Source organism: Oncorhynchus gorbuscha, linkage group LG17 (genome assembly GCF_021184085.1).
Source record: "Oncorhynchus gorbuscha isolate QuinsamMale2020 ecotype Even-year linkage group LG17, OgorEven_v1.0, whole genome shotgun sequence".
NCBI lineage: Eukaryota > Metazoa > Chordata > Actinopteri > Salmoniformes > Salmonidae > Oncorhynchus > Oncorhynchus gorbuscha.
In genome coordinates, this window is record NC_060189.1 from 21,850,750 (window position 1) to 21,991,340 (window position 140,591).

The 140,591-nt window shown below is 41.9% G+C and overlaps 6 protein-coding genes across 15 annotated transcripts; 3 read left to right on the forward strand and 3 right to left on the reverse strand.

Moving 5' to 3' along the window:
- The first annotated feature begins 6,041 nt into the window (after positions 1-6,041).
- On the forward strand, positions 6,042-17,786 carry spint1a (serine peptidase inhibitor, Kunitz type 1 a). Its single transcript, XM_046309616.1, has 11 exons — positions 6,042-6,179; positions 6,496-6,963; positions 9,308-9,465; positions 9,699-9,840; positions 12,633-12,803; positions 12,885-12,926; positions 13,545-13,673; positions 14,103-14,153; positions 14,299-14,469; positions 16,549-16,608; positions 16,933-17,786. Exons 2-11 carry the CDS (start codon positions 6,555-6,557, stop codon positions 17,118-17,120), a joined length of 1,521 nt encoding a protein of 506 aa, XP_046165572.1. The 5' UTR covers positions 6,042-6,179; positions 6,496-6,554; the 3' UTR covers positions 17,121-17,786.
- A 3,945-nt stretch (positions 17,787-21,731) lies between these two features.
- LOC124002251 (pleckstrin homology domain-containing family G member 3-like) lies at positions 21,732-85,025 on the forward strand. 5 transcript variants are annotated; one of them, XM_046309622.1, is made up of 20 exons: positions 21,732-22,001; positions 31,794-31,861; positions 41,504-41,604; positions 56,383-56,891; positions 59,355-59,455; positions 63,229-63,298; positions 63,411-63,457; positions 63,575-63,725; positions 64,145-64,276; positions 65,036-65,218; positions 65,306-65,398; positions 65,484-65,570; positions 75,180-75,213; positions 75,469-75,576; positions 76,545-76,555; positions 76,978-77,355; positions 79,120-79,215; positions 80,657-80,767; positions 81,722-83,216; positions 83,386-83,541. In XM_046309622.1, the coding sequence occupies exons 3-20, from the start codon at positions 41,547-41,549 to the stop codon at positions 83,397-83,399; spliced, it is 3,678 nt and encodes a 1,225-aa protein (XP_046165578.1). In that variant the 5' UTR covers positions 21,732-22,001; positions 31,794-31,861; positions 41,504-41,546; the 3' UTR covers positions 83,400-83,541. The 5 variants fall into 5 exon arrangements, with proteins under 5 accessions (XP_046165578.1, XP_046165574.1, XP_046165576.1 ...); XM_046309618.1 differs by having other exon boundaries at positions 21,734-22,001; positions 83,345-85,025; XM_046309620.1 differs by having other exon boundaries at positions 21,735-22,001; positions 76,978-77,268; positions 83,345-85,025.
- Positions 85,026-85,952: 927 nt separating this feature from the next.
- xgb (x globin) lies at positions 85,953-97,539 on the forward strand. 2 transcript variants are annotated; one of them, XM_046309585.1, is made up of 5 exons: positions 85,953-86,179; positions 92,186-92,293; positions 94,487-94,607; positions 94,713-94,793; positions 97,309-97,539. In XM_046309585.1, the coding sequence occupies exons 1-5, from the start codon at positions 86,019-86,021 to the stop codon at positions 97,414-97,416; spliced, it is 579 nt and encodes a 192-aa protein (XP_046165541.1). In that variant the 5' UTR covers positions 85,953-86,018; the 3' UTR covers positions 97,417-97,539. The 2 variants fall into 2 exon arrangements, with proteins under 2 accessions (XP_046165541.1, XP_046165542.1); XM_046309586.1 differs by having other exon boundaries at positions 97,332-97,539.
- Positions 97,540-97,607: 68 nt separating this feature from the next.
- LOC124002226 (signal recognition particle 14 kDa protein-like) lies at positions 97,608-100,780 on the reverse strand. The gene is made up of 5 exons (XM_046309587.1): positions 100,626-100,780; positions 100,132-100,204; positions 99,679-99,791; positions 99,058-99,090; positions 97,608-98,875 (listed from the first exon to the last, which is right to left on the reverse strand). Exons 1-5 carry the CDS (start codon positions 100,647-100,649, stop codon positions 98,786-98,788), a joined length of 333 nt encoding a protein of 110 aa, XP_046165543.1. The 5' UTR covers positions 100,650-100,780; the 3' UTR covers positions 97,608-98,785.
- Positions 100,781-103,032: 2,252 nt separating this feature from the next.
- Positions 103,033-107,481, reverse strand: LOC124001823 (5'-3' exonuclease PLD4-like). Its single transcript, XM_046308918.1, has 11 exons — positions 107,436-107,481; positions 107,287-107,359; positions 107,008-107,177; positions 106,654-106,837; positions 106,436-106,556; positions 106,205-106,332; positions 105,912-106,112; positions 105,550-105,689; positions 103,888-104,053; positions 103,697-103,793; positions 103,033-103,563 (listed from the first exon to the last, which is right to left on the reverse strand). Exons 2-11 carry the CDS (start codon positions 107,338-107,340, stop codon positions 103,358-103,360), a joined length of 1,467 nt encoding a protein of 488 aa, XP_046164874.1. The 5' UTR covers positions 107,341-107,359; positions 107,436-107,481; the 3' UTR covers positions 103,033-103,357.
- A 3,439-nt stretch (positions 107,482-110,920) lies between these two features.
- LOC124001542 (centrosomal protein of 170 kDa protein B-like) lies at positions 110,921-132,076 on the reverse strand. 5 transcript variants are annotated; one of them, XM_046308397.1, is made up of 20 exons: positions 131,845-132,076; positions 130,596-130,733; positions 129,376-129,465; positions 128,019-128,097; positions 127,531-127,589; positions 127,295-127,445; positions 121,466-121,579; positions 120,188-120,682; positions 119,783-120,101; positions 118,942-119,635; positions 118,456-118,605; positions 117,836-117,953; positions 116,026-117,744; positions 114,883-115,108; positions 114,554-114,689; positions 112,605-112,745; positions 112,362-112,450; positions 111,962-112,055; positions 111,802-111,853; positions 110,921-111,651 (listed from the first exon to the last, which is right to left on the reverse strand). In XM_046308397.1, the coding sequence occupies exons 2-20, from the start codon at positions 130,698-130,700 to the stop codon at positions 111,413-111,415; spliced, it is 5,070 nt and encodes a 1,689-aa protein (XP_046164353.1). In that variant the 5' UTR covers positions 130,701-130,733; positions 131,845-132,076; the 3' UTR covers positions 110,921-111,412. The 5 variants fall into 5 exon arrangements, with proteins under 5 accessions (XP_046164353.1, XP_046164355.1, XP_046164352.1 ...); XM_046308399.1 differs by having other exon boundaries at positions 118,942-120,101; positions 120,188-120,487; XM_046308396.1 differs by having other exon boundaries at positions 114,883-115,003; positions 118,942-120,101.
- Positions 132,077-140,591: the final 8,515 nt, after the last annotated feature.

A 140,591-nucleotide genomic window follows, 5' to 3' on the forward strand; every position in this document is an offset into this window, starting at 1 on the left:
GACAAGGTCAAATATCACCAGCAACTAAATGAGTCAAGATCAAAACTACGTAGTTGTCCTTTCTGTGCCAAACTAGTACAGTTGAGACTAGAGGGCTAACAAGGGTACACCGTAGAGTTTCCACAGATCCTATTACAGTATTAACAATGAGACGCTGCTTTTATTTTTGGCAGTGTATCAATCAGCCGTAGCGTTATGTGTTCGCTTGCTGATGCACAGTCTGTTACAAACACTGAATTATTGAGCTCCTCTGGCAGCTCACCTATCCAGGCAAACATATTCATTCATCACATCTGAAAGGGGACTGGGGCTAGGGACCAATGGATCAGAGGACCAAGGCTGGCCATCTCTTCATTTTAGACACACCTCAAATATGTGCTGAATCTCACATGAACTTGGCTGTTGATTGGTTATCTTTACACTGCAACTAGTGTGTAAGCCAGTATGAGCTAGTAAAGGAGTTTTTAAGTCAAATAAAATCTTGTTAGTCACATGCGCCGAATACAACAGTGAAATGCTTACTTACGAGCCCCTAACCAACAATGCAGTTTTAAAAAATACAGATAAGAATATGAGATAAAAGTAACAATGAATTAAAGAGCAGTATAAAAAAGAACAATATATACAGGAGGGTACCGGTACAGAGTCAATGTGTGGGGGCACCGGTTAGTTGAGGTAGTATGTACACCAGCTGCTCTTGTGTTTTTACTGGTTTACTAGACGTGTGGATATAACGGTGAGTCACTCATAACACTTTGCCAATAACAAACCTAATGTGTGCGCGTGTTCGTTTGTCTTAAAAGGTTATTGACTTTCACATTACTTGTACAGGAGTCACTATGCAGCATCAGCTTCATGTAAAGAGGAATAAGACAGTAGGGGCCCTTTAGTAATTGACATTCTGACAACAATATTTCAGAACACACAAGAAACTGATCATTTAGATGATCTGGATAATCTTCTGTCTGACACTGCCATCTTGTGGATATAAACAGGTAGCATTTGGTAAAAGTGAGAACATTTTGACTGAGATATAATGTTATCATAGTAGTATACTTCCGTTCACATCTTGGGTTTTACATTTTATTTTGTTAGTTAAGAAAAAAAACGTTTTTTAATTGTTTGTAAATTTACATTTGTGAATACAAAATTTGGCCAAAAGAATAATGAAATTAATGACGTGAATTTCTTTCCAATTATTTATATTGTAGGTAAAGAATCCAACCAGGGTCAGAACCAGGGTCAGCACACTCTCAAATGTTGTTTTTTGCTATCATTGTAAGTCTGCCACACACACACTACATTTATTAAACATAAGAATGAGTTTTGTCACAACCCGGCTTGTGGGAAGTGACAAAGAGCTCTTATTACACCAGGGCACAATTATTAATATAATAATAATCAATCATTTTGCTCTTTATTGAGCCATCTTATATATAAAACCTTACTTGCTCATCAAAAAATAATACAATGATGGAAAGACCTGTGTAACGATATTCGTCTTTCTCTGACGAGCAGTAGTCAAGATCGGACCAATGCGCAGCGTGGTATGTGTCCATGTTAATATTTAATAAATAAACTGAACACTGAAAATACAAAATAACAAAGTGAAAGACAGAAACAAAAACTAAACAGTTCTGTATGGTGCAGACACACAACAGAAAATAATCACCCACAAAACACAGGTGGGAAAAGGCTACCTAAGTATGATTCTCAATCAGAGACAAAAATCGACAACTGCCTCTGATTGAGAACCATACCAGGCCGAACACAGAAATACAACAAAGAAAAAAGAACATAGACTACCCACCCCAACTCACGCCATGACCAAACTAACACAAAGACAAAATAAATGAACTAAGGTCAGAACGTGACAACCTGTGTGTTGTCCTTGTTAATGCAGACAGAGAAGAGCTCCAACTTCTTAATTATAGCCTCAATTTTGTTCCGCACATAGAATATAGTTGTGGAGAATCCCTGTAATCCTAGATTCAAATCATTCAGGCAAGGAAAAACATCACCCAGATTGTCCAGTCGTTTGAGAAACTTGTCATCATGCAAGCGGTCAGACAAGTGAAAATTATGGTCAGTAAAGAAAATTTAAGCTTGTCTCTCAATTAAAAAAAAAATGTGTCAATACTTTGCCCCTTGATAACCAGCGCACTTCTTCTGTATGTTGTAAAAGCGTTACATGGTCGCTGCCCATATCATTGCGTAATGCAGAAAATACACGAGAGTTAAGGGGCCTTACTTGAACAAAGATAACAATTTTCACTGTGTCCAAAACTTTTTTCAAGCTGTCAGGTATTCCCTTGGCAGCAAGAGCCTCTGGGTGGATGCTGCAGTGTACCCAAGTGGCGTCGGGAGTAACTGCTTGCACGCGTGTTACCACTCCACTATGTGTTGGTATCTGTGCCATCAGTACAGATACCAACACACCTGTATAGTTTTTTTGTGTGTCTTTTCCCACAGCATTGTCCCAGCCATATCTGCGGTAGCAGGAAAAATGAAGTCCTCCACGATAGTATGGGGCTTGCATGTCCTAGTCACTCGGTAGCTCACCATATAAGATGCTTTTAGCCTCTTCTTAATAATGGTATATGTTGCTTTTATACATGTCTTACTACTCAAAAGCCGTCTTGATTCTCGATTAAAAAACTCCCATGGCTTATTTTTCAAATGGTCATGTTTCATTTCTAAATGTGTGCGCAAGAGTGAAGGTTTCCTGCAAGAGAGTAACGGTTAATTTGATTGGATGTTAATTATTTGACGAGGCTACCTGTATTTGACATTGTGTTGTTATTTTGCTGAACACTAGATGGTTTAATTTTATTTTGGGTAGTGAAACGAGGCTACTCAGGCGAGAAAAAAAACATCACCCAAACATATAGCCCCGTTGAAAAATCTAAATGGACTGTTTGAAAATGTGAATCACATTTTTATTTGGAGTACTACCGACAGCATTGCGCATACCCCTTGGGAATAGCCTCTTTACATGAACACAATGCCAAAGATATAATAACACTGTTTCTGGGTGGTCCTTACAGAAGGTACTATTTGAGTTTAGCTTTTTAAACTTCTTAATGTAGTGGTTGGCAGGATAATATTTATGAATAATTTTGTTAATAAGTAGGTACAGTGGGGCAAAAAAGTATTTAGTCAGCCACCAATTGTGCAAGTTCTCCCACTTAAAAAGATGATAGAGGCCTGTAAATCTCATCATAGGTACACTTCAACTATGACAAACAAAATGAGAGAAAAAAATCCAGAAAATCACATTGTAGGATTTTTTATGAATTTATTTGCAAATTATGGTGGAAAATAAGTATTTGGTCACCTACAAACAAGCAAGATTTCTGGCTCTCATAGACCTGTGAGATATCAAAATGTGTCCAGGCTGTGTAAGGGCTATATGAACAAGGAGAGTGATTTCATGACCAATTTATGCAGAAATCCAGATGAGGGTTCACATAATTTTTCTTGCCACTGTATATACAGTACCAGCTAAAAGTTTGGACATACCTACTCATTCAAGGGGTTTTCTTTATTTTTACTATTTTTCTACATTGTAGAATAATAGTGAAGACATCAAAACTATGAAATAACACACATGGAATCATGTAGTAACCAAAAAAGTGTTAAACAAATCAAAATCACAAATAAAATTTAAAAAATATTTTATATTTTAGTTTCTTCAAAGTAGCCACCCTTTAACTTGATGACAGCTTTGCACAATCTTGGCATTCTCTCAACCAGCTTCACGAGGAATGCTTTTCCAACAGTCTCAAAGGAGTTACCACATATGCTGAGCACTTGTTGGCTGCTTTTCCTTGACTCTGCGGTCCAACTCATCCCAAACCATCTAAACAGGTTCCAGACAGTCCCGAATAGATTTAGGGTTGAATCTGTAGGAGTGCTGCATCAGATGGCCTGGCCTCCACAATCACCAAACCTCAAGCCAATTTAGATGGTTTGAGATGACCTCAACTGGACTGAGATGCTGTGGCATGACCTCAAGAGAGCAGTTCACACCAGACCTCCCAAGAATATTGCTGAACTGAAACAGTTTTGAAAAGAGGATCGGTTCAAAATTCCTCCTGACCGTTGTGCAGGTCTGATCCGCAACTACAGAAAACATTTGGTTGAGGTTATTGCTGCCAAAGCAGGGTCAACCAGTTATTAAAACCAAGGGTTGACATACTTTTCCCATCCTGCACTGTGAATGTTTACACAGTGTGTTAAATAAAGACATGAACACTTATAATTGTTTGTGTGTTATTAGTTTAAGCAGACTGTGTTTGTCTATTGTTGTGACTTAGATGAAGATAAGATCAAATGCTATGACCAATTTATGCAGAAGTCCAGGTAATTCCAAAGGGTTCACATACTTTTTTTGCCGCTGTATACATACAGTTTTAATCATATTATCATATTTGCATATGTTTTATCATACTTTTATTGTGTAATAGATCATAATGGGTTGAACAGTTTTTTTTCTCTCAGACATAAATAAACAATTCCAGGTTAAAGCCAAAGGTCATAGCTTTCTAGGGGGGGGGGGGGAGACACTACTACATCAATAAAATATTGCCTTTTTGTTAGATTGATGACTTAAGCCATAGTGAAATAGTGAGAAACAGCTTTCATCTCAAATCTGTCGTTCTGACCCTGAACAAGGCAGTTAACCCACTGTTCCCCGGTAGGCCGTCATTGTAAATAAGAATTTCTTCTTAAATGACTTGCCTAGTTAATTAAAGGTTAAATAAAAAATAAAAAAAGAAGTCCTGGATGCAATCAATGATGACACACAGTCTGGCTTCATAAGAAACAAACATATCTCTAACGATATCTCTAAACTAACATACACTGCTCTATCTTTTTAATCTTGACAGTAAAATAAGCAAAGAGATAGACCAGATGCTTTTCAACTTTCTGTTGAGAAACAGTACCCATTACGTTAGGGAAACTGTTGTAATGGACAATAATAATACTTATGAGTATGGTGGGCTGAATTTTCTGGGACTTTTCTACTTTTAATAATACTATTGAGATCAATTGGATAACACAATTCCTAACACCCACTTCTATGTGGAAATGTTTTCTTCATCATGTACTCTCTAATTTTGGTGGCCTTAGCTTCATGTTGGTTTGCAATTATAATATTGACAGTTCCAGTGAAACTCTGCTTTTCATTGGCAGGTTTTCTTGTCATGGTCCTTAATTTATAAGCATCATTTCTCTACACACAGATATTAGCCTATATCTGGAATAATCAGGAGATATTGTATAAAAAATCAAAAATAAATTGTAGAATATTGGTTCCAAAACAATATCCTATTGGTGAGCCAACTCGTAAATGCAGAGGGTCTTTTACTTATCTATGAGGAATTCTTATCACTTTACAAGATCCCTGTAACACCTAAAGATTTTGCAGTCATTTTAGATACCATTCCCTCAGGTGTTGCTTTATTATTCAGGAACATGTCGAGACCTGACCCTCAGAATTTATCTTTGATTACCCCTGTTTACTCATCAGTAGGAACGATATGTAATTTCTTTTGGTCCATACAGCAACAATAGAACTACACGTGACCTGTTTCAACATGATGTTGTGTCTTATGTCATACCTTATTGGAATCATTTTTTGATCATATCTGTTGGAAAAAATATTGGATGTTGCCTCCCACATACAGTGGGGCAAAAAAGTCTCAGACACAGTCTGGAACCTGTCTTATTACTCCAAGTGAATGATCTGTCAGATGGAAACCTCTCTCTACATATGTCAGTAAGATCACATTTATCCATAAAAATATATATATTTAACCCAAATTCTGATTCGTTGGCCTACCTGGGGGCCATCTATCAGTTGAATTATCTATAGTAATGTTAAAGTCCTCTCGTATAAATAATAACGAATTGGGAAATTTAGATAACCAATTAAATATACATTACTCTACAGATTCAAGCAACTCATTAATCCTATGTTTGGTGAAGTCTTCTTCTACTCCGACACATCTCGAAATGGGAGTGCCAATGTGCTTTGCGCCTCCGGTCACCTCTTTGGGTAGATTTCACTTCCTGTATGTAACAGGTACCCGAAGAGAGAGAGTGACACACCTGTGAATTGTAAAGATATTCGGTTGTTTCTTTATAATCGACGACAGATACAGAATTTACAGGTGACACGTTAATTTATAGTGCTGTTTTGAACAAATATGAATCTATAAAGTTACAGAAGAGTTGGATCTTGATTATTTATTTGTATGTTTGACGTAATTCTTACCTTTGAAATCAGAGGAACAGAGATATACAAAAGTCCTGAACGTTTCTATACAATTGATTGGTGTGTGTGTGTATAGTATAAAGATAGACTGCATGGTTTTTGTATGTTATTTAGATCATGTTACGACTATTTATTTGAATGATAATGTATATTTAGTTAATGCATTCCATGATATGTTATTTGAAGTTGACTATATATCGCTCTGTTTTCAGGTCATCTGTTGGATTATCCTATATTTGTGGGAAATAGTTTTCCTGGACTGTTTTGTAGAATGACTACTCTCCCAATTGGATTGTTATTGGGCGCTTTGGTGTGCTTTATCGTTTTCCTGGTACGCGCTGAGGCCCAGCCATTCGGGGAACAGTGCTTGGACAGTTTCGAAAAGGGCAGAGAAGATTTCGTTCTCGACACGGATGACTCGGTGAAATACGGTGCGACTTTCATCATTAAACCGAAGGTTGAGAGCACCAATGACTGTATACGCTCGTGCTGCAAAGATCCCAAGTGTAATGTCGCTTTCATGGAGAATGGCTCCGGTGAGGGCATGATCAAGTCATGCTTTCTCTTTGACTGTCTATACAAGCAGCAGTACGTCTGCCGATTTGTCAGGAAGAAGGGATTCCTGAACTACATCAGAGACGTGGTGTATGAAAGTGATCTGGCCACAAAAAACCTCCCAGGTAAAACAGGCAGACTGGTCTCAGACTGCCCACTATGTACCCTTAAAGGGCTTACCATTACATTTAGGTCCAATGACCTTACATGCTCTTTTCAGATGTAGACTGGCTCTGGCAACCAAAACAGCCAAATACTCCATATAAACGTGAATCTATTCTCAAATGCATAATATGGTTCAAGGAACCTAAAGCTTTACTTCATATCACATCATCATTTCACAAATGCTACATATACATTTACTGCACTGTTTAAACTGTCTTTATCCCAGTTGCAGCCTGTGACAACACGTTTCTGCCTGCTTTCAGGTACACACACAGGTGTTCACGTGCTAAATTAGCACAGGTGGTCCCTCTGTCTTCTGTTAATATACAAAGTAACATGGGAACATGGTGGTGTGGGTACACTAACCCTAAAAAGGTGTTTAGGAATTTAACCTTTTAGTTCTTTGAAAAGTATTTCTTGCTGGTATGAAAGACACTTTCCTTATGCTTCCAAAAGCGTCAGGGCTCTCAAGAAAACTCCCCCTGGTCAGAAGATGCACTACATGGCCAAAAGTATGTGGATTCTGCTATTTAAGCCACACCCTTTGCTGACCGGTGTATAAAATCGATCACACAGCCATTAAATCTCCGTAGACAAACATTTGAACATTGGCAGTAGAATGGCCCGTACTGAAGAGCTCAGTGACTTTCAACGTGGCACCGTCATAGGATGCCACCTTTCCAACAAGTCAGTTCTTCATTTTTTTGCCCTGCTAGAGCTGCCCCGGTCATCTGTAAGTGTTGTTATTGTGAAGTGGAAACATCTAGGAGCAACAACGGCTTAGCCGCAAAGTGTTAGGCCACACAAGCTCACAGAACAGGACTGCCGAGTGCTGTAGTGTGTAAAAATCGTCTTTCCTCGGTTGCAACACTCACTACTGAGTTCCAAACTGCCTCTTTAAGCAACATCAGCACAATAACTGTTTGTCAAGGAGCTTAATGAAATGGGTTTCCATGGCCGAACAGCCGCACACAAGCCTAAGATCACAATGCCAAGCATCGGCTAGAGTTTTGTAAAGCTCTCCGCCATTGGACTCTGGAGCAGTGGAAACACGTTCTCTGGAGTGATGAATCACGCTTCACGCGATGGGTTTGGCGGATGCCAGGAGAACGCTACCTGCCCGACTGCATAGTGCCAACTGTACATTTTGGAGGAGGAAGAATAATGGTCTGGGGCTGTTTTTCATGGTTCGGACTAGGCCCCTTACTTTCAGTGAAGGGAAATCTTAATGCTATAGCATTCAAGGACATTCTAGACGATTCTGTGCTTCTGACTTTGTGGCAACAGTTTCCTTTTTCAGCATGACAATGCTCCCGTGCACAAAGTGAAGTCAAAACAGAAATAGTTTTTTGGGATTGATGTGGAAGAATTTGACTGACCTGCACATAGCCCTGACCTCAACCCTATCGAACACCTTTGGGATGAATTGGAACTGGGATACTCAAATTAGTATATGTTATATTTGGTATTGTCTTTGCAATTTGTAACATGTACAAATTTCAATTCGTAACATGTCATACAAATTGTAATTCCTAAAACAAACGAAATAGATAATGGACATCCACAAATGAATACATACCATACGGAGTGTCCCGGATTTACATTTACTATGTTATGTCTACCCCAGAGTCCAGGTTGAAACGGGAGACCCAGGTATCACTCTCACACATCACAACATAGACACTCATCAAATTAACTAATTAAGTCTCCAATGAACTTCATGTCTCCATTGAACTGCTTACTAAAGGAACATGAACACACATACCATTTAGCTATATTATTATGAGCAGAGAAAGCAACGCACTACACTTGGACTGTCTGTGGTTTGAATCACAACAGACAGGTCCTTTATCTCCAGAGGAGGTGAAACCACCTGCTTAGAGAAGAGCATTACCCACACACGCCATGGCTCAATATAGGGCTTATTCTATGGCTCATTATAAGGTCCCTTGTCACAGTCTGAGGTTTCAGTTTTCACCTCATTGCTGCTGAGAAAGCTGCTTACAGGGGAGATTGGTATTGTGCTGTGAGTCAAGTAATGGATTGCAGACTTGAGTGAATAATGTATATCAACAGGATGTAGTTAGCAACTGGGCATGAGCACCACCAAACAAATTGATTTCCTGAACCTTATGTTGTTAATGTGTTGACACTCAAAACCCTTCAAGAAAATGAAACCTATTCAAATTTCAACCAGCCAAATGATCTTTGTATCTTTAACCTAACGGTATATCTTAAAGCTGCATGTATGTTCAGTATGAATATGTTGTATTGAACGTGATGAAGGTTGTATTCAACTTCCAGGTGAAGTGGACAATCCTCCAGAGGCCAATGGAGGTCCGGACAGAGTGGTGCAGCCCCAGGAAAGTTTAACTCTGAATGGCAACGAGAGCAAGGACGACCACGATATTGTCACGTACCAGTGGCACCTAGTGTCAGGGAACACCTCCGCTGTCATTGAGGTGGGCGATGATGACTGGGCCATCAGGGAGCACTGGTCAGGCTTTATTGGGATGTTTGGGGCATTTACCTGATCAGAGTTAATGGTGATTGCTCTTTCACTGTGTAAAAATACATGAGAAGAACAGGTCACCCTGGGAACACCAGAGGATGAGGATCACAATTAAAGCTTCTCTATTTTCAATGTTCTGCCACACAAGAAAACATTGATACATTTTCTTTCCTTGTCTCCTAGAAAACTACATTTAAAGACCAGGTGATCGTGTCCAACCTGGCGTCTGGAGTGTACAAGTTCCAACTGACCGTCACAGACTCCAGTGGGCAGTCCGACCAAACCCAGATCACTGTCCTTGTGCTCACCCCTGAGCAGTCTGAGAGTGAGTATACGAAAGTATATGTGAAACACCTGCAAAGCTACACAGTTTAACACAGTTGTTTTGAGGGTGAAGGGACATGCTGTATTTATTGAATTTCAATGCATTTATATACAGTTCGTTGCCTGTGTATGAAATCAATCTAAAGTGACAATGATCTTTGAAGTGGTCTACATCCGAGTGATCTGTCATGTTTGGAGTAGGGACAATGTGGAAATACTATGAGAAACTTTGACATTGAGGTGAGAAGGACTGATGCCCTTCTGACCATATTGGTCACTGAACGCATAATGCAAGTGAATGCGATGCCACTTAAATGTTTTCCTTCTAAACTGAGGGAACTGACTCTGCAGTTGGAATTTTTATGTGAAAAAGAAATACCCGATTACAAGTATACACTGAGTGTGCAAAACATCAGGAACTCTTTCAATGACATAGACTGACCAGGTGAATCCAGGTGAACGCTTGATCCCTTATTGATATCACTTGTTAAATCCACTTCAATCAGTGTACTGTAGATGAAGGGGAGGAGACAGGTTAAAGAAGGAGTTTTAAGCCTTGAGTCAATTGAGACGTGGATTGTGTATGTGTGCCATTGAGTGTGAATGGGCAAGACAAAATATTTAAGTGCATTTGAACAGGGTATGGTAGTAGGTGCCAGGCGCACCAGTTTGAGTGTGTCAATAATTGCAACGCTACTGCGTTTTTCACTCCTGGGTTGTTCACTCACAACAGTTTCCTGTGTATATCAAGAATGGTCCAACACCCAAAAGACATCCAGCCAACTTTACACAACTGTGGGATGCATTGGAGTCAACGACCTTGTGGAATACTTTCGACACCTTGTAGAGTCCATGCACCAATGAATTGAGGCTGCTCTGGGGGCAATAGGGGGTGCAACTCAATATTAGGAAGGTGTTCCTAATGTTTTCTGCACTCAGTGTATGTGGTATGTTAAGTTCATTACTCATTTTTATGACTTTCAAATGCTTGCTGATGACTCTTATCGGTTGTACTGGTTTAAGTTGATTATGATATCAAGTCTTGTTGTAATCAACTCATCTACTTTTCATGCCACGTGACATGGCATGAGAATACTGTCAAAAAGACCTGTCCAGGCAAGCTCCTTTGATTCCCGTAGAATGAAATCAACATTTCCAGATTTCAGAAAGCACATTCATAAGTAGATTTGTCTCAGCTTGTACATCTATATGTGGGCTCAATCGCCAGATACAACAGCTTAGTATTCTTCTTTTCCTAGTAGCTGTTTACTCCATGGCTGTGAGTGACTGAAAAGCCCATATGTCCTCCAAGAATGACCGTTTTGGCTCATAACAGGATGACAACTCATTATCACACTTGGTAGATACTTGGTTGATCAACAGTGCTGCCTGGCTGTTCATGATAGGGTAACAGGGAATACTTAGGAATCAGACAATTGGAAGGGTTTTCTCTGCCATGCCCAGTTACATGAATGTGTATGGAATGGATAGACACTTTTCCTGGGCTATCAGCAGACACAGGAAGTCAGGAAAGCTGTGGGGATTTCCCTCCCTCACACTCTGCTCCCTCTTTCCTTCCTACCCTGCCCTCCCCCTTAACCAGTCTGTCTGGTTTCAGCTTGGGTTTCACAAACTCACGCAAACTCCTTTAATGTCATGGCACTCTAAATACAGACTCTTGTTACTCAAACACTTTGAAGTTATTTCTGAGTCAGTTATACAATTTGGAGCATGTTGGTCCAGTCTTAACAGACTGAGCAGAGACTATTAACCATTCATTGATCCAGTTACCCATTAACTAGTCTCTACTGAATGGTGTTAGGAATGTTCCTCTGTGGAAAGGCCAATGCATAGTGACCCCTGATCCGAGTCACACAACACGTACAGCTAAATGGCTGCATGCGTTAATGCTGTATGAATTACAATGAACATGCTAGTAGAATCACAATTAAAGATACCCTGACAACATGAAACCCCTCTCAGCAAAATATATGTACTGTGAATGGCTATTAGTGTTTTACATTGACTGTGGTACACACATGGTTCTGTACCTAATGTTATTTTTAATGTCTCAATTAACCCAGTCATGTTGTAATGACGGAATGGCTGGGTAATGTAATGCAGGGTAGTCCCGATGCATCCACTAGCTTGTCGTGAGGCACACAGCTTTGCGTTGCACAAGTGAAACCACTTCCTCTGACAGTTATGTCTGCTTTCTTTGGGTTTACCACATGTCTGTTCACAAGCCAGTCCATCCACATGTATTTTCAGTGGATGAAGTAGGCCTGGTTTTAGGGAAAGTTACTTAGCTTTTTTATATTTGACACATCAGGTCCAATCAAAAATACCATTTTATTTGTGACATGCTTTGTAAACAACAGGTGTAGAGTCACGGTGAAATGCTTACTTACGGGTCCTTTTCCAACAATGCAGAATTAAAGATAAAATAAATAAAATATTGACTGGCTCTCTAATATTTTACACAATTTTGTAATTTTTTATTCGAAGGTATGTTTAACTTCTATGTTATGAGTTATGTTTATAAGAAAATGTAAAAATAATTAAGTGTTGCACATGAGGTAATGAGCTGTTTGACTAAATGATTGATTATGTAAGCAGTTTATGAGCAATGTTTTTCCCCAAAAAGTGTTACACATGATTCTGTCTGGGCTTCCACCACTGAACCACAACATAAAATTACATTCACGTGACGTGTGTATTGTTTTATTACATAATGTTATATCTAATCGCCAGTTATATCTAATAGCCACTCTCTGATGCTTCAACCTTCAGATCACTGCATGGTCCCCAAGAAGGTGGGTCCCTGTCGCGGATCCTTCCCCCGCTGGCACTACAATGCTGCCTCAGAGAGGTGTGAGGAGTTCCTGTTTGGGGGCTGCAGAGAGAACCTTAACAACTACCTCTCCCTCCAGGAGTGTGCCAACGCCTGTGATGGTGTGTCAGGTACTATACAGATCCCTCTTGTTTTTCTGAGAACAGTCTTTGAGAAGATTGGTTGGTTGATTGGTGTTTCCTTTCTTGTAGTTATTCACAGAGGTCGAACTGGACCACTTCCAGCCCCTAGAGGTAAGACTGACTTACATTTATCGTCCTCAGGTGTATGACTATAGAAAGTAGCTGTACTTGTAAGCTCCAGCGTTTTGGCTATGCCTCCCCAGTCATTGACATACGGCAAATATATGTATATTTGAACTATCTGTTGACTGATGCATATCTATTGAGACGTATCAGTTACCTGTATTACTTCTGTATCCTATAAGGTGAATCTAAAAGTCACTTTTACCTCACCTCTTCTGCTCACCTCTGTGTTGTTGTGTTAGGTCTCCTGTTCACCTGTGTATTATGTTTAGAGGTGTGATAGGTCCCCAGTTTACCTGAGTATTATGTTTAGAGGTGTGATAGGTCTCCTGTTCACCTGTGTATTATGTTTAGAGGTGTGATAGGTCTCCTGTTCACCTGTGTATTATGTTTAGAGGTGTGATAGGTCCCCTGTTCACCTGTGTATTATGTTTAGAGGTGTGATAGGTCCCCAGTTTACCTGTGTATTATGTTTAGAGGTGTGATAGGTCCCCAGTTCACCTGTGTATTATGTTTAGAGGTGTGATAGGTCCCCTGTTCACCTGCGTATTATGTTTAGAGGTGTGTGAGGTCCCCAGTTCACCTGTGTGTGTTGTTGTGTTTTAGAGGTGTGTGGAGTACCCTGTGGGTCAGGCCAGTTCTCCTGCACCAACGGCTGCTGCCTTGACCGAGGCCTGGAGTGTGACAAGGAGCAGCAGTGCAGCGACGGCTCAGATGAGGAGAACTGTGAGGACTGTAAGTACCGGCTATGCAAACCAACCCTAATTTACATACAACACTGCATTGGCCTTACCTTACCACTGACCTTACATTACAAGTGCAGTCATGAAGTGAAACTATTGGGGTGCTCAGTTGTTGTCATGTGATGTTGCTTTAGGGATACTTCGGTATTTTGGCAATGAAGCCCTTGATCTACTTCCCCAGAGTCCGATGAACTTGTGGATACCATTCTCTGCGAACAGTTTGACGGAAGTTGCTAACTAGCGTTAACGCTAATGTTAGTTAGAATTGGCTTGCAAAACTACCTCTAACATCCTTCAAACTGGATGCAGAGATATAAAAATGGTATCAATGAATTAATCTGACGCTGTGGAAGTAGATAAATGTCTTTATTGCCAAAAACCAGAAGTAACCCTTTAACTCTTGTTTTCTTCCTTTCATCAGTGAATAATAACTTCCAGATTCTACTGCAAATTCCTGTGGATGAACAGAAAGGTTGAGTTTTACTGTTTTGAGACATGTTCATAACAGGAATAATCTCGGATTTTGTTGTTGAGTTAACTGATCACATATGGTGCCTACCCCTACTCTGGCTCTCCTTACGAACGCTGATCTCTCACACACGTTCTTTCAACCACAGTTCGCTGCACGGAGCACCCCAAAACAGGAAACTGTCGGGAGAGTTTTACCAAGTGGTACTACAACCCTGTCTACCAGAAGTGCTTCCGTTTCAACTATGGCGGCTGCTACGGGAATGAGAACAGATTTGACACTGAGGATGCTTGTATGAGTACCTGTAAACTGGTAACAGGTAGGTTTTAAACTGATTCTACACTTTCAACTGATTTTCAAAATTGTTGCACTGTTATTAGGGATAAACCGATATGGAATTTTGAGCCGATACCGATATCCAATATTTTACTTGCCAAAAAAAACGATACCGATATTTAAAAAAATGTGGCCTTTTAGGCATTCTAGTACAGTTAAATAGTTGAAACACACACACACACACACACACACACACACACACACACACACACACACACACACACACACACACACACACACACACACACACACACACACACACACACACACACACACACACACACACACACACACACACACACACACTGACCACGTACAGTATGTCCCCATTACCAGTAAAACATCATCAAAGCCAATTTCTTTCACTTACTTGCTGTGCTGTTTCGTTGATCATTTGTTCAGTCGTTTCATTCTCAACCCGGATTTCATTATACATGTCAAGCAATGAAGTTTCAGCTCTGTCTGTCCGTGGCCTCTCTTCCTCAGTGCGCACTGTCCCTGTGTCCATGTTCATCTTGTCCAGCTGTCTAGCATTTCACGGAAACCCTGTTTCTTGTCTGCTTGTACCTAGCATGGTGGTGACACAGTAAAGAGGCTCAGAGTGAATGCCACCGAATCACTTGTTCACAGCCTCTAGTAGAGTACTTTTGTAAGTTTTAACCCAACGGTCTGTGTGGGCAGTTTTGTTGAGCAGGCGTTTCAATGCCATGACAGAGGGTATCACGTCTGCTGCAGACACAGTTTTTGATCTTATTTCTCAAGTCGGTTGTTCCAATGGAGCTAACAGCACCTGTTTTTGTTCCAGCAGGCTCTCCATGTAAAAAGTGCTGTTCCATCTGGTGGAAACGTTTTGCTTACGCCTTTTCGTTTTCACTCCAAGCTGCCTCTGTATTGCTTGCTGGCGGCTGTATGCGAGCTGTGAGTGTTTAAAATGACCCACTATCTTCCTACCTGTTGCCACTGTTTCAGATAGGCTGCGTTGGGCCAAAACACCTTCGTTCACAGCCAGTTGCAGCGTGTGTGCCATGCATGGTCAAACTGGCGACTCCGCATTCTTCCAAAGCCTTTGTCATGTTACGTGCATTATCGCGTAGCACAGCGTGTACTTTGTTCTTGGGTATTTCAAACATGTTCTCAAATGCCATTGAAATAGCAGCAGCAGTATGAGAACCAGCACCTTCTTGAGCATGCAATACGGCTTTTCTCAGTACAAAATCCTCGTCGACCCACTGTGCTGTCAGACTCAGCATGCTGATGGGGCTGACGTCGCTGGTCCAAATGTCAATCGTGAAGCTAATAGCAGCCTATTAGCAAGTAGCTCATGGATGTGCGTTTCAACAATACTGTGTAACACCGGTAGGGCAACATCTGTAGAATGGCGCCTACTTGCTAGTGTGTACCGGAGCTCGAGGTGCTCGACCAGTCGGCGAAAGCCAACATCCACCACAGAGATCGATTTATTGTCATGGGCAATGAATGCCATTATCTTGGCGTTAATGGATTTCGCCTTTGAGTTGTCTCGCGGAAATTTTTCTTACTCATTCAAATGAGTGACCGACTTGAACTTGTTTCGTAGTTGGAAAAGTGCGCTTAGTTTTTTTCTGCTTTTGTCCTAAATAGTCGCTGAATGTCTGGGGGTGATGCACTTTCTCCCCTCAGAAAATAATAGCAGCACAAATGTTGCATTTGGCCTTTTTTGTCATCTTCCTTTGAAACTTTAAAATACATCCACACAGCAGACATTGTGGGCTAGGTTAGGAATGCGTCATTACGTCATCTACCTACGTTATACAGGTATGCATGTGAGCTTTGACATCGGTTTTGCATATCGGCAAACTATACATAGAGCCGATGTTGCCATTTTTAGCTAATATTGTCTGATTCCAATATGCTTACTGATATATTGTGCATCCCTAACTGTTATATTACCCTTTGAGATCATAATAATGAAATGTTTCAGAGATAGGAACATACTCTATGTCAGCACCACTACATTGTGTGTATCAACAATACTGTAGCTGTGTAACAACTGACTTGTCTCTTTTCCCTACCATGTGTTCAGAAAAGGACATCTTTGAAATAACGAACCGATATGAATACCAGGACACTGACGGCCATGTAGGTAATTAGCTCTTCTTTATTCTGCAAGATGGAGCCTTTGGCCCGTCAGGACTCCATGGAAAAGACACCCTGACAATAATCCTTTTTAAAACCAATTATTGCACCCCGTCAAGTTTAAGGGCCTTGGGGGTCAAAGCTGGTCACAAAGATCTTGTGATGTGTTTTTCCCTGCACATTTTCCTCACTTTACTCAAACACTGTGATTGTTGCACATGATTGATTGTCGGTCTGTCCAGTTTTTGCTTCCCCACACATGCAGGATCCTTTCATATAGTTATTGACTTACTGGTGTGTGTGTGTCTCTCTCATGCCCATCCTCTCTCAGGAATCATAGTGATAGCTGCACTGCTTGGCCTGGCCATCATAATACTGCTGGTAGTTCTGTGTTACTGCTTCATGAAGGGCAAGAAGGAGCAGACTCGGCGCCAGCGGGTACCCGTCAATGGCTCCCAGGTCTACACCAGGGAGGACACAGAGCGCCTGGTCTACAACACCACCACCAAGCCCATCTGACCCCTAACCTCTGCCCCCGGAAGCTGCCTAGATGCAAGCTATCATCATTGCATGAATTCAGATCAATATTTGATTTTATGTGAACCTTTTTGTGTACCAGTATGTTTTATTTTCCCCAAATATAGTCCTGTTTGTTTGATAAGACCTTTACCTTATTGTTGTAATATAGGCCTAAGAATGTTTATTAGAGTTTGACTTCACTCAGGAAAACAAGTGGCAGAAATTATTCAAAACTACACTTGCCTTTTTGTCTTCCTTGCAGTAACCTGTCAGAATTTAGATTGTTGGTCAGCAATCCTGCACTCCGGGTATAACGGTCCTACAATTAAATCCACAAATCTGACTTCATGTAAACTGTTGGAATAGTGTGGGAGATGAAAACATTCCAATATTGCTAACTAACTATTGATTTGTTATTCATCTTATTGTGTTTTATCATATTTCAGGCATTTAAAAAAGATATGTGTTGCTGGAAATATATTGTACATTATTGACACCCTTTGTCTTAACTGGTAGAAGTTAGAGCAAGTTATTGTACTTTTATAGTTTATTTTGTGATTATTAAAACTGATATTTCAGAAGGAAACGGAAGAGGGGAAAACAGTGAGTTTGTGCCTCATCATGGTGGTCACATGTTATGGGAAAATATACTCTTTATATATTCAACTTGTATCATTAACACTTTTGTATGTAGTTCTCTTTTACCATTAGTGCTCAAATCCTAAATAAAATGCTGTTCCCAGAATCAAATCATGAATACAACAGGTGTAGACCTTACAGTGAAATGCTTACTTACAAGCCCTTAACCAACAATGCAGTTTTAAGAAAATACCAGTAATAACAAATCATTAAAGAGCAGCAGTAAATAACAATAGCGGGGCTATATACAGAGGTACTGGTACAGAGTCTATGTTAATGTGCAGGGGCACTGGTGTCAAGGTAATTGAGGTAATGATGTACATGTAGGTAGAGTTATTAAAGTGGCTATGTATAGATGACAGAGAGTAGCAGCAGTGCAAATAGTCTGGGTAGCCATTTGATTAGCTGTTCAGGAGTCTTATGGCTTGGGGGTAGAACTGTTTAGACATGCCTCTTGGACCTAGACTTGGTGCTCTGGTACCGCTTGCCATGCGGTAGCAGAGAGAAAAGTCTGACTATGGTGGCTGGAGTCCTTGACAATTTTTAGGGCCTTCCTCTGACACCGCCTGGTATAGAGGTCCTGGATGGCAGGAAGGTTGGCCCCGGTGATGTACTGGGCCGTACGCACTACCCTCTGTCGGTCAGGGGCTCATAAGTAAGCATTTCACTGTAAGGTCTACACCAGTTGTATTCGGCGCATGTGACTAATACAGTTTGATTTGCCTTGCAGTCGGAGGCCAAGCAGTTGCCATACAGGCAGTGATGCAACCCAAATCAAAGTTTATTTGTCATGTGCGCCTAATACAACAGGTCAGAGGAAGGCCCTAAAAATTGTCAAGGACTCTAGCCACCATAGTCAGACTTTTCTCTCTGCTACCGCATGGCAAGCGGTAGCAGCGGTAGGCTTATGTCACTGGGCAGCTCTCAGCTGTACTTCACTTTTGTAGTCTGTAATAGTTTGCAAACCCTGCCACAACCGACAAGCATTGGAGCCGGTGTAGTACGATTCGATCTTGGTCCTGTATTAACGCTTTTCCTGTTTGACGGTTCGTCGGAGGGCATAGCAGGATTTCTTATCGTCCGGGTTTGAGTCACGCTTTTTGAACATGGCTGCTCTACCCTTTAGCTCAGTGCGAATGTTTTCTGTAATCCATGGCTTCTGGTTGGGGAATGTACGTACAGTCACTGTAGGGACGATGTCCTCGATTTACTTATTGATAAAGCCAGTGACTGATGTGGTGTGCTCCTCAATGTCATCGGATGAATTCCTGTGCTAGCAAAAAAGTCCTGTGGTTCAGCATCTGCTTCATCTGACCACTTTTTTTATAGACCGAGTCACTGGTGCTTTTTGCTTTAATTTTAGCTTGTAAGCAGGAATCAGGAGGATAGAATTATGGTCAGATTTGCCAAATGGAGAGCGAGGGAGAGCTGTGTGTGGAGTAAAGTTGGTCTAGAGTTTTTTTCCCCTGGTTGCACATTTAACATGCTGATAGAAATGAGGTAAAACTGATTTAAGTTTCCCTGCATTAAAGTCCCCGGCCACAAGGAGCGCTGCCTCTGGATGAGCGTTTTCCTGTTTGCTTATGGCAGAATACAGCTCATTGAGTGCGGTTTTAGTGCAAGCCTCGGTCTGTGGTGCTATGTAGACAGCTATGAAAAATACAGATGAAAACTAGTGTGGTATATAGTGTGGTCACCAGCTTATCATGAGATGCTCTACCTCAGGTGAGCAAAACCTTGAAACTTCCTTCGATATCGTGCACCAGCTATTGTTTACAACTATGAATCGCCCCCCCCCCCCACCCGTGTCTTACCAGAGGCTGCTGTTCTGTCCTGCTGATATAGTGTATAACCCGACATCTGTATGTTCTTAATGTCGTCGTTCAGCCACAACTCGGTGAAACATAAGATATTACAGTTTTTAATGTAAGATAAAAATAAACAGGATGGAGTTAAGCACAAGCAAAAACCTAGAGGAAAACCTGCTTCAGTCTGCTTTACACCAGACACTGGGAAAGGAATTCACCTTTCAGCAGAACAATAACCTACAACACAAGGCTATTACAAAGATATTACAGTTTTTTTTCAAGATAAAAATAAACAGGATGGAGCTAAGCACAAGCAAAAACCTAGAGGAAAACCTGCTTCAGTCTGCTTTACACCAGACACTGGGAAAGGAATTCACCTTTCAGCAGAACAATAACCTACAACACAAGGCCAAATCTACACTGAAGTTGCTCACCAAGAAGACAGTGAATGTTCCAGAGTTCAGAATTACAGTTAGATTGTTTTTATGTCAAGACATGAAATTTGCTATCTAGCTAGGACACCCAACACCTTGACAGAGCTTGAAGAAATATTGCACAATCCAGGTGTACAAAGCTCTTATAGACTAATCCAGGAAGCCTCACAGCTGTAATTTCTTCCAAAGGTATTTCTAACATGTTTTGACTCAGGGGGACAAATACTTTTAAAATCTAGGTATTAATGTTTCATTTTTGATTATTTTGTAAGAAATGTTCCTCAAAAAATTCCACTTTGACGGAGTATTTTGTGTAGATTAAAAAATGGGAAATCCATTTTAATCCCACTTTGTAACAATAAAATGTGAAGGAACCCAAGGGGGTGGGGGGGGGTAAATATATATGATGCCCACTGTATACCCTCCTTTGCAACCCTGCTCGCAGTGCTCTCCAACCCTGTTCCTGGAGAGCTATCGTCCTGTAGATTTTCATTTCAACTCTAATCTAGCACACTATTAATTAGCTGGTTGATAAGCTAAATTGGGTAAATTACAACTGGGTTTGGACCAAAAGCCTACAGGAGGGTAGCTCTCCAAGTACAGGGTTGGAGAGCCCTGCATTACAGCATATTGTTATTCCCATGCATTACCCAACCATTACCAGCAGATGGAAATATTGACTTTACATTGACTACTGCTCAGTCACAATGGAATAAAATTACTCTTTGACACTTCACTGCAAAACATAGACTTCTGATATTGCCTCATGCAGCACGACGCATCTCTTTCGGATAGAGTTGATCAGGCTGTTGATTGTGGCCTGTGGAATGTTGTCCTACTCCTATTCAATGGCTGTGCGAAGTTTCCGTCATACATGTCAATCCAGAGCATCCCAAACCATTTCCCCCATAATTATCCATGTAATACAGTCCCTGCTGGCAAGATGTCCATTTTAGGACCGGCCATCCTCAGTCAACATCATGAAGGTTAGCTCAGCAGCAGCCTCTGTGATGTTTATCAATAGAAGAAAGTCTTACACGTGAGGTGATTGACATTGATAGTAAAATGGGACTTGTGAGGGGAATACAGAGTTTAGTAGTCTACCTTTATTACTTGCCACAAGTGAACAGTTTCTTCAATTAATTCACTCCAGTTATCTGTCTGCCATTCTTTGTAGGGACCTTTGACAGTGTAGTGGCCGGAGACCCTCATCAATAGATTGTACGACTGTGATGGTGTGTGATAGCGGTTTATAAGCTTGTCATGTTGGCTGACTAGGCCCTCGGGAGGAATCCACACAATTGAGAGGAAGAAAGATTTTGAATTTGCTCTAAAGTTTGTCATTTTACAATGGGCTGATAAGAGCTGAGTTTAAATATTTGATAAGAGCTGAGTTTAAATATTTGCTCGTGTTTATTTGAATAAAGGGGGTTGGCAGAAACTTGAATTTGGGACATTTTTCCAGATGCCCAGTGATGACCTGAAAAATGACTAATTTATTTCAATAAAGAAAAAATTCAGAGATATTATTCACTCACCCTTTGAGGCAAATAATGACAGTATTTGAGGCAGTATAAACCAGACAAACAGCACATTCTGATCCCCCCACACACACACTTATTGGTCTTTTGACCAATCAGATCTTTGTTTTAGAGCTAATCTGATTGGTCAAAATACTGATTAGTGAACTAAAAATCAGAATTGGCCTGCTGTTTTATAGCCAACTTTAATTAGACAGTTTGAGCTAGCAAATTCTACCTCTCGATTAGATTGCGTGCTTTGGAAGTAGGCGGTCTTTGACCCATTGCTCGCTGTACTTTGATATGTGTTCGGCTCAGTTGTAGAGTCAGTAGAGGACAACTGGGCTTGTGCGGAGGATTTATGTGTTTGACAATGTGAGTTAATCTATGGAAAACTAAAACCGAAATTATAGTCTACAGAAAAACTAGACCTACACTTTCAGAGGTTCACAGACAGACGACTACATACTCAAACATTTGGTAAGTGTTTGTAATGAACTTTAATAACCGGGGAAACATTCGTGAATCCGACTGTTCGACTCGAATTTCCTTATGAAAAGCCTACACAACATGAAGTACATGCATGGTCGATACAACACTGCTTTTCTTCAAGAGTTCATGCCGCGTTGTGGTGTAGCGCCTATCAATTTATTCAGTCAAAGCCGTAATTGATTTGGTAAATCTGCGTCTCGAGACGTTCCTCACTGCTCTGAAACTATTTTCACCCAGAATCTACCACAACACGTGAAATATTTCAACCTGTTTTGACAGGATGAGGTAAAATAGCTATGTTGTATTATCTAGGCTATAAAAAACACACCGCTCCTTTACTATTGAAATGACAAAAGTCGCCTATAGGTATATTAGGATTTGTATTTCTTTAACATGTTCGAGTTAGGGCTCCTGTCCATGATATGGCAGTGTCAAATATCCATTAAACTCCCCTACTTCAACAGGGTAGCCTACTGTATTGCTAGGCAGGTGGACCTGCTGTTGCATGTGGATATTTAGTCAAATTCCATGTGGATTAAATAACTGTGCTATCTGAGATCCTTGGAACTTCCCTACCCTTTTTGAAGTTGAAATGTGTAACACGGAACCCAAACCGGCTGCGCGCGTGCGCTATCGTGCATACGTTTATTCTGTCCCCCTATACCAACGCGATCACGACAAGCACGTTAAAATGTCAAAAGAAACTGAACCACCAATGACAATAATTTGGGGACAGGTCGAAAAGCATTAAAACATGTATGACAAGATATGATCTGTGTCAAATAGAAAGGAGTTATATTTTAGCCCTTGGCATCGCAGATGTTCGTTAGCAGTGTGGGTGCAATATTCGATTAACATCGATTTCTAAATTTATTTTGCGACGCTCGCGCCTACGACGTGTCTGGTCTGGTCAGCATGTAAGGGTTGGGGTTTAGGGTAGGGATGTCCTAAGGATTCTGGATTGCACTGACCATTAAATGACTTATAATATAAAACCGTCATAATTCTTTAAATCTACTGAGTCAGGCTAAAAGCATAGATCCCTGCTAAGAGTACATTTTGGTACTGATAATTTATGTATGTTCTAAAAAAAGAACATTCTATGACTGAACTTTGAACAGCTGCAGAGATCACCTTTCCTGGATAGTTTCCTGGGAGACTAAATGTCAACAAAAAAAATAGATTGCTATTTTGAGACTTAGTGGCAGTATGCAACCTGACCAAATTTACGCAGATATAATAATAATAATAATAATAATACAGTATAACTCACATTCCTATCATTCTACTTGAAAGCAAGTCTAAGAAGCTGTAGATAAGTTCTATGTGCCCTATTTCTATGTTTCCCGTTCAGGTTTTTGCTTTTGTCTTACTTTTGGGTTTGTAGACCAGCATCAAACATTTGAAACAACAATATTTTAGGTTATGGAAAATATACACTGAACAAAAATAAACACCACATGTAAAGTATTGGTCCCATGTTTCATGAGCTGAAATAAATGATCCCACTATTTCCATACGCACATAAAGCTTACATCCCTGTTAGTGAACATTTCTCCTTTGCCAAGATAATCCATCCACCTGACAGGTGTGGCATATCAAGAAGATGATTAAACAGCATGATCATTACACAAGTTCACCTTGTGCTGGGGACAAAAGGCCAATCTATAATGTATAGTTTTGTCACACAACATAATGTCACACTGTACACTTCCTGGAAGATGAAAATGTCCCAGTTCATACATGAATTGCACTCACCATACATGTCACCCGTTGAGCATGTTTGGAATGCTCTGGATTGACAAGTGACGGCAACTTCGCACAGCCATTGAAGAGTGCGACAACATTCCACAGGCCACAAACAATAGCCTGATGAACTCTAGCTGAAGGAGATGTGTCGCACTGCATGAGGCAAATGGTCATCATTTTTCTGGTATTTTTTTGTTTTGTATCTGTGATGCATATCTGTATTCCCAGTCATGTGAAGTCTGTAGATTAGGGCCTAATGTATTTCAGTTGACTGATTTTCCTTATGAACTGTAACTAAAAAAAAAAACTATTTTATTTTAAATATTTGTGTTCAGTGTATTTCACAGCAGTTTAGATGGTACAATGATTCTCTACACTATACTAGCTTATCTAGTCACAAACTGAAATTAGGCTAACCTATTTGTTTTAGCAACCAGGAAATGGCGGTGTTATTTCTGCGTAGTGCAACTTTGAGATGAGTCTGAAATATTCCTACTATTTCTGGGTTGGTTGGTTGTGTAACTATGGGGCCAAACAAAATGGATTGGCTTAAATTGACATCTAAACTATATTGAGTACTTTCGGGAAGTATTTAGACCCGATTCCATTTTTCCCACATTTTGTTACGTTACAGCCTTATTCTAAAATTGAAGATTTAAAAAAATAATTTAATCAATCTACACACAATACACCAAAATGATCAAGCAAAAACCTTTTTTTTGTAAATTGTTTTGGTGTGTGCAATATGTATAAAAATAAATAAACCTGAAACACCTTATGTAAGTATTCAGACCCTTTGCTATGAGACTCAATTGAGGTCTGGTGCATCCTGTGTCCATTGATCATCCTTGAGATGTTTCTACAACTTGATTGGAGTACACCAGTGGTTAATTCAATTAATTGGACTTGATTTGAGAAGGCACACCAGTCTATATAGAAGGTCCCACAATTGACAGTGCATGTCGGCACAAAAACCAAGCCATGAGGTCGATGGATTTCTCCGTAGAGCTCTGAGACAACAGGATTGTGTCGAGGCACATATCTGGGGAAGTGTACCACAACATTTCTGCAGCATTGAAGGTCTCCAAAAATACAGTGGCCTCCAACATTCTCAAATGGAGAAGTTTGGACTATACCTAGAGCTGGCTGTCTGGCCAAACTTAGCAATCGGGGGGAGAAGGGCCAACCAAGAACCCCATGGTCACTCTGACAGGGCTCTGGATTTCCTCTGGAGATTGAATAACCTTCCAGAAGGGCAACCATCTCTGCAGCACTCCACCAAATAGGCCTTTATGGTAGAGTGGCCAGATGGAATCCACACCTCAGTAAAAAGCACATGACAGCCCACTTTGAGTTTGCCAATAAGCACCTAAAGGATTCTGACCATGGAAAAACAAGATTCTCTGGTCTGATGAAACCAAGGTTGAACTCTGGCCTGAATGCCAAGTGTCATGTCTGGAGGAAACCTGGAACCATCCCTACGGTAAGAATGGGAGTGGCAGCATCATGCTGTAGGGATGTTTTTCAGTGGCAAGGACTGGGAGACTAGTCGGGATTGAGGGAAGGGTGAACAGAGCAAAGTACAGAGATCCTTGATGAAGACCCAGTCTGAGGTCCTGAGCAGGTTAACAGTTCACCTTCCAACATGACAATGACCCTAAGCACACAGCCCAGACAATGCAGGAGTGACTTCGGGACAAGTCTCTGAATGTCCTTGAATGGCCCAGCGAGAGCCCGGACTTGAACCCCATCAAACATCTCTGGAGAGACCTACATTTATATTTTTTTATTTAAATCGGCAAGTCAGTTAAGAACAAATTCTTATTTACAAAGACTGCAAAACCCGGACAACACTGGGCCACTTGTGCGCCGCACTATGGGACTCCCAATCATGGCCGGATATGATACAGCCTGCATTTGAACCAGAGACTGTAGTGATGCCTCTTGCAATGAGATGCAGTGCCGTAGACCGCTGCGACACTCGGGAACCCACTGTGCAGTGATGCTCCTCATCCACCCTGCCAGAGCTCGAGTTGATCCGCTGAGAAGGATGGGAGAAACTCCTCAAATACAGGTATGCCAAGCTTGTAGCGTCATACCCAAGACTCGAGGCTGTAATTCCTACTAAAGGTGCTTCAACAGAGTACCGAGTAAAGGGTTTGAGTACTTATGTAAATGAGATTTTATTTTTTGTGTTATTAGCAAACATTTCTTTTGCTTTGTCATTATTGAGGGGGGAAAAACTAATGCATTTTAGAATAAGGCTATAACGTAACAATGTGGGAAAAGTCTAGGTCTGAATACTTTCCGAATGCACTGGAAGTAAGGTTATAACTTGTCAATAGCCAATGAAGGAGATGCCACTTTTCACCTATGTATTTTAATTGACCATTCTAAATCACCTTTTATAACTGTGGGAAAATGTGCTTGCTTCTAGGGGGTGTAAACATTTGTTAGGTGGAATTGAGGTACAGTAAGGGTGCAATGCTTAAGCATCTGAAAAATACACACTGAGACCCAAACCCTTTTTTCTTATAGTTTTATCTGAATTTTTCCATTTGTCACGTCACTACTTTCTACGATTGTGATATGTTTCACCTAGCTAACTTAACATGAATGCACTAATGTAAGTCGCTCTGGATCAGAGCATCTGCTAAAGGACTCAAATGTGTAAGTTCTGTGCCCACACATTGCACGATCTTCACGGGCGTTGAGGGACAGATCTTTTATCGGCCCATTTCGGCAGCATGCTCTGAATTTTAATTACAAAGCTGCCAAAAGTGAAGAATTCATATGTTAAATGTCTTGTGAGTCAGAGGTTGCGGAGATGCTATTCTAGAATGAGCTGGTTTAATTGAAGTGGAGTGTCTGGTTAATTGTGTTCTCCAATGAATGAAAGGCTGTTTGTTTCTTGTGGGCTATGTCAGGGTCATAGTGCAGGAGTAATGTGGGGAAAGGGGACACTTGATCCTAAGTGTTTTATGGTGCCATTCTACAATTATAGCACGCTTCAAATGGAAATATTTCAGACTTTATGCACCATTGGGATTTTTCCATAGGGCTGACATCCTCCACATATTCCTATCACTATTTACTGGTTTAATGTCTATGGCTAAGAGGGGTCGACAAGATGGACAGTGCTACCACTGGAAAATATTTAGACCTGGACGTCAGTCAGCTCAATTAGATTTCTATTATTCACTTTCTGAATATAAACACCTGACAGTGTCCTGTCTGAATGAGGACATCCCGGAGCCTTGTTTAGTATTCCCAGAATCCCTTGAGTTTTGTTGGGTAGACTGTCTGGGGACAGAGAATGTTATGTGGTCTCTCGCTCACTGTGGGGTGGAGCAGCTTACATTCTACGACACTATTCCTAGCCTGCTCGCTATCTTAATGCTTCTTTGATTCATGTCGCACCCAGAAGCAGTTCATTTGCCAAGTTAGCTGTTGCATGTAATGGGGAGCAGGCTTCTCTGCATGATTGGGCAGCTGAGTCTAGACAGGAATGACAAGGCACACTCATCTTATACATATGCAGCATGGAAATTGTTCTTGATGCGGAGGTAGCAAAAAGTACAATCATTTCACCATCCGATTTAGCCGTTATTCACATTTTCGTTATCTCTGATGGAAACCTCCCCCAGGCACTACTGAGTCGGCAGCGTAGCCTAGTGGTTAGAGCATTGGACTAGTAACCGGAAGGTTGCGAGTTCAAACCCCCTGAGCTGACAAGGTACAAATCTGTCGTTCTGCCCCTGAACAGGCAGTTAACCCACTGTTCCCAGGCCGTCATTGAAAATAAGAATATGTTCTTAACTGACTTGCCTGGCTAAATAAAGGTTAAAAAAAGAAAAAAGGGGAAAAAAAGTCAGTAAGACATACCAAATGATTCCTTAGGGTTCAAATGCAATATAATTGTTATCTGTGGCACTCTAGGAAATTCACTGGTTGGTTAAATGTCACTTCCTTTCTGTACCCTCTGTGTAACCCTCTCCAGAGAGGGAAGATCTCAATTGCTTACTCCTCGCGTCCTCTCTCTCTGAGTCTCTTTCTCAAAACCCTTTGGCGGAGAAGGTCAGAGGGGAGGTACCTCTGGCTTTCTCATCCAATGGGTTTTGATAAGACTGTGAGGGGACGTGAAGAATATGCAATTGAGATCTTCCCAGAGTGTGGCTTGTCTCCCCAGAGGAGAGGTCTGGGCTTCTCTTACTACCCTCCATAGTCTGCCCTCTGTTAGTTCAAAGTTTCACTTCCCTAGTAACACTGGGAGCTGTCAGTGGTGAATTATATTCCCCAGATAGTAATCAAATCTCTCCCCAAGGAGCCGTTCAGTCAAGAATTCCAGGCTTTGGGTCTGAAGTACAGGGAGGATGGGGTCAGTCTTTTGTTATGGTTTGTGTACGTTTAGGGTGGGGCATTGGACACAATGACCCAACTTGAATTCCCCTTCTCTCTTCAACTGAGCACAGTCTATAATCTCATGGCAACATCTGCCTATAACAACTTTGTCATTTGTTAGAAAAAGGTTCCTGTTGGAATTTAAACTCTGGCAGTCTGGATCAGGAAAAACCTATAAGATCACAGGAACAAGGGGTATCATCTGCTTCGATGAAAGGGGTATTACAGACCAAGTGATCTATTGCAGCTTTAATTTAAGCACCATCAGATTATCCATGGTGGCATCTGTGTCCACTTAGAGAACAAGCTCCAGATCTCCAGAAGGGAGGTTCAGGTTGCGGCTAACACACTTATCAGCTGTGGGAACAAATGCTCTCCATTTGTGTGTAAAGAAGGCTGGCTTCAGCACAAATGGCCAACACCACATAACTGTCAGCCTGGCTAGTGGTTACCTAAGGATTTCAAGGAAGTTTTGATTCTGACTTTACAGTTTTCATAACTCAGCAAATGTGATGATGGATAATGAGGTATATAAGTTTAAAATGCAGTAAATCTGTATTACTGTGTTGACCTTGTTCGTGCCAGAATATCCTTTTATAAACGTTATTTTTCCATTCAAGTGTTTTCTCTGATTTTGTGTTTTATTTAAAATATTTTGTGGATCTGGCGTTTTAATGGACTACCTTTTGAGCCCTTATTTCTTGTCTAGTCACTCATTGACCAGTAAGGGTTCTGAGAGATTAGCAGTGGTGTAAATTACTACTTAAGTAGTTTTTTGTGGTATCTGTACTTTACTACATTCCTGAAGAAAATGTTGTACTTTTTTCCCATATTTTCCATGACAACCAAAAGTACTCTACATTTTGAATGCTTAGCAGGACAGGAAAATTGTAAAATTCACACACTTATCAAGAGAACACGTGGCCATCCCTACTGCATCTGACCTGGTTGACTCACTAAACACATGCATCTTTGGGAAATTATCTTTAAGTGTTGGAGTGTGAACCTGGCTATCTGTAAATTTTAAAAACAAGAAAATGGTGCCATCTGCTTTGCTTAATATAAGGAATTAAGTGATTTAAACATTTTACTTTTGATACTTAAGTATACTTAAAGCCACACTTTTACTCAAGTAGTATTTTACTGGCTGACTTTTACTTGAGTAAATATCTATTAAGGTATCTATACTTTAACTCAAGTATGACAATTTTGGGTACTTTTTCCACCACTGGAGATTTAGTGTGCTCTTTCAGCTGGTATAGCTCTGAGGTCATGGTTCCAGATCTGTCTGAAGTGGACTTGCTCAGTGCACTGGGGGAGGAGTTCAAAGTCTTGCCTTAGACATGAACAATCTTGGTGAAGTCCTCCACTTCAAAATCAATTGGCTGTACTTGGTCAAAGGGTATTTTTTTGAAGAGGCTTGAAGCTTTAGGAACCTTAAAAAAAATAATTACAGCCTTTCATTCACTGAAATTATTTCTAGATGTAGCACCTGTTACCTAATTTGATAGCTGGCTGTAACACAGAATGTAAATTGATTTATATTTCTTAGACTCATGTTTTTATAGTTCAGACACCCCAGTAGGATTGACATGTTTGCCTGTCGATAGTACTTAGCACCTCTGAATGTTGTTGGCAATCACACTTTTCTGTTCACACAGCAAAGAACGTAATCTCGTCAGCCTTGTTAAAATATTCCAAACCATAAGGTGGCAGTAGTGTTGTTTGGCAATGCTGTGTGTTGCTTAATTTATGGTCTCGATTCAAATGTTAGCTAGCTGTGCCAATGTTGCTATTTTGTAGAAAGTCCTTGTTGATACAAGCCAGATGGCTATGCCTAGATAACTACCTAGTAAGATGAAAAAGAAACCATTTAATTCACTCTCTATAATCCCCCACTACCAGTGCCAGTTTATAACCAATTGTTTAGCTTGCTAACATTAGCATATTCGCTAGCTAGCACAACAGCCTAGCGTCCTTAACTAGTTAATTCCAGAGCTAACGTAGGCAGCTGTTTCATGGAAACTAATCTATTGTGATCTAATTATGACTGTCAATACTGACTACAGTGGTTAGCTAACTTGAAGTATTTCGTTTTGTGCACATTGTCAGTGCACATAGCTAGCTACCATCTCAAAGTCTTCATTGCGTATAAAATGTAACTGGCTCATGACATTTAACCGTGGATATAGAAAATGGCAGAATATATTAAAATTCAGTCACTCCTGATGGCTCCCCTACGTGGGGGTTTGTTCTCTGATTGGCTCAAAGTTGAGTTATTGGCCAATGAGTATTTCGATTCTACAAGTAGAAATGTCAGGTTCGTTGGTACCTGGTCGACACTCAGCAGGTACCGCTTTTTTTGTTCTAGCCAGAGAAGGAACAGCCTCCCACTGTGATGAGTATCTATCATCAGTGAGATTCTGTGTTTCATGCTTTAGAACCAATAAAATGCCTCTGCATGGTTCCCAGGCGGCATGGTGTTAATACACAACCAACTCCACAGCTGCAGGAGCGATGCTCGCTGTTAAACCAATGATCATAATGTGTTGAGCAGGGCTCTTGTTTTCACCCAGCGTTCCTGTGCAACTTAATTGACAAACCTCGTGTGACAGTGGGCTTGGCTTGGCCTCAGCAAGCCAGCCTGTCAGCTCGTAGCAATGGCCAAAGATTGCACTTGGGAACAATGCCCGACACTAATCCCTGAAGAATTCCTTCCTCTCTGATCTAGCTGTGTGAAGAATGCAACTGAAATATGGAGGCTCGCTAAGAATCACAGGAGATGAGTTCTCAGGCCCAGTCATCACTGTTCATTTAATTTTGAGGGAGAGAAGCAGTGATGTGGGGAAACTGGCAGGGAGGCTGGGCCTGGAGGTGACACACATCATTAAGACCAAAGTACTCTGGCATGATGAGGGCCAACCTAACTGCAGGCCACTGTTTGAACTCCCCGACCTGTCAACATGTGAAGCCTATGAAAAATTATGCCTCCGCTTTTTATTCAATTAAGCCCTTGTAGATTTGAGTTGGAAACTATTATTGAAGAGGGTAGCTAGCTATGGAATTTTTGTGGATTGTGGTAGTTTGGTTACTGTAAGGCCTGTTTGACAGGATTTCACCATTACCTTCACACACTCTTTCAGGTGGCAGCAGAATTCGGATGTCTCATCCCAGCTAGGACCCTGTAGCTCTGTCATGTCACTGGTCTGATATAAGTCCTCTGATTAAAACATGAGCTATGTACACAGGCCTATGGAGCCCCATATGTCGGCGAGTGGCTGGCGCGAGCTATCGCAGACTAACCATGCAGTCATCAGTGGAATGGGAGGAATTTATCAAATGCTGATAAGAATCCAGCTAGTTTCCCTCACTCATGCATAAGCTTAGAGGAGTGAGGAATGTATGAGTTCCTTTAGCATGGTCTAGAATGTAGGCACAGAAGATGGTGTAACATGCACATTTTAATAATACAAGGTACATGTGTTCACCGGGGAAGCTGAGCAATGGGAGAAGGAGAGGTTTAAAGCTGTGATGAAAGAGTTTCATTATAATTTGAAAGCTTATGTATTGTTGATCGTACTGCAATGAGTTGACTTGAGACTGAACCTACTTTATATGTTGTCTTGGCAGGTCCTGAGGCCTGAGTGCCATGCCAGAGGAGTCCCACAGTGCTCTCCATAAGGGCCCAATGGGGGAAGGTAAGACCAGCCCTTTTAACATCTTATTGACTTTATGTAGTCGTACAGTAGGCTATATGCTGTGTGGTCTGAATGCTCAGATGCACTGGTAAACAATGATCACTTGGTAGTCTACAGCTGAGAGTCCATTACTAACCTCTGACTTGATTTTTGCAGTAATGTTTGTTTGGCATCCTACAGTCACATCAGCAAACTAATGTGACAGTGATGGGTTATTCTAATCCAAATGTACAGGTTATTTGCCTTCAGCCAGAGTCCTGCATTGGTGAGTGGAAAAGGGCTGGCAACTGCAGAATAAAGAACATCTGGAAAAGCAGAGCTCAGAAACTCATGAATTCCCTGCCCAGAGTCGGTCAGAGCTGGCCTGGCAGAAAAGCGTTGCTTCTGGAGCTAGACTGCCCCTTCTGCATTGCTCAGACCCTTTAATGTGCAAACAACAAACAAGGATCAGGATGTGTCAATCTAATACCGTTCCTATGCTTTACCTGGCCAGTGTAACTGACCTGCATGGTGGGGTGGGGGGGTGCTTCCTTAAATTATACTGAACAAAATAGAAAATAAAAAACTAAAGTGTTGGTTTCATGAGCTGAAATAAAAGATCCCAGAAATGTTCTATATGCACAAAAAGCTTGTTTCTCTCAAATTTTGTGCACAAATTTGTTTATATCCCTGGTAGGGAGCATTTATCCTTTGCCCAAGGTAATCTATCCACCTGACAGGTGTGGCATATCAAAAAGTTGATTAAACAGCACTATCGTTACACAGGTGCACCTTGTGCTGGGGGCAATTAAAAGGCCACTAAAATGTGCAGTTTTGTCACACAGCACTGCCACAGATGTCTGAGGTTTTGAGGGAGTGTGTAATTGGCATGCTGACTGCAGGAATGTTCAACAGAACTGTTGCCAGAGAATTATGTTAATTTCTCTACCATAAGCTGCTTCCAACATCGTTTCAGAGAATTTAGCAGCATGTCCAACCGGCCTCACAACCTCAGACCACATGTAACCACGCCAGCCCAGGACCTTGACATCTGGCCTTTCCACCTGCGGGATCATCTGAAGAGGGGAGTGGGTTTGCTGAGTTTTTCTGTTAGTAATAAAGTGCTTTTGTAGGGAGGAACTCTCTGATTGGTTGGACATGGCTCCCCAGTGGGTGGGCCTATGCCCACCCATGGCTGCGCCCCTGCCCAGTCATGTAAAATCTATAGATTTGAAGCCTAATGAATTTAGTTCAATTTACTAACTTCCTGTAACTCGGTAAAATCTTTGAACATGTTGCATTTTATGTTTTTGTTAAGTATGCATTTCTTTGCAAATAATATTTAATAAGAACTCTACACAGTGCTCCTTTGTGCCTGTGTCCACATTGTCCCGCCCCCCCCCAAACCGCTCTTCTCCACTGAACACATTTGGCGCTGAGCTTCCACTCTGGCTGAAGAATGCCAATGTGTCAATGGCTCCACTTTTCCTCTCCATCCGTCCTTTAGCCACCACCACGGCCAAAAGAGGCCAGTGGCTTGGAGGGGGGACGTGTGCCGCCCTCATGAGTTGTCTTGTTTTCTCAGACTGTATAGTTCGTTCTGTATTCAGGTGCCTTTAGCAATTGAAGCCTCAAACAAATCTCCCAACTGTTTTCACCCTCAAATTGTAGTTAAACAATTTTTTTTGTGGCTTATTTGAACTAACGCGTGAACCCAGAGGAGTTAAAGAAGCACGTTGTCAATTTGTCACCTGTGGCTGGATGAATGTTAACGGGCAGCTGGGAATGTTGTCTTTTTGAGGTAATGATTGGTTAAAGTGAAGAACTAAGAGGAATGTGTGAAAGGAAGACCCCGCTCTGTGTGAAAGTAAACAAAACTATGACGTTGTCGTGACTTTCCAGCTCCAATGCATATCTGGGGTTAAAAGACCCAAAAGTTTATGAAGTGACCACTCAGTTGAAAGAAAAGCCAGGGGATTTGTTTTACTGCCAACAGCGTTACAATAACATCAGACACGGCTAACATGGGACAAGTCTTGTCTACCTATGGCTGTCATGAAGTCATAGTCTGGCACTGCTCCAAGATGGCTTTATTTCATTTGATATATCAGTTGAAATTCTTTTTTTTTATAAAGACATGTACAAAAATTATTCTAAAATAAACAGGCTGTGATGGCTTAGTACCCCCCCCCCCCCAGAGTAATTTAATCAAATTGACTGTTGGCTGACTATTGGAGGAAGTAAATCCTTTCTTGGGTTTCATACGTTTATCTGCTTTTTTAAATAAATGTTGCATTATCCCATTTTAGTAGACCATTCATGCAAACTCTTCTAAAAAAAATATATATATATATATATATATATATATTTATTTTAAACTTAGTCAATGTTCATGCTGTAGGAAAGCTAATGTACAGCTGCGTGAAGCTGTTGATGAAACGTGGCTGAACCCAGTACCAACAAACCTCAGGACCAGGGTGCCAAAGATCAGAGCTACCCCTGACCTACTTAGTAGAGTGTGCTGAAATTGGAAAGTCGCTGTGCTTGCGGAATGTATGGCTCTGTAAAGGGGTTGTACTAATTTGAGGGATCCACCCAGTCCCAGCAGCAGCTGTTCCAGCCAAGTATTGGCATGGGGCTCCAGACTATGGTGACCTAGCCAGGCAGTAGGGGCGATCTGGCATTTCTGGGTTAAATGTGATGGTGTGTTTAGAAATGCCAGGGGTGATTTTTGGTCTGAGTTTGCCCCTGCCAAGTAGGAATGACTGGTCCTCTAAGTGCTGCTTGTTTAACTGAACCTCCAGACCTTTACTTTCGCCCCTCATACTGCTTCTCTATCAGTCATAGGCTGGTTGGCTGCACCAGCTCCAGTCACACTCTAGGTGCATGTGGAGACTGCTTAGTAAGGGGTTTAATGCTCTTGTCATTTAGATCCATTGACTGCAACGCTGATCAGTATGTACCATAAAACTTTAATAGCCCGGGCATTTCTTTGCTTATCACAGAACACAACAGGCACTTTTTATAGACTGCCTTCTATTTGCGCCAGGTGTCTTTCTTAATGCACACAGCTTTTGCTCATTTGCATAGTTAATTGTTTAATTCAAGCATTCACTTCTAGCATTTTAATACTTTTAATTTCCTGCACTGTCACATTTATTTTGTCTTTAGTATGCCTCCTATTTAAACAAACTTTTTTATCCTTGACAGAATTATTTTCCTTACTCATTTTTGGCAGTTCCTATTTTCACGACTAAAGGTCTGTACTCCTGAAGTTGTTGCCTGTTTATGTTTGCCAGTTAGCTAGCAGTTCTCAGGTGTTGGCAGCCAATCACTAGCAGTTTCTTACTACCAATTAAAACATTAAAAAAATATATGATAATTTTTTTCCAGGTCTATACTGGATTATTATTTCATGTAACACATTAAACCTCAAACAATTTTGAAACAATGTTTATTTGAAACGGGTGTTTTATTTGCTAAAATGTAATTGCCTGGCTATTAAAAGGGAACAGCTGCTATTTGAGCCTCTGCATTTAGGCATTATAATTGAAGTTTTTTGGTATGTGTTAATGTCTATCGTTGGCTGAAGAACTTAGTGTTTTGGGACAGGGTAGAGAGCAAAATGTAGGATAGTCATTTGACTTGTCTTCAACATTTTCAGAGAACCTACTATTCTCATGTTTTTTCAACTGGTGAAAGGGATTAGCTCTTTTGTTGCCAATACCTTTATACATTCAGCCTTATACTGCATTGCTCAGTACCCTGCCTCCCACTCCCCACAGTCACATGGAAATGTATCAATAGCTAGGTTAAAAAATCAGCATAAAACAATATTCTCATTTTCCCACCAGAGATGTTTCCGTCAAACTGACTTATTGCGGATAAAAGTTGGTGCGTGATGACGTAGTGCACATAAAAATAACTTTGACATTTTATTTCCATTTGCCAAATAAGTTAAGAGTTGAAAATGTGATTGAGACCCAAACGCATCAGTTTGTGACAACTGTTGCATCTATATGGCAAATGTGCCTAGTCTTGGCATGTGCGCTCTAGCCAACAGCTCGCAGATAGTGTGGGTAGGCTAATGATGATGTGATTATTATGGATAAGTGCGAGAATTTTTCTTTTGTCAAACGGCAGCCAAGCATCAATCATGTCACTAGAATAAACCCTCAATATTTTTTGGGAAAGAATGACCCTCTGCACCCTGTCAAGTTCACATTAAATGAATGAATCTGTAGCTTAATAAACTGCATGCGTTTACCAGTCGTAATGAGAGGACCAGACAACATATCGTTGCGTGACTCACCCTTCGATATGATTTATATATACTATGCATTTCCACTGCCATTTCTCGCATAATTAATTTTACCAACCCACAGATCCCACCATGGCGAACTAACAAATTGTGTCAACATTTTAATAAATTGTACTGGAATTTCCTGTTTCCATCAGTCTGGTTGCCAATTTTTTTCTTTCGTCATTTTATCAGCATGAAATGGTTGAATGGAAACCTGGTTAGTGTGAATGATTTTACTGTCTCTTACAATGACATTCCTCCCAGAACTCTTCCAGTGGATTACACACATTAGTCAGACTTTCTGCTGAGTCTGATTCCCAGATCTGGGGAGGATCCACTTATTGTGCTACCTGTCTAAAAGTAGCTCATGATAATCTCCTTCCATTTAGAAACCCCCACATTAGTTTCCTCGGAAACAATGCTGCTTGTTTAAAAAAAAATGTTTCCTGTGTCTGACCCTCAGTTAAGATACTCCATCCTGGATGGACTCTGGATGTCCCCAGACTCACCACCACCTCACTACCCAGCTGTCCCCAGTTTTGCCCTCCCTCCTCAGTGGGACTCACTCTGCAGGGAAGTGCTAACGGGGCCCTTGGCCTATCTGTGGACACACAGCCTGGTGGTAAAGTTTACAATGTGCTTGGACCGCTGTCAGATGGCGTGTTGTCCAGAGGAAATGGACCTTTTGAAGAGGCTCTTTGGGCGGTGTGTTGCATGGAGACTTAAGTGGATCATCACATGCCTGTGCACTGAGGTCAATTGGCACTGCTGGATCCTTCAGCACTCAAACGTTGCTTTGTAGAAACTTACAGGATTAAATCAGGGTCTTTTGAAAAGATAAGCATCTTAAAGACTAACTCTTTTCTCTCTTGTTCAACCACTTTCTTCCTCTCATTAGTATTGGAATGCTGGTACAATAGGTTGTATGTGCAGATAAATGTTTCCCTTGCTGCCAATTTTAGTTTTTAATCACAAAGTTTTTTTCACTTATTAAACAATTGTTGATCAGGTCTCTTATAAAACAATTGTTGATCAGGTCTCTAAAACTAAATGGGGGGAATTAGGAATTCTTTTTCAGAAACAAGGTAACGGAAATGGCAGAATGCACATTAAGCAAGTGCACAGCTGAACTTACATATGATTAAGAACACGTCTATACAGTATATTCAACAATCACATTGTCATTATGGCAACTAAGCTGTGTCTGTTTAGAAAAAAGTCAACCACAAACAGTTTCCCCTGTAAGCACAGGATACCTAGCTAGATCTTGATGTATCTTGTGGAATGCAGGTTGTGTGCTCAGCCTCATTCACTGCTGTCATTCAGGTTTATTTACTGGCCTCTAAGCTAATCATTAACATTTCTTTGACAGTTTTGAACATTGAAGGCAAAGTGTAAATAAAACAAACGGGCTAGAAGGGAGATTCTTGTAATACCATCAGTGTTTAGTCGCTAGTGACGATTCATGGCTGTGAAGCTGGTTTTCCTGACTTTGTGACTAGGGGCAATGGTTGGTTGTAAGGTGCATGATAATGTAGTCTCTGACTAATTGTTAGCGTCAGCCTCTGCCTCCTGAGGAGCAGTCTTTCCCAAGGGAATAAACTCCAGACTACACCCTCTGTCCCTTTTATATTTTTTCTTAAGGGGAAAGAATGGAGGGGATGTTGGGAAGAGGAAGCTCTCATTTGAGATGTAGAGCAAAGTGCAAGTCCTGGCTTTCCCCAACGGCATGACGCCAAGCCTTTGGCTCAAAGCATAAGTTAACTTATTAAGGGACGCCTTCGCATCCACAGAAGTTTGATGCAAGTTAAGGATATATCCAAAAAGTACTAATCATCCAATTAGAGCGGCGTATTTTCCAGCTTGTGTGCCTTTAAAAAAAAATATATATATTTAATTTTTTTATTTGAAGTCTGCTTTATGGCTGGAAGGAATATTTCGGTTTGCGGATGCACACTCGAGACATACAGATACCAGGAATGCCCTGGTAGCAGTTAATCAGGAAAGTTAATAGCGTGCTCAAAAAGGTGATGAAATTTCTCAAGTATTCCTACGGGTTGCTTTCAAAATGATCTTTTGATTATACCTATTCTTATGAATCAAGACAAAGGGAATACAATTGTCTAATTCTTGTGATTTTTATTTTTATTTTTTTTACGATAAAAGGCTAAATTCCTTTTTTTGTTTGACACAACAGTGTGAATGAGATCCAAGATTCATACAGTGTCCAGCAGAGTGCTCTGTAGTTGATCATATGTCTGAGAATCATTTATATTTTATGTCTTAAGTAATCACTCAGCTTCATTTGTTGCATGAGTCTGTGTGAATAGAACAGCTATGTCCAGCAGTACTAACAGAATGGGGGGGGGGCTATACTATGCTGGTGCCTGCTTAGGAGGAAAAACACTGCTCACACAGTGAAGGACTTGATACATGTTTCATTTTCATCCTGGTGAACACATGCCACTTGAATGCCAATATCAGACCTGCAACAGGAAACAAGTCCAGGGTTCAGGAGAACTGTGTGGTCTTCTTTCATTGGCTTTCAGCCTCTAAAAGAGGATGTATTCATGATCCTTTTGTTTTCATAAGTGTCCATGCAACTATAGGAGGGAGAGGAATTTGCATGCTGGATGTTAGACAGGTAGTCTTGTTTCTCTGTGCTAGTTCCTGATTTGGTTAGAAACATTCAAGGATCATTTACAGGATGAAGACTGGTCACTTTTGAATGGAGAGGGTTTCATATCAAACAGATGAGGATTATGATGAGACTACCAAGTACCCTTGATACAGTCCACCTTTTGTTCATAAGGAAATGTCTGAGGGTATAAGCTGCAGCAGGAGGAGTCACAGGTGCCTATTTTGCATGTTATTTTGGCATTTTAATGTGTCCTATCAAACAATAAAACAAATAAAGGGAACACTTAAACAACACAATGTAACTCCAAGTCAATCACACTTCTGTGAAATCAAACTGTCCACTTAGGAAGCAACACTGATTGACAATACATTTGTTGTGCAAATGGTAAAGACAACAGGTGAAAATTATAGGCAATGAGCAAGACACCCCCAATAAAGGAGTGGTTCTGCAGGTGGTGACCACAGACCACTTCTCAGTTCCTATGCTTCCTAGCTGATGTTTTGGTCACTTTTGAATGCTGGCGGTGCTTTCACTCTAGTGGTAGCATGAGACGGAGTCTACAACCCACACAAGTGGCTCAGATAGTGCAGCTCATCCAGGATGGAACATCAAAGCGAGCTGTGGCAAGAAGGTTTGCTGTGTCTGTCAGCGTAGTGTCCAGAGCATGGAGGCGCTACCAGGTGACAGGCCAGTACATCAGGAGATGTGGAGGAGGCCGTAGAAGGCAAAAACCCAGCAGCAGGACCGCTACCTCCGCCTTTGTGCAAGGAGGAGCACTGCCAGAGCCCTGCAAAATGACCTCCAGCAGGCCACAAATGTGCGTGTGTCTGCGCAAACTGTCAGAAACAGACTCCATGAGGGTGGTATGAGGGCCGACGTCCACAGGTGGGGGTTGTGCTTACAGCCGTGCAGGACGTTTGGCATTTGCCAGAGAACACCAAGATTGGCAAATTCACCACTGGCGCCCTGTGCTCTTCACAGATGAAATCAGGTTTACACTGAGCAAATGTGACAGACGTGACAGTCTGGAGACGCCGTGGAGAATGTTCTGCTGCCTGCAACATCCTCCAGCATGACCTGTTTGGCGGTGGGTCAGTCATGGTGTGGGGTGGCATTTCTTTGGGGGGCCGCACACCTCCATGTGCTCGCCAGAGGTAGCCTGACTGCCATTAGGTACCGAGACGAGATCCTCAGACCCCTTGTGAGACCATATGCTGGTGCGGTTGGCCCTGGGTTCCTCCTAATGCAAGACAGTGCTAGTACTCATGTGGCTGGAGTGTGTCAGCAGTTCCTGCAAGAGGAAGGCATTGATGTTATGGACTGGCCCGCCTGTTCCCCAGACCTGAATCCAATTGAGCACATCTGGGACATCATGTCTCGCTCCATTCACCAAAGCCACGTTGCACCACAGACTGTCCAGAAGTTGGCGGATGCTTTAGTCCAGGTCTGGGAGGAGATCCCTCAGGAGACCATCCACCACCTCTTCAGGAGCATGCCCAGGCATTGTAGGGAGGTCATACAGGCACGTGGAGGCCACACACACTACTGAGCCTCATTTTGACTTGTTTTAAGGACATTACATCAAAGTTGGATCAGCCTGTAGTGTGGTTTTCCACTTTAATTTTGAGTGTGACTCCAAATCCAGACCTCCATGGGTTGATAAATTTGATTTCCATTGATAATTTTTGTGTGATTTTGTTGTCAGTACATTCAACTATGTAAAGAAAAAAGTATTTAATGATAATATTCCATTCATTCAGATCTAGGATGTTATTTTAGTGTTCCCTTTATTTTTTGAGCAGTGTATATCATGGAGTTAATAAAGCCGCATACAAACATGGTATTGTCTCTTTGTTTTTTGTTGTTGTTTTTTTGCCTTGCATTTTGGATCCACCTTACTCATGTGTTTCATCCTAGCTCAGTGCTTTCTATGGTGGGGCAAGCCAGCAGAAAATACGGAGTTTTGTGCCGTGATTGGCTCAGTGTTCTGTCACCCATGGGGACACTACGTCACCGTCAAGTCTAAGGGTAGAGCTCAAAATCTAGCGTCTTGGGTGCTGCATAGAGCTACATTAAAAGTGCCCATCCAAGAAGGCTAAAGGTCATTGGCAACAGATAAAATTACTCCAAATCATGTTATATACAGTAGCTTTGATTGGACTGATCATGCCAATATCATACTTTCAATATTAGCTAGCAAGCTATTCAAGCAATCATCACAAATGACATTGACAATCTACTGGCAAATCCTTTTCCAATCCTTGTCCTATGAAGAGAAATTATAGATAAAACGTAGCGGTGCTCATCGGCCATTGGACATAAACATTACATAAGTCTGAAATCAAGTTGAACAATTAGTGGTTTTAAGGAATCTGTCGCGCACTGCAAAGCAATCACATGCCTGCTATTTAGTGGAGTGGGTGTGTCCTCTGGGTTTAAGTGTCTCTTTTCCAAGCTTAAAAGGATAACCATTCACATGCAACACCATGGGCCAAAAAAGGTTGAATACACTGGCCATGCTCTCAATCCAGCATGACTTCTGCTGTGTTCAAGACTACTGGAAACTCTCGAGGGGAGGGGGGGACTAGCTCCGACTGGGAAAATATGTTTTGAACGGTTATCCGACTCTGAATTCTAAGTCTGGAACACTTGCCTCTTTGTTTTAGAGTTCTGACCTGAAAATCACTGACATCATGATTCAACCTTGTTTTTTCCATAGTTCCCAGTTGTGAGTTCCCATAAATCCAGAGAATGCCAGACTGATGACACAGTTTGACAATTTTCCCACAAGAAGGACTGCTGCGCCACCTTCCTATTCAAGTGAGCACAGCACATAAGTGAATCAAAAAATGTATTGTATGCTACTGCATAAATGTAATATGCCAGGGAGATATTGTTTACTGTAGTTAAGAAAGTAATAGTAAGTGTATGTTGTGTAGTAAGCTGTTCGTAGCCCATGTGCCTCATCCTAATAATTTGGTCCCGTTCCCCCGCCTACTGTTCTGACTTGGTAGGGCACAGCCTAGCCTGTTTAAGGGAAATGTAATGATTGACTATTGTAAGAGCTTTCATTGTCTGCTTATATGCCCACTTTATTTATCCTACGGTTCTGACTTGGTGTACAAAGAGAACACTGTAAGAACGCCCCATGTTCTGAATTCTGTTGTGGTACATTTCAAAAGTGCTTAACATAGACAATATAACTATGTTCATCCTAGGTCGTTCTTAATTTGAAATTACGGATATTTTATCCACTCGTCGTCCCCTTATGCCATAGTTTGTACCTCTCAATTATCAGTAGAATCCACATTTTATTTAAGCAAGTCAGTCATATCAGCAATGTATATTTTATTTTTTAAGCCAGTAAATGAGGTTGAATGAACTGTTTTGCTGCCAGCAAGCCTCTGCTGATAGTCAAGCCTAGCAGTAGTAAGCACTCATTCAATGGTGCTGGAAAGGAAGCTCTGCTGCTGGGACAGCTTTATTTAGGCCCTAACAGTTTGTGGGCACCATTTGTCACTGTTATAGTGCAATTCATGTGTTGTGTAGTGACTTTGCTGGCATGCATCTAAAAAAATCGGAGTTTCTTAAACTCTACTGTGGATTCGTAGATTGTAGTTGAGAAGGTTTATACGTACAGTACATCCCAAGGGAAGGATTTCTCAGACCCAAGAGAATTTCTGGAATTTCTCACCTTCGTCCTAGTGAGCACCTAGGTGGCGAATACCATGTTCATCACTGCACTCTTGTTAAAGGTATGGGTGAGATTTAAGAAAATATGTTTTCTTATTGGAGTATTTATTCCAATGTGTAGTTTTCATGTGTGGTAGTATTTACCAACCTTTCAACACATTTGATTTGTTGCTGGATTTTCATGTTTCCACATCTCTATGGATGGATTTAGATCCTTTGCTGTTATGTATTACTATTATTTTCAACTTTGTTTGGATTCCTTAGCTCATGTAGTCAGTTCCTCCTATTGAAATCAGGATGTGTTGCGTTTGACAGAACCTGTTAAGCACTGAGTCTCTCCATAGCAACTGCTTTGACTGGGCCATAAATATTTCCTAGGACAAAAACAACAACCCTTTATCCAGTGTCAAATTTACATATGAACATGGAAGCCAGGGCAGGTTGGTTTGCATACCCCCCACCTGAACATGTCAATCTCGCAACATCTCTCAATGCTTTGCAACTGACAAGTTACACAATTCTGTGGCTTGCTTGTCATATTCTGTCTTATGAAGGAAAGTTGATGTTGGAAAAAGGATATAGCTTCCTGATGAAGAGATGTATCAGAGAACACGAGACAATGTTGGGGGATGGTGGGGAAATGCGAAAGATTATTTGTCTTTGATTTGCCACTCATTGACCACACAAATGTCATGTTGTCAGGAAAAGGTCCAGTTGGGGATGTCTTCACAATATTGTTTTGATCACATGGACTGGAAAATGTTCCAGGTCGCCTGAGAATAGTATTGACGTATACACTGACTTGGTGACTGGGTTCATCAGGATGTTCCCACTGTTAAGATTTTAGAACGTATCCAAACCAAAAATGGTCGTTAGATGGGAGCTTTTGTGCAAAACAAAGTGGGAACCACCTCATTTAACCATGGCAAGGTGACTGGAAACATGGATGTGTACAAATAGACCAGCTATGACCTCTAAGGCAATGGTGGAAAAATGACAGTACAGGGACAAGGATTTGAGAGGTATGTGTCAAGGACTCCCAGACAATCACTGATTACTAAGGGAAAGCCAGTCATGCCGTGAACACCGACTCCTCGCTCCTGGACGAGCTAAACACCTTCGACCACTTAGAGGAAAATTACATTGAGCTGCTAACGCAGGCCCCCGCCACTCACGAGGACTGTGTGCTCCCTGGTTCTCCGTGGCCAACATGAGTAAGTCATTTAAGCGAGTTAACCCTCGCAAGGCTGCCGGCCCGGACGGCATACCAAGCCGCGTCCTAGGAGCATGTGCAGACCAGCGGGGTGGAGTGTTTTATGTGTCTGGCCTCACTTCAAGATGTCCACCATTGTTCCTGTACCCAAGAAAGTAATTTAGTTCAGTTATCTTGGCTATTTCCCCATAGCACTCACTTCTGTCATCATGATGTGCTTTGAGAAGATAGTTAAGAACCATATCACCTTCACCTTACCTGACACCATAGACTACTACAATTCACATACTGCCTCAACAGATTCACAGATGACTCAATCGCCATTGCACTGCACACCGCTCTATCCCACCTGGACAAGAGAAATACCTATGTAAGAATGCTGTTCATTGATTACAACTTAGCCTTCAACACCATAGTGCCCTCTGAGCTCACCATTTACATTTACATTTACATTTAAGTCATTTAGCAGACGCTCTTATCCAGAGCGACTTACAAATTGGTGCATTCACCTTATGACATCCAGTGGGACAGTCACTTAACAATAGTGCATCTAAAACTTAGGGGGGGTGGGGTGAGAGGGATTACTTAACCTATCCTAGGTATTCCTTAAAGAGGTGGGGTTTCAGGTGTCTCCGGAAGGTGGTGATTGACACCGCTGTCCTGGCGTCGTGAGGGAGTTTGTTCCTCCATTGGGGGGCCAGGGCAGCGAACAGTTTTGACTGGGCTGAGCGGGAGCTGTACTTCCTCAGTGGTAGGGAGGCGAGCAGGCCAGAGGTGGATGAACGCAGTGCCCTTGTTTGGGTGTAGGGCCTGATCAGAGCCTGGAGGTACTGAGGTGCCGTTCCCCTCACAGCTCCGTAGGCAAGCACCATGGTCTTGTAGCGGATGCGAGCTTCAACTGGAAGCCAGTGGAGAGAACGGAGGAGCGGGGTGACGTGAGAGAACTTGGGAAGGTTGAACACCAGACGGGCTGCGGCGTTCTGGATGAGTTGAAGGGGTTTAATGGCACAGGCAGGGAGCCCAGCCAACAGCGAGTTGCAGTAATCCAGACGGGAGATGACAAGTGCCTGGATTAGGACCTGCGCCGCTTCCTGTGTGAGGCAGGGTCGTACTCTGCGGATGTTGTAGAGCATGAACCTACAGGAACGGGCCACCGTCTTGATGTTAGTTGAGAATGACAGGGTGTTGTCCAGGATCACGCCAAGGTTCTTGGCGCTCTGGGAGGAGGACACAATGGAGTTGTCGACCGTGATGGCGAGATCATGGAACGGGCAGTCCTTCCCCGGGAGGAAGAGCAGCTCCGTCTTGCCGAGGTTCAGCTTGAGGTGGTGATCCGTCATCCACACTGATATGTCTGCCAGACATGCAGAGATGCGATTCGCCACCTGGTCATCAGAAGGGGGAAAGGAGAAGATTAATTGTGTGTCGTCTGCATAGCAATGATAAGAGAGACCATGTGAGGTTATGACAGAGCCAAGTGACTTGGTGTATAGCGAGAATAGGAGAGGGCCAAGAACAGAGCCCTGGGGGACACCAGTGGTGAGAGCGCGTGGTGAGGAGACAGATTCTCGCCACGCCACCTGGTAGGAGCGACCTGTCAGGTAGGACGCAATCCAAGCGTGGGCCGCGCCGGAGATGCCCAACTCGGAGAGGGTGGAGAGGAGGATCTGATGGTTCACAGTATCGAAGGCAGCCGATAGATCTAGAAGGATGAGAGCAGAGGAGAGAGAGTTAGCTTTAGCAGTGCGGAGCGCCTCCGTGATACAGAGGAGAGCAGTCTCAGTTGAATGACTAGTCTTAACCTGACTGATTTGGATCAAGAAGGTCATTCAGAGAGAGATAGCGGGAGAGCTGGCCAAGGACGGCACGTTCAAGAGTTTTGGAGAGAAAAGAAAGAAGGGATACTGGTCTGTAATTGTTGACATCGGAGGGATCGAGTGTAGGTTTTTCAGAAGGGGTGCAACTCTCGCTCTCTTGAAGACGGAAGGGACGTAGCCAACGGTCAGGGATGAGTTGATGAGCGAGGTGAGGTAAGGGAGAAGGTCTCCGGAAATGGTCTGGAGAAGAGAGGAGGGGATAGGGTCAAGCGGGCAGGTTGTTGGGCGGCCGGCCGTCACAAGACGCGTGATTTCATCTGGAGAGAGAGGGGAGAAAGAGGTCAGAGCACAGGGTAGGGCAGTGTGAGCAGAACCAGCGGTGTCGTTTGACTTAGCAAACGAGGATCGGATGTCGTCGACCTTCTTTTCAAAATGGTTGACGAAGTCATCTGCAGAGAGGGAGGAGGGGGGAGGGGGCGGAGGATTCAGGAGGGAGGAGAAGGTGGCAAAGAGCTTCCTAGAGTTAGAGGCAGATGCTTGGAATTTAGCGTGGTAGAAAGTGGCTTTAGCAGCAGAGACAGAGGAGGAAAATGTAGAGAGGAGGGAGTGAAAGGATGCCAGGTCCGCAGGGAGGCGAGTTTTCCTCCATTTCCGCTCGGCTGCCCGGAGCCCTGTTCTGTGAGCTCGCAATGAGTCATCGAGCCACGGAGCGGGAGGGGAGGACCGAGCCGGCCTGGAGGATAGGGGACATAGAGAGTCAAGGGATGCAGAGAGGGAGGAGAGGAGGGTTGAGGAGGCAGAATCAGGAGATAGGTGGGAGAAGGTTTGAGCAGAGGGAAGAGATGATAGGATGGAAGAGGAGAGAGTAGCGGGGGAGAGAGAGCGAAGGTTGGGACGGCGCGATACCATCCGAGTAGGGGCAGTGTGGGAGGTGTTGGATGAGAGCGAGAGGGAAAAGGATACAAGGCAGTGGTCGGAGACTTGGAGGGGAGTTGCAGTGAGGTTAGTGGAGGAACAGCATCTAGTAAAGATGAGGTCGAGCGTATTGCCTGCCTTGTGAGTAGGGGGGGAAGGTGAGAGGGTGAGGTCAAAAGAGGAGAGGAGTGGAAAGAAGGAGGCAGAGAGGAAAGAGTCAGAGGTAGACGTGGGGAGGTTAAAGTCGCCCAGAACTGTGAGAGGTGAGCCGTCCTCAGGAAAGGAGCTTATCAAGGCATCAAGCTCATTGATGAACTCTCCGAGGGAACCTGGAGGGCGATAAATGATAAGGATGTTAAGCTTGAAAGGGCTAGTAACTGTGACAGCATGGAATTCAAAGGAGGCGATAGACAGATGGGTAAGGGGAGAAAGAGAGAATGACCACTTGGGAGAGATGAGGATCCCGGTGCCACCACCCCGCTGACCAGACGCTCTCGGGGTGTGCGAGAACACGTGGGCGGACGAAGAGAGAGCAGTAGGAGTAGCAGTGTTGTCTGTGGTGATCCATGTTTCCGTCAGTGCCAAGAAGTCGAGGGACTGGAGGGAGGCATAGGCTGAGATGAACTCTGCCTTGTTGACCGCAGATTGGCAGTTCCAGAGGCTAAGCTCAGGGACCTGGGTCTGAACCCCTCCCTGTGCAACTGGGTCCTGGACTTCCTGACGGGCCTACCCGAAGTGGTGAATGTAGGCAGCAATTCCTCCACCATGCTGATCCCCAACATGGTGGCTCCACAGATGAATGCTCAGCCCCCTCCTGTACTCCCTGTTCACCCATGAATGTGTGGCCACGCACGTCTCCAACTCAATCATCTAGTTGCTGAATATACAAGGGGTAGGCCTGATTACCAACAATGACAAGCTGGCCTACAGGGAGGAGGTGAGAGCCCTGGTGGAGTGGTGCCAGAAAAACCTCTCCCTCAACGTCAACAAAACACAGGAGCTGATCGTAGACTACAGCAGAGTGCACACGTCCACATCGTCGGGGTTGCAGTAGGTGTGTCCAAAAGCTTCAAGTTCCTCTGCATGCAAATCACTGACTACCTGAAATGGTCTCGTCACACACATTGTGGTGAAGGCTCAAGAGCACCACCTCTTCAACCTCAGGAGGCTGAAAAGGTTTGGCTTGGCCCCTAAGACCCTCGCAAACTTCTACAGATGCGTCTACTGAGAGCTTCCTGTTTGGGCTGTATTACTGCCTGGTACGTCATTTGCGATGTCTGCAACCACAGGGCTCTTGATGGTGGTGCAGTCAGTCTAACACATCACCGGGGGCACACTGCCTGCCTTCTAAGGACATCTACGGCACCCAGTGTTACAGGAAGGCCAAGATGATCAAGGACCTCAGCCACCCGAGCCATGACCTGTTCATCAAAGCTGGGACCGAGAGTCTAAGAGTCTGATGGCCTGGAGATGGAAGCTATTTAACAGTCACGACTAGCTGGCCTCTGCCCAGTACCCTGCCTGAACTTTAATCACTGTTACTAGCCGGTTGCCACCCGGTACTCTACTCTACACCTTAGACTGCTGCCCCATGTACAGAGCCATTGAATACTGGTAATTGTAATGTGTACATACTGTTTTATCCCGTGTGTGTGTGTGTGTGTGTGTGTGTGTGTGTGTGTGTGTGTGTGTGTGTGTGTGTGTGTGTGTGTGTGTGTGTGTGTGTGTGTGTGTGTGTGTGTGTGTGTGTGTGTGTGTGTGTGTGTGTGTGTGTGTGTGTGTGTGTGTGTGTGTGTGTGTGTGTGTGTGTGTACTGTTTTCTAGTCATGGCTCATCCTATATAACTACTGATGTACATGCCTTTCTAGTCATCTACTGTCTATACACATTGTGTGTGTGGGTGGTACCAATCAATATAGACACCTACTAATTCAAGGGTTTTTCTTTATTTGTACTATTTTATACATTGTAGAATAATACTAAAAACATCAACTATGAAATGGAACATATGGAATCATGTAGTAACAAAGAGTTAAACCAATCAAAAATACATGTTATATTTGAGATTCTTTAAAGTAGCCACCCTTAGCCTTGATGACAGCTTTGCACACTCTTGGCATTCTCTCAACCAGCTTCATGAGGTAGTCACCTGGAAAGTGTTTCAGTTTACAGGTGTGTGGAATTTCGATCAGGAATTCCGCACACACTATGCGTTTTGAGCCAATCAGTTGTGTTGTGACAAGGTATGATTGGTATACAGAAGATGTCCCTATTTGGTAAAAGACAAAATCCATATTATGTTGAGAACAACTCAAATAAGCAAAGAGAAACGACTTTCCTTTACTTTAAGACATGAATGTCAGTAAATCTGGAACATTTCAAGACTTTAAGTTTTCTTGAAGTGCACTTGCAAAAACCATCAAACGCTATGATGAAACTGGCTCTCATGAGGACTGCCACAGGAAAGGAAGACCCAGAGTTACCTCTGCTGCGGAGTATAAGTTCCAGCCTCAGAAATTGCAGCCCAAATAAATGCTTTTGAGTTCTAGTAACAGACACATCTCAACATCAACTGTTCAGAGTAGACCTCATGAATCGGGCCTTCATGGTCGAATTGCTGCAAAGAAACCACAACTAAAGTCCACCAATAATAAGAGACTTGCTTGGGCCAAGAAACACTAACAATGGACATTAGACTGGTGGAAATCTGTCCTTTTGGTCTGAGGAGTCCAAATTTGTCTTTGTGACGCAGAGTCGGTGAAGCATTCCAGGTGACGCTGGTTGAGAGAATGCCAACGGTGTGCAAAGCTTTCATCAAGACAAAAGGTGGCTACTTTGAATTGTCTTAAAGACAAAAATATATTTTAAGACTTGTTTTTTGGTTACTACATGACTCCATATTGGTTATTTCATAGTTTTTTTTCACAATTGTGTATATTTTTGGGAGGGTGGGGCTTTCCTGTTTTTGCATGTTATTTTTGCATTAATACGTGTCGCATCAGTTTGCAAACAATGTTTAATAAAATATATATCATTGAGTTAAAGCCGCATACAAACCACAGTGTATTTTTGTTTTCTTAAGGCAGGTCCAAAATGCAGGTGTTTCAGCCTAGCTCAGCGCTTTCTATGGTGGTGGGGCAATCCAGCAGAAAATACAGAGCGTTGCGCTGTGATTGGCTCAGTGTTCTCATTCATGGGGACACTACTTCACCGCCAAGTCTAAGGGTAGAGCTCAAATTCTAGCCTCTTGGGTGCTCCATATTACATTTAGAAGTGCCCATCCAAGAAGGCTCAAGGTCATTGGCTACAGATAAAATTACGCTAAATCACATTTGTAAAGTAGCTTTTATGGAACTGATCATGTCAACATCATACTTTGAAAATCTTAGCTAGCAATCATCATGAATCACGTCGACAATCTACTGGCAAATAATTTTTAATCCTTGTCATATGAAGATAAATCGGTCATTGGACAGAAATCGTAAATTTAAATCGCAAATTTAAATCGCAAATTCAACAATAAGTGGTTATTGCGAACAATCATTAGCCTGCTATTCAGTAGAGTGGCTGTGTGGTCCCAAGTCTAAGATTAAGGCTCATTCGCCATGCTGTCAATGAAGCATGATTTGTGCTGCACTCAAAACAACTGGTAACGCGGAACTGCAAAATCTGACTTTAGTGAGTTCAAGACAACCGGGAACTCAAAAAAAAAAAAAAAACTACAACTGGGGAAAATACGTTTTGAACTTTCTTCCAACTCGGAATTGTACATTCGGAACTCGGCCTCTTTCTAGAGCCCCGACCTGAAGATCACTGGCATGATTCAACCTGTTTTTTTCCCATAATTCCCAGTTGTCTTGAAAGCACCATAAATCCAGAGAATGCCAGACTGAGAACCCCCCCTGGCCCACCTTCCTATTCAAGTGAGCACTGCACAAGGCGAGTCCAAAAATCTTTTGTATGCTGCTGCATAAATGATTTTTTCACCTCTTAATTTCACCTAATGTTCAGACTTGGTGGTTCACATGTAGCCAATAACCTGATTATGGGAAATGTAATCATCAAATATTGTACGATCTTTCATTGTCTGCTTATATGCCCCCTTTTATTTGGTCAATAACAAAAGTTTATTTTCCACCATAATTTGCAAATAAATTCATTAAAAATCCTGCAATGTGATTTCTGGATTTTTTTTTCTTCTCATTTTGTCTGTCATAGTTGATGTGTACCTATGATGAAAATTACAGGCCTCATCTTTTTAAGTGGGATATCTTGCACAATTAGTGGCTGACTAAATACTTTTTTGCACCACTGTAGAATTGTCAAGTCGGTTAGGACATCTACTTTGTGATTGACATGTAATTTTTCCAACCATTATTTACAGACAGATTATTTAACTTTTTATTCATTGTATCACAATTCCAGTGGGTTGGAAGTTTACATTCACAAAGATTGTACTTTTTTGGAGAAATGTCCTCGGGTCTGATGACACAAAAATAGAACCATAATGACCAACATGATGTCTGGAGGGAAAAGGGTGAGGCTTGCAAGCCAAAGAACGCCATCCCAACCATGAAGCATATATATACATACAGGAAGTTGAAGCTTGGTCGCAAATGGGTCTTCCAAATGGACATTGACCCCAAGCATACTTCCAAAGTTGTGGAAAAATGGCTTAAGGACTACAAAATCAAGGTATTAGAGTGGCCATCACAAAGCCCTGACCTCAATCCTATAGACAATGTGTGGGCAGAACAGAAGAAGTGCGTGTGAGCAAGGAGGCCTACAAACCTGACTCGGTTACATGGGCCAAAATTCATCAAACTCATTGTGGGAAGTTTGTGGAAAGCTTCCCAAAATGTTTGACCCAAGTTAAACAATTTAAAAGCAATGCTACCAAATACTAATTGAGAGTATGTTAACTTCTGACCCACTGGGAATGTGATGGCTGAATTAAATCATTCTCTCTACTCTTATTCTGACATTTCACATTCTTAAAATAAAGTGGTGATCCTAACTGACCGAAGACGGGGCATTTTTACTGAGATTAAATGTCAGGAATTGTGAAACTGAGTTTAAATATATTTGGCTACGGTGTATGTAAACTTCTGACTTCAACTGTATGTTCAATTGTATTCTTCATACTATAAAATATTGCCATGGAATTTTAAGCAAATGAATTAGTGTAGGACAGATCAGGGCCTAACATAAGGACAAAGAGTATGCTATTCTGTTCTTCTGAAATGGACTACATTTTCTAATGGTAAATTTCTGTGAGACTGGCAGTTATTTGCTTGACAATCACTGGCTGACACAATTTTGACTGTCACAGTTCATATCTACTGCCATGTCCCGTTCAAAGAAGCTTAAATCTTTTGTCTTGCCCATTCACCTTCTGAATGGCACGCATACACAATCCATGTCTCCAAGGCTTAAAAATCATTTTTAACCGGTCTCCATCTACACTGATTTTAAGTGGATTTAACAAGTGACCTCAATAAGGGATCATAGCTTTCACGTGGTCCCTTGTCACTCAGTTGGTAGAGCATGTCACTTGCAATGCCAGGGTTGTGGGTTCAATTCCCATGGGGGACCAGTACAAAAACTCACTAATGTGAGTCGCTCTGGATAAGTGTGTGCTAAATTAGAAAGTGTGTATGTGTGTGCTGGACTCTGACATTGCTCGTTCTTATAGTTTGGGATTTTGTGTATTGCTAGGTATTACTGCTCTGTTGCAGCTAGAAACGAGCATTTTGCTGCACTTGCGATAACATCTGTGTACGCGACCAATAAACTTTGATTTGACATGTCACTTATTCCAGTAGGCTGTCTGAGATGGACATTGTGGTCGTTGTGGAGAAGACAAGGTGTTTTCTGATCATGAGACATCCTTAACATCAACAGTACCTTATTTGGTTCTGTACCGTATGTAGTTCACATCAATCATGTCATCATCGGCAGACAGCGTAATATCAGTTTTATGTTGTCAACTTCAAAAGAATTATGGCTGAATTGTAAACGTCTGTAGATTACATCTGTTCTAAACTGTCTGATTACTCAGCGACCCTTTAGAATGTCTTGGCTTCCTTTATCTCAGGCTGTGGAAATACTATACTATTGCTCAAAGCCAGGGGATGATGTACTCTCTGTTAATTACCTGAGCTGTTCTTCCAACAAGACCTGGCTTGGCTCAAGGGAAGTCCCATGGACCTGGAGTTCTCATTTGTTTAATTTTCTTACACTGTCTGTTCAAAGTGGCCCAAAACATGCAGGTCCCATTCACATTGAAGAACATTGTTCAACAGTATAATCTAAGGTGATCTATACCTACCCAGGGGGCCGGAGGGCTGTGAACTAACAGAAGTAGTCATGCTTGTGGAATTTACATTGTCTGTGAAGTTTAACAGGCAGCAGCGACCAGGAATTCAAAGAATTACAATTAAGGGGTCAGAATGAATACAGCAGGAATCCCAGCTATTCTTCCTAAACAACGTGATTAATGAAACAGCCCATAGTACTGTGTTCAGACATTAGCAGTTGATCTGATGTAATCCCTGAGCATGTACCTTACTTTACAATGTGACTTATTTTTAACCTATTCTATTGTCATACTGTAACTATTTGGAACAAGAAAACACCATTTGTAAAACAAAGTTATTGAAGTTGCAGTGTAGGCTCAAATGTACTCCAAATACTATGGTCTTTGTAACCTTGACTTGGATACTACTTCTGTTTGGCTGGGTTAATGATTGTATTGACATGGCAGCTGCAAAAAGAGCTTGACATAGGACTAAAACAATTTTACCAAACCTTTTAGTATGTGACTGAGCTAAAACTGGAGGGTTTGTGTTTTGGTTGTGTTGCTGTCACTCGGATTGAGTAATATTGTGGATATAAAGTAGGTCTAGATCTTTTCTGTTTTGCTATTTTGTCCGTCATGGTAAATGACTGACGTACCAGAGATGTGTACTTTCCTCTCTGCTTATCCTGCGTCTGACTTCCTTGTCCACAGAGGCCCAATGGAAACTCTGCCCTGCATCACAGTAGGCTAGCTAACTTAGTGCTAACCTTCTTGCCAGTGCCACATGTTTACCTAGGCCTACACTAGTTTCCCGATAGTGATTGAATTTAGGCTTACCGGTGTTTTAACGATGCAGCTTTCCTGCAACGGCGAAGATGTAACATGCATTTCCCAAAACACCACGAAAAGCGAATTGTCGCTAAGTGCCTTGTTGGAGGATGTTGATACTAAAAGGATCAAAAACGGGAGCGCTGCTCTCAGATCAGCTTTCTCCATTCAAATCTTTCCTTAACAGTTAATTATTTCACAATACTGACAACAGATCAGCTCCTATAGAGATATTACCACCTACGGCTGCTTAAACCAATAAAAATTCACAAAAACACCAATTTGGAACGTTAGGCTACACACATGTTGAGACAAATTAGACAATAGCCTACAAATAGCCAAATAGAACTCAATTGATTGAACAGGAAATAGATTTTACAGCTTGAAATAGGCCTATAGCGTACTGTTTATTTTAATGGAATCATCTCAGTTTTCATTTTAAGCATATTTTTTACATGTTGCTTGTTTTGTTTCAATTGCTAAGATATTGACGACTTTGTAGTCCGCTTTGTTCTGACGTTATCGGTGGTCGCAGAGACAGAATTACATGGTTTATCAATGTTTAGCTGAACGCTTCTGTGTATAAAGTGACACGGGAGGGCAGAAAAGCATCTAACGATGCACTTGGTCTGAGGCAGGTGTTAGATTATGACCATTTTCAAGTGCAACGTTAATAAGGATGGTTTTCCCCAAAGAAACACTCCCACGAAGGTTCTAACAATGAATTTAGCCTTAAGAAGCTTTCGGGAAACCTGGCCCAGGGCATTTAATTTGCATTCCTTAGCATTGCCTGCTACATCAAATCAAATTTTACAGGTCACATACACGTGGTTAGCAGTTGTTAATGCGAGTGTAGCAAAATGCTTGTGCTTCTAGTTCCGACCATGCAGTAATATCTAACAAGTAACCTAACAATGTGCTAGTAATCTAGCAAAGCCACTCCATGTGTGTGGACAAAATCGTACAGAGGATCTCAAACCAATGGAGTGTGGTATCAGGCAAAGAGTACTTTCTCTTCAGTGGGTAATCGGAGTAAGGAAAGGGGGTGGGGAAGTTGCAGTAGAGTTGGTTTACGATTGCTGTTTTCTCATATCATGTCTGGTCTGGGTGCTAGTGCCTTAGGCCTTCATGAGTTCTGTTTCCTGCCTTACCCGTCCAGTACAGCATTTGGATTGGGACCAATCTCACTGCCATGACTTGTCCTGATGGTGGTGATCCTAATGGTGAGTGAGTCACACCATTTATTTCAGAATTCTGTAAAAACCATATTACAATTTTATTAGCCTAGATCAGGTTATATCATTTGCTCTGCACTTGTAGAACTGAGCGCCTTTGAGACTTCATTAGGGTTTGTTAGGAGACCGGAAGATTAGGGTGTATGTTTGGACTGTCCTTACTCCCCCAGTATCACCTCCCAATGGCTGGGCATTGACGTCAGCACAGCGGTTCTAGGAAGGGAGGGGGAGGCCTTGGCGGTTGGCGCTCAGAACAGGCGAGGTAGTAATTTTCACAGCCAAAAGTAAATGGGGAAAGGAGGAGCTTCTGTCTAAGCAGATACTACAGCAGAGACCAACGGCCTACTGTGCTATTACTCCCTGTAAGTAGTACTATTACATGGTTTTGGAACTACTTTAAACAGCTTTCAAGAAGTGGTCAAGGTCAACCTTTGCTTGCAGACTCATCCCTTGCTTCCTCTGACTTGACATGCGTGAGTCTGGTGTTGTTGCAGACGAGCTCTACAGTGGATTGTAGAGGCTGGATTGTAGCCCAGACTGAGATCACTGACATCATCCTGTCTATAAGTCTGTAGAGGGAGAGACACTTGTTTTGTTTCCTGTATCTGTTGACTCTACAAATTACTGACCAGTGACCTCAGATCTTTCATCTACAAGTTCTAATCATTTTTGTTTTACATTCATTATACCTAATCACTATTGTGATTCTTTGCTATATAGAAAGGGCCTCAGTTCTTCTGAAGTAATTGCTGACAGATCATATTTCTGTACCGCTTTCCAAGTCCAGTCAAATGGCCTAGTGACAGGTCCATGTTATTAGTTGTGGGATGTCTGCTAACGACGCACATTTTATGACTGCGTTATTGATTTCATTAAGAATGTGTCAACACTGCTGTCGTTGGAAACAATTTCAAAGAGTGCTCCATGAAATGTCTACCACCGCCATCTCTCAAACTCTCTGTTCTCACTTGGCAATATCCCTGACCTGGCTTAGGGACTGCTGTGGCCAATTAAGGGATTTGTTCTCGAAGGTGCAGTTTATTGGCAAGAATATGTATTTTTTAATAATGCAAAATGGGTTTGACCTTTGACCTTCAGAATATTTTCTGTGACTTCTTATATTTGGAACATTCCCCGTCTGGGCAGGAAGGATGTGAAACTGAATATGGAATCAATTTCTCTTGATTTGAAAAGTAGCTCAATAAATTAGATATATATGTATATGTATAAACAGGACTCTGGTTCCGACTCCCCTCTCTTCTCCCAACCTGTCTCCCCCTCAGTTTTCCTTCTGTTTTTCCAAGACTTCGCCAGTACCAGTAAGGGAGGTTGGAGGAAATGGCTGGGTTTTCCAGAGAATGTGGAACGCTGTAATTGGGGCATGTCCGTAGGATTTGAGAAAGCCCCTTTTGCAGTAGAGCACTCTTCTTCAGGCTGGGACGCTGAACACTGAGTTCATACTGTCATATCATCTGACTACAGTATTTGATTAAGATGGATCTAAAATGTCGTGGAATGTGCCAATTTTAACAATCTGTTTCTGCCCATGTGCCCTGAGACTCTATTCTCATTCTCACTCTCTCCTCTCTCTATCAGAATCTCCTCGGTTGTACTCTGCCCTCTCCATCAGTGGTGGCCATGAGCGACAAGACGGCTACAGCCGGCTCTGTGCTGACCCCTCAGCGGGAGAGGCTGAGCGTCCAGTGAGCCTGGTGTCCACTCTGTCCTCAGTCTCCTCCCAGGACAGCCACTGCCTCTACGGCAGTACCTCAGCCCTCCCCTCCACACCACCTCCCCCCAGTGGAGCGGACATTGACCTGGAGCTCAGCCCTGCAGAGGGAGCCAGGGAGCAGCCACAGATCAAGACGCAGGGCCTCAGCCAGGGGGGGACCAGAGACCAGTGGCTGAACCACAGTCAGACCAGGTCCCAGTGCAACAACAACGCCACCACCAACAGGAGGACTAATGCACCTCAGACCCATAACTCACCCTTTGCCACTGAAGCCATGGCGCCCAACCCTAAGCTCAGCTACGTGGACCATGTAGTCATGGAGATAATTGAGACGGAGCGCATGTATGTCAGGGACCTTCGCAGCATCGTGGAGGTGAGTCGCCTTGAGGGTTACATCCAATCAGTTCTGGTTATTAGGACGTGATCTTAATCAATGCAATCTTTTCACTATAGGCCATATGATTAGTGTAATTTAATAGGTAATTTCAGTGTTTCTTTTGGAATGGTATGTAGTTATTACTTAATATCTGTACCTCCTTTTATATAGAGGTGATTTATTGGAGTTGGCCGGTAATGAGACAAAGGAATGGGCTTCATGGGTTTAGGTTCTCAATTTTCCAAGTGACTGCTGGCCTTTGAAGCCACGTGTCTCTGTTACCAATAAAATATTCTAGGGTTGATTGTTTTACCAGGATCTAGTTTGATTTCCTGTTTTTTTAAAGATGTGGTTCAGACAAATGTTCCCTGTGTATTTCGTAACTCACAATAGCAGTTGCATTTCTTTTCCAAATGGCATTCTTATATCAGATGGAAAATTCCATAGTATGTAACCATTATAGCCTGTAAGACCAGCAGATTAGAATTATAGAGTAGCTGTTGTGTGGTTAAGCTTCTGTATGTAGGTTAATGCTTTCTATATGTTTATATTACTGTGAAAGCATACAGAGCTGAGACTGGGATCTTTTCACGTATTTAGTTCTAAAGCAGAATCAGGGCCAGGACACAGCAGCATCTCAAGGCAGAAACTTCTCCCCTGATGATCTTGGTCAGAGATTTGAACAGCTGCTACTGATTTCATCTTCTAGTTGTGGCAAATGGGACAGAGTTGATTCATCCGCTCTGCAATCAAGTCAACTGGTCTCTTATGGCTGCTGCCTTTGTAGTCAAACAACTACCAACTGTGCAGATTGATCAGCCTCCCCTATTGCACCCTTCAGGTTGGAATAATGATCCTCTTTGGATGAGTACTGACAGGAGTATGGTGGCGTAAGTCCTGTTAAGTGCAGGTTATAATGTCTTTAACACATGATGCAGACAGGTCAGAGGTAGTGTGTTACGGGCACTCCTCACTGAGTCTCTGTTTCTGACTGGGCTGCTGGCGCCTTCCCTAGGTGTTGAAGGGAGATCTGCCCTTACCGAGCCCTCGCTACAGCATCCGCCAGAGTAATGACACAGTCCTGCTCCCCAGACACTCTCACACTTCCACTGGACTTCCCACTTTTCCGTGAGCACTGCCTAGCTGCCTGCTGCACTGCGACCCAAACTAGGATACGGAGCCCTCCGGGCCCTAGCATTCAATGGCCAACAAAAACACAGCCATCACAATGCCAACTGAAGAAACATAGGAGAGTAGCAACTGTGTTTTTCCCACATGCTGTTGAGGTGGGAAAAAGCTGGCCCATTTTTCAATAACAAAATCTACAATTCTCTCAACCCCCAAAAAGTTCAACCTCTCCAATCTAAATGCAGCATTTCAATGACTTGCTCTGCAGTAGCATCTTATTGTGCAAAGTTACAGTAGCAGGGATGTTAAACTTGTCACTTCAGTGATGTATTTGATGATTCATCTGTTTGGTTTTGTCCTGCTACTGTTAGTGTCTGCTCTACACAAACTATCCAGGAACATGCTCCTCCACACCATATCATAAAGCAGAAGCCTCTTAATCTCAGCTCTAAGACAGCTGTGTGACAGGTGGACTCACACCTCCAATTCCGCCTCGACAGATGTCCTGAAATTCTGTGGGTCAATATCTGTTTACTGGGTTCCATAGCCTTACCCCTCCCATCCCCTAGAGGGCATTACCCTTTATGGGTTACCCATCCATAACCGCAAGCCTAGACCTAACCTTGAGCTGACAGTCTAATAGTAGGCTGTACATACAGCTAACTGCCAAAATAAAGGAAATGCCAACATAGTGTCTTAATAGGGCGGTGTGCCACCAGAATAGCCTCAATGCACATTGGCATAGATTCTACAAGTCTCTGGAACTCTATAGAGGAATGCAAAACGTTCTCGTGTGTGAGGACTCTACTTTACTCTGCACTGACTGGATGTGTGCATGTGTTTGTGTACAAACATGCGTGTAATTAGGTGAGAGGAGCAACTGTGCCTATGTTTTTAGTTGATATTGTCTACCCCAGAGTAGTCCTGCAGCCTGATGAGAGAGGGGTCATGGGAGGAGAACACTGTGTTGGTCTGAGACTGTTTTTTTACAGAACTACTGACCTCACAGTAACAAGTAATAAATCCTTAAAATAACAATTTGAACAGCTTAGATTTGAACACATAAATCATGAGTCTTGCAGTTTTGTTGTAATCGACAGCAGATAGACTTAATCCTATGTGGTCTTTTTAGCCTGTGAACAGGATGTGTAATAACTTGAAGCGGAATCCACCAAGGAGGCAACCGCTTGAGCATGTTCAACTTTATCTATACACAAGCTCCCTCTACTGCAAATAATCAGAAATTGTATTTTAGACAGAGCACTCACTCCAGGATGGTTCTTCATTAGGCAGATTGTCGGGCCAGTATAACCAGTGTTATTGTTTCTCTAGGATTACCTGGCTCACATCATAGACATGGACAACCTTCCCATTCGTCCAGACCAGGTTTCTTCCCTGTTTGGGAATATAGAGGACATATATGAGTTCAACAGGTAAGCTTGCAAATATAATTGTTTTATTTTTACAGACAGTCTTCACAAAAACAACTCAACCTAACACTCAAACCTTTGAGCAGACGTTGAGAAGATATATTGACCTTTTTAGTGGAATGTTCTTTTGACAAAGATTCAAAGGCTTCCCGGCAGGACATCTGTTGTATGGCTGTGTTGGAGAGTTTATCCATCTAAATCTGTTTTCGGGACAAAGACAAAATGACTGACTAACCAACACCAAATGCAGATTGGCCTAGAACAACACAGCAGATTGGGATGAGTAAAGAATGAGACAAATCACACTATGGCTGTATATGTCAACTCTGCTCCAGACGTTATCAGGACGATCACCTGCTCTGTGCACCCATTTGGATGGGATATGAAGCTGTTGTGCAGCATATGCTCACCAAGCCTCATGCCAAAAGAGAAAAAATAAAACATCCTTATCCTCTCAGAGTAAGGCTCCTCCCACATGATTCCCATTCATGGTGTAGTGCCATAAAAACCCAATGGTTGAAAATAATGTTTCCGGTGCATTTACAGTTGATGTCGGAAGTTTACATACGCTTAGGTTGAAGTCATTAAAACTTGTTTTTCAACCACTCCACAAATGTCTTGTTTACCCAACTATAGTTTTGGCAAGTCGGTTAGGACATCTACTTTGCATGACACAACTCATTTTCCCAACAATTGTTTACAGACAGATAATTTCACTTATAATTAATTGTATCTCAATTCCAGTGGGTCAGAAGTTTACATACACTAAGTTGACTGTGCCTTTAAACAGCTTGGAAAATTCCAGAAAATTATGTCTTGGCTTTAGAAGCTTCTGATAGGCTAATTGACATCATTTGAGTCAATTGGAGGTGTACCTCTGGATGTATTTCAAGGCCTACCTTCAAACTTAGTGCCTCTTTGCTTAACATCATGCGAGAATCAAAAGAAATCAGCCAAGACCTCAGAAAAAATTGTAGAACTCCAAGTCTGGTTCATCCTTGGGAGCAAATTCCAAATGCCTGAATGTACCACGATCATCTGTACAAACAATCGTACGCAAGTATAAACACCACGGGACCACGCAGCCGTCATACCGCTCAGGAAGGAGACACGTTCTGTCTCCTAGAGATGAACATACTTTGGTGCGAAAAGTGCAAATCAATCCCAGAACAACAGCAAAGGACCTTGTGAAGATGTTGGAGGAAACGGATACAAAGGTATCTATATCCACAGTAAAACGAGTCCTGCATCGACATAACCTGAAAGGCCGCTCAGCAAGGAAGAAGCCACTGCTCCAAAACTCCATAAAAAATCCAGACTACGGTTTGCAACTGCACATGGGGACAAAGATCATACTTTTTGGAGAAATGTCCTCTGGTCTGATGAAACAATAATATAACTGTTTGGCCATAATGGCCATTGTTATGTTTGGAGGGAAAAGGGGGATGCTTGCTAGCTGAAGAACACCATCCCAACTGTGATGCACGGGGGTGGCAGCATCAGGTTGTGCGGGTGCTTTGCTGCAGGAGGGACTGGTGCACTTCACAAAATAGATGGCATCATGAGGTAGGAATATTCTGTGGATATATTGAAGCAACATCTCAAGACCTCAGTCAGGAAGTTAAAGCTTGGTCGCAAATGGGTCTTCCAAATGGACATTGACCCCAAGCATACTTCCAAAGTTGTGGCAAAATGGCTTAAGGACAACAAAGTCAAGGTATTGAAGTGGCCATCACAAAGCCCTGACCTCAATCCTAAAGACAATTTGTGGGCAGAATTGAAAAGGCGTGTGCGAGCAAGGAGGCCTACAAATCTGACTCGGTTACACTAGCTGTCAGGAGGAATGGGCCAAAATTCACAACTCATTGTGGGAAGTTTGTGGAAGGCTACCCGAAACGGTTGACCCAAGTTAAACCATTTGAAGGCAATGCTACCAAATACTAATTGAGTGTATGTAAACTTCTGACCCACTGGGAATGTGATGGCTGAAATAAATAATTCTCTCTAATCTTATTCTGACATTTCACATTCTTAAAATAAAGTGGTGATCCTAACTGACCGAAGACGGGGAATTTTTACTGAGATTAAATGTCAGGAATTGTGAAAAACTGAGTTTAAATGTATTTGGTTAAGGTGTATGTAAACTTCTGACTTCACCTGTATGAGATTTCCACCAGTGTAAAATAGAGCTTTTGATTAGTGATTGTTACATCTTAAGCAGGGCGAGTTTTCATGTGCATCCCTCTGCCTCAACTACAGCATCAATATACAATGTGTTACACTGGAGTGGGGAGTTTGCTGTTGTTTTATAAAGTAAATGAAGTTAGACTGGATTACTAAGATGTAGTCTGACCCAGACATGGCTGTTATCTGACCCAGACATGGTTGTTACAGCCTGGGGATGCGTGCCATTGCCCGCGTTACACTTTCCATAATCTTGGCTAAACCCTGCTAATTGGCACGACTCAGTCGCAGCAAGGGCCCAGGGTGAGCTGATCCGAGCCAAGCGTACTTTTAAAGCACTGGTTTGCAAACATGTGCAACTCATGCACATTTCCCAGGTGATGGAGGACATTAATTCAAGCAGAAACTGTATGAACCTCTGAGGAGATGTGAAATGGCATTCTCATTTGTCATTGTATTGGAGAATGAATGTCTCACGCAGCAGACTGTAGTACAGTTCATTTTCATACACAGGGTTTTCAGATGGTCCTAGACTTGTCATTCAGTTTATAGATGTGCATGACTGACCAGTGACTGCATCTGAGTCATGCTATTATTAAAGCTACAGTACTGCTCCCGTTTCAGGGTCAGGTCACTGTTAAGGTCACCACACTGAAATCTTCTTGTACCCCTGAAACAGAAACAATGTTTCCCTGCCACTATAGGCCACATATTGGCTTGATGAAAGAATGTCTTGGAACATGTTCATGATTTGTCAAGAAAATATTTGTCTTCAGGCAAAACAAAAATATATAAAGACATACCATTGTACTCAGCATATTGACATATATATATATATTTTTTTTTTCACCTTTATTTAACCAGGTAGGCTAGTTGAGAACAAGTTCTCATTTGCAACTGCGACCTGGCCAAGATAAAGCATAGCAGTGTGAACAGACAACACAGAGTTACACATGGAGTAAACCATTAACAAGTCAATAACACAGTAGAAAAGAAAATGGTAGTCTATATACATTGTGTGCAAAAGGCATGAGGAGGTAGGTGAATAATTACAATTTTGCAGATTAACACTGGAGTGATAAATGATCAGATGGTCATGTACAGGTAGAGATATTGGTGTGCAAAAGAGCATAAAAGTAAATAAATAAAAACAGTATGGGGATGAGGTAGGTGAAAATGGGTGGGCTATTTACCAATAGACTATGTACAGCTGCAGCGATCAGTTAGCTGCTCATATTGCTATGTTGATCCTTTATTTCGTCAGCCCATGCAGCTGAAGGGTGTTGTAAGTTATGAAAGTGTTTGATTTTGTGTGTGACCATGTAAAAACAACTTTTGTTGGTTTTGTACTCCTTTTATGTTTTTGCATGGTGACCCCTCTCTCCTTGTGTCCACTCTGCTGTGGGAAACCTGACCCTGTTGAGTCTTTGGGCAGAACGAGGTTAACCAGAACAAATGCTTTCAGCCATGCAAAACATAAACCATGTTTTCATACTTAACATAGTACCTGGATGTAGTTTACACTGAATTTATTTTGTGGTCTCCGACCTAAACCTTATTCTAGTCTTGCGTCGGTCTGTCTTCCTCCACAGTGAGCTGCTGCAGTCTCTGGACATGTGTGAGAATGACCCGGTTGCTGTGGCCAGTTGCTTCGTAGACAAAGTGAGAGGAGGCCACTCACACAGACTGAATTGATACCTATCATCGGGAAGCTGGACAGGCTGGAGTGTTATTGATCTGGTTTTGTGTTTTTCCTCCCTTTGCTATTTTATAGAGTGACGCTTTTGAAATCTATACACAGTACTGCACAAACTACCCCAAGTAAGTAGAAGAATGTAAAGGTTTTTCTGGAACCTTTGGGGGACATGTTAAGAATCTGTAACCTTAAATTACAATGGAAGTCATATAATACGATGCATTGACTTGTGTTCCCTCTAGCTCTGTGGGTACACTGACCGACTGCATGAGGAGTACGACTCTGGCCAAGTTCTTCAGGGATCGCCAGGCCTTCCTCAAGCGTTCTCTCCCCCTGGGGTCCTACCTGCTCAAACCTGTCCAGAGGATCCTCAAATACCACCTACTTCTGCAGGTACACTGGTCCTCACTGCATACTACCTTTTCTATGGGTACTGCATACTACCTTTTCTATGGGTACTGCATACTACCTTTTCTATGGGTACTGCATACTACCTTTTCTATGGGTACTGCATACTACCTTTTCTATGGGTACTGCATACTACCTTTTCTATGGGTACTGCATACTACCTTTTCTATGGGTACTGCATACTACCTTTTCTATGGGTACTGCATACTACCTTTTCCAAGTAAGCTGTGTAGAATTGTACTTCTGCAATTGCATGTTGATTGTGGGGTCCCTTGACAGGAGGCCAATACATTTTTAACCTGATAAGATGGAAATGGTAGAGCATTGTATAGCATACAACAACACATTCAACTTCATTCCAGAGGTCTTGATTCCTCATGTTCTGGCTGTTTTCCCTCTAACAGGAGATCGCCAAGCACTTTGACCCTGAGAAGGAGGGCTATGAGGTGGTGCAGGAGGCCATTGACACCATGACCGGGGTGGCCTGGTACATCAATGACATGAAGAGGAAACACGAGCACGCTGTCAGGCTGCAGGTCAGTATGGCTACTCAGGGAGAGGTGAATGGAATTTGACTCGCCCCTTTCCACCTACCACTATTGTGTTACACACCTACCACTATTGTGTTATATAATGATGCAGGTGTATCTAATTGGGCTAATTTTGTATGTGATTGTTTCTCAATAGGTTTTATATCAGTTAATGAAGTGTAGCTACTCTTGCTCTGCTCATAGTTTATCCTGTCTGTCATGGCCATAGCTTTAGTATACTGTTTCACTGTCTTGCTGGAGGTTGTGTTGATGGGGGATCCTTTTAGTCACCCAGCAACTATTCCAGGTTGCTCTCCTGCTGCTCCCACAGTAACTCGCTGACTGAGTTTACTGTACTGTGTGGGGGCAGGCTATTCCATTTTTTTTTGTTTAGTTGCAGTCTTTGTTGTTCCAATAAAGCAGCCCGTTAACTTCCATAATCAACCTTAAGACGTTTGCTGAAGCCTAAATCTTTAGAAACAAAATGGCCAAAGCAATAAACTCAATAAATCTACCACAGGGCCACAGTGTCTGCTGGGTTTTCTATTTGTTTCAATTTATGCCTTTGATTAGATGGTGAGTTCACTGCCCATGGGTTCCTGGCCTACCTGTTGTTGTTTTCTGTTGTCGCATTAAACAAATACTGTTCTCTTCAGACTTTTCACCCCTTGTGTATGCTTTTATGTACAGTTTTGTCAGTGTTGTGTACACAGACTAGGTTTAGGAGACCTAGATGTTATCAGGTGTGTGTGTGTGTGTGTGCAGGAGATCCAGTCTCTCCTGATCAACTGGAAGGGTCCTGACCTCACTACGTATGGAGAGCTGGTGCTGGAGGGAACCTTCCAGGTCCAACGTGCCAAGAACACCAGGATGCTGTTCCTCTTTGACAAGATGCTCCTCATCACCAAAAAGAGAGGAGAGCACTATGTCTACAAGACACACATATTGGTAATGAACAAAAAGTAGAGGAGCCTAACCCAAATGCCATGAGCTAGCTCTGTTGGGCTGGCGTAACGTTGCTCCCTGTGGTTTCAGTGCTCAACCCTGATGCTGCTTGACAGCGCCAAGGACCCCCTGCACTTCAGTGTGATACACTTCAAGCATCCCAAGCAGCCTCACACTGTGCAGGTGAGTGTGGACCATAAGCCCGTCCTCTCTTGTAATAAGAGTAGTTCTGTATGAGCTCAGTATAATTGACAAGTGTCTTTTTCAGGCCAAGACTGTAGAGGAGAAGCGCCTCTGGGCTCATCATATCAAGAAACTGATTCTAGAGAACCACCACACCATCGTCCCACAGAAGGTAAATCTATAGTGACAAGGGTTTCCTCTCCACTCCTGTCAAGTAGCCCACAGTCTTGCACCAGCCAACTCTAATCCCTCCCTCTAAACTAATGCTCTGGCTTCTGGGTTAACATGTGAATGAAGGTTGTATGTGTGGATGGCTTCTTCTTTTCAACAAAAGTTAAAATATACATTTTCTAGTTCACTAACTTTTTTCAAAAGTCTAACGCAACTACTTACTTGAAAATAGCTCGTAAACTGCGTCCCAAAGACAAGAGAAATCGTAACGAAACTCTAGGATGACTGAAAACTCTGCACCAGGCCTACCTACCGTCTCTGACAAACTTTGCTTCATGATTCCCAGAACTCAAAGGGACAATGAACGCTGCTTTGGCCCCAATATCAGCTACTCTCGATAGCGTTGCAAAAGATGGCCATAGATGGCCATGGCCAACAGATTTTGCTCAACATCCATTGTCCATCTGGCTACAGTGACAGAATTGTTGCACTGGAAGAAAGGTGCACATCGCTGGAGAAAAACTAGCTCCTCTCCGAAACCATAGATGGTATAGAATTTTTCACGGCGTTCAAATATTGAAGAAAATTCAAAGGGCTCTGCCATTAAATTAATGTCTGAATTTTTCACTAAGAACCTGGGGCAAGAAGTTTTCCCCCTCACTACCGGTTTTAGCCTGGGCACATTGAATTGGCATAGTACGTACTAGGCCGAACGATAAGAGAAGGCAGATGTCACGTTCTGATAGAGATACTTTTTGAGGTTTGGCCTAGTTATTTTCTGTGAAATACATCACAACTGATTGAGACATCTGATAATTCAAATTCACTATCATCAATGAAAGACTTATCACTCTACCAACACAAAAGGGCTCCTGAGTGGCGCAGTGGTCTAAGGCACTGCATCTCCGTGCTAGAGGCGTAACAACAGACCTTGGTTAGATTTCAGGCGTATCACAACCGGCCGTGATTGGGAGTCCCATAGGGCGGCGCGCAATTGGCCCAGTGTCGTCCGGGGTAGGCTGCCATAGTAAATAACAATTTGTTCCTAACTGACATGCCTAGTTAAAGGTTCAATAAAAAACATTTAAAAAGTGGTGCCTCAGTGAGGCTCACCTCATGGAACGTCGAGGGGGCTAAATGGACCAATCAAGAGATCCAAATTATTCTTCATCTTAAACATCTACAGACCAATATATAGACTCCGTAGCACATGGGTGGTTCAGTTTTTATCATTCAAATATCAACACTAGGGCCAGATGGCCTGCCTTTCTTATTCATAAGAAGATACCCTTCATTCCGTCAGACGGAATTCAGATTCAAAAGGAAGATGCATTATTGTAACCTGTACACTTTGTGAAACACCCATGGTGTTGCTGAATGTTTACGCTCCAAACTGGGACTATGTAATCTTCACTAACAATCTCTTATCCATTTGGACAGTCACTATTTGAGCTTCGGAGGAAATATTAACTGTCATAGATCGAAAATTAGATCACTCCCATCCTAGAACCCATCAGTCAATGATGTCCAAAGCTTTCTCCACATGTATTCAATGGAATGGTTGCACTGACCCCTGGATATTACAAAACACTCTTGTGAAGGAGTTTTCAATTTTTTTGTTATGTCTACCACACCTTCCGTATAATTACTTTTTCATTGATGACACACTCATGCCAGCAGTTGACTCGTGCGAATACTTAGCTATTGTCATTTCGGACCATGCACCCTCTACTTTTGGATATAAACTTTTGCTATGTCAAAAGGATCGACCATTTTGGAGACTTCCTACTTTCTGATGAAACATTCTGTACCTTAATTGTAATCTATTTACTCATTTTCTAGAAACAAATAAGTCGGACCGTTTCTTACTCTCTCCTTTGGACAACCTTAATGGCTTTTCTCAAGAGTTCAAATGATTTCTTACTCTGCCACTCTTTATTTTTTTTATTGAATGCTTAAAACATACAATATACTTGCAGTGAAACCACTCAACTACATCACATTAGTCATCTAACACTCCCATCCAGAGCGACACACAGAAGCAACCAGGGTCAACGCGCTACTCCAGGGCATGTCGACAGATCACCCACAAGGTTTAAAAAAAGAGTCCTGAACCAGCGATCCACCGGCCCAAGCTCCCAACCGCCAGCCCTCCAAGGCCTCCACCCCCCAGAAGAAATACTACTTTAATATTTTTAAAATTATTCCATTCCCCCTTTCAAGACCCCCCCCCCCATGCACCAACAAAATGAACAAAAGAGAAAGACTGAAGAAAACAAAATGCAAAAGGACAACAAAAACCGTAACTGCAAGGCCAACTGTTTGTGTGGCACTATTTACCTGTGTATGTGTGCATTTGAATGAGAATTTGTGTGTGTATATATATATATATATATATATATATATATATATATATATATATATATATATATATATATATATACACACATGTGTATATATATATATATATATATATATACACACATGTGTACAAACACCTGCACCGCATCAGCCAAACTGGCATTAGCTGTAAAAACACTGCCCCTCAGTGTCATTCTGATGTACTTTTCATTTGATTAAAATGCCGGGGCGGCAGCGTAGCCTAGTGGTTAGAGCGTTGGACTAGTAACCGGAAGGTTGCGAGTTCAAACCCCCGAGCTGTCGTTCTGCCCCTGAACAGGCAGTTAACCCACTGTTCCCAGGCCGTCATTGAAAATAAGAATATGTTCTTAACTGACTTGCCTGGTTAAATAAAGGTAAAAAATTAAATATATATATATATACTTTTATCTTAGAATGACGGTCAATCTCCCGCACAGCAACTCCACTCCCACTTGTCTCCAATTCCACATCCCAACCCTCATCTTCCCTCAGTCGCTCCCACCGATCTCTGCAGGCCACCCTCTTCGGATTTCTACGCAACATATATCTTTCAAATGTGCAGTGATGTTTATCATACAATTTCAATCTATCGAATAGAATCTACAGAGTTCAGGTTTAAGAGTTGATATATAAAACGACTCAAGAGTCGCTTTTCAAGACTTTGCTTTTCAGTTAAAAGTATTATATAGAATTCTTGCCACCAACAAAATGTTGAATTTTTGCGGCATTCAATCATTACATTACATTACATTTAAGTCATTTAGCAGACGCTCTTATCCAGAGCGACTTATAAATTGGTGCATTCACCTTATGACATCCAGTGGAACAGTCACTTTACAATAGTGCATCTAAATCTTAAAGGGGGGGTGAGAGGGATTACTTATCCTATCCTAGGTATTCCTTAAAGAGGTGGGGAATCTGCAGATTTTGTTGTGAGGATACAGAATCAAGACCATTTATTTTGGTATTGCCCTCAGGTAGCCCGTTTCTGGTCTCAGATTCAGGAATGCTCATCCAAAAATCTCATCCCAACTATTTTACAATCTGTATGGCACAACTGTCAACATCCTGGTCCTCATATGAAACTGGTAACTTTCCTATTTATGCTATTTTTATTCCTCTGCCAGTTTTGATCCTTTACATTGGGCAGACAGACCAGTTTTGATCCTTTACATTGGGCAGACAGACCAGTTTTGATCCTTTACATTGGGCAGACAGACCAGTTTTGATCCTTTACATTGGGCAGACAGACCAGTTTTGATCCTTTACATTGGGCAGACAGACCTGTTTTGATCCTTTACATTGGGCAGACAGACCTGTTTTGATTCTTTACATTGGGCAGACAGACCCGTTTTGATCCTTTACATTGGGCAGACAGACCAGTTTTGATCCTTTACATTGGGCAGACAGACCAGTTTTGATCCTTTACATTGGGCAGACAGACCAGTTCCCTGCCACCTGCCTCCTCCATTTTTGTGGTCATGCTGCAATCAATTGGTTGTACTCTTGGAATGCGCAGACCTTCCCATACAATTCTGGACTTAATATAAAACTTGAGTCATTGGCATACATGGACACCTTTTGTTTTAAAGCCTTGGATTTCTAATCCTCTATTGTTATTTGATCTGATTTTAATAGCTAGCATTTCAATGGCCATAAGGAATAGATATCGTGACAGCAGACACCCTTGTTTTAACTCCTCTTGACAATTCAAAACTCTCTTGAGAAATATCCTCTATTTACTATTTTACACTTGGGGTTGTTATACCCCATATAAGAGAATCACTGAAATAAAAAAAAATCAGGCATTTTTACAAATAAAATCCGGTCTTTATCAAAGGCCTTTTCAAACTCCGTTTTAAATACCAGGCCTGTCTTAGATGTTTCATGGTGTTCTATTATTTCTCGTAGTTGTCCTATATGATCTCCAATGTATCATCCATGTTAAAAATAAAAAAACTGTCTGATCAGGATGAGATGCTATTGAGCCCATACTACTACACTGTCTGAGCCAAGGACTACATGCTTTCTGGTAAGTTTTGATTACAATACTGGGTGGGGTGAATATATTTTATACATTATTTTTTGTTAACTAGTAAATAGTAGCCTATAGCAAAGTGTTTAAATCATTTCTAACTTGTTAACCATTTCTGCTAGTTAGTTTTTGCCACCTACCATGTGGGTTTTAGCTTGCTTGAACCTGCTGAGTGTTAATTCACCTGTTTCCGTACATGTTTCATTTTAAAACACTTATCTTACAAAGGAGTTGTTTAATCTAACTGGTTAACTATTTATATGTACATAGAATTGTATTCTTTTTTTTACTCATTTTTTTCTAATCTTTACAGGAAAATGCCATGGGCACGATCTGACTGCAGCTAATGGAGCTGTGTACATTTGCAAATACTGTGCCAAATCATATGTGAAGAATGCAACAAAGATGCAGAATCATCTGGCCCAAGTGCATAAAGATCCCTCAGCGTTCACAACAAGCAACCTCTGACAAAAGTCCCTCTACTTCTATTCGAGGTGGAAATAATGAATCGGACACCTTATCGATAGCAGCAGCTCATGGTCCTCGATTCAGAAGTTGTTGTTTTTTACTCAATGGTGGAATGTAGTCATAGCAATGCTGGTGATTGTCTTGCTTGAGCTGTGTATGCAACTGGTTCACCTCTGATGCTCACAGGCAATGTGTATTGGAAGAGATTTCTGAATGTTCTTCGGCCCAGCATACACCCCTCCAAACAGACATGCTTTATCTACTCATTTGCTGAATACAAAGTTCAACAGAGTTCAAGTGAAGGTCAAGCAGATCATAGAGAAAGAAGATTGTATTGCAATCATCTCTGATGGGTGGTCGAATGTTCGTGGGCAAGGAATAATTAACTACATCATCTCCACCCCTCATCCAGTATTGTACAAGAGCACAGACACAAGAGATGACTGCTGAAGGCAGGCTTCAATGACCTTGGACCACAGAAGGCATTTGCACTGGTGACAGACAATGCTGCTAACATGAAGTCTGCTTGGTCTAAAGTGGAGGAGTCCTACCCTCACATCACACCCATTGGCTGTGCTGCTCATGCATTGAATCTGGAAATAGTTATGTATGTGAAATGGTTAGGTATGTGAAGGGTCATCAAGTTATAGCAGCAATCTACCTCACCAAGCAAAGTGAGAAGTATAAGAGCGCTACATTGAAGCTTCCCAGCAACACCTGTTGGTGTGATGTTGTCATCATGTTTGACAGTCTCCTGGAGGGGAAAGCGTCTCTCCAAGAAATGGCCATATCTGTCTGTCGATATGGACAGCCCCATCAAGAGGATCCTCCTGGATGAGGTATTTTGGCAGAGAGTGGTAAGCAGCCTGAAAGCCCTGAAACCTATAGCATTAGCCATTGCACGGATTGAGGGAGACAATGCCATCCTGTCTGATGTTCATACTCTGCTTGTAGATGTAAGAGAATAAATCCATACTGCCCTGCCTACTTCACTGTTGCTCCGTACATATTTGACCCCAAGAATGCTGGCAAGACAACAAGGCCTATGGTGTCATCACTACTGTGTCTTGTGACCTTGGCCTGGATGAGGGCAAGGTTATTGGCAGTCTGGTGAAGTACACTTCCAAGCAAGGGCTTTGGGATGGAGATGCAATATGGCAGTCGTGCCAACATATCTCATCAGCCACTTGGCGGAAGGGACTTTGAGGATCATTCAATATTCCCTTTTGTTGTTCAGTGAAATCATCCCATGTGAAGAGTCAACTCATTTAATTAAAGTCCAATTTGTAACTAAATTGATGATTTTATTTCTATTTGAAGGATTTAATCATTTGCAATTTTCTACTTATGATCAGGTAAAATGTTTGTTTCTGTCTCACATGATATGTTAAATATATCAATGCAATATTAATGTATTAATATTAATTCCCATATATTCCCGTTAATTCCCACTGAAAGTTTCCACCTCTGAATATTCTCCAAAATGTGCAACCCTAAAGATATCCCAAACAATATTTGCAGAACCTATATTATACTGTAAAAATTCAGTTATAAATTATTTTATCCTCCAGTAAACTTTGATTATGTTTCCAATATCCCTGTCCGCATGGAAATTCTGTAAGAGTTATGTGAAGGCCAATGATGCTCCGATTGCATTCTTTCCTATTATTTAAAAAAAAAACTTTGACGCAAGAGACAAAGTAGTCAATATGACTAGCTTGATCAAGTCTCCTCCATGTACACTACCATTCAAAAGTTTGGGGTCACTTAGAAATGTCCTTGTTTTCCATGAAAACATGCATTAAAATAGTTGCTAAATGAATATGAAATATCGTCAAGATGTTGCCAAGGTTATAAATAATGATTTATTTGAAATAATTGTCCTTCAAACTTTTCTTTCATCAAAGAATCCTCCATTTGCAGCAATTACAGCCCTTCAGACCTTTGGCATTCTAGATGTCAATTTGTTGAGGTAATTTGAAGCTCAGGGACCTGACGGCTACCCCAGAATTTTACAAAACATTATCTGATTAACTTTTTTGTAGGTGTTTAGTGATTCCATAGAAAATGGTTCCCTGCCACTTATACAAGCTTCTATATTGCTTATACTTTAATTTATTTTGTATTTACTTAACCTTTATTTTGAAAGCGAAGACATTGAGACTTCCAAATGTGCCCTGTATAATACTATTTTTAAATCATTTGTGTACATTTATAATCATGGTAAGCACAACAAACATCACAAATCAACCAGAAAAACAGTTGCATTGCTCTGTAAATAAGTCCCCAATCAATACTTTAAATTGCACCAGATCAAGATAAAATGTATTTTGAATTTTGTTCCGGCAATACAGTGCATTAAATTTAAAAGCAAATTTATCTAGCTCTGTGGAGACCCTAGAAACCTTAACCAATCCTTTAAATAAGGAGATAATTAATTATTAAAATCACTACGATCCCCGTCCTATGGCATGGTGGCACGAGGTGATTTCCATACTTTGGGAATATTTCCTGAAAACAATGTTAAATAACGATTTTTTTTTTTAAGGCAACAATGATGGGCGCTGCACACTTAAGCAGACCAGAATCCAGTGGATTTCTTGTCTATTGCTAGCACCACTTGTCTATTGCTAGCATCACTTGTCTATTGCTAGCACCACTTGTCTATTGCTAGCATCACTTGTCTATTGCTAGCATCACTTGTCTATTGCTAGCATCACTTGTCTATTGCTAGCACCACTTGTCTATTGCTAGCATCACTTGTCTATTGCTAGCATCACTTGTCTATTGCTAGCATCACTTGTATATTGCTAGCATAAGTTCTCTGATCATTCAGCAAGTTTTCCCTATCAGCATCCAGCCCAATATCATTGTAAATAGGCTTAGAAGTTCTATCAAAGAGAGCCCGCTGATTGAAATGCATCAATTACGGCATTTTCTTCCCTTGTAATGAAGCCAGTGTATGAATGAATTTGTTGTGGCAGAGAGGAGGCAGTTTTCCAGAATTTAGCCGGGCTCCCATTTCAATCTGAAAGAGCAGTTTTGTAAAAATGAGATTTAGCCTTTTAGATTGAGATTTTACACAATGATTCCTCAGTTGCTTAAAAACTTGTCTGACAGGCCTAATCCGGTGTTTCTGGCCTTGACCCAAGCATCATCTCTTTTATGAATGACTTTTGATCATTCCGGTGTGCACTAGGCATTGAATCAACCTTTTTAACACGTAATTTTTTTTGAAGGGAGCATGATTATTCACAATGGTATAGAATACATCTGCAAAGAAGCGCAAAGCTAAATCAGGTTCAGGGATAGCTGAAATACATTCAAGGTCACTAGAATAAAGATTGTGTTGACTGACGATCCTCTTTGTAATGGCGCGAGGCTTAGGTTTTTGTATTCTCCCATCTCTAACACAACTGGGCAATGATCACTAATCTCTTGGACGAAGACGCCAGTAGAAACATATTTATCTGGCATATTCGTTAAAATAAGATCAATCAGAGTTGACTTTGAAGGATCTTCCCCAACCTGCCGGAGGCATTGCCATGAGACAAAACTGCTTTAAAATTTTAAATCTAGCCAGAAGAGGTTAATCTCATACATTTTACTTGTATGTTATGTGCTTTGGCAACACCACCCTTAACAGAACTATGGAGAAGTGGGAACATGAGATGAATATAGAACTTAAACTGGTGGGAAAGCGCTACTAAAAAGGGTAAACTCGTCTTCTTCCTGTGCTTGACTCGGACTCATCCAGTTCAAGGTGCTCCTTCGAGTTCATTGTGAGCCAGACAGGCAGACTTATACCCTGATATATAGAGGACAAATGTGAATCCTGTGCTCAGTCTCCTGCAAACCTAACATGCGTCCTGGTCTGGCTCCAAATGGATAAGCTTTCTGGACTTCCGTCTTTTGAAATCTTGTCACTGTATCTTAGCTATTCAACGTCAACCATCTCCCTATGTTGCTATTTTTGGAGCTGTAGAAGACCCCCCCTCGTATATTGTCTAAACACTCATAGTATTGCATTCACAACTCTTCTGGCTCGTGGCAGGATTCTGCTGAATTGGAAATCCGCAGCCCCTTCCTCTCTAGCTGTATGGCTCTAAGATGTATTTTTTTCTTAAATGAGAAAATATCAAATTCACCTTTTAAGAGGATTAACAGATACATTGTACTCCCTTTGACAACCCTTTATTTCATTATTTGATGATTTCTCTACCCTTCCTACTGAATGAACAATTACCCCGCTTAAATATAAACAATTACATTTAGCTTGAATCTTTCTGACTTGACTCCCATTCAGTTTTAAGATGTTGACCTAGACTGCATGTATGGCGCTATATACTATTCCTTCTAATATGACTAGTAAGTTACCCAAATAAATGATTCTCATTCAATCATCTACTACAGTTCCCTTCTTATTTTTCATTCCTACATTTTTGCATTTTTTATTATATATTTATATTATGACAAAGAAATACTATTAGTCTTAACACACTTCTGCATAAAATAAAAGTTGTTTTGTGTGTATCTCCATTTAATCTCCTTTATGACATGCTGACGTTCGTTGTTTACATGTAGACCTATGCACCTTATAGGAAGGGTGGGGGTGGAGCTGTTCTTTGTTTTTAAAAATGTAATAAACGTATCAATGCTGCATTTGTAAATTTGAAGTCTAATAAAAATGACACCTACCGTTTTCTTTTGATTTCTGTCTTCCAGGTAAAAGAGGCCATCCTCGAAATGGATTCTCTCTGTGAGTATTCCAGATAAATATGGTTAATATGAATAAAAGATAAAGGCACTAAACATAGCTGTGGCTGTTAACAAAGCAACAGGAAAGGCTGTCATTGAGTGCAAGAGGATCACTTCACTGGAAATGTGGAACAATTATTAACTGTTGTGTCCCCATTTGAAGAGTAGAGAACGATTTCTTTAATTCACTGACCTGGTTTTGGGTGAGTGAGCGGTAGTGCCTGAGTGATGGTGTTGCTTGCTGTGCTGTGTGCAGACCCAGGGTCGGGGAAGTACCGCTACAGCCCAGAGAGGCTGAAGAAGGCTGGATACTGCCGGGCTGAAGACCTTTCCGCAGAGGGGAGACCCGGGCGCAGGACATCAGGTGAGTTAGTTGCCTCCCCCCTGCACATAGTAAAACAATGTTTTGTTTTATGGAAAACAACACCAAAGCCAAGCCATCTCTTCAGGCTTGATTGGTTCCACTTACCCCACAGTTCTACAGTCTGAAACTATTCTTAACGAGACTCCAGATTAACAGGCTGGCCTGGCTCATAACCCTGGAGCCACTGCTGCCATGATTCAGGTTCCCTGTCGCCCATACTGAGTCTCAGTATTCACCCCATGCTGTCATTCTGCCGTAGATGGACCCCTGGACAGCCCGATCAAAAGGCCAGACCCCTACTCCTCTCACAACCCCCTCTGCCCTAGATCACCCATAATGATGTTAATTATGGGCCATATTACTGAAAGGCTTTGTCATGCAGGAGCTCTTTTCAATAGTCAAATTCAGTCCTGGCTTTAGATCTGTGGCTTGCGCTGCTCTCATGCATTCTAATTGACCCGCAATGAAAGGGCAGTGATGGGAGAGAATGGAAGGGGATATAGAGCTAATTATGGTTATATGAACAGCAGTAATAAGTTGGGAAATAAATAAGTGTGGTTAGGTGATATTAAAGACAAATGGGTTTTGGAGGAAATTGTCTCCGTGTGTCTTCTCCAGTCAGTCTGCCATGTTATCTCTGCTGCTGATTTTTAAATATAGAGCAACAAAGGGATAAACTAAGTTCCTCTGTCTTGTCTCTCTGCCGTCTTTACGCCCTCTCAAATCAATTTAGCTACAAACCTCTTGTTCTTCATATTCCTCAGTCAGAGAGGACTGTCCTTGTGAATTGCCTTATTTCTGAGTCTCTGAAAGGAGGCATTTCTCATTCACAGTTTATCCAATTAACTTGCCAGTGTTCAGATATTATTAGTGTGTTTACAGTATGATATAACTCTACTTTTTTGTTGTGGCAGCATTGTTGACATTCTCTTCTTTTCTCCTCTTCATTATCTTCTCCTGCCTTGCAGCCATTCTGAAGGTGAGCTTCCCAATGATTAAAGTACATTTTGCCCTGCCATGTTTTTTTCTCCTCTGTGCAGAAAAGAGAAATCGGTTGACTCCGTTCAATGTGGTTCAGTGAGATGTTGTTCTCACAGGTTTGACAATGACTCTGAAAGGAAATGCAGAATAAACCTTGCTGAGAGAAATGAACCCCAATAGAGGAATTGCTACTCTAAGCTTATTGGGCTGAACCATATTGTGTTAATAAAGGCAGAGGTTTTGGGCTCAGGGTTTTGTTGATTAGTGATGTGTCCACAATGTCCACAATAGCTTGGCATGATCACATGATGTACCTTCAGTCACATTTATACCATTATTTTCAACACCTTGCAATTACATTAAAAAGGAACATCTCTATGCTGGCCTTGCAATAACACCTCAACTCTCTGTGACTTCAAGCTACAGCACACAGACAGTGAAGGTGTTCTTCTGGGGGACAGGCGTTCCCTGCAGCCAACTGCTAGTGTCAGTATGCTGGGCTCCAGTCTAGGTGAGGCTGAGAGGCCTGGTGTGCTGGGAGCCCAGGAGAAGATAGGCCGCGGGAGGGCATCTCTGGAGCAGCTGAGCCCCAGTGAGGACCCTAAGCCAAGGTCCTTACCCTGCCAAGGGGGCACTGAGCAGCAGGAGGAGGAGACTGAGGAGGAGAAGGGGGAGATAAACACAGATGATATTCTGATGGAGGATGACCAGGTAGCCGACTTTGCCAGCTCCAAGCTGGCAGCCATCTCTTGCTGGCACTATAGGGCCAGGGCTTTACTTTCTGCTCGGTTCACAACGGTGAGACTCACTGCCACCAATGGGTCTCCTATTTCCTCTGCAATTTCACTGGCTTTCCAATCAACCATCGCCCTCTCTGTTTACCTCAGCCTTGATGCAATTCACTAAAAGCCAGCTACCATTTGCCATAGTCATGGAATGCTTCTGGTTTTCACACTCACATAACTGCATGGACTAAACCTTCCAGGAATTGTAACAACAATCAGTATCATGGAAATCTGGTCACTGCAGATCAGATTTATAATTCATCATGTTTGTGACTTCATTGAATGTTGGGGAACATGTGACTATTGAAAGGCCTGTTATTGTTTGAATTTGAGGTTTTTCGAATGGAATGGTTAATAGTGATGGTGGAAAAGAAATCAACAGTTACATCATAATATAATTTTGGATGATATTATATTGATACTTGACTCAGTATCGATTTAATGAAATTGTTTTGTTGCTAGGTAGCCTTAGCTAGCGCTAGTCGGCTGTACCTGTGCCAAAACTATTTTTCAAAACTATTTTTCAAAACTACTATCCAAAACTATTTTTCAAAACTACTATCCAAAACTATTTTTCATCCTATAGTTTGTTCTCCATCTCTTTTTTTAATAGTGAGCCAACATGTTATCAGCACGTTTATTTCCATGACTGATCAAAACAAATGTTCTCATGCTCTCTTGTCTCTCTGCAGCAGACATATAGTGAGCAATATGTTTGGAACATCATATCACAATACATATAGAATCTTAAGAATTGCAATACGTATTGTATCTGCACCTAAGTATCGTAATAATGTCGTATCGTGAGGTCTCTGGCAGTTCCCAGCCCTAATGGTTAACACGCACACTACCATGCTTTTCTCTCATGTGTTGCGGAGCATTACAGACCCCAAAAATGGTCATAGACTGTTCTCTCTGCTACCACATGGCAAGCGGTACTGGAGCGCCAAGTCTAGGTCCAAAAGGCTCCTTAACAGCTTCTAGCCCCAAGACTTATGAGCCATTTTCTACCCTGCTGCTATTTGCTGTTAATTGTCTATGCATAGTCACTTAACCCCTATATGTACATATTACCTCTGCACGTTGACTCTGTACTGGTACCCCCCGTATATAGCTTCGTTGTTATTTTATTGTGATACTTTTTTTACTTTAGTTTATTTAGTAAATCAAATGTTATTTGTCACATGTGCCAAATACAACAGGTTACCATGAAATGCTTACTTACAAGCCCTTAGCCATTTCTTGAACTGCATTGTTGGTTAAACTATTTACTAAATTAAATAAAAAAGTAACACAATAAAATAACAATAATGAGGCTATGTATATTTTCTTAACTGCATTTTTAAATATGATTTTTTTCATTTTATTTCACCTTTATTTTACCAAGTACTCCAGTTGAGAACAAGTTTTCATTTACAACTGCACCCTGGCCAAGATAAAGCATGGGATAAACAAACGTACAGTCAATAACACAATATAAAATATACAGTGTGTGCAAATGAGGCAAGGAGGTAAGGCAATAAATGGAGCATAGTGGCAAAGTAATTACAATTTAGCAATTTACACTGGAGTGATATATGTGCAGATGAGGATGTGCAATTAGAAATACTGGTGTGCAAAAGACCAGAAAAGCAAATATGAGGTAGGTGGTTGGATGGGCTATTTACAGATGGGCTATGTACAGCTGCAGTGATTGGTAAGCTGCTCTGACAGCTGATGCTTGACGTTAGTGAGGGAGTTAGTCTCCAACTTCAGTGATTTTTGCAATTTGTTCCAGTCAATGGCAGCAGAGAAGTGGAAGGAAAGGCGTCCAAAGGAGGTGTTGGCTTTGGGGATGACCAGTGAGCGATACCTGCTGGAGAGCGTGCTACAGGTGGGTGCTGCTATGGTGACCAGTGAGCTGAGATGAGGCAGGGCTTTACCTAGCAAAGACTTGTAGATGACCTGGAGCCAGTGGGTTTGGTGACGAATATGTAGTGAGGACCAGCCACCGAGAGCATACAGGTTGCAGTGGTGGGTAGTATATGGGGCTTTGATGACAAAACGGGTGGCACTGTGGTAGACTGCATCCAATTTGCTGAGTAAAGTGTTGGAGGCTATTTTGAAAATGACAACGCTGAAGTCAAGGTTTTGGCAGGATAGTCAGTTTTACGAGGGTATGTTTGGCAGCATGAGTGAAGGAGGCTTTGCTGCAAAATAGGAAGCCGAATCTAGAGTTAATTTTGGATTGGAGATGCATAATATGAGTCTGGAAGGAGAGTTTACAGTCTAGCCAGACACCTAGGTATTTGTAGTTGTCCACATATTCTTAGTCCGAACCGTCCAGAGTAGTGATGCTAGTCGGGCTGGCGGGTGCGGGCAGCGATCGGTTGAAAAGCATGCATTTAGTTTTACTAGCATTTAAGAGCAGTTGGAGGCCACGGAAGGAGTGTTGTATGGCATTGAAGCTCATTTGGAGGTTTGTTAACACGGTGTCCAAGGAAAGGCCAGATGTAAACAGAATGGTGTCGTCTGTGTAGAGGTGGATCACAAAATCACCCGCAGTAAGAGCGACATCATTAATCTATACATACATCATTGATATACATTGTTGGTTAAGGGCTTGCAAGGAAGCATTAAAAGGTAAGGTCTACATCTGTTGTATTCAGTGCATGTGACACAATTTGCTTTGAAAATCAACATTGTAGAGAAAACAAGTCAGCAATTAGCCTTGTGCTTATTTGATGGGTGCATTTGCATTGAGTCAATTGATCCACAGAGCTTATGTATGACTTCAAAGGTGAATTTGGCTGTCAAATCAGGGAGTCAGGATAATATGTGCTTTGGTCTTCACATTAGTTAAAAGGTTTCCCTTTTGCTTTTTCCAAAACTACAGAGGAACTTTATTAAGGTTAATTGCTATAATGGCATTAAAATGGCTTGAATGTTGAACATCCTGTAATATGAATGTCAGCTGTCTATATAATGTATGTATTGTCACACAGGTGCTTTAAAACCAAATGCAAATCAGTGCTGCCCAGCTTGTGACTGTCTGGAACCAGATGATAGAGAAGTCTTGTGATACTGTGGCCCTTCTGTAGCTCAGTTGGTAGAGCATGGCGCTTGTAACGCCAGGGTAGTGGGTTCGATCCCCGGGACCACCCATACGTAGAATGTATGCACACATGACTGTAAGTCGCTTTGGATAAAAGCGTCTGCTAAATGGCATATATTATTATTATATATTATACTCCACTGTATGGATTTGGCCATCTAAGACCCAGTGTTCACTCTAAGCAGTGTTCACCCTTTCATGTTGTGTTCTGCTACCCCAGGATGAAGAAAACTATGAGGTTGTAGTTAAGAAGGGACCACTGGGGGAGAGGATGGAGACATCAGCCCAGGAGATCAGCGAGTTGGCTACAGAGGAGACCTTCACTGACCAGGTATGAAGAGTTTGGACTGGCTGGGTCAAAGTTAAGGTGCGCTTGGCACCCAGAACCAAATCTGTCACATGAGACTAAGCTTGAAGAGATTCTGAACGGATGAATGTTTTGTTGTACTGTATATCTAAAATATAGGGGATACTAACAGAAAAGTCTTCATCTTTTGAGGGGATGGGATTTGGGAAGACTGGTAGGTGGCCCAAATGGTTCTGATCTAATACAACTAGGGGGTTGTGTATTTATACCCTGTAAATTAGAATGTCTCCTCCTACATGCTGTTGTCCCCTGTCATCTCTCATGGACAGAGAACATTTTTAATAGATCCTGGGTCCTCTTGTCTGCTTCCAAGCCGAGTGTAACAAGTTGTTGGTCCCTCCCTTATTTCTTACCCACAGCTCCTACTGCATTCACACACACACACACACACACACACACACACACACACACACACACACACACACACACACACACACACACACACACACACACACACACACACACACACACACACACACACACACACACACACAACCACACTGCAGCTGGAAATTAGTCTGTTATAACTGCACACTGGGGTCAAATCTGTTAAATTAAAACTGTTAAACTAAAGTGCTACATTTTACAGCAGAGTTCAGCAGGTGCATATGAAATGGACGGTGGCAATTGTGATGAATTAGCTATAAAAATGGAATCAAAATGCTCTGATCGTTTTATTACACATTCTACTGTGATTCTGTCTCTGTCATGTTGTCAGAATATTCGACGCCATGCACTACCAGACATGGATCAGAGATCATGGCTGCTGTAGCAGATTTAACCTGATCACTTGACTTGGCTCATTGATCCAATGTCAGATAATGACTGGTGATTTATAACTACCTGTTGGCTTATCATATCCATATTGCTTTATTCCATCCTGATGTTAATATTCACCCTTCCTTCCTCCTTATCCAGGTGTATGTGGAGGAGGTTCCTCCTCAAAGCAGTGCTCCTAAGGTAGTAGTGATGGAACAGAGTGAGGCGAACCCACCCCTATACACAGAGCCTGATGCTTCGCCAACTCTGCCTCCCAGACAGCCTGAGACGTCTCCGACACTGGAGCCTGAGAGGGGTATTGGGGGAGGAGTAGAGGAAGAGGGAAGGTACAGGGCGGGAGGGGATGAAGAGAAGAGTGACTGCTCTGTCCAACAGGACGAGATGAACTCATCAGTGACAAATGGAGAGTGTTCAGAGTTTGGTGCGGTGCTGGGAACTGAGACCAGCCGCACCCGGCCTGCCTCTGTGTTGGACCAGGGCAGTGTAATCACTGAGGATTTTGTTGGCAGCCTGGTGGTCTCAGAGGACCTGTGTTCCCTGGGCTGCCCCTCACCTCAGTTGGGCAGCAAGGGCAGCAGCACACCCTGTCTGAACACCGAGCTCGAGGAGAAGGTCCAGACTCTGGTTAACTCTACCCCAGAGCACCCACTGCTCTTGAAAGGCAACACCTCTACGCCTGCCCCTAGACCAGACCACCTCATGGAGGTGGAGCGCAGATCCACTCTCTCCAAGCAGGACCGGATACTCATCCACAAGATCAGGAGGTACTATGAGCATGCAGAGCACCAGGATGCCAGCTTCAGCATCAAGCGCAGGGAGAGCCTGTCCTATATTCCTGCAGGCCTGGTCAGACACCTGAGCCGGCAGCTCAACAGCAAACCCCAGGACCAAGCGGTTCCAGGGCACGGGAAGGTCTCCCCGAACAACCGGCCCACATCCTGGTCAGTGTTCGACCTTCCTGGCTTAGAAAAAGAGCAGAGGACTAATAATACCCCTGTGCTGGAGCCACAAAAAGCTGCAGACATCAAGCCCAGGTCCCAGAGTGTCAATGATGCTCCTGTTGGAGACGAGGATGAGTTCTTCAGACCGTCCTTGGACATGGTCCAAGTGTGGCAAGACATAGAGATGGAGGAGGTTTATGGAAGCCTTGGGAAACCCAAGGGTATTCAGGGTACAGAGGACAATGTCCATCCCAGATCATTTCTATCCCGGATGGGGGGAACCAGCAGAGAGATCCTTGAAGCTGAGTATATCAAGCCCCTGAGGATCCTGGAGGAGTCAGACATGGGTGCTGTCTCAGAGGAATCCCCATCACCCATCACAACTTCTCCAGACCCCTTCTCAGGGCAGGAGTCCTGCCAGAATAAGACTCCCAAGTCCTGGGAGAGAGGCACAGTCAGTAGATCTCCCCTCCCCAGGGTCATCAGCCTGCGTTTAGGGGTGGAAGAGGACCAGATTCTGCAGGATATGGAGAAGATGAAGAACAAGGTTTTCCAACTGGCCCGCCAGTACAGCCAGCGCATCAAGAACAGCAGGCCCGTGGTGAGGCAGAGAAACATGGAGGCTGAGAACCACCTTGCCTTTAAGAACCTACCAGCTGTCTATGAGGAGAAAGTCCAAAGAAGAGACTGGGGTAAGCTGTCAGGGATCTGTTTTAATGTTTTGCTGATCCATTATGATTTTATATGATACTCTAATCTGCAAAGCTAAAATGATCAAACTGATGTCCCTTATCTCTGCCCTGTCTTTCTGTGTATGCAGGTAGGCCTAACCTGACACTGTCACTCAAATCCTATGAGCAGGTGGTCGTGCATGAGCGGAGGACCCCAAGCCCAGTCCCAAGTCTCAACTCTGGGGCTAGCTCACAGGTCACGTCCCCCTGTCCCAACAGTCCTCACAGCCCAGTGCAGACACAGAGTTTCCACTGGCCAGATGTCCAGGAGCTCCGCTCCAAATACACTAACCACAGGCTGGACCTTGGTTCCTCCCACCCATCACCTGTCAGCCATAGCTGCTCCGCCCCAGAGAGGATGCAGAGTTGCACTGAGGGCTTCAGTACCTCATGGAGCCCCGATGGCTACTCATCCAGCTGCAACTGCCCCACAGACACTAACAGTGGACTAACAGACTCACTTGAGACTATGTCATCCATGGACCACCAGGGTGGGGGTTCTGTTGGAGAGGCTCAGCCCCAGCTTCCACTTTGCAGGTGGCATTCTTTTGATCACTTGCTAGGAACACTGCCTCTACAGGAGCTGCAGAACCTTCAGGAGACAATGAGGAGCTGTTACATGGCTGGTCAGGCTACCCTGCCCAACGAGCACAAGGTTATTATAGTAGAGAGGGTTGCTGGCGATGGGCCAGAGGAGACTGGAGGGAAGACGAGAGTGGAGGAACAAGGAGCTAAAGGAAAGACCAAACTTAAAATCTCGAAAAGCCTTGATTACCAGTACTGTGCCAAGAGGTCTGCACTGACTTCAGGCAAAAAGATCGAGAGTAGTCTGGTAAAAAACCTACGAGCAAAATTCCAGAACTTGGGATCAAATACAAACACTGTAAATGCCCTGCCTATTTGATCGCTTTCTGTAAATAATGAAATAAGCCTTTTCTTACCTATATATGCAATTGACGTCGAGGAATATGACTATAAATACTGTCTATTAGGCAGTAACTACTGCTACTGTGTCAGGAATACCATTTTCTACTTTTTGTCTGTATTATCACCTTCTCACATCACTCTTTTCTCACTTCTGGTGTTACCTACTAGGGATATTGAACAATCAAGGGCACCCCATGGGAAAATATGTTGTGACTTTGTAAAATGTGTAAATAGTTGTAAATGTGTCTTGTTCTCACACCATCATGAAATGTGTTTACATAAAGAGAATGACTATGTATATAAGAAAAATGGTGTTGAGAAAAAACGTCAGCATATTGAAGTAGATCTGTCCAGATTACCCTTCTCTCCCCTCCCCCCCCCCTGTGTAATGATGCAATGGTCATCCTCTATTTGTGAATGAATTGTGAGGGTCATAAGCAAGGAAATAGTGTAAAGAGATATGCGACTTAATATATAAATGAGAGTAAATCTGGAAGGCTGGGCCACCATTTGTAAGTTATTTATTGTGGATTTACAGCCATTAGGATTCACTCAATCCTATTTGACCTTTGGTCAAAGTGTTTTTCCTTCAGTTGTTTAAAAATGGGAGATGTATGGTCTGTGCTGTCTACTATTCAGCCAAATGTGCCACATTTAGCTACTACTCAATACTATGATTGTTTTCATACATCACTGGAGTTGTTTTCTGATCTATTTCCTTGTTATTTATAAAATGATCCTCGTCTTCCTAGACCTTTTCATTCCAGAAACCGCACAGAATAATTTCATACCTGAAATGGCATATATGCTCAATAAAATCTGAGTTATTGAAATTACAATACATCATTTTTTTTTTGTGGTTAATGTCAGTAGGGAAAAAAATCAAATATTAAAAATGGATTTCCATGTCTTGTTGAGTTAAGTTATTCTGAATGACTGGGTCTTACTATTGCAATATCCTAACATCCCTTTGCAAAAATCCTTTTTAGGTCATAACTGAGTGATGGCAATAATGTATAACCATATTAGGGGGGAAATTCAGGCAGAGATGTTTACAGAGGATCCATTATCTGATAGTGACCAACAGTAAAAGTTTAACAGACTTGGTAGCTTATGCTGTTCCTGATGTTTGAGCAGTAACACATGACAACGGAACAACGAATGCTGCTCTCAGAAGAGATTTATAAACAGGATATATCAAACCCAATAGTTTATTACAGGACTACTGACTTAATGCAGTTTTCTTCAATCCTGGTCCAGGAGACCCACAGGGTGTGTAGCGTTGTGTTCCAGCACAGACCCCACACCTAGGTGATGATCGATTCAACTACCTGATCGAGTCAACCAATCAACAATCCCTTGGTTGAATTGAATGTTATAATAGCAAGTACCTGGCTGCCCTGAGGATTTAAAGACTCCCAGTTGGTGCAAACACAAGGTTGTAGTCTATTTATTGAACATTGGGACTGAAATATGATATACATATTATAAAACTTCATTTTGATGCCATTGTTTAATCATCTCTCCACATTGTTTTAATGGTCATTCACCTACATGGAAAATAGGTTAGATCTATACGCACAGCCTACTACAGTAGGCCTGGGCAGCATTGCGCTTTTAGCAATTGTTCTAGGAAAGAAATGGTTCCCCGCCCCTCAAGGTTACAGAGGATTAACTCGTATGACGCGCTCAGGCGTTGTGGATGTCACTGAATCCCATTCATGCCTGAATGTACATGTACAACCGCGCAAGAGGCTGAACCATATCCCAGGTGCGCAGACGTTTCTTTCCGTGTGTTTGAACTACTTTTTAGTCAATTTTGCTGTAGCAAGAACAATGGGCTGCGCAATATCAGGGCTGGCACCGAAAACAGCTGGAGAGTCTAAGACGGAGGATTCTGTTGCGCATCTGAGCAAGGAGCAGATTGAGATGATCAAAGAGTCGTGGAAAGTTATCCAGGAGGACATTGCAAAAGTTGGAATTATTATGTTTGTCAGGTGAGATGTTCTGATTCATTTTGTTTTAGTTATTTGTAAGCAAGATACATTTTTGCTTTATTAGACTGAATATTTTAATAAATGTTTATGGTACCTCATAGAAAGGCAAAACATTATCTTCAACACTATTGCTCTCGACTTAAAATAACAGAGCTATTACATTTCAGATATGATTGAATGAGTTGCGTAGATCAAAGACAGTTGATGACCACAGGGACTGCATGATGACTGACTTATAATAATGAATGACACAACTACAAACTCAAAAATGTACCAACTTCACATTATTCAAACTGTTATTACACAGTAGTTTGTCTTTTTGGTAATTATATCTGCAATACATATGACTGTGGAGACGGGATCAAATTGTAGGATCAACACATTATTACATTTACATTTAAGTCATTTAGCAGACGCTCTTATCCAGAGCGACTTACAAATTATACACAATATAACAATTTAAATAAGAACTGGCCCCCATCATCTTAATAAAATGTTGGCCCTCCTTGTACTGCCTTATACAAAAAGCTCTCAAGACATTTAGTCCACAACCGAGAGGGCTTTTGGGGCTCAATGATTGAATGTGACTGTTACATGGTGCTTACATCATCATCTTACATCATGTCTCAATATTACATGATAAATATACAGCACCAGGCCTATTGACAAACGAAGACACTTGCTGCTAAGAAAATACATATCAACAAACCCAATAGCCACCCTTTGAAATGTAATAGTTTGCAGAGTGAAAGAAAAACCGATTGAACAGTTTATGCAGTCCTAGTTATGGAGAGAGAGACCACCAGGCACAGCACAGAAGATGGCTCTAAGCCCAATCAGAGCAAAATAGTGCCTTCAAAAAGTACTCACAACCTTTCACTTTTTCCACATTTTGTTGTTACAGTCAATTTAAGATGGATTAAATTTAGTTTAGCCTTGTGTTCCAGTACAGCACCAACACCTAGGTAACATGGAAGTGGAATTTTGTTTTTACAAATGTTTACAAATGAATAAAAAATGAAAAGCTGAAATGTCTGAAGTCAATAAGTATTCAACCCCTTTGTTATGTTAAGGCAAACCTAAATAAGTTCAGCAGTAAATATGTGCCTAACAAGTCACGTACGTTTCATGGACCCACTCTGTGTGCAATAATAGTGTTTAACTTGATTTTTGAATGACTACCTCATTCTACTGCAAAATTTTTTACTTCATGTCCTTAATACAAAGCGTTTTGTTTGGGGCAAATCCAACACATCACGAAGTACCGCTCTTCCTATTTTTAAGCATGGTGGTGGCTGCATCATGTTATATGTATGCTTGTCATTTTTTGGGATAAACAGAATAGAGCTAAGCACAGGCAAAGTCCTATAGGAAAATCTGGTTCAGTCAGCTTTCAACCAGACACTGGGAGAGGAATTCACCTTTCAGTGGGACAATAACCTAAAACACAAGGCTAAATGTTTGCTGGAGTTGCTTACCAGGAAGACAGTAAATTTACCTGAGTGGCAGTTTTGACTTCAATCTATTTTAAAATCTATGGCAAGACTTGAGAAGGGTTGTCTAGCAATGATCAACAACCAATTTGACAGCTTGAAGAATTTTGATAACAATAATGTACAAATGTTGCACAATCCTTCGAGACTTACCCAGAAAGACTGAAAGCTGTAATCGTTGCCAAAGGTGCTTCTACAAAGTATTGATTCAGGGGTGTGAATACTTGTATAAATGAGAGATTTCTGTATTTCGTTTTCAATAAATGTGAGAATTTTTTTTCTAAAAACACGTTTTCCTTCATTATGGGGTATTGTGTACAAATGGTTAAGATAAAAAATATATATTTAATCAATTTTGGATTCAGGCTGTAACACAATCAAATGTGGAACAAGGGGTATGCATACTTTCTGAAGGTAATGTATGTGAGAATGCTGTTCATTGACTACAGCTCAGTGCTCAACACCTTAGGGCCCTGACTGCCCAAGCTCATCACTAAGCTGAGGACCCTGGGATTGAACACCTCCCTCTGCAACTGTATCCTGGACTTCCTGACGGGCCGTCTCCAGGTGGTGAGGGTAGGCAAAAACACATCCGTCACGCTGACCCTCAATCAGGGGTGCGTGCCAAGTCCCCTCCTGTTACTCCCTGTTCACCTACGACTGCGTGGCCGCGGACGACTCCAACGCCATCATTAAGTTTGCTGACGACACGACTGTGGTAGGGCCTGATCACAGACGATGATGAGACCACCCACAGTGAGGAGGTCAGAGACCTGGCAGTGTGGTGCCAGGATAACAACCTCTCAACATCAACAAGATAAAGGAGCTGATTGTGGACTACAGGAAACGGAGGGCCCAGAACTCCCTCATTCACATCGACAGGGCTGTAGTAGAGCAGGTCGAGAGCTTCAAGTTCCTCGGTGTCCACATCAATAAGGATCTATCATGGTCCACACACACCAACACAGTGGTGAAGTGGGCATGACAACACCTCTTCCTTCTCAGGAGGCTGAAAAGATTTAGCATGGGCCCTCAGATCCTCAGAAGGTTCTACAGATGCACCATTGAGAGCATCTTGATTGTCTGCATCGTTACTTGGAATGGCAATTCCTTGGAATCTGACCTCAAGGCACTACAGACGGTAGTGGATACGGCCCAGTACATCACTGGGGCTGAGCTCCCTGCCAACCGGGGCCTCTATACCATATGTTGCTGCTACTGTTTATTATCTATCCTGTTGCCTAGTCACTTTATTCCTAGTTATACGTACATATCTACCTCAATTACCTCATAACCCTGCACATGGACTCAGTACTGGGACCCCTTGTATATATCCAAGTTATCGTTACTCATTGTGTATTTATTATTACGTGTTATTAGTTTTCTATTATTTCTCTATTTTCTTTCTCTTTGCATGGTTGGGAAGGGCCCGTAAGTAAGCATTTATTTCACTGTTAGTCTAGGTCCTACAACAATAGGGCTCATCTAGAAATCTACTTATCTTGATATCCATCTCACCTAGTAACAGAATTATAATATAATGTATTCAGGTCTACATTCAGTGCAGCATATGTCTAGAATACGAAGTTGTTTTTGTTTATTTTCTTTTGCATTATTACTTTTCTTCTCTGTCATTAATTATATTATTTTAAGGTTCTAGTCATTTTGACATAATTCCATATAATGAATGTGTCATTTGAAGTCCCCTGAAGCATGTCTCTTGTATCATCAGCCAAAATTCAGAAAATATTTTTTTCTTAATGCTAGGAAAACATAGCAACCATTCGGAGACCCATTTTGAAATCACCTCTCACACACCTCTTCGCTGTTCCTATTCATCTGTCTTTCATGGGCCTTGTTTATGACAGTGGCAATTGGCTGTGATACAACTGTGAGTGTGAATATGACAAGGTTATTTTCTCTCTTACACAGAGGCAGTAAGAGGTGGAAATTGAAGTGTATGTGCAAAGCTCTTACACTCCACCTCATAACATGATGGACCAGAGGGATGAGGGAAAACACAAACATGGGAAGGGGAGGAGATAATTAGCAATATAGAGGGAAGATATTCATGCATGGATCCTATAGATTCTACAGAGCTTTTATGGTATGTACCCTATATAGTGATGTATGCATTATGGAACCCACAGCAGGGCATTGGGTTTAGTGATTACATGACTATTTTAAGAGGGACCAATTGGAGGTTTACTTAGTAGAAATGCAAAGATCATGGTACAGCTAATTAGAAACTCAATCATCATGTTACTTTGTAATGGCATGTTTACAAACATATATTTTGATAAAAATAATCAAAAGTTGTGTCTCATTATGATAGGTGGTGAAATAAGTATAGCCAGTTACATTGTAATGGCCGAGCAGATAATAAGAAAAGACAATCAGTATTTACCTGGCTAAAAGAGAAGGAATATAATATATATTGTTTACAGGAAACCCATTCAACAGTTTTAGATGAAGATTTGTGGAAAAAGAACTGGGGGGGCGAAATATACTTCTCCCAGGGGCAAAGAAATTCAAAAGAGGTGATGGTTTTAATGAACAATCATTTTGATCCAAATGTGCAAATTGTCCAAACAGATCCTCAAGGGAGATGAATTATTTTAAATATGTTATTGGACAATAAACAGATATGGCTTATTAACCTATACGGTCCGAATAATGATGATCCAAGCTTCTTTGAAAATATATATAAGAATTTATCAACTCTACATTCAACACTATTATTATTATTATTATTATGGTGGGAGATTTTAATACGGTCTTAAATACCTCTATGGACCGGAAAGGAAATCACACTACAAACTATCACCCTCAGGCACTTATGGAAATCATGAATGTCATGGATATATTGGAATTAGTGGATATATGGAGACTTAAATACCCTGAACTAGTGAGATATACATGGCGGAGGCTTAATCAAGCTAGTCGCCTTGACTACTTTCTTATACCATTCTCTCTGGCACCAAAAGTTTAAAAAGTGTTGATAGGGGACAGAATGCGGTCGGATCATCACATAATTGGCATAATTGGATCAAAAGAGTCCATATTAACTAAGGAAATTGAAGGACTAACAGTACAGTTAGATAGCAATAAAAACGGTACTATAGAGGCACAGAATAAGTTAGAGGAAAAACAAAAAGAAATTGAGGAACTTATTCAAGAAAGATCTAGTGCAATATATTATAATAATAAAGCGAACTGGATGGAATATGGGGAAAAATGCACAAAATTCCTTTTCAATATGCAATATAGAAATGCTACCCCAAAAAATGTACTAAAACTTGTTACAAATGATGGAGTCATGCATGATTCACCAAATTATATTTTGAAAGAGGAAGTAAAGTACTTTAAGAATATGTTTTCATTTCAGGCTCCTCCATCTCCACTAACCGAAGCTAATTGTAGGGATTTTTTTCCTAATAATAATGTTAAAAAAATATCTGTACAGAAAGACCCATGTGAAGGCCAAATTACAGAGGAGGAACTGCTTGAGGCAATTGGGGCCTTTAAGGATGGGAAAACTCCAGGGATGGATGGCATACCAGTGGAAGTATACAACACCTTTTTTCATATACTCAAAGGACCATTATTGGCTTGTTTTAACCATTCCTATATAAATGGTAGATTATCAGACACACAAGAAGGTCTGATATCATTATTACTGAAACAGGACCCAAGTGGTATATATAAAGATCCAGTCCATTAAAACAATTGGAGACCTCTTACACTTCAGTGTTGTGATGCAAAAATCCTAGCAAAATGCTTGGCACAGAATTGAAAAAGTATTGTCAAATATTATTCATCGTAATCAGACAGGTTTTTTAGATGGACGATACATTGGAGATAATACATGTATGCGCACACACTAAAACACAAAAACACACACATTCTGTGCCTGCACTGTATCCGAGCTTATTGTGGGCTTTTGGAACTGATGTACCATTTGACCCTGATATGACTGGGTCTGAGAAGGCAGGGGAACTCATTACAGCTCTGTAAGGGGAGAAGGAGAGAAGGCTATACTGGTCACCCCTGACACTGAGTGGTTTGATGCTGTGTGTGATTGCAGCCCGTAGTAGGCCTGGAGTCCAGCAGGGAAGAACTGATGATGAGAGCGCAGCCAGGACTGAGAACTACAAGGGGCTCAGTGGTACAATCAGATCTAATGGAGAAGTTCTTAAAATCACTGCGTGGCTCAGATGGGATGACTTGTAATGCCACCTTGAAGACAGATATTTACAAGCATAGAGACAGGCAATGCTTAACCAAATCACAATATCAACAGATAATTCAACACTTGCATTATAAAAAACATCAATAATTACTTTCAACACCTTATTTACAGCCTTGCTGAACTCTGTTATGTAGTCAGTGGGAGAACTTGGAGGATGGAGGGATGTTTTTTGTGAGGGAATGAATATGTCAGTTTGGTTTAAGGCAGGCTTTATGAAGCTGGCTCTTGGAGGCTCACGAATGTCTGTTGTCTTGGTAACAGGTTGTTTGAGACCCATCCAGAATGCAAAGATGTATTCTTCCTCTTCCGAGACGTGGAGGACCTTGACGGGTTACGGACCAGCCGGGAGCTGAGGTCACACGGCCTACGGTCAGTCGCCACACTACACTGATTATTTTTCTGTCAATTTTGCATTGATATCGATGTGAGGTTCCTCTTTCATCCAGCTCTCCATTCTGTTGAAGTCTGAAGTTCCAAACACTACAGCCATTGTGGTATTATTACATTTCAAATGTCAAAATCTCACAATGGAGCATCACTGATTTTATTGAAACAAAGGAATTTATGACATACTGTACAATTTAAGTTTCCTATCGCAAAGATCGGTCAACACTGTTTGTGTCCCTATATGAGATGTAAAAACGACAGTAACATGAGAACAAACTACAATGAACATCACATAATAATAATAGTGTTAATGTCAATGGGAGCTTTTTTCTTGCTGAGACTGAAGAGCTGTCATATCCCATCTCTGGCTGGCTATTATCACACACTGCTGCCAGTGAAGAACACTCTTATGCTCCATATGCAGTTCTCCAATGGTGTGTTTACTCCATTCTGTTGTGTCACTGGGTATGCTGAGCCTCTTTGTTTTTCTCACCTTGAAAGGCCAATAAACCTATTTAAGCCTGATGTCTCCACTTACAGTTTTTCTCAATAGCGTACAAGCAATTTTGGGATCTGTGTCGAAACGCACCAACAGCAGAACAGAGATGATCAAATGCTCAAATACATTTACAGAACTTCTGATCTTTTTCTTATTTTAGTACGTGACTTGCATCAGACCACCTTTTGCAAAACTTTAAATACAACTGTCATCAGTGAATATAAAATTCTGTTCACAAAATATAACACATTATTTTCATCAGAAGACACATGTGTGCAACTGTGTTCTCTGTTTCTGGTAATCAATAAACACTGCTGTATAGAATTCTATATCACCCCATCAGTGTCATACCATGTACAATATAAGGAAAGATCTAGGCTCGTTACATGTCATTTCAGCAGCCAAAGCACCCACCATATCAGATCGTTCTGAAATACTTTCTGTAGTTAGAAACAGATAAGATTAGCATTCCTGCAACATTATTGATCTCTGAGAAATTATGCTAATTCATTGCACCCAAATTGGCCAATCCCACCCCAACATTGAGTATACAGTATCAGGTATCTATGTCTGACAAGTAGTATGGAGCTGCAGCTCGAAGTATTGTTTCTTCATTCTATGCAATCTATTCTTAACGAAGTTGTTAATGGATTTTTTCCACTGTTCAGAGAAATAAGTCATTGAATTTATGTGTCCCATCCTACATCCTGATATTTGACCACTAGATGGTGCTGTTCCTGCGGTTATGGGATTTTTTTTAAGAACCCCCTTTGATGTTAAAAGGATAGTTCTTCCAAATTGCAAAATTACATATTGGTTTCCTTACCCTGTAAGCAGTTTATGTACAAGGTATGACAGCAACCCATGCTTTGGTTTTGTTTATCTTCCCACTGTTTCAAATACAAACTTTTTAGCATTTGTGCCACAAATCCAATGCAAGTCAATGGTACCTATATTAGCATTTTCACACTTTATATCCAAGTCATCCTAAAGTATCTAAAAATGCATTGTGTAACTCAATGATGTTACTTATAGATGATTTGAATATGAAGCACAAAAATGCTAATATACCTACTGTTGACTTGTATTGGATATAGTTTTGAGGAATGTATTTATGTTCTGAGAAAGCAACTACATTTTAAAAACAAATTTACTGTTTTGCAAAAAGCCACAAAGTTATGTGTCTTGTGAACTCTGTGTCTTCTGAACTCAACAACATTGTTCCAAAAAATCCTTCTACATGATCGAGATTCTTTTTTAAATCTAAGGTATGGAGGCTGCAGTGGCATTACAGGAGAAGGCCAAGTGGCCCTCAAACCACTCACACGGACATTAGTACAAATGTCCTCACCAGCGGACAGGCTAAGAGGGAGCGCACCCATTTAAACTTTTGTGCGTATTTATTGTTCTGCATAAAACTCCCTAATTCATATCAAATTGTATTTGTCACATGCGCCGAATACAACAGGTGTAGACCTTAAAGTGAAATGCTCTTTAATGTCAAATACAGGCCTGTAGGCAACAATTAAACCATGTTCAGCGTTCAATGTTGTAGAACAATTGTTGAGAGGATAAAAGATGACAAAATAAATTGGACTGCTGTATGATCAGTGATGGTCCAAGGTATGCCTGTCAGGCTGTCTTTCATAACCAAGCCTGTCTTCCTGTTCTCTCAGAGTGATGTCCTTTATTGAGAAGAGTGTGGCCAGACTGGAACAGCTAGAGAGACTGGAGGTTCTGGCTGTGGAGCTGGGGAGGAGCCACTACCGCTACAACGCCCCACCCAAATACTACAGTGTAAGACCCACACACACTGACAATACATGTTAAACAAAGTTACTGTTTGCATTTCTATAGATATTCATATAGATCATTTCCTGTTCTGATGTGATTTATTTCCAGTATGTAGGAGCAGAATTCATCTGTGCTGTCCAGCCCATTCTCAAAGAGAGATGGACCCCTGAGCTTGAGGAGGCGTGGAAGGTACACAATTCAATCTTTTTCGGCGACCACTTTGATTTAATGCGTGGGTGTCAATCATGAGAATCATGTCTGAAACCAATTTTTGTCCAAGAGGTCCCTTGGCTTTCTGCAGTGCCAGTTTTCCACATCCAATGACACATGTCAAGATAGAAATGGTCACCTGTGGGAGAGAGGTGACTGACATGAAAATTAAAATGAACCAGAAATGACCATATTGAGAATGGCATGGCTCTGTCAAATGATGGCTACTACAATATATTTTACATGTTCGCATCATGTGTGGTAACCCTACTTGACATACTTTGCAAAGTATTACTACATTCATCAATTGAAATAACAGTTTCAGTAAAATGTAAAACTGCGCTCACATAGATTTAACTGTGTGTTAGTGTGTATTATGTAAATAGTGTGGTTTTGGTTTTATGCACCACAGGACTCTGGTAAATCAGGGCAAGTTTTACTGAGTGCACTATCCAAGGTCAATATACTGAAGAAAAATCTAAATGCAAAATGCCACAATTTCAAAGATTTTAAGGAAATTTGTCAATTTAAATAAATAAATTAGGCCCTAATCTATGGATTTCACATGACTCTACAGGAGTGTAGCCATGGGTTGGCCTTGGAGGGCATAGGCCTACCCACTTGGCAGTTAGGCCCACCCACTGGGCAGCCATTTCCAGCCAATTAGAATGAGTTTTCCCCCACAAAATGGCTTTATTACAGACAGAAATATTCCTCACCAATTGCACGCTCCCTCAAAACTTGAGACAACTTTGTCATTGTGTTGTGTTACAAACTGCACATTTTAAAGAGGCCTTTCATTGTCACCAGCACAAGGTGCTCCTGTGTAATGATCATCCTGTTTAATCAGCTTTTTGATATGCCACACCTGTAAGAGGGATGTAAACAAATTTGCGCACAAAATTTGAGAGAAATAAACTTTTTGTGCGTATAGAATATTTTTTTAATTTCAGCTCATGAAACATGGGACAAACACTTTACATGTTGCTTTTATATTTTTGTTTAGTGTAAATTAGATGAAATGAGTGGAAGCTCTATAGTTTACCATTAACGTTCCAATGAAACTGTCCGTATTGGCCTCTAGTGTATTCATGGAGAACTACCCTTAAAACTCCAATCTTATTCCTGGGATCAGCTCCTGTGCCTAGGATAAACTACTGGTCCTACTAATTTATGTGGAGTGAGCAGGAACATTCCAGGCTCTACTTATTTCCTAGTATAATGCATTCCTGCACTCCCCTAAACCTAGACTGTTAATACATTCTACTTACAGCTGTAGTGCCAACCAAACACTAGACTATTAATACATTGTATTTACAGCTGTACCGCCTACCCTAACCATAGTGATGTAGCCTACTTAGACCAGTAGTGCTAACCCTAACCTGGTACTAAACTCATCAAAAAAAGAAACGTCCTCTCACTGTCAACTGCATTTGTTTTCAGCAAACGTAACGTGTAAATATTTGTATGAACATAAGATTCAACAACTGACACATAAACTGAACAAGTTTCACAGACATGTGACTAACAGAAATTGAATAAGGTGTCCCTGAACAAAGGATGGGTCAAAATCAAAAGTAACAGTCAGTATCTGGTGTGGCCACCAGCTACACTAAGTACTGTAGTGTGTCTCCTCCTCATGGACTGCACCAGATTTGCCAGTTCTTGCTGTGAGATGTTACCCCACTCTTCCACCAAGGCACCTGCAAGTTCCCAGACATTTCTGTGGGAAATGGCCCGAGCTCTCACCCTCCAATCCAACAGGTCCCAGACGTGCTCAATGGGATTGAGATCCGGGCTCTTTCCTGGCCATGGCAGAACACTGACATTCCTGTCTTGGAAATCCCGCACAGAACGAGCAGTATGGCTGGTGGCATTGTCATGCTGGAGGGTCATGTCAGGATGAGCCTGCATGAAGGAGGATGTCTTCCCTGTGACACACAGCGTTGAGATTGCCTGCAATGATAAGCTCAGTCCGATGATGCTGTGACACACTGCCCCAAACCACGACGAACCCTCTACCTCCAAATCGATCCCGTTCCAGAGTACAGGCCTCGGTGTAGCGCTCAATCCTTCGATGATTAACCCGAATCAGACCATCACCTCTGGTGAGACAAAACCACTTGTCAGTGAAGAGCACTTTTTTGCCAGTCCTGTCTGGTCCAGCGACGGTGGATTTGTGCCCATAGGCGATGCTGTTGCCGGTGATGTCTTGTGAGGACCTGCCTTACAACAGGCCTACAAGCGCTCAGTCCAGCTTCTCACAGCCTATTGCAGACAGTCTGAGCACTGATAGAGGGATTGTGCGTTCCTGCTGTAACTTAATTTTTGCAATGTGTGAATTTAATTGGATTTTTACAAATTATCTTTGAAAGACAGGGTCCTGAAAAATGGATGTTTCTTTTACTGAGTTGACATTAGACACACAAACCTTGATTATAATTCAACATTATTACAGGTGTCCTCATAATTCTGTTTTGTGTTTCTGAACCAGACCCTTTTCCTGTACCTAACCAGGCTTATGAACCAAGGCTACCAGGAGGACAGGAACAGACATCACCAGGTGGGAGCCTACCCCAATGAGAGGAACACTGCCTTATAAGAGGCCTGGCTGGCCCCAACTCAAGAGATGGTTGAACATGCACACAGCCATGTTGCTGAACTGTGTATATAGTGTATTTATTACTTAGTGGCCTTTTTCTACTTTGCTCATGTTATCAGCCTACAATGTAAAGTCAAACGGTCTATTCCTTATTTTATTTCAAAACTATTTCAGTCTTTAGATCAACAAACCACTGCCATATTGTCATTTATTTTGAAGGGGAAAAAAAGATACATTTACAGTAACATCAGCTGTATTCATCAATGACATTCTGATACAGTAACATAAATGGCAGATGAATGTCAAAAGCAGCAGCTCCGCCTTTGTCTGTCACATTCACTGGAAAGTAATTATAATCCTTACAGAGCATTTCCATGGTTAGGTGTACACCCAGTAAGGTGTAGTGATAATTTTTGATGTGGTTAAAAACAGGTTTCTCTCTGTATCCATAAATCAAATATGCCTTTCAGCTGCCAGTAAATATACTAAACCATTAAGTTTCAAAATACTTTCCCCTTAATCAATATTCCATCATGACACATCCATCCCACAAATTAGATGATTAAACACAGGAAACAGCACATTTCTAAGTACCAAAGCGGCCTCGTGTCAGCTAACTTTGGGACCCTTCCTCTACAGCTTGCCTTACAAATGAATTTACATGACTGTTGAAAAAATTTATTGGACCAATAAGGAACTCAACCACTTAATAATTTTGTCTTAAGAAATACCAACAAAACTCAGGATCTCACTTTCCATCATTAAAATAATATTAATTTGAATAGCAAGAAAAAGCATTCGGCCCAAACCATAACAAATGTATATGGCATCTTCACTCATAGTACACAGTAATAATCTATCCACAAATGGTTAAGACAAGGTCCAATTGGAAAGTAAATCAGAACTTTAGTGAAAATGTAATCAAATTGACAAGCAAACCAAACTGATGGATAATTCAAACATAAATAGACAGGGCCTAGTAGTTCAAATTAAAACGATTTGAAAGGCAATTCATCAACGTGCTCCAACCTTCAGTGACTCCATAAATGAATGCAGCTCCGTGTAACTTTGATCCACACCATAGATGGGGGGGCACCAAAAGGCAGCCCACTTGTAGTTTCCTCTGAGTGTTAAACATCCTCAGCTCTCCCTTCCTCCCTATATAGACCGATGCCATTCACTGGCCAGGGATGAGACATTGCTGTGACAACAATGGCATGATGTCAACGCTGTCCCCAAGTGGAGGATGGTGGGCCTCAGGGAACATATCGGAGAAGGTAGGATGGAGGTAGAGATGATAGTTGGAGCACCTTGGAGGTGGTACAGGCCAGTGTGGATTCCCCCAGTACGCTATGAAAGAGTCTGTTGCTCATTGGGTGGCTTTGGTTTTCTTGCTTTTGCTTTTCTTGTCTTTCTTCTTGAGCCCATCCATGTGAGCTCTCAGGAGGTTAGAGTATGCCTGGCAAGTTGAGAAGGAGAGCAGACTTTTAGAGACATTTCTCAAGTCAAGAGGAGAGTAATTTAAGTGATTTGCATAATACCCTTTAAACATTATACATCTAAACAAACAATACAATGTGCATTCAGTGTTCCAGTGACACATTTGTTAGAAAAACCAAACCTCAATGTCCGAGTACCTACCATCTGGAACTTGATTACTTCTTTGCTACTAACCTGGAAATACAAGGAAACCCCTGATTAGTGTCTGTCTGCAGTGTATAGCATATCAACATAATGTTTTAGTTCATTCCTTTATGGATTTATTTCAACATAGATAGCTACTCTGAGGAGAAATGTACCTTGTCTACGCCTGTGATGTGGATGTCCCACCTAGCTATCTGAAGATGAACGCACTAACTAAGTCGCTCAGGATAAGAGCATCTGTTAAATGTTCTGTTATAATCTCCACCCGGCACAGCCAGAAGAGGACTGGCCACCCCACATAGCCTGGTTCCTCTCTAGGTTTCTTCCTAGGTTTTGGCCTTTCTAGGGAGTTTTTCCTAGCCACCGTGCTTCTACACCTGCATTGCTTGCTGTTTGGAGTTTTAGGCTGGGTTTCTGTACAGCACTTTGAGATATCAGCCGATGTACGAAGGGCTATATAAATAAATTTGATTTGATTTGAAATTGCTAAAATGTTACAGCAATGGACAACCTTTGATTACTAAGTAGAGATAAGACTAATTGCATGACTAGGAAATAGTTGTATTGTAATGCAGAAAACATCAACAACTTCATTGCCACATGATGCTGTAGACTTACCACTGTGCTGATTTTCTTCTTGCCATCTGACGCTCTGAGTAGACACTTGTTGTCTGCTGGTTCATAATTCACTGGGTGACCTTTCCTGGGGACTGGTTTGGTTCTCCCATCATCTGTAAGGTTAGTGACAACACATTACAGCCGGGCTCTCCAACACTGTTCCTGGAGAGCTACAATCCTGTAGATTTTTTTCTCCAACCCTAATCTAGCACATCTGATTCTAATAATTAGCTGGTTGATAACCGGAATCAGGTTAGTTACAACTGGGGTTGGAGTGAACACATACAGGAGGTTAACTCTCCAGGAACAGGGTTGGAGAACCCTGTATGACAGGTAATCAGAAATCTAAAAGCAGGACATAAACCGATTATTAACATATCCTGGAATAATTTAGTTAAGGAGAGAACACCCAGTAGACATAAAAAAAGTAAGTTGACAAATGTGAGAACTTACATTTCTTTAACGTGATGGCAACACTGCCTGATGTCCTGCATTTCTGGAACAGGCGTGTCAGCTCCGTCAAAAACTAGAAGGAAAATAATCCGACTGAAGTTTGTAGATAAAAGGATAAAATGTGGTAGCCATATGGCAAATGAGCGAGCTAGCTAGCCAACATGTCCCCGTTTGTGTAGTTCATAGATTTAAAAAATCTAGGTCGTATAGCTAACGTTGTCTTGTTATTTACTTCTAAATAAATGTGATAGAAAAATATATCCATCTATAAATATGCTATCACGCGGACCACAGAAGCAATTCAAACGAATAACGTTAGTTAGCAAATGCTAGCCGAATGTGCCTAGCTATCTAGCTAACGTTACTGGGTATGGTTAGCGAAAAGGCAGCAGTGATTGATGCCAATGCACAATACCTAGCAAATTAAACCAGTCCTCTAATAATGTCAATTTCTAAGATATACTACCATTAGTCGATGCTGTTTTCTAACTTACCGAGTCGTTTTCAAGTAGTACCATGATGTTCACTGCAATTATTCAGCTTGCTGGCTAGCCCGTCAGAAGCACACGTAGCTTGTACAACATGAAACGCCGCCCCGTGACCTTTCAACTTGCAAAGTACAGCACTTCTTCTTCGATGAGGTTTAACGGCGGTTGGCATCCAATAAATGTTGCATTACCGCCACCTACCAGACTGGAGTATAACTCCCTTATACTTAGCTTGAAAAAATAAATAAACACATACTCTAAATACTGCATACCTTGTTGGGCTATCCCTCTGTACTGGTACAGATCTACGACGGACACCACTCCTCTAAGGATCCCTCTCCTTAACACATCTTCTTCTACATTCTTCACTGTCTAAGCATATGACAACTTCTGCATACACTAACCTTGAAAAACTCAAGCTGACTCTCCCACCGGACATTTCTGAACCCTAGCCCCATGGGCACCCCTACAATTAACCTCTACGTTCCTCAATGCTACACATTTCTTAGTCTCATGCCCTTCTGCACACTTCTCACACCTAGGAACCTCCCTCCTACACAATGCTGTCACATGCCCATAAGCTTGACACCTGTAAAAACAATGTATTTGGCATAAAAGCTTGTACAGTATAACTTATACATCTTAACATCACTCAAAGTAAACACAGAATATTATTCTTCTAATTCTTCTTCTTCTATGATATCATGGCAGTCTGTCAATGACCTTTTAAAGTGCATGCCACCACCTAATTGGCTGGAATGTAACATCAATCATGATCTTCTGAACTACCATGAAAATAAAATTCAATCTTCCTGGCTGCTGCCAGGCCAGGAAAAGCATTGAAGTGCAACACTGCAAAATGTGCAGTTCTCCCTGCCTTCCATTTCAACAGTAACATCTGTTACCGCCAATATCTCTTTTGCCATCTCCACAATAACCTTCAACCTGGCATTTCTGCTTTCCTCAACCTGAGTCGTATTGATTACCTTACCAATAAAATCTAAAAAGTCAAAGTGTCCTTTGACACCAGACATTCATGAGCACAATATTTCCAGGACCATCAGAAGCACCAGTCTGAAAGTAGGTCCACAGGTACATCCATGTCAGATCCATCAGTCTGACAGTAGGTCCACTTACTACAGGTACATCCATGTCAGATCCATCAGTCTGAAAGTAGGTCCACTTACTGCAGGTACATCCATGTCAGATCCATCAGTCTGAAAGTAGGTCCACTTACTGCAGGTACATCCATGTCAGATCCATCAGGCCGCACCATAGTTCTACGAACCTGTTTTACAGCCTCTGCAAATGATACATCATAACTGATCTTATATCTTTGAGCCTCTCTCTGTACCCGGCATCCACCAAATGCTGCACTGTATTCTCCCCCACAATTACTGCACTTAACCTTCACATTGCTTCCACATTCACCATAATCATGTGCCCCTCCACACTTGGCACATCTTTTCTTTCCTTTACACTGAGCAGCTACATGTCCTATTCTTTGGCATTTAAAACACTGCAGTGCATATGTGACATATCCTCTAACATTGAAACTGAGGAGTCCTATTTGTACTTTTCCCAGCAAGACTTTCTCAAATCTCAGCATCACTGATAACCTTTCACCTTGACCCTCTTTCCTACTGATCAACCTTTTGGCCTCTATCACTCTGCCTCCCTTCACATTATCTTTAACATCATCTGTGAACATAGATATCGGGACCCCAGTGACGACTCCCCTCAATCTAGCATAAGCACCAGGGACATGGCTTTTAATCTTCTTCCCATTAAGCGTTTCCATTTTAAGAATCTTGAGCCTGGCTATCACATAATATTAACAATCTAACATTTCAAATAAATCAAGGTAATTTCACTTTTCTCTACAGCATTAGTTAGTCAGATAAGTGATGCCCTGCGGTCTAATCAAACACTATCACCACTTTCCCCTTCACACATCATTACTCTTGCTTCCTACCTTGGCCCTCTTAATGCTTCCTTTACAAGATGCCCCAATTCTTTCTGTTTCATGACTTCTCTTCTTCCCGTCTTTCCACTACTGACCATTCCGGTCCTTGACCCTCATCCTCACTCTCCACACCATCAGAACTGACACCCATATTGTTCGCATTCCAGCTTTTTCTCAATTTCCACCATTTCGTCCACACTACTCGCAGCCATTTCCGATCAAGGAAACTTCCTCGTCGGTTTTGTCCTTAATCCAATGCCTTACGACGATGTCCTGATGTTACAGTATCCACACTGAATATTTACATTACCGCCATCTAATGTAGAGAAAATCAAACAAACACTTGAATAGACGAGACCGAGACCTGTCTTTTGCTGCTTTTATTTTAAATGAATTATCTTGTATAATAAAGCATTTTGTTGCAAAAATAATGAGCAATGAGCAATATATCATGAAATAGTATTTATTTGCTTGCAAAAGGTATTAAGGTACGTTTTCCCCCAACATACCCGAATAGACAGTGAAATATTAAACATTCAACATGACATTTTCACTCGGGAACAAAGGTAACTAGTACAAACTAATAATGAAGCAAATGATGAGTGTTCAGTTGCAACGTTCCTCATAGAAACAACCAAAGACAACAACAAAAAAGCAGTCCAACAGGCTTACTGTTATCTCCCTAAGCCATAACTGCCATAACTGAATGCTTTGGGGACTTTTCTAAAGTAAACATTGTTATAACTGAGTGTACGGGTGGTAAGTAGAGCGCCTATCCTTTTGAGAGGGCACAGTCAGGGTGATGACCCAAGTCAGCGAGACATACAGTAAACTGAGACTGCCAGTCCCTGTCAAATACTGCCCTGAGCTGCCCCTGCAGAGCCTGGGTCCTCCAGGCCCAGTGTGGTGCGTGCTGGGAAACCACCAGCCCCACTCCAGCTGTGGTGTTGAAGTAGTCAGCTGACCAGTTAGATGTCCCTGAGGGGCAGAAGGATTTGGAATTCAAGTTATTCATTACCTGTAATGCTTTCATGTAGACAACTGTGTCTGTTCACATCAAAGTATTATAATATTCAACTATTTTCTGTTGATACAGCTGTCTATCCCTTACCAATATATGCCATTTTATCAGTCACCATGTATTTATTATGGTTTACTCTAGAGTGGGGTATCTCTGACTGGTTCCCTACTGGCACAATGGACAGTTTCTGAAAAAGAGGACAATCTGGCATTACAGTACAGAAAAGAAGACCATCACATTGGTTGAATAATAATACCAGTGGGCTATGTGTGTCTTCCTACCACTTGAATGCTGATACGCTGGCCAGGGTAATTCAGGGAGGCTAGAGACTGAAGAAAAGGAAGCATGGCTGGATCAGAATCCCGTCCACAGCTCACCAGCAGACGAACCTTAACATTCCGCTCAAAAGCAGCCCTCTTCAATGCATCATCAATGGCTGGCCAGTACCTAAAGGATGATTTAAAGAGGTACACTACCAGTCAAACGTTTTAGAACACCTACTCATTCAAGGGTTCTTCTTTATTTTTACTATTTTCTACTTTGTAGAATAATAGTGAAGACATCAAAACTATGAAATAGCACATATGGAATCATGTAGAAAGCAAAAAAGGTTTAATCAAATCAAAAAATATTTTACATTTGAGATTCTTCAAATAGCCACCCTTTGCCTTGACAGCTTTGCACACTCTGGCATTCTCTCAACCAGCTTCACCCGGAATGCTTTTCCAACAGTATTGAAGGAGTTCCCACATATTGCTGGCTGCTTTAACTTCACTCTGCGGTCCGACTCATCCCAAACCATCTCAATTTGGTTGAGGTCAGGAGATTGTGGAGGCCAGGTCATCTGATCCAGCACTACTTTCTTGGTCAAATAGCCCTTACACAGCCTGGAGGTGTGTTGCGTCATTGTCCTGTTGAAAAACAAATGATAGTCCCACTAAGCCCAAACCAGATGGGATGGCGTATCGCTGCAGAATGCTGTGGTAGCCATGCTGGTTAAGTGTGCCTTGAATTCTAAATAAATCACAGACAGTGTCACCAACAAAGCACCCCCTTACCATAACACCTCCTCCTCCATGCTTTACAGTGGGAACCACACATGCAGAGATCATCCGTTCACCCATACCACATCTCACAAAGACATGGCGGTTGGAACCAAAAATCTCCAATTTGGACTCCAGACCAAAGGACAAATTTCCACTGGTCTAATGTCCATTGCTTGTGTTTCTTGGTCCAAGCAAGTCTCTTCTTATTATTGGTGTCCATTAGTAGTGGTTTATTTGCAGCAATTTGACTATGAAGGCCTGATTCACACAGTATCCTCTGAACAGTTGATGTTGAGATGTGTCTGTTACTTGAACCCTGTGAAGCATTTATTTCAGCTGCAATTTCTGAGGCTGGTAACTCTAATGACCTTATCCTGTAACTCTGGGTCTTCCTTTCTTGTGGCGGTCCTCATGAGGGCCAGTTTCACCATAGCGCTTGATGGTGTTTGCAACTGCACTTGAAGAAACGTTCAAAGTTCTTAAAATGTTCAGTATTGACTGACTAAAGAAGGACTGTCGTTTCTCTTTGCTTATTTGAGCTGTTCTTGCCATACTATGGACTCTGTCTTTTACCAAATAGGGCTAACTTCTGTATACCCCACTACCTTGTCACAACACAACCGATTGGTTGTGTAGAGATAATGCAAAGAGTGTGCGAAGCTATCATCAATGCAAAGGGTGGCTATTTGAAAAAACTCAAATATATGTTATTTCGTAGTTTTGATGTCTTAGAAAATATAAAAAAATATAGAAAAACCCTTGAATGAGTAGGTGTTCTAAAACATTTGACCGGTAGTGTATACTCAATCAGTCTTTCAATATTACAAGAAGTCAAAGTAAGTCAAACTCAATGGTGGGTTGAAAAAGGCGATGAGTCTGGTAGGACAGTATGTTCACCTTTGAGGGTGTATGAAGCGTGTGGTGGGGAAATACTCCATGACTGCCACATCAATGTAGTGCTGTGCCCCTGAGATCACTGAGAGGATAGAATCAAGGTCCTGCGTCCGAGAGGCGGGGCAGAAAGTGGGAGGAGAGGCCTGGGAGAGACAGAGTATAGACATCACATTGCAAGGAAGAGTGAGCTGTAATGAGTAGAACTGTGATGAGATGGTCATTAGATGAGAACAAAATATCCGGTCAATGTGTTATGACAATAGACACACTCTTTAATTCTCTCAGGTTTTATTCAGATGCTAATAGTTTTATGGTTCGGGGCACTCTGAAAGCAGTGAATGGGAAGTGAAACAGAAAGGACTCACTGTGATGTAGATTTTGCTGGAAACATTATCAGTCTTCAGCAGCATGGGGTGCTCTTTGTTGATGGCAGTGTCATACTTGGAGGGCCAAGGGTTTGGGATGGAGCTGTTGCGATGACCCATCACCCAGTATGACTCAAAGATCTTATGGAGGTCCTCAGCCAGACTGGAGCAGTTATAGATCACCACTCCCAGTTCCTTTACCTAAGGTGATAGTGCATTGTGACCCGTCATGTAGGTGCAAAACGAGTGAGATTATTTAAGGTAGTTCTATTATATCATCACTAGACCTTTACCTGTGTAAGAGACCTCCAATCCATGTTGGCACTTCCCAGGAAAATGTGTTTCCTATCAACAATCCAGAACTTGCTGTGGAGTACACCCCCAGTCAAACGCCCAAAGGGAACTTTTCTTACTTGGACTCCTACAGTATAGATAACCAAGGAGAGGAGATTAGAGGATAAAACATACAGTAGGATAATATACTGTGTACGAAACATTAAGAACACCTTCCTAATATTTCAGACCTTTCTGTCTCAGAAAATGAAGATCTGTGGAGTTTGTCAGCACAGAGGGAATACTTGTCACAACTCTCACTGACACATTTCTGGAAGGTAAAGCTCCAAGCTGCTCCAGTATGTTCTTTCCCTGTTGATAACAGTAGATAAAGTGCAGGCAAATTCACAGGGATGACTAATTGACAGCGGTTGTCAAACGTATTTCAAATGTCTTTTTTTAAACTCACAGGCAAGTCAGTAGAAGAATTGATATTGATGTCATCACCGGTAAGAGTCCAGTAGAAGGAAGCCACATCGACTTGGTAGGTTGCCATGGACAGGAGATCTCTCCAGGCTTTGTCCACTGGGGTCCCAAATGTTGCATTGTCGTCATATTTCATATACAGGGGAATGCTCTCTACGAGGATTATACTGAGGAATTCACAACAGGACCTGTTAGGTTTCTAGTCTTTGGGGAGGATTACAAACTTGAGACAACACATCCACTTCCATTGCCAAAACTTAATTTGACTGTTTTATATTGTCAATTCGATGTATTTAAGTATTAAAGCAAAAACGTATACTATGTATATGACGCTCACCGGCTTTGTTCTTCAGAAATGTTATTTTGATCAGTGTTTGTTTCTTGGAAGATCTTGTAGTTTTGGAAATGCTCTTCTGTGCTCTTCTCATACATAGAAAAGGAGAGCAGTGCCCCGAATGCAGTCAAACATCCCACTGCCACAGCAATTGAAACAAGCCGTTTGGATCCCTGGAACATGAACACAGACATGTGATCAATATAACTGTGAACAGACTTCAGTTGTATCAACATAGATGGGAATCTACTGAAAAGTCTGACAAGCAATTCTTACCCTTACGTTGGGAACATCGCTATCATGTAAAGTATTGTAAGGAGAGGACATCTCTGGCATGGATGTTCCTGATGTACTGCTGAAATCCAGACCTAAAATGTTATTGCTCATGCATATCATTTTAAACATACATTTAACATACAAAAACAACTTACGGAAACAGAGTAAAGCGGCTCGTCTTCTGCAAGTGATTTGTCGTTACAGTAGCCTTCCTCTAAGTCCTCAGAAATTGATATGAAACTAGGTATGACATTTACTGTCCACCGGAAAATACACGGTTCCTGTTTTCTCTTTCATTTCCCTTTTTTGAGAGATCAGGATATACCGTATAAATAAAGGTACTTGTAAAACATGATTCTGTTGAGTGCTACAATATTAGGCTTATATCAAACAAGTGGCATTGGAATAAAAATTATGAAGATGACAGTACAACAAAATTCATTACAAATGTCTTTATTACAACATGTTATCACATTCTCTAAACTTTGCACAAAATGTATAACCTTTCCAATAACTTCATTCTGGAAAACATAACAGATGCTGAAGGATGTGGAACTTAACATTACTTTTAGGGTGCAAGAGCCAACCAACCCAAAAAACAAACCATGGTGACTGATGACTTTAAATGGATATGAGCTAGGTATACAACATTTGACTCACATATGACATCAAGATATTTCTCAATTAAAGTGTTTAACTGGAGCTTTTGATGGAGAAATATAATAAAACATCCACAAAGCAGAATAGCAGCAGCACTTCGTGTCATAGCAATCAAAACCTCAGAGACAGATTTAACTGAGCCCATGGGTGTAAACAAGAACTGTACTTTGTGGTATGAAACCATATATCCCAAAAGGCTTTGTGGCACTGAGGGAAATTCCTTTTACAATTTCATATACAGCTACACAAACTGTTGGGATAAGGACAAGCACTTGTGGACTGTAGTCCCTTTATTTTATTGCATTTTCAGTCTCCTTTCCTTCCGGACAGGATATCATTTATACAATCTAACAGAATGAGAGCATCCCCCTTAGTAAAAAAAAAAGGTGGCTTAATGTGTAGCTTCTCAGCATAAGATTAAAGGGTCCCAATGGCACTACACTGGTGCAAAATACAAGATGGTGTGGTCATCTCTAGATCATCAAGTCTTAGATATGTACATATAGCATGACATTTTGATTTCATGTATAACTGCGCAACATTTCTGCTCACAATTATGATGAATCATTAGAACAAAACAAGAAACAGCAAGTGCATCTTGCTGTTGACACCTGATTACAGTCCTTTAAAACTGGCATCAACATCACAGGAGTTCATGTAGTGTGGTGTGCTTATTGGTGGAATGAAGGAGTATACAGCCATGAGACTGGAGAAAATATCTCCAGAAAGCGACACTGAAAACTGTCAGAGGGCATTTAAGTCAGTAAAGTGTTAATAATCACTTCTACAAGACAACTATCATTGGTATTCTTTGGCAAAATTGAAGCCACAGATGACGATTTCAACAAAGAAAGGGGAATCAAGAAGGGGACAGAAAGTACACTGCCCTGAGATACAGCGAGCTTCAATAATATTGGGACAGTGACACTTTTTGTTGTTGTTTCGGCTCTGTATTCCAGCACTTTGGATTTGAAATGATACAATGACTATGAGGTTAAAGTGCAGACTGACTACTTTAAGTTGAATGTATTTTTGTTCATATCAGGTGAACCATTTAGAAATTACAAGACTTTTTGTACATCGTCCTCCCATTTTAGGGGACCAAAACCATTTGCTGTTTATTTTGGCTACGTTTCTGATTATTTTGTGCCCAAAAGAAATGAATGATAAATAATGTACGGTGTAATTTTATATAATCACTTTTATTGTAAATAACAATATAATATTTCTAAACACTTTTACATTAAAATGTGGATGCTACCATGATAATATCACACCCCAAGACACACGAACCTCTCACCATTACAATATCAGGGGAGGTTAGCATTTTGGTGGGGGGGTTATGATTTGTGCATCTGTAACTTTCCCACTCATCATTATTCACAATTCATTCAGGATTAGCAGTAATCATGGTATCATCCACACCTAATGTAGAAGTGTTTGGAAACATTATGTTCTTAAAGTACCTCCAAAATGACAATTCATTATATTGGGCACAAAATAATCTGAAACAACCAAAACAAGCAGCAAATGCATCCAACAACATTGTAGATTCACAAGCTTGATATAATCATTGTCATTGCATGCGATGAATACGGGACCAAACACTAAACTTGACAACTTTAATACACAAGTGAATTTGTCCCAACACTTCTGGTCCCCTAAAATGGGGGGACTATGTACAAAGTGCTGTAATTTCTAAATGGTTCACTCTATTGTCATTATATCATGTCAAAACCAAAGTGCTGTAATTTCTAAATGGCTCACTCGATATGGATGAAAATACCCTCAAATTAAAGTTAAGTGTGCACTTTAACCTCAGTCATTATATCATGTCAAAACCAAAGTGCCGTGGAGTACAGAGCCAAAACAGCAAATCTGTCACTGTCCCAATACTTTTAGAGCTCACTGTATGTCTGACCACATTATTGAAAGCTGTGCAATCAACTGACCAGTTATGACAATCAAACCTATCAGCAATACAAACACTTTCCAAATGGCGCTAGCTGGTAGAAGCCCTGAATGAGTTCTTTGTTTTATTCTGTTTCAAAGCCTAAAATCTCTGGGCTGAGCTACGCATATACAGCAGTTGGCTGTTGCTAGGTGATTAAAACGAACGTTCTACCCCAGCACTAAGCCCCCCAGCCCTGCCCACCCAACCATACATTCCACACAGACTTTCAGTTCTGAGAACAAGGAAATCTAGTGTCAGATAGTGCATGAGGAAGCAGACCTGATGTCTACCTTTGACTCTAGAGAATACATACGCAAAACTTTCTACTGGCAACATGAGATACCTTGTAAAGCAATGACTCCTAGAGCCATTCTTACATTTCACTAAAAAAAAATGCCTCAATGTCATTTAAGAGACCAGGAAAATAACATATTTGCGCAAAAGCAAGTGTCCAAGTGCAAATTTATAAACTCTTTAATAATATATAAATCATTACAATTAAATACTTTAGCCATTCTTCAATAGGTCTGGTCCATAGAGGGAGAAAGTAGTCAAACGAAAGCAGTGATGAAGTCTTGAATAAACCTATCAAGGAATCCTGGAGAATATAAATTCTTTACTTCTACATTTAATCAAGCAAAGTCAAAATATGCTTTAATTGTATTAGTTAATTACTTTAGTAATATATACTTCCTTAAATAAAATATACTCAAGCTGTTTTTAAATATACTGTGCACTAGCTGATTGCGGCAAAATTTCCCCAATGAATAAAATTATAGAAATCAATCAATCAAATGCAAGTATGCTTACGTTTTCTGAGCGTGAGATCAACAAGGGTATATGGCAGAATAATGACCTCGTCTTAAAGGCCCAGTGTGGTCAAAATTATGTTTATGTGTTTTGTATCATATTGTTCAACAGCTGATGAAACTAACACTGATCCTGGAGTTGCTGGTTGAAAATACAATCTAGACAGGTCCTTCTAATCAGCAGGTTTGCATGGGCGGACATTTCGGCTTTCCATGGTGACATCACCATGCTGTAAATTGGTTAATAGACCAATAACAATAAACAGTTCCAAACCTCTGCCAAGAACAGCTAGTTTTCAGTTTTTCATCTCCACTCAGACAGTCCTAGCAAAATTCTTGCTTGAAAAATAGTTTGTGTAAAAAGTTATTTTTGTCAATTTGAAAATATATCTATTACAGTAAGGTCCTTATATGTTATCCAGAATTGTTTTTTTATTGATATAAAAACAGTTGCAATGGGCCTTTAAAGTGATTTTCCCTCGACTGAACTAACCACTGCATGGCTTTGTGTCTCGTACAACCCCTTTCTCACACCATGGCAGTTCAATGCGCATTGCAGTTGTCTAGTAGTGCACACACAGTACAGTAGTGTCTTTGTGCGGTGGGGCCACAGTTCTCTCTAGCAGTGCCTATTTCCCCCTCTAATCCACTCTCTCAACACCTGGAATTGTGATGTAGCAGTGAAGGGGAGGCACTGTGTTCCAAAACCTCAGACCACGTAGCTCTCTGCCTCAGAGGCCACAACTGATCTCCTGACACTCTCACTGGGCCTGGAGCTGGAAGAGGGAACCCCACCCCGCTGGGAACCAGAGGTTCTCCAGTATCTCGAAGGGGCCCTGGATGGCTTCAAACCGGCTGAGGAGGGGGCACTAGGAGTGGAGGCGGCACTAGGAGTGGAGGCTTTGGCTGGCTCAAGATTTCCACTGGGCTCAATGATAGTGTTGATGACTGTGGAGGGGACAGAAAAATCAGGCATAAATCAACACAACTAAAATGCTGAGGGGGAAAAAATGATTTAACAAAAAGCAAAAAAACATTTTAAGTGATGCTTGTTTACATGGAGGTTTTACTCGATTTTTGTGATGAATGTGCACTTACCTTCAAGTTGTCTCTGAACTCTTCTGAGCTCTTTCAGAATAGCTGTGATTTCCTGAAATACAAATAGGCATGTTACACACTGCTGATGGAAATAAGCATTATACAGAAAATCATCACAAATAACTATAAACTAACTGGAGAAACTTGAGGAAATACCAACCTTGTTTGAGCCTTTCAGGACAGGGATGTCATTTTCAGTATTGAGCTTTGATTCAATCTCCCCCCAAACGTCAGTTTTGTTGTGGAATAGTACCCTGCAAGCACAAAAACACACTCTAGAGTACAGACAGAGCAACCACATATCAAATGAAGAATTCCTATACTGAATATTTAACGACCTAAGGATAGGCTATCTGCCCAACACAGCACAGTTCACTCAGTCAGAGTCATGCTAAGTGGCTGAGCTCACTCAGAAAGTCACGCAGAGCTAACGAGATTACCACATATCAGAGGACTAGTAAAACTTATCATCTGGTTCTGGTATGAGATGTGAGGGGAAATGGACAGAAAAGGTATTGTGAACTTTTGAACATACTTCATGTCTTTGTATAAATTCATACTTTATTTTCTCAGCTAGCAGCTCTGTGTTTTCTCGAATAGCCAGAGAGATCTGGGACACTGGATTCAACATCAGATCATCCACAACAACCTGGTGAGAGATCGCAGACAAAAACAATCAGTCAACTCTCAATTTCACAAAAATAAGGCTGAACAGCAACTTATGAAAAGACAGAATCTATTTATAATGTTCAACATTCTCAAAATGGCTTGAAGTGGTATGATAAATGATAGTATGGTCTAACCACTTCCTGGTTCCATCCTCTGTGCTTAGAGTTGTATTCCTGGTCATTCATAATGGTTTGGTCGGGGTCCCTGGCTGCAGCGGATCCAGGAGGTACTCTAAGGTAGTTCACACCAGCAGCCTCTGGGATGGGATGGACCAACTGCAATACAAGATGAGTCAGACAGTCTCAACAGTTAAGGATGGTTATCATATGTGCCAATCATAAGGTAGCTGATATGGAAACAGGGAAGAAACAACAATCAAGATGAATTGATGGATAAAACCCTATTAATGACATTCAAATTAATGTTTTGCATTGGCCACAGATGTGAGAGCAACTCATTGATAAATCTGCAACTGAGAAGGCTGGGCAGCCTGAGGAGATGGCTGTGCTGTCTGACAGCATTGTCATGACGTTGGCCTGGGGGTAGGTTTATGACAGTCATAAATACCTCTTCCTCCCTTTTTCCTCTCTCTACCCTACTGATGTTACATTTGCAAACCCCTTTGGTTAACAGAGATTCTGGGAACATCAGAAGGTGGGGGGAAATTAACTATATTCTGGTAAACCTGACCAATTTAACATGTGGTGGTACTTAATGAATATGATGTCAGTTCGGTTGTCATCTGAGACATTCTCATCAATGATAAGATGACAAACTCTACAGTGGAAAGTCTACACATCAGAGTTATCATATTTACATGGAATTGTTGTTCAATTTAAATATTTGAATATGAAATTAATCGTGATGGGATGAAATGTGATTTTAGCTTCTAAACTGTGAGATTTGGGTTTTCATAAGGTTAGGGCTATGCTCAATCAGTGGCCCGCCCCTGTGAATGGACATGGGCTATAAAACTTTTCAAACACGCCCCCCTCTCCCTTCCTATATAAAGCCTTGACGACAATGTAACCTCCAGTTCCGAGGATGTGAGGACGACAGTCCGATGTCAGAATGGTTCAGATAATAACTACAGAACGAAGCCAACATCAGTGTGAGCTTTGGTTACGAATGTTATGAACTTTGAACTCTTATTCACTACAGAAGTGATACCTCCTAGCCGTTGAGTTAGCAACAGCAGCTGCAAACGAAGGTTTGGAAGGAACAGACAGAGTATTCCGTCTATCACACAACGACGTTACTACAACGTATCCAATTGACCACCAGAGACATTCTTCAAAGGACTCGGTTTGGCAACACGGCCTTCCATCTACCACCAACCTACTGAAGCGCAGCTCAGAGTAAATATTTATTGCATTTTCCTTTTCCAAATGGGTGGTAATTTAGAATGCATAAGATACTGTATTTACGATAGCACAGCTTCGCCCTTTGTCCCTCAGTCTTCCCGCTCTTTCACTCAAACCCAGCCCCTTTTCTTTTGTGTAACAAGCAGTCATATCTGTTCCTCCCGCAAGGGATGTTTTCCTTTATGACGTAATTTGTAATCAAGTTATGATTAATTATGTGTAATTCTGTGTGATTAGTTAGGTATTTAGTAAATAAATAATTAAACCCAATTTCGTATTGCTGATTCAACTTGTTAGCCAGGATTCGTGCAGATAACCAAGAATTTACAATTTTCAGATGAGACTGAATTAAGGTGACGATTAATATTGACTGCTATTGATTTAAAATATTAATAGGTCTTTAAGAGTTTATTCGGAATATAACAGCTCTATAAATATTAATTTGTGGTGCCCCGACTCTCTAGTTAATTACATTTACATGATTAGCTCAATCAGGTAATATTGATTACGGAGAAATTATTTTATAGAATAGCATGTCATATCACTTAATCCGGCATAACCAAAGACACGACAGCATGGAGATAATGAAAACTCTTGGTTGATATGTTGTGTATGTCTTCTCCAGCCATTGTAACAGGATTCAGTGAACACAGGTGAGGATATACTGCATTGTGTGCTAAATAAAATATCAGTGTGACTGGGCAGTGTGGTTAACATACCACCTCCCTGGCGGTGATGGTAGAGACAGGTGTATTGGTCTCCACTGCAGAAGAGCTCTGAGGATCAGCATCACCAGTCACACCATGGATCTCCCTGGCCAGGACGGATAGATCTTTAGCCAGGTCCTGACTCAGTCTAGAAGGGGAGAACAGACCAACATAGGGATGGATACCTCAGGCAATCTACCAAGAGTGAAAATTTCAAGTAGTTTTAAATGATCTCACTCCTGTTGTGAACTCAATAACCACTTCAATTACTGTGCAGATAATTAAAGCACTCAGCAATAGCATTAACTGGCTTATGCTGTGTCCTTGCCATCTCAATTCACCTTGCTATCTCAGCACTGTGAGAGGACCAGTTCTGGTAGGCGTCTCCCTCGTGACTCTCCTGGTCCGAGTCTTGTGAGCGGGGTTTGGGGCGTGGGGGGATGAGAGGCTGGGAGCGGGAAGCTGAGGGGGTGTGTGAGCGTTTGTGTTTAAGGGTGCTCTGGTTAGATTCAATTTCCTCCTCGGAGGTGGAGGTGTAGTCAGAGCCTTTCTGTCGTCGTCTAGAGCCTTTCAGCCATGAATTGGTTTGAAGGGTGTTTTAGAAAGTTAGGACGATGAGGAGAAGGTAAAAACAGAGACACCATGAAAGGACACCATTAAAACACTATAAACCCTACACATCCCAAAACACCCAAATATACCCATATAGAAGGATTTTGTAGTTTTGTGCTCATTTAGATGGTAAATGTACTGATGCAAGATTTAAGTCTTGCTGTATAAACTATTGATTAGGATTTTCTTTGATTCAAAAACATTCACAACCAGAAATGAGCACTCAACCCAACAGTAATGGCTACTGTCACAAAGTCATGTTGTTGAAGACCATAGTCATATTGACACAATGTAGAAAGTGAAGTGTAGTTAAACCACAGATTATCGCTCAAAGGATAGAGCACGGAATTCTACATCTGACCCACAATATTCTCATACCATTGTTCTAGACAGTTCTGTTATCATGATTGAAGATTGCATAATGATTATGAGAACATTGTGCAGATGGTATCCACCTTCACCACAGGTATTCTAGTAGAAATGATTGAAATCAATTGCAAATAGCAATACAGCATTAGTGAAGTTAGTGGAGGCCCTTAAAGCCAAATCTCCAGAAGAATAAAACCAAGGCTTGCACCTTCATAACTTGTTAGTTGAACTAATTATCTCAAACTCACTCAGAACCAATTCATCTAGATAATTGATAGGACGAGACACCTTTACGCAGACCTAAATAGTGATGCCTCCAATCCAGAGGAAGTCATTTTCATGGTTCATTACATTTCTGTAACATTTCAGGAATGGCTGAGACATATTTAGACAGTTTTACCTTTCAGGTTCTTACACCTGTAATAAATGATTACGAAGACAGTACTACATAAAATTACATTTTAAAGGCAAAGGGGAGACTGATATGCGTGTTTGTTACTCACTGGCTGTGCTGCTGGTGTATTTGGCACTGCTGGAGCGGACGCGGGTGATGAGCTTGCCTGAAGCTCCAGAGGCCCTGCCTAGCGCAGGCTTAGTGCTGGGCCCGGACACGGAGGCCTTAAGGCCAGAGCCGCTGTTGGACTCTGTGCTACGGTTGGAGAAGCCTGTCCTGGGTGCTGAGGACTCTGTATCACTGGGAGTGGTGAAGGAGCTAGTCCTCTTCCGGGGCAGAGCCAGCATGTCCAGCCTGGAGAGCTGCTTCTTACTGTCCTGGGAGGCCTTGGAGGTCCCACTGACTTCCTGGGAGTTCTGGGAGACTCTGTCTGTCTCTGTAACCTCGTTGTCGGATGCCTCGCCCAGGCGAGCCCGGCGAAGCATTGAAGCTCTTGTGGGCCGTGGGGCAGACATGCTGTTGGAGCGGCTTAGGGCCTGTGCCACTTTGGAGGACTTAGTGGGATCCTCCTTCTGCAGGGGGACGGTGTACTTCTTGCATGCAGCGGGCCGGGGGACCTCCTGGTCTGAGGAGATGGCTTCAGGCCAGTAGGGTAAGCTGAAGCTCTGGGGGTCGTCACTCAGGTCCATGGTGCCATGTTTTACAACACAGCATCTCATTCCCAGCCTCCTGTCTTGTTCAGGCTTCCTGCTGCTGTCCACTCTCTGGGACCGCCGCTTCTCAGACAGGCGATTGAAGGCTGACTGCTGGCGACTGGGCTCCTGGGTGAAGGAGCTGGCAGAGGACCTCTCCCTCTGAAGGCCACTAGTGAACAAGGGCTTCTTGGATCCAGTCTTGGGGGCAGTCTGGTTGTTGCACAGGCTGGCAGTGCTCGCTGAGTCCATGTCAGACTCCCCAGACAGAGAGTAATCTATGGGGCGAGGAACAACATCAGGCGGCTGGGCCTGGAGCTTGGCCGCCAGGGCAGCCAGAGCATCCTCGGGCCCATTGAGGTAGGAGTGGGTGTCCTGGCTGCAAACACCCTGGAACGCCTCAGCAGGGTCAGGGTCATTCAGAGCAGGCTGGCTGGAGATGTGTGGGAGTCTGGTGACCGCAGCATCACTTGGCTGGTCCTTAATGAAACTCTCCTGCCTGACCAGAGACACTGACATCTCTTTGGGCTCAGGGCTGACTCTGCCCTGGTAGTCAAGCTTGGGAGCTGATGAGTTGAGCTTGACTGTCTTCTGAAATTCTTGTCCACCCTGTTGTTTGGTCAGGGTGTCTGTGGAGAACTGTGGTGTGTTGGGATGTGGTGGTGGTTTTCTCTCAATCCTGGGTGTATTGGGTCTGGATCCCCGCTCCTGTTTAGACACACTCTCCTTAGAGCCAATGTAGAATGATGTAGACTTGGCTGGGAGTGTGGGCCTCTCCTTTTCACTGCTCTGAGATGTACTCTTGTCTGTCCTCTCTGGTGTGGGCATCTTCCTCTGCTCCACGATGGAGCCGTCGTCTGACTTACTGGCATCACTCAGGCTGTCTTGGTCAAGGTCGTCCTGTACAGACAGGTTGTGGAGGTCCTCCTGTGGTCCAAGGACTCTGAAGCTCCTCTCTTTGATATCATAGGTAGAGTAAGTGTCCTGATGGATAAGAATGCTGGGAGTTGGAGTCTCATTATTTCCCATCGATGGTGCCTGAGAAGGAATACGCTGTGTTTTGGAACTCGGGCCTTCCGATTCCACACTATTGATGTTCCGACTGAGCGTTGCCTGATGGACAGTCCTCCCACCAACTGAATGGAAACAGGAAGATACATTTTTAATCAAGTTGATAATCAGGACTATAACTCATTATCATTTCAAATTCTGTGCAAATTCCCACACCTCCTCCTGACAGGTCCATCTGTGAGGGGATTTCGAAGAGGCCTGAGGCAGGGCCAGAGTGTGTGTAGCTGTCTGCCAGGCTGGCCCAGCAAGACACCCACTTAGAGCCACCAGGTACCTGCAGGGAGGATCACACTAGTTATTCACACGTCTTGACAGCAGTCAATAAATAGAAATCAGGCTTAAAATAGAAGGAAAAAAATAACACAATCACATTCAATAAATGTTATTTGGTTGACAAACCGATTAGGCGAAGAAACACATTCACAGTTTAGGATGTTGGGATATTTTTTATATCTGAAAATGACATTTTATGACAGCAAAAATCCAATCCATTCCACTCCTCAGGTAGAAACCAAGAACACCACCAGTGAAAACCCGTTGGACACCCAAACCCAGTCGGAAGTAAAGAACTACCACACCAACACCCCCAGAAACCAACAGAGACAACTAAAGATCTAAGAGGGATATGAGGTGAACCATGGAGAATCATGAGATCAGAACAAGTAGAATTGTGTTTCCAAGGCTGATAGCTTATTGAACCAGCAGACTGATTGTTGACTGATTAGCTGTAGGAATGTGTCACCACACTGAGCCCGGCTGGGGGGGGGGGGTTTTACCTGCACCAGATTCTGTCCCTGCCCTGGAGCTGGCATCAGATCCACCAAGCTACTCTCCCTACGCTCCTCCCTGTCCTGAAACTCAACAGGCTTACATGCTGCTGCTGCAGTCTGGCCGGGCTGCTCTGGCCCCTCAACAACACCAAACACCTGTCAGGAACAAAGCATGATGTGAGTGTGTGAACGCTGTCTCTGCAGGGCTGGAGGCTGCCACATCCACTGGCTCTCCTATGTGACACTCGCGTTGGCTTGTGACAGATAGCATCATAGTCACATACTTGACAAGGCAGGTTATCTCATGGTGAAGCATATGACATGACAAGGTGTGATATTAAACAAACTTAGAGAGATAAGACGACTACAGAGAACGACAGACGACTACAGAGAACGACAGACGACTACAGAGAACGACAGACGACTACAGAGAACGACAGACGACTACAGAGAACGACAGACGACTACAGAGAGTAAGGCAAAGAGACTTGCCTGTTCTATCTTGCTGCGTGCCTCCTCCACCTCTTTATCCTGGACCTCTGTCTCAATGGTGTAGGTGCCTGCTTCACTCAAGGTATCATCCTCCTCGTTCCCCAGGCCTTTGGGGCTGTGTGGGGCCTCCAGGCTGCGTGGGGACTCCAGGCTGCGTGGGGACTCCAGGCTGCGTGGGGACTCCAGGCTGCGTGGGGACTCCAGGCTGCGTGGGGACTCCAGGCTGCGTGGGGACTCCAGGCTGCGTGGGGACTCCAGGCTGCGTGGGGACTCCAGGCTGCGTGGGGACTCCAGGCTGCGTGGGGACTCCAGGCTGCGTGGGGACTCCAGGCTGCGTGGGGACTCCAGGCTGCGTGGGGACTCCAGGCTGCGTGGGGACTCCAGGCTGCGTGGGGACTCCAGGCTGCGTGGGGCCATGGGCATTAGAGGGGCTTTCAGGGGCACAGACTGGTGGGTACAGGATGAAGTCTGAGTCAGGTATGGCTGAGGGGGGCTTGGTGTGGTCTGGTGGGGGTGGGAGTGGGGTGCTATTGCCTCTACTGTTGGTGGGGGGCTGGTGGTAGGAGACAGAGGAGACGTATTCTTCTCCCAGGTTGTGTTCATGCTCGGCCTAGACTCCTGTCTGGACTCCCTCAGGAACTCAGCCGTGAAGTCCTGGGCCAGTTTGGACCTGCGTCCCACACTTCTAAACAGCCTGGGAGGGATGGAACAGGAGGAGATGTCGTTACTGATCCGATCCTCCATCTTCTCCCTCCTCAGGGAGCCGGCCCTCTGGGGGCCTCCAGAACCCGGGCCCTTCAAGGGAATTGTGTACTGCTGGGTGGGGGTGCTGGGGTCGCACCTTTTCTCCGGCTTGTTCCTGAGGGCCGGGCTGTCGAGCTGGCCTGTGTTGTTGGTGAAGGACTGTGAGCGCTTCTTGCGTGGATTATCGTCAAAGAACTCAATGACGAAGCCCTGCTGGGGGTCTGCTTTGTCCTGGCTTGGAGGAGGGGAGTGAGACTGAGGATCCGCTGAGTCAGGGTTGGTGAAGGGTCTAGGGAGGGTCAGCTGGGGTGGTAGAGATTTGTGAGGGCCCATCGGTGGCTTTAATTGTATAGCCCGTTTCCCGTTTACAACAGGATCCTCAGAGTCACTCCGAGTCCCATCCTCATGGTGGTGGCCTGATGATAAAAAGATAAACACGTTAGCTCTGACAGCAACAGAGGATAGTAACCGTGGAGTCAGTGAATAAATGGTCAGAGTTCACCTGTGAAAGCCTCGTTGCAGAAGGGCAGGCCACTCTTTGAGCAGAACATGTCCTCTGTCCGAGACCTCCTCCTCATCATCATGCTCACATCGCTTTGGACCAGCCAATCAGCCACCTTGCACTCCGCTGATATCACCTCAGTGGGCGCTGTCACCGCCTCCTTACCCGGGAGCTTGCGTTGCTGGCGGAAGGAAAACTTTGTCACATGGTCCTTGATCTTGATCTTGCTTGGTGTGCATTCATCAAACTCAATGGTGAAGGAGGCGTGGCTCTGCACCACAGGGGGTGTGGAGGTGGGGACTGGAGGGAGAACAGGGACAGGGAGAGAAGGGGGGTCAGTGTCCTTAGTGGGAACCTCATGGAGCTCCTGCTGCTGGCACTCCTTGGTGGGTATCTCAAAGTAGCTTGGCTCCCTGTGGTGTGAGTAGATTGTCTTGGCCTGGCTGTCTGACAGGGAGCCGCTGATCTCATGTCTGGAGCCCTCTTTAGTATTCTCTGTTAGGGCAGACACAGTGGGAAGACAGTAGGTCTATATAGATTAATACTGTAAATTGCAGGCACAAAGGACATGCAGTATGTGAGGTGGGTAAGGGAAGGAATCACAGACACAACTCTAATGAAATATTACAGGGGAGTACTAACAACTGTGGCATACTACACCATTCAAGGAAAACAGAGTTTTAAAACTCTGTCTCTGCCAAGTATTCGCTCTTAAACTGAAGCCACAAATAACAACATTGCTCCAGCAGCTAGACTGAGCAAACAAGCAGATACATCAGCCAATCAGTGGGTGCCAGGCCAGCTGGACATGTAAAAATGTCACTGTGGGAGCTTGGAGGCCCAAAGGAGAACGGCTGAGAGGTAATCTGTTCCAGCCAGGCTGGGCAGCATGAGGCTGACAGTCACCCTCCCTCCTCTACCCCGTCCCCTGGGCTTACAGGGTAATCCATCACGAGGTGCTGGCTGCTGGCCTGACATGGTCCAGGACTGGCTTGGCTCAGTGGGACACTGACCACTCCCTGTCCCCAGTGGGCACTACAGAGCTTGCCAGAGCTAAACACCATTCATCTCTTAGTATACTGCATCCAACACTGATGTGGTGCCATAACAAAGTGTTATGTTTGCCACTCTAATCAAATACAAGAGTAGTAACCTTTATGAGCCAGCACAGCTAATAAGAAAACTGAAATACCAATCCTCTTTCAAAGTGACACACTCACATATCCTGATCAACAAATTCATTGATAGAGTAATAGTAGAGTGATGTTTGTTTCAGACCTGCAGGGTCCTCGTCTGGCCGCTGTCCTCCACTGTGTTCAGCATCATCCTCCCCCCACCACAACGGCTGCCCATACAGAGGAGTGGGTCTGGACACTGGAGTCTCGCTGGCCACTAACAAAAGCACACACACGGACAGAGAGTGAAAGAAATCAGAGAACAGAATAAGTATAGCGCCAAATGAGCCCAATAACACAACGGTAAATGAGCCCAATAACACAACGGTAAATGAGCCCAATAACACAACGGTAAATGAGCCCAATAACACAACGGTAAATGAGCCCAATAACACAACGGTAAATGAGCCCAATAACACAACGGTAAATGAGCCCAATAACACAACGGTAAAATGATGGTAAAATGATATAAGTTTAATTATTTTAACATATTGGGCCAAGTAAATAACCTATGCATGGTCCATATTATCAGGTAGGCTATGCCTTTAGCCCAAATGATGCAGCAAAGTGCAAATAAATAGGCTGAAGCATGGTGTTGCCTATCTGCATTTACCCTATTTGGATAATCATTAGCCAGATCTCAAATGTGATCTTTTAATTAGTTATTATCCTATTGATTAATTTTATGCCACAAAAAAAACATGCATAAACAGTGAATATAATGTACTGTAGGCCTACCTGTTAGGGTAACACACCCCTGCCTGTACTTCTCACAGAAACCACTTAATGTCACAATTTCTCACAACACTTCCCTGGTTGCCACTACTATTGCACATCAAAAAATGTTAAGTCACTCCCCCACCAAAAAAAAAGTGTGTGTGGTAGTGTACCTAGGGCTGTGGCGGTCACAAAATTTGGTCAGCTGGTGATTGTCAAGCAAATAACGGTCGGTCTCACGGTAATTGACCGTTACTTAAACAGATTTAGCATCTCCTGGCTTCCTCAAATAGCCTACAAGCCAATTAAAAGTCTAATAAATCCATGTAATATAGCCTACACCTCCACAATAAATCCATTATTTATGTTAGACAGAACTGAAGAAGCATGATATGAAGAAAATGTAGTCTATTTCTGAAGAAAAGAATAGCATACTCGGAGTTGTCCTTATGTTAGATCCTGATGTGGCTATGCCAAATGGCTGTGGGCTACACTAGTTAATTTAGCAGACAAAATGTGATTACAATTCCTTGGCATTATTTCATAGTATGAAGAATATAATTGAACAAAGCTGAATAAAATATAAATATTTTCTCCAAGCGATTTCAGGGAGTGCGCACATGCAGCTAGCTATTATGTGTTGAGTGGTTGACAAAGAAATAGGTACTCTATGCTTAATAATTAGAGTTATTAATGTAACTTTAGTTGTTCTACAAACATTAGGCTATATGTTTTGCTTTTTAATACATTGTAATGCTGCATGATGAGACCAACAATGATTTGAAAGAAAAAAAAGTTGCTTGAAAAGGCATGAGCTCTGCTTAGTTTTTTTTGCACACTGCAGTAGTCTCTCATTCACAATTTGACAAGCACTTGATAATGCCTCGAATTTCATGGTGGCTGTAATGCACCCTAAAAAAAAGCCATGCCTTTCGCGGCACAAATGTGCTGCGCAATCCAAAGTGTCTCTCACTCACACAGCTCCTGTCACGTGATCGCGTCTTTCTCACAGGCTACAAGTGAAGACCGACACATTGGGGACGCAACTGCGCATGTCCTTATCCAATTCTGAGGTGCATATTGAAGATAATGGAAGAATTGTCCACATTTACTTTTTGTCAGTCAACAAGATGAGTAAGTATAAAGGACAGCAAAAGCACTAGCCTATGTCAATCTACTATCCCCCATAGTACAGAAGTTTACCTATTCTATTCTGTGCGAGAAATAAATATTCCAAACATAGTCTGGGACAGTTGTGGGATGCGATAGATCCAAAATTAATACAACCACTAGCATAAAAAAAAGGAAATTATGCAGTGTAGCTAACCCAACAGATCAGAACGCTTAGCATGAAATGTCGATGAACTATTAGGCTATTTCTTGACACTATAAGCGCAGCAATGCGCACATGGTAGTAGGCTATAAGCGGGAATGTTCCATTAACGGAACACACCATTATCAAAAGTGACCACAAATGCAATTATGCATGTAATGCTTTTATTATATGAAAATGAACTTCCCCAAACTTGAAACTCACATATTGTTTATTTATTTATTTATATATGCCAGTTAGGCTCTACACCCCTTGTAAAGCAGATTAATGTGCTTAATTAAGAAGTTATTTGACCACTTTAGTTGTGATACAAAAATCATTAAACATATAGGCCTATGGGCTAGGCTACAAGAGCTGTGCGACTATGATTAGAAAAGGTTTAGGGGAAAAAAGGCACTATTTCACTTAAATAGTGAGTGGAGGAAGCTTTTCCAAGTGGTTTATTTTCATGCCAGCCAGGTAGGCTATACTCCTGTTGTAAATATAAGCAATGTGCTTAATTTGAGGAAAGTCAAGAAATAAATATAGTAGGCCTAGCATATAGAAAGCTGATGAGATCCTCATTTTTTTATTAGCAGCCATCACGCAGTTTTCTCCCACAATTACACAGCCTATAGAAATGTTGTGCAATATGAGCTCATGGGGTCTCATGAAGTGTTTGATTAGATTTCAGATTACATTTGGGTTGATGTCAGAGTGATTAGAGGGACTATAGAGTACTGAGTACCAAGCAGTTAGCAAGTTTGGTAGGCTACTAATGACCAGCAGCAGAATCAGAGCTTTGAGAAGCCTAATTACCGTGACTAAACAGTCATGTGAAATTTGACTGCCTTCATGATTCGTGGCCGCCAGTATGACGGTAATACGGTCACAACAACAGCCCTAGACGTGCCTTTCTGTTTCCCCCTCTCATTGTTGATGTCTTATTGTGTGATCTGGGAAACATCACTTTGGAGTTGTAGTGCTTTGGTTTATTTAGGCCAGTGTGTGAGCCCCAATGGAACGCTTTAGTTTTCACACACACCAGGCATGTGGATAATCTGATTTATGCCACATAGGCTAGCATCCCGGGCTGGCCAGACAGCTGTTAAACGTCATCACAGCCATGAAGGTGACAAGAAATCTGCCCTAATGCCCTTACTGGTCAGATGGATAAAAACAAGATGGATCAATCATGATTTTGTATGTCTGTACAGTGCTGTGAAAAAACATTTCCCTCCTTTCTGATTTTCTCAATTTTTGATACTGAATGTTATACTTAATATTAGATAGAGGGAACTTGAGTTTACAAATAACAAAAAAAAATCTTACACATTGTATGCATTTAAAATGTTTTCCAACACCCAGTTCCCTTGTGTGAAAAAAGTAATTGCCCCCTTACACTCAATAACTGGTTGTGCCACCTTTAGCTGCAATGACTGCAACCAAATGCTTCCTGTAGTTGTTGATCAGTCTCTCACATCGCTGTGGATTAATTTTGGCCCACTCTTGCATGCAGAACTGCTTTAACTAAAGCAACATTTGTAGGTTTGCAAGCATGAACTTCTGTTTCAAATCCTGCTGTAGAATTCTCTAATACAGAGCAGAATTCATGGTTAATTCTATTAAGGCAAATCGTCCAGGTCCTGAGGCAGCAAAGCATCCCCAAACCATCACCACCATGTTTGACTGTTGGTATGGAGGTTCTTACTGTGGAATGCAGTGTTTGGTTATCATCAGACATAAATGTGACCCATCTTGTCCAAAAAGTTGTCTTGTGTATGAGCAGGTGTTCCTAATGTTTTATAAACTCAGTGTACTGTAGATGGAAGGTTATAGCAGTTTTTCTTAATGTTCTGCTCTGGAGAGATGGGTCACTAAACTCTGCAGGCCAGTGTTTTCATTGGAAAAACTTCACATTTGACTTTCATTACCGTATCTCCTCCCTTTATTGAAGATTAGGATTAGAGTATCCAGTCTCATTCTCCTCCCAGAAGGATTGTGTATCACATGATCCCATTTATAACAGAAGGCCCCTCTCCCTGCTTGGTCTAGGGCCTGGGAATAACTGATTCAGTGTTTCTGCTGCACTCATTTTGGAGCATGAAAAATATTTCTGCTGAGGCGCACATCGAAGATGCTAGAACAGTCCACTTTTACAAAATTGACACCGGTCAATTCTAGGGTAGCTTGAAGTACAACGCCACTCTACCTCAAAATATTTTGGGGGGAGGGGCGTAACTTGTGATGAGATAGATATTTTGTGTTGCGCAAGAGTAATGGCAACCAGGGAATTGTGACATTAAGTGGTTTCTGGGATCAATAGGATAATAACTAATTAAAAGATCACATTTGATATCTGGCTAATGATTAGCCAAATACAGTAAATGCAGATAGGCAACACCATGCTTCAGCCTATTTATTTGCACTTTGCTACATCAGTTGGGCTAAAGGCATAGCCTACCTGATAATATGGACCATGATTTGGCTATATACACATGGCCCAATATGTTTAAAAAATGTATACATTTTTGTTAATTACAATGTGTTATTGGGTTCATTTCTGGGTGTGGAAATTATAATTTACATGGTGTCAGCATACTTTTATTTTCATTCATTTTGGAGTAGAAAATTATTTTTAAAAAGTCACCAAAACTGAGCTTCTAAGTCCATCTACATGAAAATGTTGGCTCATATTTCATAGAAATCTGGAAACAGTGGACAGTTACTGTAACGTCTATGGTGGAAAGAGTGAATAGCCCTAGGTCCTGTCAGGGTAGACTAGTCACACCCAGGCCTACTGTACACTCAGAGAGCCTGCAGACTGCTTTACAGACAGGAAGCAAAAGGAGAGGCCAGGCTCCACAGTCCACACCTTGCAAGGCAGCAGGAAAAACAGACATATCCTGCTCACAGCCTCAGTGTCTGAACTGTCAACAGGGTGCGGACCCTGCCACTGTACTGTCACTGTGGTCACCTCACCAGTCCAGCTGCTCCAGTAGGAAATAAGGAATCAGTCAGCAGCTATATTAACCCATCACATACAGGCAGAGTGGGAGAGGAAGAGGCTGAATGTAAAGGAAGTGTTCACTGCTGGTGTCTGTTGTTTCATAACCTTGTGACTGTCAGTAGTTAAAGCCACTAGTGATGGTCCACTCCTGCATTACCCTGCTGAGAACAAGCCTCAGTGCTTTAGGAACTTAACTGCACTCTAAATCCTATACAATCCCAAAAGATGTAGCCCTGAGCAGAGCTGAGGACAGAGGGACACCTGTAAGTACTGTTACGGTGCAGTGCCCGCTTGGCACGAAAAACACAGCCTCACACACACACACACACACACACAGGAGTAGGTCCAGCACTACTGCCTATGTCTGGAGCCCCAGTCCAGAGGCATGGCAGACAGACATAAGGCTGTGTGTGTCCCCAGCTCAACAGGCCAGGCCAATATCACTTCACTCATCCTGCCAACTGGAGTTCCACACTAGTAATGCTGCTCGTCTGACCCTACTGGATTGAACCTTTGACCCAATCCCCTCACAAGGTAACTTGATCGTATCTAGGGGTTCGCTTAACAAGGAGAGCTGTGTGCATCTACAGATCCTCTAACACTTTTTGATATAAAATGCTTCTTCTTCCTCACGTAAATTAGATAATGAAACTGACATCAGCAGCAATATTTTACCTAAGGCATAACAGACTGGTATTTGCTGGTACTGTTTGTGGCAAGACAAACAGTTAAGTTCATCAATTGTAATTGCTATCATTTTCGACCTTGCAGAGAAAATGCGTAGGCCTAGTCTATAATGTAGGATAGCACATATACTGTGGGCTCTAGAAGAAAAGGACAACAAGAGGTGGACTGGGGCAGAGTTAAAGTTGCGAGTTAAACAGGGTTTTTACCTGCTGCGAGGGCAGCTTTATGCTCGGCTTTCTCCTGTTTGAAGCAGGATGAGTCTCTGGTCTTCTCCTTAGCATGTTGCCGCTCCTTCTCCTTCTTCCTGGCCTCCAGTGCCTTCATACTCATCTGCAGCTGGTTGGTGTACTTCTCATGCTAAAACACACAAGAGGAAAGTAGGATATGAAGAAGCCTCTACCTGACTATCACTCATATTCAATGTGTGGAAGTTCCCACTTACTTTGAGAGCCTCCTCTGGCACCTTGTGTTGACTCCTCTCCAGGATGTACACATGAGAATGTGGAAGCAGAGTTAAAGAAGGTTTATTCTGACAGTAGCCACTGTGTTATAATAAATAATACATGCAGCTTTTTCCCCCTGTTATTTCAACTCAATTTAACTATTCATGTTTTTCAGCTCAGAGGTTCACGAGTCCAAGAAATGTTCAGTCCAGAGTTGAACATAATCTAAAAACCCTGACTCAAACCACAAGGAATGAACATGCTGGGAGAGTTGGGTACACAAACCACAGAGGAAGAAGAAAATGTGTGTTTTAAATTGCAAGCGTAGACAATACTTTCTGAAATCCAATTGTTTGTAAAAAAATATAAATAAAAATAAAACATAATTACAACAAAAAAATATGCATCCGTTTGATCCAATCAAGAAAATCCCTAATCAATGAAGAATCAATAAAACAAAATCATAATCAGATAAACAAAAGGATATCATATCCAAAGCGGATGACATCAGAGAGCATCAGGGTAATGTAAGTCTCGTCAGGGATTCTCAGATCATTCACAAAAGTCTGGGGAGAAAATAAACAGTTTGTTTTTGTGTGTTTACATTGAAAGCATCAAGAAAAATGTATACACAGGAATTATTTGTTTTCACAACAATCCTGATTAGTTCAATTCCATTGGAATAATAACAGATACTGATGATAAATGAGTTAGTTGTCACACTGGCAACAGGTCCTTCCCTTCCACACACAGCCTCTGGGGTTTGCCAAAGCTAAGATGCTTTGCAGTTGGCTGTTTTCCCAGTGAAAGTTAAGCTATCCTACCTGTACGTTAAGGCATTAATGAGATTATGCAGTTATGTAATGGCCATCTATGCTGAGTAGGGCTCAGAAAGGCAGTCAGGGGACACGTGGGTAAATAGCCTACCAGTGCATGTACAGTAAAGTACAAATAAGAAACAGCCACCATGATACATGTCAGTAACATCTAATATTCTGGTCTGTTTAGATGGGGGTGTTCTAACAGATGGTGCCACAATACACACTTCAGGGGAAAATTCTGTCTTTCCCTCTCCTCATTCCTGTGGAATAACAGTGCAATGAAGTGGCAATAGTACAAAGAGAGAGAGAGAGAGAGAGACACCAGAAGAAGAAGACGAGAGAGAGAGAGACACCAGAAGAAGACGAGAGAGAGAGAGAGACACCAGAAGAAGAAGACGAGAGAGAGAGAGAGACACCAGAAGAAGAAGACGAGAGAGAGAGAGAGACACCAGAAGAAGAAGACGAGAGAGAGAGAGACACCAGAAGAAGAAGACGAGAGAGAGAGAGAGAGACACCAGAAGAAGAAGACGAGAGAGAGAGAGAGAGACACCAGAAGAAGAAGACGAGAGAGAGAGAGAGAGACACCAGAAGAAGAAGACGAGAGAGAGAGAGAGAGATACCAGAAGAAGAAGACGAGAGAGAGAGAGAGATACCAGAAGAAGAAGACGAGAGAGAGAGAGACACCAGAAGAAGAAGACGAGAGAGAGAGAGAGAGATACCAGAAGAAGAAGACGAGAGAGAGAGAGACACCAGAAGAAGAAGACGAGAGAGAGAGAGACACCAGAAGAAGAAGACTAGAGAGAGACAGACACCAGAAGAAGAAGACGGGAGAGAGACACCAGAAGAAAGGGACCAGGACAGCAGAAAATGCAGTGCTCATTGCTGCTCTAACAACCATCTCTGGCACTGAGGGCTCTTTTGTGCTAGGGCTGGGGGACTGGTAGTGGGCCTCTGGACCCTCCAGGGAGGGCTGTGGCTGACTGGATCCTTTATTCAACTTGTAAGCAGGGGACATGGACTCACCCCGTTCAGGCTGCCCAGGTCCTTCACCATGTGCTCGTCTGTGGCTGGGTTGTAGTTGACGACTGCATGCTGCTTGTCCACACTGCGCGACTGTAAAACAATACAGAGAACAAAGCTGAGAATCTCATACTGATGAGCTAACAAACCTCAGACTGGATACTGTCATAAGCAGCACAACAAAATATTTGCAATGAAGGCTACATGCATGTACAGTAGATACACAATGTGCTCAAAGCCAAACGAATAGGCCTTTGAGTTTGCTTACATTCCTGCAAATAATCACTATTAACCAATGCAAGCCCGGTGATTATGTTAACCACTGTTGAAATCAAATAATATTTTATTTGTCACATGCGCCGAATACCTTACCGTGTAATGCTTACTACCCCTTAACCAACAATGCAGTTAAGCAAATATTTACTAAATAATCTAAACTATTATATATATAAAAATAACAATGAGGCTATATACAGGGAGTACTTGTAACGAGTCAATGTGCGAGGTACAGGTTAGTCGAGGTCATTTGTACATGACGGAAGGGTTAAAGTGACTATGCATAGATGATTAACAGCGAATAGCAGCACTGTAAATACTTTTTTATTTCATCCATTTTAAAATAAGGCTGTAACATAATACAATTTGGAAAAAGTCAAGGGGCCTGAATACTTTCTGAATGCACTGTAAGCAATATTTCCAATGATGCCTGAAAGTGTTGCCCGAATGTGGAAAAGAGCAGCTTTTCAATTCTGCAAGCAGATGTGGTGGGAAGGACATTTTGAACAAACCACAGACTGAGGAAGCATTATTTGTTCCCAGTGGCTTAAATAAAGCGATAAAGCAAGACTGAGAAGTACACAGAGAGAAACTCCCAAAGAATTCCAAACAGTAACTAAGAGCAGGCTTTTTTGTTGTTGAAAAACAGCAGGGTGGAATGCATCACTTGCATTTTGCTTTGACATTGAACAGTTGACAGAGGCAATTCTCCCAGCAGGCACGAATCTTAGAAAACACTCGTAACACAAACACACACAAACACAAACACAAACCTCTCTCAGATTTCTAGTACATTAACCTAACTTACTTTCTTTGCGTTATGACGCTAATAAAGGCCACATCCTTTCACAAGAGGGTGAATGGACAGCTGATTGTGTAAGGGTCACATGACAGATTGATGGGTGTCTGGTGTGTAAACATAAGGTGCTGTAGATGTCGTTACACACCTGCAACATGAGCTCGCACTCCTCCCGGCCTACAAAGATCATCTCTGGTGGCAACCGATGTCTTGTACCTGAGCTGCTGACCAGGAACCATGACGTCACACTCATCTTGGAGCCCCGACTCAGAGCCTTCTTCACATCCTGGGAGGGGACAACACGTAGAGAAGTAGATTGTTGTTGTCACCACATTCACAGTAATTGTGATTTAAAAATCGTAATCCACCGAATGGGATTTTGGTGGCTGCACAACTAACCAAGCAACTATTTCTAAGATTAGATTACCAATTGGACAACCAACAACTCATCAAGACTTTCCAGATCTATCTATCATGTGCTTTGACAGTTGAGTCCATTATTCTTAGGAATGTCACATTGTCATCAAGTGATACTCATGCACACACCACACCCAAACGAAAAGGCATTCAGCACACTGGGATTCCTTCAATACTGGCCCATGGAAAAGGATAAGGAGGAACCGACTACATGTTTATGCATCAATTTATTTTCCACAAAGTTGAGCAAGACACTTAGTTAGACATGTTGCAAAAACAGCCATTTACAGTCTACAAACATAATTGGATCTTATCAAGCTCGACAATGGATTTGTTTGGGTGCCTGAACTCATTCTCAGTATTGATCATCTTCGCTGAACAAATCATACAGTTTGGTCAACCTCAACTTCTATTTGCTGCAATAATATTACCATACCACTCAAAGAGAAAATTGGTTTGGGTTGAAGGTGCAACTAACTACACGCATAACTAGGCCTATGTTAGAAATGTGTGTGATCAATGGCTTGCTTCGCTTACTAACTATATGCTAACTATATAGCTAACTATATGCTCTCCAGTCACTTTACTAGCCAATACATCCCACATAACTATATGGAAAATGAATGCAAATCATCATATCTAGTTGTCAAACAAGCTAAAAGAATATGTCCGTGATGGTAATAGAAAACGATGCTGCTGAGGTTCCAATGTAACAACACTTGCTGTAACGTTAGCCAGCAGTTGACATGTTAATTCTTATGGTGAGACTGACCCTCCACTTGTACTAAATTATCTTAATTCGAAAGAATTTGTAAATGACTGGTCTGCCACAGTAACTACGTTCTGTCTGTGGTTAACTAGTTAACTTTAGCTAGCTATCTATTTCAGCTGAAGGCCAAACATGATCATACAGGAAATAGGAAAGGTTTTCCCGAATCGACTAAAGCCGTTTTTAAGACTCCCTCCCTTCACAATCATACCTTTAATCCGGACCCTGCTTTCTTCAGAAGAGTAGCCAGCGTTAACACAATAAGTACAAATGTACAGTTGTATCTGTGTCCTCGTTTAGTAAAGTAGTCACAAGAGCACTGATGGCCGTCCAGGTAAATGGCGAACACACCCTCACTTCAACATTCACTTGACAAGCCGACAAACCCTGAGATTCCACTTCACTTTCTCTGCCGCGCACAAGGCTCGACTTCTTCCAGTGACGCTAACTATACCAGTCAGTACCATTGTCAAATAAAATGTTTTGACACCTGCATGACAGACAATAATAACACAAAAAAACGTGAATAAAGTATCGCAGTGCTAAATAAAATACAGGAAATTGTCTAACTTTGCTCTAAAATTTGGTGTTTGGAAAATAATACAAACCGTAAGTGATGGTTTTGTTTGTATAAGTAATTACATCTGAATTAGTAAACCATAAAGTAAATACAACTTTTGTAACAACAGTATTCGTGAAATTATGTTTCAGAAACGGTCAGTATTGTCTTAGAAATTCGTTCACATCGAGACAGCATTCCTTTAAAATTACCATATACAGTGGATTTTATTATAATGACAGTGTTATTTCTGGTGGATACAATGTTGCATACATCAGACAGGTGTGGAGTTATTTTCTGTCAGTCCACAGAAGACTGGAAATAATGTTATCTTTAGTTTACGTGCGATGCTTTAGTAAGTAATTATCAATCACTGCCTATTGGAAATTACCTGTCACAGATGTTCTACTACTATCCGCTAGATGGTGCTCTACCTACGACTAAATATAAAATGCCAGTCTCAAAATTCCAGTTGATACCAAGCACTTGCAACTACTTTAACATATGGTAGTAAACAGATCACTACATTTACTTTCCCATGGCCTGCATACAGGTAGGTGCAACATAACTACTTACTGATTGGGCTGAGAACATGGCATAATAATAGGAGTTGGTTTAAGCACATCTGTTCCCAGACAAACTCACAATGAGACACCAAACTTTTCCCAAACCCAAAAGCCCTATTCGGACGGGATTCGTTTTACTGGGGTGGTTAGGTAATATACACTAATATACACTACCGGTCAAACGTTTTAGAACACCTACTCATTCAAGGGTATTTCTTTATTTTTTAATATTTTATAAATTGTAGAATAGTGAAGACATTAAAACTATGAAAGAGCACATATGGAATCATGTATGGAATCATGTAGTAACCAAAAAAGTGTTAAACAAATCAAAATATATTTTATATTTGAGATTATTCAAATATCCACCCTTTGCCTTGATGACAGCTTTGCACACTATTTGCATTCTTTCAACCATCTTCATGAGGTAGTCACCTGGAATGCATTTCAATTAACAGGTGTGCCTTAAAAGTTAATTTTGGGAACACGAACACAAAATAACACATCTGTAATTGTAGTCCTGCCCAAATCTTCCATGGCAGTACTTTTTACATGGCAGGAGAGTAACAATTCCAGCCAGAATAATCTACTGTTTTTTGGAGAACTCCATGATCCTCTGATAATGCCAATGCCGTACGAATCGATGTCTGCGTTTGACAGATGTTGCTCACGTTTTGAGCAAGAAAACAATAACTGATTCGATCAATTGAACGAAGTGTTGCGCATAGCCTATATATGAAGGTCCTACATGTATCAACCTTCACAATGAATGCTTTTGTTCATATGTTTTGTGCGTATGAATTTAATATTGCCAAATGCATCAGTAAAAACTATTGCGCCTATTTAATGCAACCCTTGCTGTCAATAGATCTCAAAGCAGCATACAGCTGACCTAAACGTTTGGAAATTATATGTTCACTTTCATATCCATAGTCTTAAAACGCATCTCAAGTGCAAGTGCACTGTTTAGCTCACATTGCAAGGCTGGGGGCGTTTAGGACATCTACTGCGGATCACAAAAATATCCTCATGATGATGATGATCACACTTCTCCAATACAAATATTATGGCGACACAATGGTTTAGAAACGTAGAAACCAAGCTCGAGTGATCAGCATAGCCCTGTTATCGCCTGGACTTAACTTCAGGCCTAGGAAAAAAACTCCAGTTTTCCGTCATAACTGTCAATTTATTTTAAAATATATAAATAATTACAGGGGGCAGGTTGGAAAAATAGTCCTCTGTAATAACAGACATTCTGGGGTAATAATTACATAACCAACGTTCTCCAGTAATACTAGTCCTGTGCAAATAGGGTTTTACTCCATTGTTATTGAGATATAGTATAATCCCTGTCCTGCTTTAACATTGGTTTCTCTGAGATTGTAACTTCTCTCTAAGGGCAAACCCTTCTGTTTCTCTGCTTTGCTTACTTTGAAAGTATTGACAAAGAAACCTGTCTTCCCAGTCAATTACGAACACCAGTTTATTTTCATCTTCCTCTCAACATCTTAACACACCCTCCTCTATTCTAGCCACTGAGAGCCTTACAGGCAGCCATGTGAGTAGTTGGGTATTGACAGTCATGGGTGTGAGGAGCGGAAGATGTATGCCTCAGGCCTTTTTTCAGGGCCTCTACTTGTGGTTGTCCTCAAGCAAACCTCACATGGAGGAAGACTTCAACTTTAGTGATATACACTCGCTTGTGAAAGTCCCCTTGCACAGTCTTCACATTCTTTCTGCCTTAATTAAATCTACAAAGGGAATACATTTCATTTTTTTCCTAATGATCTGCAAAACCAACTCCACATTTTCAAAGTGAAAGAAAAATTGTAGAACATTTTCCAAATGAATACAAATACAAATATATGAAAATGTCATGACTGTGTATGTCTTTACATCTCAGAGTTAATACTTGGTGGAAGAACCTTTGGCAGCCATTACAGTTGTACATGATTTTGAATAAGATTCTACCAGCTTTGCACAAGTCTTAGGGCAACATTTATTCATTGTTTTTGTCACAATTGCTCAAGCTCAGTAAATTTGGTTGGGAGTCATTGAGGGAATATTCCAAATGTTGTCTCTGATCTTCAAGCAAATGTACGCCAGCAGTAAGACTGGGTCATTAAGGAACACTCAACATCTCTCTGGTATGTCTATGGCATGAAAAAGTGTGTTGTTGTCCTGCTGAAAAATTCAACTCTATCCCAGGGTTCAGAAGACTGAGGCAGCGTTTCCTCTAACTTTTTATCTGGGCTTTTCTCCTTCCATATTTATTTTGATCCTGACAAATTCCCCAGCCCCTGTCAGTGACAAGCATACCCATAACATGATGCTGCCACCACAATACTTGAAAATACAAAGGGATCAACAACATTGCGTACATTGAGCTCAGGGAAATTGGGCTACTTTAAAAACAATGTCGCTAGGGAAAATGTATTGGTCGCGGGTTGCAGGTTTTTGGGCTATTTCTAAGTTGCACCGCAGCTGCCATGTAATTTATCTTAAAAAATATATATTTCACTGTGACCTGCTGCTGACTGTCATGCAGTGAGGCAGGCTGTTACTAGTGACTGGTCGTTTGCGAACGAGTCGGCTGTAAGAGCTGGCTCTTGTAGGTGAACGTTGGGAGCCGGCTCGCATATCAGAAGAGCCCAATCTATTTATAAAAAAATAAAGATATGAATAATCAAAATATTTACATTAATAGAATTAACTAATTCAAAGAATTGAAAAAAAATATATAGGCCTAAATGCTCAAGCGCACACATTCGTTCTGTCTATCTGCTCAGACTAACAGCCTCACCTGTTGTTCCTGTCAATCAGACACGCAGTGTCAACCAATGAACCAAAGATGCGTGAGGAAGGGCCGAGCCAACTCACTCACATTCACACACTTAGCAACTGAGGAGAGAGGAAGGACAGCTGTGAAAAAACAGCTAGAAAAGGAGTCGGAAGCACAGTAGCATTTGGATGCATTTTAATAACGTAGACAATGTTAGAGCACAGTGTAGAATTTTCCAAATCAAAATCTCATATAAATCCGGTTCTATGCACAACCTAAACCGGCATATGCGAACTGTGCACCCAACTGTGAAGCTAGCTGTAGCGGAGCTACGAGAAACTAGCGGGCCTGCTAGTGATAGTGGTGGAGCCAGCACCTCCACACGTGGAGATGTATCCACTCAGTCAAGTAGGCCTACTCCGCGACCCACAGCAACGCAGTCTTCTCTGGACCAGTTTATGCCAAAGTCTATGTCTGTAGCAAAACAAGGCCAAATTGATATTACATTGGCTAAAATGATTGCCACTGATTTCCAGCCATTTTCGATATTGAAGGACAGAGGTTTTTAGAAATTATAGCAATAGTCTAAATCTAATGTACACAATTCCAAGCAGGAAAACCCTTTCAAAATCACTTATTCCACAACTGTACAAGAGCACACATTCTTCCGTATGGGAAAGAGTCCAGAAAGCTACTGCAGTTTTCCTTACCACTGACTGCTGGACATCAAGGGTAACCACTTCTTACATGTCTATTCATTGACGATTTTTCGATGTCTAGCTATCTTCTGGACTGCTTCTGGACTGCTTTGAGTTCAGCGACAGACACACCTCAGAGAACTTGGCAGAGGAGCTGTTGAGAGTGGCTAGAGAATGGCAAGTAGATGGAAAAGTGGTTTGTTGTGTTAGCGACAATGCAGCTAAAATAACCAAAGCCATGAAAATTTTAAAAAGGACTCATCCATGACTTGCCCTCACAATCAACCTGATTCTAAGAGATGCTCTGAAGAGATGCTCCTCCAAAGATCTGTGGATCCTCTGAGCTGGTGGAAGAACAAGGCCTCTGTCTACTCACGGCTTACTAAAGTCATGACAGGGACACTCTGCATAGTGGCCACATCCCTTCCCTCTGAGAGCGTCTTCTCGAAAATGGGACAAATCATTTCTGAGAGAAGAAACCGCTTCAGCCCCTCAAGTTAGGCAACTTGCATTTCTGAATGAAAATCTCCCATAAAAGCAAAATATGGTCAGCATTGTTGTGTGCTGCTGGTTATAACATGGCAATAAAGAAGAGAGAGAAAAGAGGGACCTGTTTAATGTTTTAAGTGGGATGCTGCAGTTTTGCAATTTGTTATTTATTTTTCTTTGATATGGTGCAATATTCTAGTATTATATTGTTGAGATTGTATTCGTTTTGAATTGTTACATTTATATGTACTTTGTTTATATACATTAAAATAGTTATACTTTAAATGCACATGTGTAATAGCATCCTTCTTTTTTTACATTTATTTCAATTTGTGGGATGCTGCAGTTTTGTACATTGTTATTTATTTTTCTTTGCTATGGTGCAATATTCTATTATGCTGTTCAGATTGTATTCATTTTGAATGGTTAGATTTATATGCACATTGTTTATATACATTAAAAAGTTATACTTTAAAGGCAAATGTTTAATAGCACTCTCTGTTCATCATATATGCATAGTCACTTTAACCATACCTACATGTACAGTGAGGCAAAAAAGTATTTAGTCAGCAACCAATTGTGCAAGTTCTCCCACTTAAAAAGATGAGAGAGGCCTGTAATATTCATCATAGGTACACTTCAACTATGACAATCGAAAGGAGAAAGAAAATCCAGAAAATGACATTGTAGGTTTTTTATGAATTTATTTGCAAATTATGGTGGAAAATAAGTATTTGGTCAATAACAAAAGTTTATCTCAATACTTTGTTATATACTCTTTGTTGGCAATGACAGAGGTCAAATGTTTTCTGTAAGTCTTCACCAGGTTTTCACACACTGTTGCTGGTATTTTGGCCCATTCCTCTTTGCAGATCTCCTCTAGAGCAGTGATGTTTTGGGGCTGTTGCTGGGCGACATGAACTTTCAACTCCCTCCAAAGATTTTCTATGGGTTTGAGATCTGGAGACTGGCTAGGCCACTCCAGGACCTTGAAATGCTTCTTACGAAGCCACTCCTTCATTGCCCTGGCGGTGTGTTTGGGATCATTGTCATGCTGAAAGACCCAGCCACGTTTCATCTTCAATGCCCTTGCTTATGGAAGGAGGTTTTCACTCAAAATCTCACGCTACATGGCCCCATTCATTCTTTCCTTTACACGGATCAGTCGTCCTGGTCCCTTGCTACTGTTATTTTCAAATGCACACACACACACACACACACACACACACACACACACACACACACACACACACACACACACACACACACACACACACACACACACACACACACACACACACACACACACACACACACACACACATACCTTTTTCCCTGCACTATTGGTTAGAGCCTGTAAGTAAGCATTTGACTGTAAGTTCTACCTGTTGTATTCGGCACAAGTGACAAATACACTTTGATTTGATATTGTTTTTTATAACAAACCAATGCATTTTAAATACATTGTGGTAAAGGTAGAGTAATATTTAATTTAATAATTTAATTAGAATTGTTTTAACACCAATCATAGTCAAACTATCGCAAACGGTTTGACTTGAAAAAATACAAAACATATATTTCTTAAAGAGCTGTATGGGAGCCAAAAGGGCCGGTTCTTTTTGGTGGGCTGAGCTGAACGAGCCGGCTCACTGAAAAGAGCCGGAATGCCCATCACTAACTATTACTGAGTGAGTGAGTGAGTGAGTGAGTGAGTGAGTGAGTGAGTGAGTGAGTGAGTGAGTGAGTGAGTGAGTGAGTGAGTGAGTGAGTGAGTGAGTGAGTGAGTGGTAGGGAGGCCCGGTGTGTGTGTGTGTGTGTGTGTGTGTGTGTGTGTGTGTGTGTGTGTGTGTGTGTGTGTGTGTGTGTGTGTGTGTGTGTGTGTGTGTGTGTGTGTTGAGAGAGCAGTACAGCCAAATACTTTTATAACTAAACCAATATAGACCACATCCTGTCATTTCAAATGGGAACAAAATTGTCATAGTGGACAGAACAAGCAAGGCGATGGACAGAGCCAAGCACAAGCCAGCGAGACGCTATTGGTGCGTTTGAGCAACATTTGCATATTTCCGTGAGGGGAACACCTACTCCTTGAATTGCGCGTATGCAATAACTGAATTCGCCTTTTCACTTAATCTAAACAACGACTTTAAAAAAAACTTTGGCTAAAGGTCATGTCTACAAAACTTAAATCACTCTGTTCGTAACAGATTTTAGTTTTGGAAACAAATGTTTAATCGATAGCAGAATGTCGGCCAAAATCTATCTTCTCCCATTGCATGCCACTGGGCTTCCTCTCACTATTTGGTAGGGAGTGGAAATGCCAAGCGGATGCTTCACATTTATACATCTGGTGAGCGAGAGGAGAACGAGCAGCACGCGCTCACGTCGAGACAACTTTTTACCAGTGGTAGGCTGTTTAGATTGTTACTATGAAGGCGCCTATTTCCAACCCTTTAATGCACGCTCAGTTCTTGCGTCTCGGGGGCTACTAGAGTGGAAATTTGAAATGGAAGTTATGGAACTCGCGTGGTTCTTTTTATGGGGGAAAGTCCTCAATAAAACTGCCATTAAATGTGGAGAATGATACATTTGTCTCTGTTGGCCATCAATTAGCCTATTCATTTATATGATATTGTAGGCTACCATTTGATATAATAAATACATTGAAATGACGATATTACTGGAGTCATTGCAAATCAATTATTACCACTTGTGTCGCCTACCTGGAGCTGGCAAACCAATTTAATAAATAGCCTATAACTTCAGTTTATTGTTGTTGTAGCCTTATGTTATTATGCCATTATTAATGGACATTTTTAGTTAATTAACGTAACATTGGAAGCTCTATCGCAGTTGTTAGAACGCATTAGATTGACGGTAACAGTAGTCAGATTAGGCTATAGGTAAAATGTTTAATGTTGTTGACAAGCATATTCCGTTCAGATACATATTATTCATATAGATTTGAGTCAGTAGCCTATGCCTATTGAAATGACAAGTCAATCTCGCAAATGGGCCATTTATAACGGTTTGTAGTCTTTAACATCTGGCATATTATAACAGCACAATTGCCAGAAAATGGCCTAACATTCGTTGTTTTATGATCGTCCAAGTGTTTCAAGAGATTCTCTGTTCTACTTCCATCACCCAAACTCTCCTGTCAGATTTATTTATAGTTATGCACATGTTATGCACATGCACAAAGGGGATTTCTTAACAATTATTAACCTGCTTAGAGCCCTGAATGCTGATTGTCTGAAAGCCGTGGTATATCTGACCATACCATGGGTATGATACATTTTTACTGTTCAAATTATGTTGGTAACCAGTTTATAATAGCAAAAAGGTACCCCAGGGGATTTGTGGTATATGGCCAATATACCACGGCTAAAGGCTGTATCCAGGCACTCTGAGTTGCTTCATGCTTAACTTTTATTTTTATTTTGTATTAACCTTTATTTAACTAGGCAAGTCAGTTAAGAACAAATTGTTATTTTACAGCAAACCGTCCTGTAACCCGGAAGACGCTGGCCCAATTGTGCTACGCCCTATGGGACTCCCGATCACGGCCGGTTGTGATACAGCCCGGGATCGAACCAGAGTCCTTAGCCGTGATATATTGGCCATATACCATACCCCCTGGTGCCATATTGCTTCATCATAGCATTGAGCTATCATACCGTGAGAGTTTATACTTGTGTTTTGAAGCCAGAGGATGAGTCGTATTTCACTGTTAGTTTTAGTCAAATAATTGTAAATGTTCAGTTATAAAGGGACGATAATTGTTATTAAGAGAACTGGTGATGTGTGAACTGTTGCTTCATGCGTTGTATGTGTATGCTTACTATGACTGTCACCCTG

Bases quoted from the DNA above. Each gene is read 5' to 3' on its own strand.
- LOC124001823 (XM_046308918.1), bottom strand. From the start codon at position 107,340: ATGCCAGAGATGTCCTCTCCTTACAATACTTTACATGATAGCGATGTT. The intron at 106,113-106,204 runs GTAAAGGTCTAG...CTATCACCTTAG, and splicing joins ATTGGAGGTCTCTTACACAG to GTAAAGGAACTGGGAGTGGT. The intron at 104,054-105,549 runs GTGAACATACTG...ATCATCCTTTAG, and splicing joins CGCTTCATACACCCTCAAAG to GTACTGGCCAGCCATTGATG.
- xgb (XM_046309585.1), top strand. From the start codon at position 86,019: ATGGGCTGCGCAATATCAGGGCTGGCACCGAAAACAGCTGGAGAGTCT. The intron at 86,180-92,185 runs GTGAGATGTTCT...TCTTGGTAACAG, and splicing joins GGAATTATTATGTTTGTCAG to GTTGTTTGAGACCCATCCAG. The intron at 94,608-94,712 runs GTAAGACCCACA...ATTTATTTCCAG, and splicing joins CCCCACCCAAATACTACAGT to TATGTAGGAGCAGAATTCAT.
- LOC124002226 (XM_046309587.1), bottom strand. From the start codon at position 100,649: ATGGTACTACTTGAAAACGACTCG. The intron at 100,205-100,625 runs GTAAGTTAGAAA...TTTTCCTTCTAG, and splicing joins TACTACTTGAAAACGACTCG to TTTTTGACGGAGCTGACACG. The intron at 98,876-99,057 runs GTAGGTACTCGG...TCAACTTGCCAG, and splicing joins AAGTAATCAAGTTCCAGATG to GCATACTCTAACCTCCTGAG.
- spint1a (XM_046309616.1), top strand. From the start codon at position 6,555: ATGACTACTCTCCCAATTGGATTGTTATTGGGCGCTTTGGTGTGCTTT. The intron at 14,154-14,298 runs GTTGAGTTTTAC...TTTCAACCACAG, and splicing joins TCCTGTGGATGAACAGAAAG to TTCGCTGCACGGAGCACCCC. The intron at 14,470-16,548 runs GTAGGTTTTAAA...CCATGTGTTCAG, and splicing joins TACCTGTAAACTGGTAACAG to AAAAGGACATCTTTGAAATA.
- LOC124001542 (XM_046308395.1), bottom strand. From the start codon at position 130,700: ATGAGTGTGACGTCATGGTTCCTGGTCAGCAGCTCAGGTACAAGACAT. The intron at 120,683-121,465 runs GTCTGAAACAAA...CTGCCCTAACAG, and splicing joins GCCAGACGAGGACCCTGCAG to AGAATACTAAAGAGGGCTCC. The intron at 111,854-111,961 runs GTTGGTATTTCC...TTTGTATTTCAG, and splicing joins TCCTGAAAGGCTCAAACAAG to GAAATCACAGCTATTCTGAA.
- LOC124002251 (XM_046309618.1), top strand. From the start codon at position 41,547: ATGACACAGTTTGACAATTTTCCCACAAGAAGGACTGCTGCGCCACCT. The intron at 65,399-65,483 runs GTGAGTGTGGAC...TGTCTTTTTCAG, and splicing joins AGCAGCCTCACACTGTGCAG to GCCAAGACTGTAGAGGAGAA. The intron at 65,571-75,179 runs GTAAATCTATAG...TCTGTCTTCCAG, and splicing joins ACACCATCGTCCCACAGAAG to GTAAAAGAGGCCATCCTCGA.